The sequence below is a fragment of the Salvelinus alpinus genome, chromosome 17 (genome assembly GCF_045679555.1).
Source record: "Salvelinus alpinus chromosome 17, SLU_Salpinus.1, whole genome shotgun sequence".
In the NCBI taxonomy this organism is placed as follows: Eukaryota; Metazoa; Chordata; class Actinopteri; order Salmoniformes; family Salmonidae; genus Salvelinus; species Salvelinus alpinus.
The window spans coordinates 3502986-3647164 of record NC_092102.1 but is presented as its reverse complement, the minus strand read 5'-3'; the positions used below and the strand labels follow the sequence as shown (position 1 = coordinate 3647164).

General features: G+C 43.6%; 1 protein-coding gene across 3 annotated transcripts; it reads left to right on the top strand.

Annotated features, from left to right (window-relative positions):
* Positions 1 to 28602: 28602 nt before the first annotated feature.
* LOC139541977 (netrin-3-like) lies at positions 28603 to 130993 on the top strand. Of its 3 annotated transcripts, none has more exons than XM_071346924.1 (7): positions 28603 to 29127; positions 61193 to 62374; positions 97296 to 97484; positions 112409 to 112558; positions 114968 to 115024; positions 123646 to 123723; positions 124004 to 130993. In XM_071346924.1, the coding sequence occupies exons 2-7, from the start codon at positions 61303 to 61305 to the stop codon at positions 124393 to 124395; spliced, it is 1938 nt and encodes a 645-aa protein (XP_071203025.1). In that variant the 5' UTR covers positions 28603 to 29127; positions 61193 to 61302; the 3' UTR covers positions 124396 to 130993. The 3 variants fall into 3 exon arrangements, with proteins under 3 accessions (XP_071203025.1, XP_071203026.1, XP_071203024.1); XM_071346925.1 differs by having other exon boundaries at positions 28603 to 29163; positions 123649 to 123723; XM_071346923.1 differs by having other exon boundaries at positions 28603 to 29163.
* The last annotated feature ends 13186 nt before the right edge of the window (positions 130994 to 144179 follow it).

Below are 144179 nucleotides of genomic sequence, written 5' to 3'. Positions count from 1 at the left end.
ATACAGTACATAGTGCTGTAACTAAACATACTCGCCCCACAGTTGTTTCACCCAGTCGTTGTTTCTCTCAAAAGGCACCAGGTAAGTGTTTTATAGAAAATCTGGTGCCTCTTCAAAAGGCAGGCGATTGTTGGTAGACTGATGAATGCCACATGGGCAAAAGTGTCATCGTTCTCCTAAATGGCCTGATTTATTTTGGACAGCCGTATGTCATTCATGTCCCTCACCATTTCCACCACTGCCTGCTCCTGCTGGTCGGTCAACACACGGCCACGGCCACCACGGGGTGTTCTGTCAATTCTGAGGGTAGAACAGAGTATACTGTCAACAGATCATTGAGTTAATAATGCCGCAGACAAACATGGTCTATTTTTTGCTGTCTTGAGTAAGGCAGCTCCAAAATGCAGGTGTTTCAGCCTAGCTCAGTGCTTTCTGTCGTGGTAGGGCAGCCAGCAGAAAATACAGAGCATCGTGATTGGCAATGTTCTCTAGTCGAGTCGTGACTGGCTCAGTGTTCTGCTCCTCGTGGAGACTACGTCATTTCAAAATCTACGGGGAGGGCTTGAAAGGTCAAGCCCCTTGGGTGCTGCCACAGAGTTACATTAGAAGTGCCAATCAAAGAAGGCACCAGGTCATTGGCCACAGATTAAATTACGCCAAATCATGTTATATCTACCGTAGCTTTGATTGGACTGATCATAGCATCAGGATTTCTAAATCGTAGCTAGCAAGCTAGACAAGCAGTCATCACATGAATCATGTCAACAATCTACTGGCAAAAATTCTTTTCAATCCTTGCCATATGAAGATAAATTATAGATAAAACGTATTGGTGCTCAACGGCCATTGGACATAAACACTACACAATAAGTTGGAAATTCAACAGTAAGTGGCTTGGAAGGAATCAGTGGCTAACTGCAAGCATTGCAAAGCAATCACTAGCCTGCTATTCAGAGGAGTGGGTGTGTGGTCCAAGTCTGGGTTTAAGTGTCTCTTTTCCAAGCTTAAAAGGATAAACATTCAACACCATGGGCCAGAAAAGTTTGAATACATTGGCCATGCTGTCCAACAGGACTTCTGCCGCGTTCAAAACAACTGGAAACTCAGAACTGGGAAATCTCAGACTTCAAGACAACTCTGAAAAAAAACTAGCCCCGACTGGGAAAATACGTTTTCAACCGTCATCCAACTCGGAATTCTAAGTCGGGAACTCAGGCCTTTTTCTAGAGCTCCGATCTGAAGATCACTGACGTCATGATTCGACAATCATGACGTCATGATTCATGAGGAAAATAACCTCACACTCAACGTCAACAAAACAAAGGAGATGATCGTGGACTTCAGGAAACAGCAGAGGGAGCACCCCCCTATCCACATCGACGGGACAGTAGTGGAGAGGGTAGTAAGCTGTAAGTTCCTCGGCGTACACATCACGGACAAACTGAATTGGTCCACCCATACAGACAGCGTGGTGAAGAAGGTGCAGCAGCGCCTCTTCAACCTCAGGATGCTGAAGAAATTCGGCTTGTCACCAAAAGCACTCACAAACTTTTACAGATGCACAATCGAGAGCATCCTGTCGGGCTGTATCACCGCCTGGTACGGCAACTGCCCCGCCCACAACCGTAAGGCTCTCCAGAGGGTAGTGAGGTCTGCACAACGCATCAACGGGGGCAAACTACCTGCCCTCCAGGACATCTACACCACCCGATGTCACAGGAAGGCCATAAAGATCATCAAGAACAGCAACCACCCGAGCCACTGCCTGTTCACCCCGCTATCATCCAGGAGGCGAGGTAAGTACAGGTGCACCAAAGCAGGGACCGAGAGACTGAAAAACAGCTTCTACCCCAAGGCCATCCGACTGTTAAACAGTCACCACTAACATTGAGAGGCTGCTGCCAACATACTGACTCAACTCCAGCCACTTTAATTAATGGAAAAATGTATCACTAGCCACTTTAAACAATGCCACTTAATATAATGTTTACATACCCTACATTACTCATCTCATATGTATATACTGTACTCTATACCATCTACTGCATCTTGCCATCTTTATGTAATACATGTATCACTAGCCACTTTAAACAATGCCACTTTTATATGTTTACATACCCTACATTTGTCACGACTTCTGCCGAAGTCGTTGCCTCTACTTGTCCGGGCGGTGTTCGGCGGTCGACTTCACCGGTCTTCTAGCCATCATCGATCCATTTTTCATTTTCCATTGGTTTTGTCTTGTCTTCCCACACACCTGTTGTCAATCCCATTCATTACCTGTTGTGTATTTAACCCTCTGTTTCCCTTCATGTGTTTGTCAGAGATTGTTCGTTGTCAAGTGTTGTGTTGATTGTGTATAGGTGTGCGACGGGTCTTCGTACCCAGATTTGTTTTATATTTTTCCGTGAGTGTTATGGAGCAGATTACTGGGACTTTAATTAAAGTACTCCATTCTAAACTCTATTTGACTCTCCTGCGCCTGACTTCCTCTGCCACTTATACACGCCATTGTGACAGAATCTCTGACCATAAAAAATGAAGTCAGCAGGAGGAGGCACTTCGCTAATGGAGGTTGAGGAACGCGTCCTGGAACACGCGGCGGAGATTGACAGTCTGTGCGCTGCCATGGATCGCATTGTCCAGAGTATGGACCGCTGGGAGAGACAGGGAGCTTGTCCAGTACCTCCACCACCACCTGGAATTCCTTTGAACGTTTTTTATCCTCCGGAACAGAACAGGATCCAGTTATCCCTACCCACGGGATACAATGGAGATACTGCCAGCTGCCAGGGTTTTCTCCTAAAACTGAACTTGTATCTGGCCACGGTCTCTCCAGTACCATCAGACCGTGAGAAAAGCTTCGCCCTCGTCTCATGCCTTACCGGGAAAGCCCTGGAGTGGGCCAACGCTGTGTGTGGAGAGGATAAGGTGTTGGACCATTTTGAGGAGCTCATCTGCCATTTCCGGAAGGTATTCGACCACCCATCCGAAGGCAGAGCAGCAGGTGAGCTCCTCTATCATCTGAGGCAGGGGAAGAGGAGTGCTCAGGAGTTCGCGTTGGAGTTTAGGACTTTGGCTGCCGGCGCTGGATGGAGCGACAGGGCCCTGATCGACCACTACCGTTGTAGTCTACGCGAGGACGTCCGTCGGGAGCTGGCCTGTAGAGACACCACCCTCAACTTCGACCAACTGGTGGATATGTCCATCAGGCTGGACAACATGCTGGCTACTCGGGGACGTCTAGATCGGGGTCTGGTTGTTCCATCCTCCCGCACTCTCTCTCCCGAACCTATGGAATTGGGAGGGATGGTGCGCAGGGAGACCGGAGGGGGTACCCGCTCGAGCACCATCTATGATCGTAGAGATCACACTGCTGATCGGTGCCGGGTTGGTTCCTCTGGGAATAGAGAAGGCAGGCAGGGCACTCTGGCATCACCCCAGGTGAGTAGGCACCATACTCATCCAGAGCCCTCTGCTGCACTTATGTTTGTCTCTGTCACCTTTCCGGATTTTTCCCTGCATTCCCAGTATAAGGCGCTAGTAGATTCAGGCGCGGCTGGGAATTTCATTAATAAAAATTTTGCTCATAGTTTAGGGATTCCTGTTGTTTCTGTGGATATGCCTTTCCCTATTCATGCCTTAGATAGTCGACCAATAGGGTCAGGGTTTATCAGGGAGGTCACCGCACCTTTGTCTATGATAACGCAGGAGGGTCACAAGGAGAAGATTAGTCTTTTCCTTATTGATTCCCCTGCGTATTCTGTGGTGTTAGGCCTACCCTGGTTAACTACTCATAACCCCACTGTTTCTTGGCCACAGAGGGCTCTCACGGGGTGGTCGCGAGAGTGCTCAGGTAGGTGTGTAGGGGTTTCCGTTGGTGCTACTACGGTGGAAAGTCCAGACCAGGTTTCCACCGTGCGCATTCCCTCAGAATATGCCGATTTGGCACTCGCCTTCTGTAAAAAGAAGGCGACTCAATTACCACCCCATCGACAGGGGGATTGTGCGATAGATCTCCTGGTAGACGCTGCATATCCCAGGAGTCATGTGTATCCTCTGTCGCAAGCGGAGACAGTGGCTATGGATAATTATATCTCTGAATCCCTGCGTCAGGGGTTCATTAAGCCATCCATTTCACCCGCCTCTTCGAGTTTCTTTTTTGTGAAGAAGAAGGATGGCGGTTTACGCCCGTGCATTGATTATCGAGACCTTAATAAAATCACGGTAAAATATAGTTACCCGCTACCTTTGATCAATACAGTAATGGAGTCAATGCGCGGGGCCCGCTTCTTCACAAAATTGGATCTCAGGAGTGCGTACAATCTGGTGCGTATTAGGAGGGGTGATGAGTGGAAGACGGCATTTAGCACCACCTCAGGTCATTATGAGTACCTGGTCATGCCATATGGGTTGATGAATGCTCCATCAGTCTTCCAATCGTTTGTAGATGAGATCTTCAGGGACCTGAACGGGCAGGGTGTAGTGGTGTATATCGATGATATTTTGATATACTCTGCTACACGCGCTGAGCATGTGTCCTTGGTGCGCAGGGTGCTTGGTCGCCTGTTGGAGCATGATTTATATGTCAAGGCTGAGAAATGCTTGTTCTTCCAACAATCCATCTCCTTCCTAGGGCATCAGATTTCCACTTCAGGAGTGGAAATGGAGAGCGACCGCATTACAGCCGTGCGTAATTGGCCGACTCCAACCACGGTAAAGGAGGTGCAGCGTTTTTTAGGGTTTGCCAATTACTACCGGAGATTTATCCGGGGTTTTGGTCAGGTTGCAGCTCCCATTACCTCACTGCTAAAGGGGGGACCGGTGCGCTTGCAGTGGTCGGCCGAGGCGAATAGGGCTTTTGGTAAACTGAAGGCTCTGTTTACCTCGGCGCCTGTGTTGGCTCATCCGGATCCCTCTTTGCCATTCATAGTAGAGGTGGACGCATCCGAAGCTGGGATAGGAGCAGTGCTCTCTCAGCGTTCGGGTGTGCCACCGAAGCTTCGCCCCTGTGCTTTCTTTTCGAAGAGGCTCAGCCCGGCGGAGCGTAACTATGATGTGGGGGACCGAGAGCTGTTAGCTGTCGTAAAAGCCTTGAAGGTGTGGAGGCATTGGCTTGAGGGGGCTAATCACCCTTTTCTCATCTGGACTGACCACCGCAATCTGGAGTACATCCGGCAGGCGAAGAGACTAAATCCTCGCCAGGCAAGGTGGGCCATGTTTTTCACTCGTTTTGTGTTTACGCTTACTTACAGACCAGGCTCCCAGAACGTCAAGGCAGACGCATTGTCTCGGCTGTATGACACAGAGGAGCGACCCATGGATCCCACTCCCATACTCCCAGAGTCGTGTTTGGTGGCGCCAGTAGTGTGGGAGCTGGACGCGGACATTGAGCGGGCGTCACGTGCAGAGCCCTCTCCTCCTGAGTGTCCAGCTGGTCGTCTGTACGTTCCGTCTGCTGTCCGCGACCGATTGATCTATTGGGCTCACACATCACCCTCCTCTGGTCATCCTGGGATAGGTTGGACGATGCGCTGTCTTGATGGGAGGTACTGGTGGCCCACTTTAGCTAAGGACGTGAGGATTTATGTTTCCTCCTGTTCGGTGTGCGCCCAGTGCAAGGCTCCTAGACACCTGCCTAGAGGTAAGCTTTTACCTTTACCCGTTCCTCAACGGCCGTGGTCGCACCTGTCAGTGGATTTTGTGACTGATCTTCCACCTTCACAGGGTTACACCACGATCCTGGTCGTTGTGGATCGGTTCTCTAAGTCCTGTCGTCTTCTCCCTTTGCCCGGTCTCCCTACGGCCTTACAAACTGCGGAGGCTCTGTTTACACATGTTTTCCGGCATTATGGGGTGCCTGAGGATATAGTGTCTGATCGGGGTCCCCAGTTCACGTCAAGGGTCTGGAAGGCGTTCATGGAACGTCTGGGGATCTCGGTTAGTCTTACCTCAGGTTTTCACCCCGAGAGTAATGGGCAGGTGGAGAGAGTTAACCAGGATGTGGGCAGGTTTCTGCGGTCCTATTGCCAGGACCGGCCAGGGGAGTGGGCGAAGTTCGTGCCCTGGGCAGAGATAGCCCAGAACTCGCTACGTCACTCCTCCACTAACCTTACCCCTTTTCAATGTGTATTAGGGTATCAGCCGGTTCTGGCTCCTTGGCATCAGAGTCAGACCGAAGCTCCTGCGGTGGACAATTGGTTTCGGCACGCTGAGGAAACTTGGGAGGCAGCCCACGTCCACCTTCAGCGTGCCATAAGGCGCCAGAAAATTGGCGCAGACCGTCGCCGCAGTGAGGCCCCGGTGTTCGTACCAGGGGACAGGGTCTGGCTCTCGACCCGAAACCTGCCCTTCCGCCTGCTCTGCCGGAAGCTGTGTCCGCGGTTTGTGGGGCCGTTTAAAGTCCTGAGGAGAGTGAACGAGGTATGTTATAGATTACAACTGCCCACTAATTACCGTATTAACCCCTCGTTCCATGTGTCTCTCCTCAGGCCGGTGGTGGCTGGCCCGCTCCAGGAGGCTGAAGTGCGTGAAGTTCCTCCGCCTCCTCTAGACATCGAGGGGGTCCCGGCGTACGCTATTCGATCCATTTTGGATTCGAGACGTCGGGCGAGGGGCCTTCAGTACCTCGTGGACTGGGAGGGGTACGGGCCGGAGGAGAGATGCTGGGTTCCGGTGGAGGACGTTTTAGATCCTTCCATGTTAAAAGAATTCCACCGCCTCCATCCGGATCGCCCTGCACCTCGCCCTCCGGGTCGTCCCCGAGGCCGGTGTCGACGCGCTGCTGGAGCCGCGCGTCAGGGGGGGGGTAATGTCACGACTTCTGCCGAAGTCGTTGCCTCTACTTGTCCGGGCGGTGTTCGGCGGTCGACTTCACCGGTCTTCTAGCCATCATCGATCCATTTTTCATTTTCCATTGGTTTTGTCTTGTCTTCCCACACACCTGTTGTCAATCCCATTCATTACCTGTTGTGTATTTAACCCTCTGTTTCCCTTCATGTGTTTGTCAGAGATTGTTCGTTGTCAAGTGTTGTGTTGATTGTGTATAGGTGTGCGACGGGTCTTCGTACCCAGATTTGTTTTATATTTTTCCGTGAGTGTTATGGAGCAGATTACTGGGACTTTAATTAAAGTACTCCATTCTAAACTCTATTTGACTCTCCTGCGCCTGACTTCCTCTGCCACTTATACACGCCATTGTGACAACATTACTCATCTCATATGTATATACTGTACTCTATACCATCTACTGCATCTTGCCTATGCCGTGCTGTACCATCACTCATTCATATATTTTTTATGTACATATTCTTCATCCCTTTACACTTGTGTGTATAATTTAGTTGTTGTGAAATTGTTAGGTTAGATCACTCGTTGGTTATTACTGCATTGTCGCAACTAGAAGCACAAGCATTTTAGAATCTAGAATTCTAAGGCAGTTGCTTGCAGTTCCTATCACTTCCACTAGATGTCAACAGTCTTTAGAAATTAGTTGATGTTTTTCCTTTGAGAAATGAAGAAGTAGCCCTGTTCAGAACGAGGGTCGAGTGAAGTGTACTGTTTGATAGAGGCGCATGACCTGAAAAGCTCGCTCCACTTTGTTTTCCTCCGGTATTGAACACAGTTTATCCTGTCTTAAATTTGATTGATTATTTACGTTAAAAAATACCTAAAGTTGTATGAGGAAAGTTGTTTGAAATGTTTGGACAAAGATTACAGGTAACTTATAAGATATTTTGTAGTCATGTTGCGCGAGTTGGAACCGGTGTTTTTCCGGATCAAATGCGCCAAATAAATGGACATTTTGGAGATGTAACGACGGAATTAATCCAACAAAAGGACCATTTGTGATGTTTATGGGACATATTGGAGTGCCAACAGAAGAAGCTCGTCAAAGGTAAGGCATGAATCTGAGTTTCGTGTCGCGCCTGGCGGGTTGAATTATGATTGTCTGTCTTTGTTTGATGGGTGCTGTCCTCAGATAATAGCATGGTTTGCTTTCGCCGTAAAGCCTTTTTGAAATCTGACACATTGGCTGGATTAACAACAAGTGTAGCTTTAATTTGGTGTATTGCATGTGTGATTTCATGAAAGTTTAATACTTATAGTAATTTAATTTGAATTTGGCGCTCTGCCATTTCAACGGATGTTGTAAAATCGATCCCGCTAAAGGGATTTGATCCATAAGAAGTTTTTAATGTCTTAATCGAAATGACGGATTTTCTCTTATCCGATTGTCGAACCCTTATGTCATAGTTTGTACATCTCAATTTTCAGTAGAAACCACATTTGTTTAAGCAAGTCAGCCATAACAGCTATGTTTTTTTAAAGGCAGTAAATGAGGCTAAATGAACTGTTTCACTGCCAGACAATGCTCCGCTGACAGCCAGTGGTAAGGATTCACTCCATGGTGCTGAAAAGAAAGCTCTGCTGTTGGGACAGTTTTATGTAGGCCCTAATAGATTGAGGGCACCGTTTGTCACCATTATAGTGCAATTCATGTATTGTTTAGTGTTGTGTAGTGGCTTTGCTGACATGCATTAAAAAAAAAACTTGGGGAGTTTGCCCCACCAAGATATACAGTATATGCTAACATCTTTTTTTTGTATAATTTTTTTTTTTTGTTAAGTTTACCAAACATTAAAGTGATTAACCATTAAGAGCAGTGATGGTAAAATTGTCACGCCCTGATCTGTTTCACCTGTCTTTGTGATTGTCTCCACCCACCTCCAGGTGTCACCCGTTTTCCCCATTAGTCCCTGGGTATTCATCCCTGTGTTCCCTGTTTGTCTGTTGCCAGTTTGTCTTATCATGTCAAGTCGCGTGGTTTTCCATGTGCCTGCTTTTTCTTATCTCACTTTTGCTCGTCCTCCTGATTTTGACCCTTGCCTGCCGTGACTCTGAACCCGCCTGCCTGACCATACTGCCTGCCCTGACCTCGAGCCTGCCTGCCTGCCACTCTGTACCTCCTGGACTCTGACCTTGTTATATTTTGCCTGTCCACGACCTTTCTCTTGCCTGCCCCTTGGATTATAATAATTATCTGAGACTTGAGCCATCTGCCTCCTGTGTCTGCATCTGGGTCACCCCCTGTGCCCTTATAAAAATGTAATTAAACAAATGAGAAGAGAATCATATTAAAGTATTGTGAGCATTTCATTGTGAAAGGCAAGTGCTTTATATGAAATGTATTTCTAGATGAAACACTGATTAGGTTTGGTAAAACATTTACTGTGTGATTGTGTGTTGTACTTAGTCAATTGGAAATGTGCTTACATTTTTTGAAAAACAGCCTTTTTAATTATCTGTTTTGAGTTTTTTACTAAGACTTTTGTGAAATTTTATCTTGAGAAAACAGTACCAAAGCGATAAAACCCCCCAGAATATGCTCAAGTTTGATGAGTGAAGGCAACATGATGAAAGACCTTGGCCCTCACCGACGAGATAATTATACTGAACAAAAATATGAACGCAGCATGTAAAGTGTTTAATGAGCTGAAATAACAGATCCCAGAAATGTTCCATACCCACAAAAAGCTTATTTCTCCCAAATTTTGTTCAGAAATTTGTTTACTAACCCTTTTAGTGAGCATTTCTCCTTTGTCAAGATAATCCATCCACCTGACAAGTGTGGCATATCAAGAAGCTTATTAAACAGCATGATCATTACACAGGTGCACCTTGTGCTGGAGATAATAAAAGGCCACTCTAAAATGTGCAGTTTTGTCACAATGTCACAGAGCCAGTTTGCGCTGTTCTGTGAAGGGAGTAGTACACAGCATTGTACGAAATCTTCAGTTTCTTGGCAATTTCTCACATGGAATAGCCTTCATTTATCAGAACAAGAATAGACTGACGAGTTTCAGAAGAAAGTTCTTTGTTTCTGGCCATTTTGAGCCTGTAATCAAACCCACAAATGCTGATGCTCCAGATACTCAGCTAGTCTAAAGAAGGCCAGTTTTATTGCTTCTTTAATCAGAACAACTGTTTTCAGCTGTGCTAACATAATTGCAAAAGGGTTTTCTGATGATCAATTAGCTTTTAAAATTGATAAACCTGAATTAGCTAACACAACGTGCCATTGGAACACAGAAGTGATGGTTGCTGATAATGGTCCTCTGTACGCCTATGTAGATATTCCATAAAACATCTGCCGTTTCCAGCTACAAAAGTCATTTACAACATTAACAATGTCTACACTGTATTTCTGATCATTTTGATGTTATTTAATGGACCAAAAACGTGCTTTTCTTTCAAAAAACAAGGACATTTCTAAGTGACCCCAAACTTTTGAACGGTAGTGCACATGAACTGTAACTCAGTAAAATCTTTGAAATTGTTGCATGTTGCATTTATATTTCTGTTCAGTATATATTTTAGATCAGTGATCTCCAGGAAAAAGAAGGAAAGGAATACAGACTCTTATCTCTACAAATGGTCCCCATATTTTAGCTTAAACTTCACTCTACCCTACACGCTTGCCCTTCCCAGCTAGCACATTTAGTTCCTTGTAAGTTGTGGGAAAGTACGTTTTTGGTTTCCCATTGGTTCTAGGAATGAAGCCATAAGTTTCCAGACTGTTAAAATGGAACGTTTTTTAAACGTTCTGAGAACGGAAGTAGAAATTTCACCTGTTCTGGGAACATTTATTTTTAGGTTGCAGGGAGGTTCTGAAAAAGTTTTACTATAGTTTCCTGAAAGGGTTCCTGGAAGGTTTTATGAACCTTCCGAGAATGGAAGGTAGTTATTTGAAGGTAATTAAAAAATGTTCTGAGATCGTATCAATAAGACTGCTAAAAACACTGCTCGTTTAGTAGAACTCCAAGCACAGAAAAGACACATGGACATTTATTTGCTTTGGAATTAATCATGCAAACACATTTATTTTGTATTTATTGTGGGATGGTGTCAGTGTGATCCGAACCAATAATCTTCTGTTCCCTATCCATGGAATTAGTCCAATGGTCCACCAGGACAGAGCTAGCATGCCATTTTTGTTAATTTTGTTCTATTCAAACAGACCCCATTTCAAAGGAAACAAGCCATCATTAAGATCAGGTGTAGCCAATTAGTGGGCGTGGCCTACACACCTGAACATACTTAACAAGGAAGAGGATAGAGAGAGTTTTGTTGAGGCTGAAAATTGAAAAAATATTTATGTATTTTTAAACAACATTCTTAGAACATTCTCTGAACGTTACTGAAGTTATTTGGTGGTTTCCATTGAAAGTTTTCTTAGTTCTCGGAACAATCTGAGGACATAACTTTAAGTAGAACCATGAGGAAACCTGTAGGAAACGTTACGCTGAAGTACTGAAATTCCCACAGAAGAACACTGTTTCTTAATGTTCTCGGAACAATGTGAGAACATGACTTTAAATAGAACCATGAGGAAACTTGCAGGAAACGTTATGCTGAAGTACTGAAATTCCCACAGAAGAACACTGTTTCTTAATGTTCTCGGAACAATGTGGGAACATGACTTTAAATAGAACCATGAGAACACCTGTAGGCTTATTAACAGCTTCTACCCCCAAGACATAAGACTGCGTCTGACTATTTGCATTGACCTCCTTTTTTACGCTGCTGCTACTTGCTATTTATTTCCCCTACCTACATGTACATATTACCTCAATTACCTTGACTAACCTGTACCCCTGCACAATGACTCGGTACCGGTACCCACTGTATATAGCCTCGTTATTGTTATTTTATTGTGTTACTTTTTTAAACTTTAGTATATTTAACAAATATATTCTTACTTAATTAAAAAAAAAAACTCTGCATTGTTGGTTAAGGGCATTTCACAGTAAGGTCTACACCTGTTGTATTTGTATTTGTATTTATTATGGATCCCCAATAGGGGATGCCAAAGCAGCAGCTACTCTTCGTGGGGTCCAGCAAAATTAAGGCAGTTTATACAATTTGAAAAACATTACAATACATTCACAGATTTCACAACACAACATTTCACATACTGCACCACTACCACATATCTACAGTACTAAATCCATGTGTTTGTATAGTGCATATTTTATAGTGTGTATGTGTGTATGCATGTGTCTGTGCCAATGTTTGTGTTTTTTTATCTGTTTTTTTAAATCTGATTCTACTGCTTCCGTCAGTTACTTGATGTGGAATAGACATGAACATGTAGTCATGTCTCTATGTAGTACTGTGTGCCTCCCATATTCTGTTCTGGACATGGGGACTGTGAAGAGACCTCTTGTGGCATGTCTTGTGGGGTATGAATGGGTGTCTGAGCTGTGTGCCAGTAGTTTAGACAGACAGCTCGGGGGATTCAACATGTCAATACCTCTCATAAATAAAAGTAGTGTAGAAGTCAATCTCTCCTCCACTTTCAGCCAGGAGAGATTGACATGCATATTATTAATATTAGCTCTCTGTGTTCATTCAAGGGCCAGCCGTGCTGCCCTGTTCTGAGCCAATTGCAATTTTCCTAAGTCCCTTTTTGTGGTGCCTGACCACACTACTGAACAGTAGTCAATGTGTGACAAAACTAGGGCCTGTAGGACCTGCCTTGTTGATAGTGTTGTTAAGCATCGCTGTATTATAGACAGACTTCTCCCCATCTTGCATCAATATGTTTTGACATTGACAGTTTACAATCTAGGGTCACTCCAAGCAGTTTAGTCATCTCAACTTGCTCAATTTACACATTATTTATTACAAGATTTAGTTGAGGTTCAGGGTTTAGAAAGTGTTTTGTTCCAAATACAATGCTTTAAGTATGAGAAATATTTAGGGATTACTTATTCCTTGCCACCCACTCTGAAACTAACTGCAGCTCTTTATTGAGTGTTGTAATCATTTCAGTCGCTGTAGTATCTGACGTGTATAGTGTTGAGTCATCCACATACATAGACACTCTGGCTTTACTCAAAGTCAGTGGCATGTCGTTAGTCAAATTTTTAAAAAGCAAGGGGCCGAAACAACTACCCTGGGGAATTCCTGATTCTAATTGGAGTAAATTTGAGAGGCTTCCATTAAAGAACACCCTCTGTGTTATGTTAAACAAGTAACTCTTTATCCACATTATAGCAGAGGGTGTAAAGCCATAACACATACGTTTTTCCAGCAGCAGACTATGATCGATAATGTCAAAAGCTGCACTGAGGTCTAACAAGACAGCCCCCACAATTATTTTATCATCAATTTCTCTCAGCCAATCAACAGTAATTTGTGTAAGTGCTGTGCTTGTTGAGTGTCCTTCCGTATAAGCATGCTGAAATTCTTTTGTCAATTTGTTTACTGTGAAATAGCATTGTATCTGGTCAAACACCATTTTTTCCAGAAGTTTACTAAGGGTTGTTAACAGGCTGATTGGTCGGCTATTTGAGCCAGTACCGGGGGCTTTACTATTCTTGGGTAGCGGAATGACTTTAGCTTCCCTCCAGGCCTAAGGACACACACTCGCTTGTAGGCTTAAATTGAAGATGTGGCAAATAGGAGTGGCAATATCGTCTGCTATTATCCTCAGTCATTTTCCATCCAGATAGTATCCAGATTGTGTTCGGCGCATGTGACAAATACAATTTTATTTGATGCTGTAGTACTGTAATTCCCACAGAAGAAAGTTGTTTCTTAACGTTCTCTTAACTATTCGAACATTCCCAATGTCAAACCAATTGGAGAACATTCCTAGAAAATTACCAAATTTGAAATTAAAAAGGCACCAAGTTTGAACTTTTAGGAAACGTTCTGTTAAAGTAATGATATACCAAGAAAATAAAGTATTTTTGTTGAGTTCCTTAAATGTGCTGAGAATGTTCAAATGACAAGCAACTATCCTGCACCATTCCCAGAAAGTTGTGGGAAGGTTGTATGCAAAATAACCATATGGACAACTACGCTCTCACCAAGCTGTAAGAAACACATGGTTCTCAGAACGGTATGTGCTAGCTGGGTTAGCTTAAGTCGAAACCTCCTTTTGGTCTACACCCTACACAAAAGAGCACTAGCAGGTATCCTAACTCTAACCCCGTCTCACTCATCTGACTGGCTTGTGAAGGCATACGGATGACCACTTAAGCTTAAACATCACTAGAGAGACAATAACACATGTAAGAGCATACTTAAGTGATACTGATTGTGGCACTGATTGTGTGTGGAAAATCTCCTATTTCTCTCTCCATGGTGTGTGTGTGTGTGTGTGTGTGTGTGTGTGTGTGTGTGTGTGTGTGTGTGTGTGTGTGTGTGTGTGTGTGTGTGTGTGTGTGTGTGTGTGTGTGTGTGTGTGTGTGTGTGTGTGTGTGTGTGTGTGTGTGTGTGTGTGTGTGTGTGTGTGTGTGTGTGTGTGTGCACATATGTGCCTTATCATCATTATTAATAACTTTCTTGCTCTCACCACGTCAGCAATCCTTTGAACTGGGCCTCTTTTCCCCATGAGTGAGTGAGTGTGTGAGAGGATGTATATAGAAAATGTCAGCGTGCCACCTTGACTTAAGATGAGTCAAGCGGGGAAAGTAAACAGGCTCGGCTCCCAGAGAGGCTTGGATATAAACAGTAGATGTGTTGAGAAGGGCCCGACGGTGTTTATTTTATAATGGACCTCTGTGCTGTTTGAAGTGCCTTGCGGTCTTTCGGCATTATACGCTCAATACTGGTTGATCTTTGCCAACAGCCCACAATATCACTGTGTTGGAGTTTATTAGACTTCTTTGTTTCTTAATTTCACCCTCCTTTCTCTGTAGAATGCATACGTGGACGCATATGGAAATTGCATATCTTAGCCTAAACCTGTTAGCTTTACATTCAATATTGCCTTCACCTGCAAGCTACATTTGACTTTTAAACGTGAAATGAAATCGCTCTAGTCCAGAAATATTAGCATGGCTTTGTAAATCATGACTTGTCACTGTGTTACTTTTTTTTATTAACGGGACGAAGTAGGTCTACTTTGCAAAGGGGCGTGGGCTTGTTCCGACCTTATGCTCCAACAGGAGGCAAAGAGGAGTACGTGGTAATTGTGCTTTCAAGAAAACTCGGAAACTCTGATCCTCTGAGTTAAAAAAAATTGCTTAGGTTGTGTAGAGCTTCCTATTGGTTGATTCTGATACTTTCCAAGTGGGAAACTCAGAACTCATCTTTCTACAACAAGGTTCCAAGTCTGACATTTGTAGGTTGGTGGTATTGAAATGCAATTAAACCCGCCTCTGCTGTACTCACCCAGTGATGGGTAGGAAGAGATATGGGGCGAGGTTTTCATGATTTCTCCACCCAGGGACGGAAAATCGCTGGCAGCCGTCAAGGATGTGAGGAACCTTGCGGGCTGGGAATTGTCTGTGAGTGGATAAACTCCGGATCTGATGATGCTCTAGCACTCTGGGCCAAACAAACATGAGCAACACAATTAAAATGGGATCACTCTCTGGGGCTGGCTCTTCCTGCATACGCCTGATGGATGACATTTCTAATGCTGCATAATGATTTCCAGAGGATGGAAACGGGCCCCTAGTTCCTTTAGAAATGGATCTTAGTCACACAGATTACTCACACTACTTAAATGTTTTAGAAGCAGTTTGGCATTTCTCTCTCACCTCCATGTGTAGGCCTACAGTAAATATATGCTGGTTATAGCCTAGCTATTTGCATGTTGAAATTTAGTAGGGTAAAAGTATTTTAATTATGAAGTTTGTTTGTTTTAGTTTTAGCAATAGCCTAATATCGACTTGAATAGTAGCCTATTAATCTTTTTTTAGATGTACAAGTGACACATGATTATAGAAATGGCATAGGCCAAGGCCTCCTACATTCCCTAACCTTGAAACCTGGGCTGTGTTCAGTACATACATTTTTTTGAATTAAACAGAAACATTGCTGTTCTGAATGACCAGTTGAAAAACAGGGAGGGGTTGGATTGTGGGTTGGGGAACGCTCCTCTGCCCTTTAATTACGTCACTAATTTCTTCAAGCCACACCCCGCTACACCTACCAAACTGAGCAAACGTACCTAAAAGGGTCCATGCTATCCGGAATCCTTGGGACATCCTTACCCCATTGAAGTTGATGGTTATGGTAAAGGTTAGGGTTATGGTTACAGTAGTTAAGGGTAAGGGTACAAACCGTCACGAAACGTAGCAAACCTTTAGTCAAACTGAACGAACCCACAGTGAAAAGTAACCTCATCCTTAGGCTGGTTGCGCGTGAGCGGAAGTATTTTGAAAAGTTTTCTATGGCCTTGAGCAAATTAGATTTGCTCACCTCCGTTGTCCTCTCTCCTCAATCCTCTCTCGCTTACTTTTGAAAAAGGTCAAAGTTAATCGAGGATAGTTGGCGAGGAGAGTGAACGTGGATGGAAATGCGTTTGCTTCAAGTTAAACGGTCCTTCTCCACTCGTGCGCCATTAGGCAGAGGACGTTTACAGGGGTGGATCCCAAAATAAATGTGTGGGTTCAGTTTGACTAAAAGTTTGTTAGGCCAGAAAATCTAAAATGTTATTACATACAGCCGGGAAGAACTATTGGATATAAAAGCATTAACTTACCAACATTACGACCAGGAATACGTCTTTCCCGAAGCGGATCCTTTGTTCGGACCTCCACCCTGGACATGCGATCTTATCCCAGAAGCTGACCCAGAACAACGCGGTCACTGCAGGAGAGGCAGACGGAGCGGCCTACTGGTCAGACTCAGAAGGCGAGCACACCATCCACAGCTTTCGAGCATATTACTCACCAATGTCCAATCTCTAGACAACAAGGTGGACGAAATTAGGGCACGAGTTGCCTTCCAGAGAGACATCAGAGATTGTAACATTCTCTGTTTCACGGAAACATGGCTCACTCGGGGTATGTTGTCAGAGTCGGTACAGCCACCTGGTTTCTTCATGCATCGCGCCGACAGAACATCTCTCTGGTAAGAAGAAGGGCGGGGGTGTATGACTTATGATTAACAACTTATGGTGTAAACATAACAACATACAGGATCTAAGGGTACAAACCGTCACGAAACGTAGCAAACTTTTAAGGAATTCTAGGTCAGGTGAATAAAATGATTTTTTTATTCACCTGACCTAGAATTCCTTACAATCACATGCCGATGGCATTATCTCCCAAGATAATTATTTTCGATTATAGTCACAGACGTGTATATCCCCCCCCCAAGCAGATACCTCGACGGCCCTGAAAGAACTTCACTGGACTCTAAGTAAACTGGAAACCATATATCCTGAGGCTGCATTTATTGTAAATGGGGATTTTAACAAAGCTAATCTGAGAACATGGCTTCCTAAATTCTATCAGCATATCGAATGCGTGACACGGGCTGGTAGCATTCTGGACCATTGCTACTCTAACTGCCGCAATGCATACAAAGCCCTATCCCACCCTCCCTTTGGCAAATCTGACCATGACTCCATTTTGTTGCTCCCATCCTAAAGTCAGAAACTAAAACAGGAAATGCCCATGCTCATGTCTATTCAAGGCTGGTCTGACCAATTGGATTCCACACTTCAAGATTGCTTCGATCACGTGGACTAGGACATGTTTCGGGTAGCCTCAGACAATAACATTGACGTATACGCATCAGAGATGTTGTACACACAGTGACTATTAAAACCTTCCCTAAGCAGAAACCGTGGATTGATGGCAGAATTTGCCCAAAACTGAAAGCGCGAACCATCGCTTTTAAGACAAAGTAAAGTCGCAATTCAATGGCTCAAATACGAGACGTATATGGCAGGGTCTACAGTCAATAACAGATTACAAAAAGAAAACCAGCCCCGTCGCAAACATTGACGTCTTGCTCCCAGACAAATTAAACAACTTCTTTGCTCACTTTGAGGACAATACAGTGCCACTGACATGGCCAGCTACCAAAGCCTGTGGGCTCTCCTTCTCCGTGGCCAAAGTGAGTGAAACATTTAAACGTGTTAACCCTTACCAGGCTGTCGGTCCAGACTGCATTCCTAGCCGCGTCCTCAGAGAATGTGCAAACAAGCTGGCTGGTGTGTTTATGGACAGATTCAATCAATCCCTACCCCAGTCTGCTGTCCCCAATACTTCAAGATGGCCACCATTGTTCCTGTTCCCAAGAAAGCTAAGGTAATTGAACTAAATGACCATCGCCCCATAGCACTCACTTCTGTCATCATGAAGTGCTTTGAGAGACTAGTCAAGGACCATATCACCTCCACCCTACCTGAAACCCTAGACCCACTCCAATTTTCTTACCGCCCAGATAGGTCCACCGACAATGCAATCGCCATCACACTGCACTATCTCATCTGGACAAGAGGAATACCGCTGTAAGAATGCTGTTCATTGACTACAGCTCAGCATTTAACACCATAGTACCCTCCAAACTTGTCATTAAGCTCGAGACCCTCGGTCCTGACCCCGCCCTGTGCAACTGGGTCCTGGACTTTCCAACGGGCCGCCCCCAGGTGGTGAAGGTAGGAAACAACATCTCCACCCCGCTGATCCTCGACACTGGGGCCCCACAAGGGAGCGTTCTCAGCCCTCTCCTGTTCACCCACGACTGCATGGCCATGCACGCCTCCAACTCAATCATCAAGTTTGCAGACGACACTACAGTGGAATGCTTGATTACTAACAATGACGAGACGGCCTACAGGGAGGAGGTGAGGGCCCTTGGAATGTAGTGTCAGGAAAATAACCTCTCACTCAACGTCAACAAAACAAAGGAGATGATCGTGGACTTCAGGAAACAGCAGAGGGAGCACCCCCCCATCCACATCGACGGGACAGTAGAGGGGAAGGTGGAAAGTTTTAAGTTCCTTGATGTACACATCACGGACAAACTGAAATGGTCCACCCACACAGACAGTGCCTCTTCAACCTCAGGAGGCTGTTGATATTTGGCTTGTCACCTAAAACACTCACAAACTTTTACAGATGCACAATCGAGAGCATCCTGTCTGGCTGTATCACCGCCTGGTACGGCAACTGCACCGCCCTCAATCGCAAAGCTCTCCTAGGGGTAGTGCGGTCTGCACAACGCATCACCGGGGGCAAACAACCTGCCCTCCAGGACACCTAAAGCACCCGATGTCACAGGTAGGCCAAAAAGATCATCAAGGGCAACAACCACCCAAGCCACTGCCTGTTCACCCCGCTATCATCCAGAAGGCGAGGTCAGTACAGGTGCATCAAAGCTGGGACCAAGAGACTGAAATACAGCTTCTATCTCAAGGCCATCAGACTGTTAAACAGCTATCACTAAAATAGAGAGGCTGCTGCCAACATACAGACTCAAATCTCTGGCCACTTTAATTAATGGATTTAATAAAGGTATCACTAGTCACTTTAAATAACGCCACTTTAATAATGTTTACATATCCTACATTATTCATCTCATATGTATATACTGCATTCTATACCATCTACTGCATCTTGCCTATGCCGCACGGCCATCGCTCAACAACATGTTTATATGTACATATTCTTACTCATCCCTTTACATTTGTGTGTGTAAGGTAGTGGTTGTGAATTTGTTAGATTACTTGTTAGATATTACCGCACTGTCAGAACTAGAAGCACAAGCATTTCGCTACACTCCCATTAACATCTGCTGACCATGTGTATGTGACCAATACAATCTGATTTGATTTGATTAAAGTGCTCAAAACAAATGAAGTTAGTTGTGCAAGACATTTTATGGATAGAACAATAAGTAGACTATTGTTTTTAAACTTTTGCATGTTTTTTTCCCTCTGACAAAATAAAAGCTGATTCAAATGGGTTTGGCAGATTTCAGAATGATTCTGCAGTAGGATATACATGTGTATCCTCGATGAAAGGACACTACCGTTTGCCTACTAAGGAACTGACCAGTGGTGGAAAAAGTAGCCATTTGTCATACTTGAGTAAAAGTAAAGATACCTTAATAGAAAATGACTCAAGTAAAAGTGAAAGTCACCCAGTAAAATACTACTCGAGTAAAAGTCTAAAAGTAATTTGTTTTAAATATACTTAATTATCAAAAGTAAATGTAATTGTTAAAATATACTTATGTATCAAAATTAAAAGTACAAATAATTTCAAATTCCTTATATTAAGCAAACCAGATGGTGCCATTTAATTTTTTGTAATGTTTTACGAAAAGCCAGGGGCACACCAATGCTCAGACATCATTTACAAATTAAGCATGTGTGTTTAGTGAGTCCACCAGATCAGAGGCAGTAAGGATTACCAGGGATGTTCTCTTGAGAAGCGTGTGAATTGGAAAATGTTCCTGTGCTGCTCAGCATTTCAGGGAAAATATATGAAGTAAAAACTACATTATTTTCTTTAGGAATGTAGTGAATTAAAAGTTGTCCAAAATATAAATAGTAAAGTAAACTACAGATACCCCCCAAAACTACCTAAGTAGTACTTTAAAGTATTTTTACTTAAGTACTTTACACCACTGGAATTAACAAAAAATATATATTGTACATAAACACTGGATTGCTGATGCTGGCCATTGAGAGGCTTTGAAGCATATTGGCACCCCAGTAGGAGCGGTCCTGCATAAGAATAAATGAAATTCTATAGTATTTGAATGAAATGTTTTAAGGACAAAATAACATGTATTTAAGTTTTTTTTATAGTGGTGACAGTAACATTAGTACATATTCTTTAAGGAAAATATTTAAATATATATATATATGTACAGTACCAGTCAAAAGTTTGGACAAATCTACTCATTCAAGGGATTTTCTTTATTTTACTATTTTCTACATTGTAGAATAATAGTGAAGCCATCAAAACTATGAAATAACGCATATGTAATCATGTAGTAACCAAAAAATTGTTAAACAAATCTAAATATATTTTATGTTTTGGATTCTTCAAAGTAGCCACCCTTTGCCTTGATGACAGCTTTGCACACTGTTGGCTTTCTCTCAACCAGTTTAATAAGGTCGTCACCTGGAATGCATTTCAATTAACAGGTGTGCCTTGTTAAATGCTAATTTGCGGAATTTATTTCCTTCTCAATGAGTTTGAGCCAAACAGTTTTGTTGTGACATGGTATACAGAAGATAGCCCTATTTGGTAAAAGACTAAGTCCATGTTAAGCCACGTACAGCTCAAATAAGCAAAGAGAAACAACAGTCCATCATTACTTTAACTTTAAGACCTGAAGATCAGTCAATCCGGAAAATGTCTCAAAAGTGAGTTTACAAGTTTATCATCTTTCAAAGCAGATTTACTTTCCCATTGATCTTCAAACATGCAGTGTATGATATGCCATTTGTAGCTCTGAGTCTTTTATCCAATGTAAAAAAACACCATTTCAAATTTTGCTACACAAGACCAAATCCAGGTGATGAGTCACATTTTATTTTATTTTTAGCTCACATAATATAATTTAAAAGTAGAGGTGTCTGTAATTTAATAAATGTGTCAAAAACGAAAGTAGACATTAATACATGCATTTCTGTATAATTAATTTAAAAAAAAAAATTATTTCAACACTTGTGTAGGAGTGTCAAGATGGAGGCTCTGTGGCTTCAACAGAGCCCCTTATCAGTCATCTAGTGTATATTCCTCCTAAGACCCGGGAGAATATACACATAAGTGTTTGTTACCACTATTTTATTGTAACTGAAAAATTGTCCTCTGTAGTGGTCATTAGGACGTAAATATACAAAAATAATCATTACAGCCAATGGGTACAGTAGGTGAAAAACATAGTTGCGGCATCTGGGTGTCCACTACAGAGGACATTTCTTGATAAGCTCTTATTTAAAGCTTATTTAATGTGAAACAATTATTACACAGTCCTGCCAACTCACTTAAAGGAAAAGTCGGCCCAAAAACGATCTTTTGATATATGTTTGAGTACTCAAGTGTTGATATAGTCCCAAGATGTTTTGCATGTCAGCAATCAAGTTTTCAAGATATGTAACATTAAAAATACAGTAATCTGGCCCATGTGATGCACATTTCTGTATTTTGAAAGTTACATATCTTGAATACTTGATTGCTGACATGCAAAACATTGTGGGACTATATCAACAAAGAACTAATGAAACAAATAGCAAAATATTGTTTTTGGATGTTTTCCTTTAACTATTCTTTAACTATAAATTCTTTAACTATTCCTTAACTATTCCTGGCCATGTGGTGCCAAGACAACAACCTCTCCCTCAACGTGATCAAGACAAAGGAGATGATTGTGGACTACAGGAAAAAGGGAACCGAGCACGCCCCCATTTTCATCGCTCGGGCTGCAGTGGAGGAGGTTGAGAGCTTCAAGTTCCTTGGTGTCCACATTACCAACAAATTAACATAACCCCCCCCCCAAAAAAAATATATATATATAAATAAAACTAATTAACATGAAAGGATTTGGCATGGGTCCTCAGATCCTCAAAAGGTTCTACAGCTGCACCATCGAGAGATGGGGTAGTTAGAGTGTTGGGCCAGTAACCAAAAGGTTGCTAGATCAAATCCCAGAGCTGACGTGGTAAGATCTGTTGTTCTGCCCCTGAACAAGACAGTTAACCCACTCCTCCTAGGCTGTCATTGTAAATAATAATTTGTTCTTAACTGACTTGCCTAGTTAAATAAAGGTAAAAAAAATAAAAAATCCTGACTGGTCTCATCACTGGCATTTGCTCTGCCTCCAACTGAAAGGCACTACGGAGGGTAGTGCAAATGGCCCAGTACATCACTGGGGCCAAGCTTCCTGCCATCCAGGACCTCTATTCCAGGCGTTGTCAGAGGAGGGCTCTAAAAATTGTCAAAGACTCCAGCCACCCTAGTCATAGACTGTTCTCTCTGCTATCGCACGGCAAGCGGTACCAGAGCGCCAAGTCCATGTCCAAGAGGCTTCTAAACTGCTTCTACCCCCAAGCCATAAGACTCCTGAACATCTAATCAAATGGCTACCCAGACTATTTGCATTGCCCTAAACCTCTTTACACCGCTGCTACTATCTGTTGCTGTCATCTATGCATACTCACTTCAATAACTCTACCTACATGTACATACAACCTCAACTAACCGGTGCCCCCGCACATTGACTCTGTTGTTGTTTTACTGCTGCTCTTTAATTACTTGTTACTTTTATCTCTTATTCTTGTCCGTATTTTTTGAAACTGCATTGTTGGTTGGGGGCTCGTAAGTAAGCATTTCACTGTAAGGTGAAATGCTGTTGTATTCGGTGCATGTGACTAATACACTTTGATTTGATTTGAGATATTCACTTACTAGAAACAAAAAAACTCCATCCCCCCCAAAAAATGTGGATATCAAACTCACGAAAAAGGATAATTGACCTCAGAGATATGGACCAAGAACTGATGTCCACTAGAGAGGACAAAAATGTATTTCTCTGTTTCCGGAGGATACGCAGCATAAATAAATATATAAATCATTGATTGACACAATCCTCGACCACTTGACCACTGGGTTATGAAGGATAGAGGGCGGTCTTTTGCCCAAACGAGAATCTCACTAGGATTAGGCCTACTAGTTTATGTTTGAAGATTTCATAGGCCTAATGTTATTAGCTGTCCAGTAGATTAATTGCAATCCTATTTTGTGTTACTACCTACAGACTGACGAGACTACAAATTATTTTCCAGCACTATTATGAGCACACCACATATCATCAGTGGTTTCCACAAATCAAATCACCTATTACATTAGACGCAGGACATTTGTAAGAGGTTTTGCTATTCTTTCACTGTTTCTTGACAAAGTCAGTTAGGTGGGTCTTAGGTCTCCAATTTCTCTGTGTATTTTGCATTGTTTGTAGCCTATTTTGCTTACTTTTGAGTTTGTTTAATTAGTTACATTATTAAGGAAGGTTTCTTATTGAATGGCCTACTGTTGCAAGTGCGAAGCGTGGTCAGAAGAGGGCGCACTCTACCCACGTGCATGCAGTTGTGGAACTTCACTCAGAGGAAGGTGCCAAAAATGAAGCGAGGCAAAAGCCGGAGGCTGACATTTTCTTAAAGGTGTCCGCTGCAGGGAACCCAACGCTGGAGAACGAAGCTTTGGAAAAGTCCCTGGAGATTGTTTTTGAGACACATCGAGTAATCCAAGTGCAGCAACACAAAGGACTGCAGAGCGCCCCCCGCTTGGATTCCCTTTGACAGAAAGTGAGTGTGTGTTGCCTGTTCTTACTCTTTCATTCCTTCTTTACTGCAGCCTAATCTGTCCCCACTTGTAATTAGAGTGAAAATCTACCTAGATTAGTGCCTGCCTAGTTTAAGTTACATTGTCCTGGACAAACGGGACAGTTACAGTGGGATGGAGATGTTTGAGTGGTGCATGTTTCATGCTGTGAGCATGCATCGGTTCATAGGCCTACTTATCTACAGTTTTAAAATGTTACTGCTTGTTAAATGTTTACTGCATGAAGAGCAGGCTAAACTACATCATGGCACACTGTTTAGTAGCCGAATTCCTATTCAGTGTATGACTGCTTGGTTTAAATCATTGGCATGATCACCTATGTAATCAAATTGATGTTCCATCATAAGGTAATGATTGGGGTGGACAGATTGATGGGCCAGGGGTTTAGTGTTAAGTGCTCTCAAATGATTACAGCCCTATACAGATGAAATGAACTAAGCAGATTTAAAACAACATTCTTTTTCACAATGACAACCTCAACAAGGTTGTAAATCCTTTGTAAGCCATCTATTCCTTCACAAATACACTGCAAGATATCATATTATTATGACAGAGATAAGGTCAAATTAGTAAGTGCAAAAAGTAGATGGGCCTTTTTCTTGATCGTGGTTTTGTAGATGTGTGTATTTAAAACAAAAATATTGATCAAACTTAGAGATTAAGGGCCTATATAACAAATATACACCTTTAAATGTAGTATAATTTATTAATAACTGTATCAAGTTTTCCGTTATGATGAGAGGGAAAGTATTTAGATTAACTGACAAAAAGGAGAAGAGGGGAGTGATAAAAGAGAGGCAAATGTGAAGGAATTGTAGAGTGAAGCAAAGAAAGCAAAAGCAGAAGGGAGAGGTACGACTGAAAAGAGGAGATGAATAGCAAACGGGCCTTCGTGGAGAGGAAGAGGAATGAGAAGAAATTAAAGGGTGAAGACATGGAAGGAAAGGAAACGATCATCCGAATTGGTGTCACATTATAGAGCAGTTGTTTATAACACATTATAAACCGGGTAGTTTGGGTCATAGGGTTGGGTGATATGGCCTAAAAATACTGTTTTCATTTTTTCAAATTTATGGTCGATTCATGATATATATCTTGATTTTTTTATGTTTTCTGTAAATAAGCTTTGATGTACAATAAAAGGTCAAATACGCTGCATTTCAAACAGTCAGCAATAATCAAGGCTTGTGAAATCATAACAAGGCTAAATCTAAGCTTTTCATTTGACCCCCTTTATCTCCCCGATTTCGTGATTTCCAATTACGATCTTGTCTCATCGCTGCAACTCCCCAACGGGCTCGGGAAAGGCGAAGGTTGAGCCGTGCGTCCTCCGATACATGACCAAAGCCGCACTTCTTAACACCCGCTCGATTAACCTGGAAGCCAGCTGCACCAATGTGTCCGAGGAAAAAACGTTCAACTGACGACTGAAGTCAGCTTGCAGGCGTCCGACCTGCCACAAGGAGTCGCTAGAGCTAAATGCGCCAAGTTAAGCTCACCACCCGGCCAATCCCTGCCCTAACCCGGCGATGCTGGGCCAATTGTGTGCCGCCATTTGGGACCCCCAGTCACGTCCGGTTGTGACACAGCCCTGGGATAAACCCCAGGCTGTAGTGACAATGCAACATTGCGATGCAGTGCCTTAGACCGCTGCACCACTCAGGAGGCCTGATCAAAATAGTTTAACCTGCCTTTTGTCAATAATCACTGATCTGGCTTTCAAGTCTATCATTGAAAAATGCAATTTGTGTTACAAATTTAACAAGAAGCATGCATAATTCACATGGACTAATAATGACTAACATCTTGTAACAGGCATTGTAGAAAATTAACTCAGGTCTCATAAACAATCTCTCAATGTCACGTTCGTCATAAGGAGTAGACCAAGATGCAGCGTGGTATGTTTCCATCCTTTATTTTGGAATAGAAAACTTCAAAGAACGAAAACAACAAAACGAACAAACGAAACGTGAAGCTATAATAATGCTCACAGGCAACTATACATAGACAAGATCCCACAAAGCACAAAAGGGAAATGGCTGCCTAAATATGATCCCCAATCAGAGACAACGATAAACAGCTGCCTCTGATTGGCAAACATACCAGGCCAACATAGATGATTAAACACCTAGATAACCCACCCTAGTCATTGTCACGCCCCAACCCCCATAGAGAATAAACAGCTCTCTATGGTCAGGGTGTGGCACTCAAGCACAAGCCCAGGTGCTACTGAGTAACCAGTTAATATTTATATTTCAAGTTTAGCCAACTTGGATCTATTTGCTAGCTAAGAGATTCATTGTTTTGAACACACCCTTCTGTCCATCTCCCACTGTTTGAACAGCATGCTAGCCTGTCCACTTTGTTCAGATATAGAAATCAAGTAGCCTACCTTATTTCTCAGAATGAGAATGAGTTGCCAATTCCTTTAATAATTGTGTTTTATGCTTATTGCACATTTATAAAACATTTATAAAACACAGACTAGACGCCTAGTATAATCCGTCTTTGGCTAAAATGCTGCTAGCGGTATGTGGTACATTGACACGCGCGACAAACTGAGTAGAGCATACATTTTCCAGAATCAATGTTCACTGATAGGACTACTCCCATTTAGTAGTGTCTGCTCTGCACACAATTTGAGGAGTTGAGACATGAAAAGGGTATCGTCAGAAAAGTTAATTTATCTTCTATTACAGTAAAATAAAGTAGAATTGTGTTTCGGTGTCCATATGACTGATTCTGTTCGACCAAACCTCAAATAGCGAGTTGAAACCACTTGTCAGATCTCTCATCTTTGTTGTTTTGAGTGGCAGGGGAGGGGCTTGGCCGTGTGTAAATGGGAAGGTGCACACAGCAAAGAAGGAGTGAAGGAGACGAAACCAAAAAGACGACATGAGAACAAGCGGACATACTGTAAACGCTAATAAATAAAAATAACATACATTTTAATGAATCAAGTCAATTTGATATACCGCCCAGCCCTACAATAGTCCTGGATGTTGATTGACTGAAACAGTATTTCAGCCGTGTGAAATTCAAGCAATGCACGACGGGTATGACGTAAATATACTTGTTCACTGTTCTATTTATGTTGGTAGCCTGTTTATAATAGCAATAAGGCACCCCAGGGGTTTGTGGTATATGGCCAATATTGCTTAAGTAGAATGGAGGTTATTCATGCATTCACCTATAGTTGTTAGCTATGAGCCTCTCACCCTGAGAAGAAAAGATAGGGCTCGGGGGGGGAGATGAGACTGTGGTTTAAACTTCTCTGTAGGGCAAGGAAAATAGGAAAGAAGATACACTTTTTCCTGCCCTCTGTATTTTTTTTATTTACTTCGCCTCCACCCCTCTAAACCTGTCCACTGTACTCTATTCCACTGTTTTTGTGTCATTCAGGACAATAGTGTGAAAATAATTCTCTCTCTGCGTTCTTTACTTTAAAGGTGAATCTTTTCTGTTGGCCATTGAGCTTCTCCTCTCTGTGTGAGAAGCTGTCTAGAGGTAGACCTAAGGCTCATACATCAGAAGTGGGTGGCAGGTGTATTATGGATCTAGGATTCATGGATTCCACTCTCTGATTTAACCCTTTACACCAGCACTGTTTGACGCTTCCTAAGACAGACAGACAGACTGATGCATACACACCACACACAGATACACAGAGCTATCTCTTTAACTCATGGACAAACTTTAACAATGTACGATTTTTTCAGGGCTAAGAACCATATTAGAGAATATTAAAAGAGCCATTGTTTTAGTTCAATAAATTAAAAAGGAACAAATGAGTCAGTGGTATACCTAGTGCTGTTACCCCCAGTGGAAGGTACATTAAATACAGTAGGAATGTTGATCATTTTACAATGGAGTTAGGAGACGCTAAGGATTTGAACGAACCACATAGGGTGCAGGCTCACAACATAACGGTGTGTGTAATTATGAATTGCTACAGTACACCTGCAATAACACACCTGACGGAATATTATGTGTGCGGTGTAAATGAACGGTTTAGAATGAAACCAAACACGCAATTGTGCGCAGTTAACCAACCCGGTTTTTAATGAAATAATGAACGCTTACTCTCGCTGACAAAGCATATGCCACATAATATATGGCCTATTAACAAATTAACCACGAGGAATAATGGATGACCTAGAGGGGATCTTTATTGATGGAATGCAGTTATTCTTACCCCTAGCCATAGCGAGACATTGTGGGCCTGAAGGGACCTGATCTGGAATAGGTCTATAGAAAATGCCTCTAATATCTGAACGTTTTCACAATAGGCCTGTTCTTGGATCTTCAACCAAAGACCGTCGCAGAAAACAAAATATAATACCCGTTTATTTAATAAGGTTCCCTGTTCCCTTGACTGTCATAATACGCACGTCCTATTATGTGGCTGTGCTGGCGTTCCTTTTAGCACCCTCACAGTAGCACAATTAGTAAAGCATCTGAGGTAGACCTACAGTATATGCTGGTTGTAAAATGATACGCGTTGTTTCGTTTAGATATTGCTCTTCGTTATGTTATTTAGCCTACTACACATTATGTTGAGGCAAAGAACAAGTTGCCTTATTATGTAAAAAATATTTACTCTCTCACTCGCTCGTTGTGGTCGCCAGACGCTCTTGCGCGCAAGGCTGAGAAAATCTGCAATTGATTTTATTGGGGAGTAGCCTACTTTTCAACACCATGGGTGCATTGGTCTGTTTTCACTTGGTCTGAACGGCGCGGGCGAGTGCAGTGTCTCACCCCTGTACTGTGTACTTGCTCATTATATCTGTCGCTATTTGGACAATACTGAACGTGCCTCTGTTTCTTAACGTCTTTCTATAATGTAGTCTACCTCCGCAAAACGCTCAAGACTGAGCAGACGGGACTCGTCAGTTGTGTTTGGGAAGTTTATATTTTCTTCCAACAGATGCGCATTTATTTTTTATTGTTTTGGACCTCAATCATTGGACCGTGTTGTCGTTTTAAGATTCGCCAATACACCGGGTCTTCGGTAAGGTTGATAGTGTCAATTTCACGCATTTAACAGGTGAGTTTATGAAGTCAATTTCAGTCATTTCCAGTAGCCTTAATGTTTGTCTGTCTTCACATGCTCTATTATTTAACTCACATTCATGGCGTTTATTAAAACGGATTTCACTATGTTTTTTTTTCTTTCTTCTGATATATTATAAGGCTGAGTCACTATGCGTAAAGCACTGTTAATTACGCAGTTGTCGACTTAATATTTATAAGAACTCAAGTATTGAGTGAATTCAAGTAACATTATTTCATTCTTGCAGTACGATTTCTAGTTATTATTAAGTGATCGTTATTAGCTTGAAATGATGGCGCAACAGCCAGTCTATAATTTGTTCAGATGAAAACGGATTACTATTATTATTATTGTTTATAGTCATAATAGTATAATGTAGTAATATAACATTTTTTGAGAGAACCTCTGGACGCACTGAAATGGAAAGGCACGGAGGACAGGTGGGCGATGAAAGACCCTGGGGCGCGAGATCTAGCGCGCGGTGTGAACTCTCCTCGGTTCACAGCTGCCGGGTGGGTCCGAGGAAAGAGCAAGAACAGCAGCCTAAGCAATATAGGTTACAATAAGTAGGCTATGGAGTCCATGTGTTTTAATAGCTCTCCAATGTAGGCCAAGTAGCGATGCCAAACCAAGCAGCACTTCTCGGATCCCGCATTCGACTGTACACCATATGCCAAGTCTCCCAATGCGTTTGTCAATTCTAATGTTTTCCCTTTACACCACTGCATTCGTATAGACAAACGCATTTAGGCCTATGAAAGATTGGGAAGTTATATTTTTAAGTCTAAAAGCTGAAACCAACAAGTATAAACCCAATCAGAATGCTAGTGAAAGGAATTGAAGGATAATATTGATTTGCTCCCGCTTATTGTTGAGATACAAGTCAGAATTGAAGATTGTTTATGAGATTATTTTATATATATGAACCCAAGTATCTTAGAAAATAGTAATGCATTTTTTTTTAAAAGACTCAGGAAATTACTTGGCAAGTTGTCTTGTCTTGACGAGGTTGATTTGGCTGATATGGCACTGAGCACGAGTCCTGTGAAACAAAATCACCTTGCAATTATAATTCGGAGGCCCCACCTTTTTATCAATGCACAAATCATATAGCCTACATATGACAGATTAGTAGTAAAAAGCAGACACGCTGCTGGGAGAAAGGTACACCACAACTGCAACAGATTCCTTATCTTAAATGCTTCAATTGAGTTAAAGTGTGCCTCCATTAGAGATTCGTGTCAACCACTTCACCCACTTATCCTCATTCTCCTGGAATATTGCTGGACGCTGTTCTGAAAGATGACGTTGTTGATGCAACTTGTATTTGTTCACTCAGATACAGAAAACATTGATATGGTTTTAAATGTGGTACAATTATGACCAGGATTTTCTGGTCGAATGCAACAACAACACTTATTCACAGAGAATATCGGCAATATCATTGTTTTTTTAAATTAATCACGGTCTTTTAATTGCATCATGTTATGATCCATCAATAACACACAGCCACAGATTGCGCCAGGAGCAACCAGGGCTCAGGCACACGGTTGTGTAAGCGAATCCACAGGAACTTACTCCAGCACGTTTATAAACTCCTTCTGGTGGTGGTGTGTGTGTGGCCGAATCTTCTGGGAGTGTGTGTGTGTTGCCGTAACGTAAGCAGATCATTTTCTCTTTGCTTTGAAAGGCAGGATTCCTCGGGACTCTTGGCTCCGTCCACCTGAACGAGTAAAGTCAACACGTCCGATATATTTTTCTTCTCTGGTTTGAACAGCTTGATGGGGGAACGGAATGCTGCTGGTTCTTTTTCCCCCTCTTGTTTTTTTCTTATTTCGGTGGGCCTGAGACAGCTGTTGCTTTGCAGAAATAAATATGTGTAATCCTTAACAAATTAAACAAGCTGATTGGAGTGTTAAACTAAGTCCCACACATTGGACTGAACTTTGACCCTTTATGGAAGAACAGCCATCGAGCCCAAGTGTCGCAGATTCATTTGATTCATATCTGAACATTTTCATTTATGAATCAATTATTTCCTTACCAATAACAACAGCTTCTATGTTAAGGCTATCATACTGTTAAATAGCCAACCCTAGCCGGCTTCCACGCTTTCTACGCAACCCTGTATCTATACATAGACTTGGAATCACTTGCCACTTTAATAATGGAACACGAGTCACTTTAATCATGTTTAAATAATGCTTACATACTGTTTTACTCACCTCATATGTATATACTGTATTCTATTCCACTGTGTTTTAGTCAATGCCACTCCGACATTGCTCGATCAAATATTTATATATTTCTTAATTCCATTATTTTACTTTTAGATGTCTGTGTATTGTTGTGAATCGTTTTAAGATACTCCTGCACTGTTCGATACTACTGCACTGATGGCGCTAGGAACACAAGCATTTCGCTGCACCTGCAGTAACATCTGCTGAATATGTGTATGTGACCAAAAATGATTTGATTTGAATGCCAATGTCGTTCTCAAATATACTGCAGTGTTTTTCTGCTATGTCTACCTAATGGTTTGACGTAGGCCTTCAAAAGTAGATTTTCACTAGGCCTCAGAAGGGGGGGATCAAAAAGTGGAGGTCCCAATTCTATTTGTACTCTTTTTTTAAATGGATATGCTTATTAATCCGAAAGTCCGAGCCCCCTCGGAAATCGAATTAGCATAATAAAAACATCCCCATAAAAATCTGTCAGTTTAAGCTAGAGGTATAATTTTTATTTTTATTGGATGAGTCTCATCCACAGCATCCGCGCCTATGTTGAACTTCCGCATCTGCGGTGAAAGGTGACAGAGCTAGAGTGGTGTTTGTCAGACCATGAGATATCCCAGAAATGGGTCTTCTCACAAAATAATCTGTAGCGTGCGAACGGTTTGGCCTATAAACAGTTATGACCCTCTCTATGGAAAGATGAGACTCTCACGTTCATATGGTTGTTTTGCTCTAGGAAGCCAGCATGATTCGTCTGAAGGCCCCCTGGTAACAGTTGAAAAATGAATGGAAGTATACAGTACCAGTCAAAAGTTTGGACACACCTACTCATTCAAGGGTTTCTTTATTTTTACTATTTTCTATATTGTAGAATAACTGTGAAGACATCAAAACTATGAAATAACACATATGGAATCATATAGCAACCAAAAAACTATTAAACAAATCAAAATATATTTATATTTGAGATTCTTCAAAGTAGCCATCCTTTGCCATGATGAAAGCTTTGCACACTCTTGGCATTCTCTCAACCAGCTTCATGAGGTAGTCAACTGGAATGCACAAATTCCATTTGTGGAATTTCTTTCATTCTTAATGCGTTTAAGCCAATCAGTTGTGTTGTGACAAGGTAGAGGTGGTATACAGAAGATAGCCCACTTTGGTAAAAGACCAAGTCCATATTATGGCAAGAACAGCTCAAATAAGCAAAGAGAAACAACAGTCCATCATTAAGACATGAAGGTCAGTCAATGCAGAACATTTGAAAACTTTGAAAGATTCTTCAAGTGCAGTCGCAAAAACCATCAAGCACTATGATGAAACTGGCTCTCATGAGGACGGCCACAGGAAAGAAAGACCCAGAGTTACCTCTGCTGCAGAGGATAAGTTAATTAGAGTTACCGGCCTCAGAAATTGCAGCCCAAATAAATGCTTCAAAGAGTTCAAGTAACAGACACATCTTAACATCAACTGTTCAGAGGAGACTGCATGAATCAGGCCTTCATGGTTGAATTCATGCAAAGAACCCATTACTAAAGGACATCAATAAGAAGAAGAGGCTTGCGACCAAGAAACATGAGCAATGAACATTAGACCGGTAGAAATCTGTCCTTTGGTCTGATGTTGTCCAAATTTCAGATTCTTGGTTCCAATCGCCGTGTCATTGTGAGACGCAGAGTATGTGAACGGATGATCTCCGCATGTGTGGTTCCCAACGTGAAGCATGGAGGAGGAGGTGTGACGGTGTGGGGGTGCTTTGCTGGTGACACTGTCAGTAATTTATTTAGAATTCAAGGCACACTTACCAACATGTCTACCACAGCATTCTGCAGCGATACACCATCTCATCTGATTTGCTCTTAGTGGGACATTTGTTTTTCAACAGGACAATGACCCAACACACCTCCAGGCTGTGTAAGGGCTATTTGACCAAGAAGGAGATCAATGGAATGCTGCATCAGACGACCTGGCCTCCACAATCACCCTACCTCAACCCAATTGAGATCATTTGGGATGAGTTGGACCGCAAAGTGAAGGAAAAGCAGCAAACAAGTGCTCAGCATATGTGAGAACTCCTTCAAGACTGTTGGAAAAGCATTCCAGGTGAAGCTGGTTGAGAGAATGCCAAGAGTGTGCAAAGCTGTCATCAAGGCAAATGGTGGCTACTTTGAAGAATCTCAAATATAAAATATAATTTCAGTTGTTTAACACTTTTGTTGGTTACGACATGAGTCCATACCGTATGTGTTATTTCATAGTTTGGATGTGTTCATTATTATTCTACATTCTAGAAAATAGTAAAAATGAAGAAAAACCCTTGAATGAGTAGGTGTGTTCAACCTTTTGACTCGTACTGTATATGGAGACTGTTTAGTAAAAAAAATAAGGGGTAAAATACATGTAAAAAAATATATATTTACTATATCTCTCAGATACAGTGCATTCGAAAAGTATTCAGACCCTTTCACTTTTTCCACCTTTTGTTATGTTACAGCCTTATTCTAAAATTGATTAAATACTTTTTTTACCTCATCAATCTCCACACAATACCCCATAATGACAGAGAAAAAAAAAGGTTTTTAGAAAATGTTGCTTAATTTATAATAAAAAAAAATTAAAAAAAATGAAATATCACATTTACTTGAGTATTCAGACCCTTTACTCAGTACTTTGTTGAAGCACATTTGGCAGCGATTACAGCCTCGAGTCATCACGGGTATAACGCTGCAAGCTGGCACACCTGTATTTGGGGAGTTTCTGCCATTCTTCTCTGCAGATCCTCTCAAGCTCTATCAGGTTGGATGGGGAGCGTTGCTACACAGCTATTTTCAGGTCTCTCCAGAGATGTTTGATCGGGTTCAAGTCTGGACTCTGGCTGGGCCACTCAAGGACATTCAGAGACTTGTCCCGAAGCCACTCCTGCATTGACTTGGCTGTGTGCTTAGGGTAGTTGTCCTGTTGGAAGGTGAACCTTCTCCCCAGTCTGAGGTCCTGAGCGCTCTGGAGCAGGTTTTCATCAAGGATCTCTCTGTACTTTGCTCCGTTCATCTTTCCCTCGATTCGGACTAGTCTCCCAGTCCCTGCCACTGAAAAACAGTCCCACAGCATGATGCTGCCACCAACATGCTTCACCATATGGATGGTGCCAGGTTTCGTCCCAACGTGATGCCTGGCATTCAGGCCAAAGTGTTCAATCTCAGTTTCATCAGACAGGGAATATTGTTTCTATTGGTCTGAGAGTCTTTAGGTGCCCTTTGGCAAACTCCAAGCGGACTGCCATGTGCCTTTTACTGAGGAGTGGCTTCCGTCTGGCCTTTGTATCATAAAGGCTTAATTGGTGGTGCTGCAGAGATGGTTGTCCTTCTGTAAGGTTCTCCTATCTCCACAGACAAACTCTGGTGCTCTATCAGAGTGACCATCGGGTTCTTGGTCACCTCCCTGACCCTTCTCCCCTGATTGCTCAGTTTGGCCGGGCGGCCAGCTGTAGGTGGAGTCTTGGTGGTTCCAAACTTCTTCCATTTAAGAATGATGGAGGCCACCGTGTTTTTGGGGACCTTCAATGCTGCAGACATGTTTTGGTACCTTTTCTCAGACCTGTGTCTCGACACAATCCTGTCTCGGAGCTCTACGGACAATTATTTCGACCTCATGGCTTGGTTTGTGCTCTGACATGCACTGTCAGCTGTGGGACCTTATACAGGTTTGTGCCTTTCCAAATCATGTCCAATCAATTGAACCACAGGTGGACTCCAATCAAGTTGTAGAACGATCTCAAGGATGATCAATAGAAACAGGACGCACGTGAGCTCAATTTAGAGTCTCATAGCAAAGGGCTGGAATACTTATGTAAATAAGATATTTCGTTTTTTCATTTGTAATACATTTGCAAAAATTTCTAAAATCCTGTTTTCGCTTTGTCATTATGGGGTATTGTGTCTAGATTGATGAAGAAAAAAATGGATGTAATCCGTTTTAGAATAAGGCTGTAACATAACAAAATGTGGAAAAAAGTCAAGGGGTCTGAAAACTTTCCGAATGCAACATATATACTGTATATCCCAACAACAAAAAAAATCGGTATTCATCCATAACCGTCAGTTACACGGTTATCCCATTACGTCACAGCCCTACTTTTCAGTCTGGAGGGGTGTGTGTCGGTGCAAGCCGGATTTCCCTGTTTAACTTCTGCTCGTCATTCGTCAGTGTGAAGCCTCGCTCCCCATCCCATAGGATGATCCCGGGCCAAGATTCCAAAGCTCCATTATTCGTCAGTGTGACGACTCGCGCGCCCTTTCCCTTGGGATGATGCCGAGATTGCAAAGCTCCATCCCATCACTCCCCATGCCCTGCCAAGTCCGCATTTGTCAACCGCACACATTTCCTCCAGATGCAGAAGGATGTGTGTGTGTGAAGTCTGTGCATGTGTGTGTGTTTGTTCTCAGGGTGCTATGTAAACCATTTTAAGGTTTAACTGTTGTTTTATCTCAACTATCGATAAAGGAAATGCCACTAGTGTACACATGCAGGTGTTTTAGTTCTATACAAATTAATCCGATACTTCCCTCACATCTCCTCTTCTCCTCTGGCCCTGGGGGCTGCCATGGCAACATGGAGCAGACCAGCTTGATGGAGTGGGAGGTCCTAGGGCCACTCTCTCGCCTCCCGGCCACGCTGTGCAGTGTACCATTACCCTGCTCCAGCCTGAAAAAAATGGACTTCACCGTCGGGCCTTGTGAGGAAAGGGAGGGAGAAAATGGGATGACGAGGAGAAGGAGGTGGAGAGGGAGGAAAAGAGACAAGGGGAAGGGTGGGTTGTCCGATGATTCAGTCCCTGCCTTCAAAAGCCCTGGCAGCCCTGATAATGTATGGGTCTCCATGTGTGTGAGTGAGAGTGCGTGTGTTTGTGTGATTGAGTGTGGTGCGCCTATGTGTTTGTGCGTGTACATGTGTGCGAACGCTAATAGTATTTTGAACTCTTAATAAAAGTATTGGTGGTTTCCCCCGCCAGTTCAAAGTGGCCCAGCTAGCTCTGGCTGTGAGAAGTCTCTTGTGCAATGGAAAAAGCAGTTTTCCTGTCGGAGGGCTCGGGGAGAAACCGCAAGCCTGCCTACCACAGAGCCAGGCATCAAAAGGCTTTGAAGCACACACCTCGACACCCCTCTCTGGAATAGGCGTATATGCCTTACATGGAGTTGTCACTGATGTCTCGATATTGTGAGATCTTCATTTAGAAGATCCTGACGGGAAGTATTCCGTCTTCTCTCTGAAGTCTCACACAGCAGTCCCATTTGAGTACACATATAGGGGGAAATACACAGTAATGAAAAAAGTACACAATTGTCATACTAAAGTAATGATAACTTAATAGAAAACGTCTGAAGTAAAAGTGTCACCCAGTAAAATACTACTTGAGTAAAAGTAAAGATACCTTATATAAAATGTCTCAAGTTAAAGTGAGTCACCCAGTAAAATACTACTTCAGTGAAGTTTATAAGTATTTGATTTTATACTTAAGTATCAAAAGTAAATGTAATTGTTCAAATATACTTAAGTATCAAAAGGAAAAGTACAAATCATTTCAAATTCCTTATATTAAGGAAACCAGATGGCGCCATTTTCTTTTTTTAAACGAAAAGCCAGGGGCACACTCCAACGCTCAGACATCATTTACAAACGAACCATGTGTGTTTAGTGAGTCCGCCAGATCAGAGGCAGTAAGTATTACCAGGGATGTTCTCTTGATAAGTGCGTGAATTGGAACATTTTCTCGTCCTGCTAAGCATTTAAAATGTAACGAGTACTTTTGGGTGTCAAGGAAAATGTATGGAATAAAACGTACATTATTTTATTTAGGAATGTAGTGAAGTAAAAGTAGCCCAAAATAGAAATAGTAAAGTACAGATGACTTAAGTAGTACTTTAAAGTATTTTTTACTTAAGTACTTGACATCACTGGAAATACAGTATGTTAACTTTATATAAAAGTGGATCACACTTTGACACTGGCTATAATTTCTTTTGGCAAAGTCTAAACCGCCACTATGTTATGAAATGAACCAGCCTCTATCTCCTCATCTTCTCCCTGATTCCCGTATAAAGCATATTTCATATGAAAAGTATGTGTTCTATGAAACTGAGGGATGAGCCCTTGTTCTTGCCCAGACTCCACGTTAAAATCTGCATGTCCTCAAACCCAGATGGGGGGGATTTGTAGGCCTATTGGCAACAATTTTAAGTTTGGACTGGCAATATTCAATTGGCTCTTTCTCGCTCTCTCACTCACCCACTCACTCATCCAATCTCAATAAGCTCAAAGGAGGAAGCCACTTTAGACTAGTGTGTGCTGGTGGGAGTCTGTTGAGAGTAGGATGATATTTCCCTGACACTGATCTAAGGTCAGTTGTGTTGTCTAACCCAACCTCCCCCTCTTTGCCCCCTAATGTTTGACACACGAGTTGACATTGTGCCATGCTCGCGGTCTCATATCCTTCCCCTTCCCCTTCAAACCCTCCTCCTCTACTCCACAGACTGCTACTCACAGACCAAAAACACTGAATTCACAGAAATATCTAATGAACAGAAAATACCCCAAACATGTGATATCAGCAGTTTTGCCTCCCTTTGTAGTGGAGTGTAACACAGAGAACCCTACGTTTAGTACAGCTTCCTGTCTGGATCTATGAGAAGTGGCCTGGCCTGAGGTTCTGCCTCCTCTCCTTTCCTCTCTTCTTAGTAGTTCTGGATCAGGTTCTGTTGTTTTACAACTGCTGGCCAGGAGAGCAGGCTGGCTGCGTTCCTCTCCTGGGCGTTCTCACTCTCTCAGAATGATGAGAAGGAGGGCGAGAAAGAAAGAAACTGATCTCTGCCCCTGGAACCCACCTTCAGTGGCATACTGTGTGTCTGTGTGTCAGAGCTATAGTCCAGGGCTGGGGGACAGTGGAGGGAGGTTCCCGCTCAGCTTCAGAGCAGACTCAAAGCTTTTCTGAATTTGTCAGTGATGCCTCTGCTAATGACACCCTCAGCTGTGAGAGTTGACCCCCTTTTGCCTCCCTCTCTCTCTCACTGCTAATGAATACCAGAGAGCCACACTGAGACCCCCCCCATTTATTTTCTTATTTTTAACCTTTATTTACCCTTTATTTAACTAGGCAAGTCAGTTCAGAACACATTCTTATTTACAATGAGGGCCTACCAGGGAACAGTGGGTTAACTGCCTTGTTCAGGGGCAGAACGACAGATTTCACCTTGTCAGCTCAGGGATTCGATCCGGCAACCTTTCGGTTACTGGCCCAATGCTCTAACCACTAGGTTACACCCCCCTCCATTATTGGATTTGGTTTCTGTCATTAGTACCCTTTTACTTGTGGACTGTCAGTCACGTTTATTTACCCAGTGTGTGTGTGTGTGTTTGTGGGGTGGTGATGACTCTGGACCATGATAGATGGTGCACAGTGCCCTCTTGTTCACCAATTTAAAAGTCCTCCACAGTTGCCACAACTTCTAACAGACCAATCAGGGATTACTGTACACTGGGCACTGAGTGGAGGATCCCCAAGGAGCTCCATTCAGCGTCATGGTGAGGGGGCCACCTTCCCAGCACACTGCCCCAGCATGGGAGCCTCTGACTGGCTACGAGGTGGCTCAGCTGTCCCTCTGGTTCTCCTTCCCCGATCCCTCACGCCCAAGCCAAATTAAGCCTCTCAGCACCTCTCGTTTTCCTAATCCGTGAAGTCTGCCAGAGTAGCCACGCTTGAAAGAGATACAACTCAACATGGGATGATCTCATGGTAAAATGGCAAAGCTGAAAAAAACTTTCCCTGTGATCTCTCATCCGGGACCAACCTATTCCTTGCTCACTTAAATCAAATCAAATGTTATTAGTCACATGCTTCGTAAACAACAGGTGTGGACTAACAGTGAAATGCTTACTTACGGGCCCTTCCCAACAATGCAGAGAGAAAGAACATTTTGAAATAATAGAAAAATAAAACATGTAATAATAAATACACAGTAATGAAAATGTGTCTATATACAGGGGTACCAGTACCGAGTCGATGTGCACGGGTACGAGGTAAATGAGGCAGATATCTACAGTGCCGTGAAAATGTGTGAACTCTAAAATGTATTAAATCGTTTTTTTCTCATCAATCTACACACAATACCCTATAATGGGGTATACCAGATACATTTTTGCTTATGTATTAATAATAAAAAACTTAAATATACATTTGCATAAGTATTCAGACCTTTACTCAGTACTTTGTTGAAGCACCTTTGGCAGCGATAACATCATTGAGTCATCTTGGGTATGACGCTACAAGCTGGCACATCTGATTTGGGGAGTTTCTCCCATTCTTCTCTGCAGATGCTCTCAAGCTATATAAGGTTGGATGGGGAGCGTTGCTGCACAGCTATTTTCAGGTCTCTCCAGAGATGTTTTGATTGGGTTCATGTCTGGGCTCTGGCTGGGCCACTCAAGGACATCAAATCAAATCAAATTGTATAGGTCACATACACATGGTTAGCAGATGTTAATGCGAGTGTAGCGAAATGCTTGTGCTTCTAGTTCCGACCGTGCAGTAAATTCTAACAAGTAATCTAACAATTTCACAACAACTACCTTATACACACAAGTGTATAGGAATAAATAATGATATGTACATATAAATATATGGATGAGCGATGGCCGAACGTCATAGGCAAGATGCAGTAGATGGTATAGAGTACAGTATATACATATGAGTTGAGTAATGTAGGGTATGTAAACATTATATAAAGTGGCTTTGTTTAAAGTGACTAGTGATACATTTATTACATCCAATTTTTAATTATTAAAGAGGCTAGAGATTTGAGTCAGTATGTTGGCAGCAGCCACTCAATGTTACTGATGACTGTTTAACAGTCTGATGGCCATGAGATAGAAGCTGTTTTTCAGTCTCTCGGTCCCAGCTTTGATGCACCTGTACTGACCTCGCCTTGTGGATGATAGCGGGGTGAACAGGCAGTGGCTCGGGTGGTTGTTGTCCTTGATGATCTTTATGGCCTTCCTGTGACATCGGTTGGTGTAGGTGTCCTGGAGGGCAGGTAGTTTGCCCCCGGTGATGCGTTGTGCAGACCTCACTACATTCTGGAGAGCCTTATGTTTGTGGGCGGAGCAGTTGCCGTACCAGGCGGTGATACAGCCCGACAGGATGTTCTCGATTGTGCATCTGTAAAAGTTTGTGAGTGTTTTTGGTGACAAGCCAAATTTCTTCAGCCTCCTGAGGTTGAAGAGGCGCTGTTGCGCCTTCTTCACCACTCTGTCTGTGTGGGTGGACCATTTCAGTATGTCCGTGATGTGTACGCCGAGGAACTTAAAACTTTCCACCTTCTCCACTACTGTCCCGTTGATGTGGATAGGGGGGTGCTCTCTCTGCTGTTTCTTGAAGTCCACGATCATCTCCTTTGTTTAGTTGACGTTGAGTGTGAGGTTATTTTCCTGACCCCACACTCCGAGGGCCCTCACCTCCTCCCTGTAGGCTGTCTCGTTGTTGTTGGTAATCAAGCCTACCACTGTAGTGTCGTCTGCAAACGTGATGATTGAGTTGGAGGCGTGCATTGCCACGCAGTCATGGGTGAACAGGGAGTACAGGAGAGAGCTGAGAATGCACCCTTGTGGGGCCCCAGTGTTGAGGATCAGCGGAGTGGAGATGTTGTTTCCTACCCTCACCACCTGGGGGCGGCCCCTCAGAACGTCCAGTACCCAGTTGCACAGGGCGGGGTCGAGACCCAGGGTCTCGAGCTTAATGACGAGTTTGGAGGCTACTATGCTGTTAAATGCTGAGCTGTAATCGATGAACAGCATTCTTACATAGGTATTCCTCTTGTCAAGATGGGTTAGGGCAGTGTGCAGTGTGATTGCGTTGTCTGTGGACCTATTGGGGCGGTAAGCAAATTGGAGTGGGTCTAGGGTGTCAGGTAGGGTGGAGGTGATATGATCCTTGCCTAGTCTCTCAAAGCACTTCATGATGACGGAAGTGAGTGCTACAGGGCGGTAGTCGTTTAGCTCAGTTACCTTAGCTTTCTTCGGAACAGGAACAATGGTGGCCCTCTTGAAGCATGTGGGAACAGCAGACTGGGATAGAGATTGATTGAATATGTCCGTAAACACACCAGCCAGCTGGTCTGCGCATGCTCCGAGGATGCGGCTAGGGATGCCATCTGGGCTGGTAGCCTTGCGAGGGTTAACACGTTTAAATGTTTTACTCACGTTGGCTGCGGTGAAGGAGAGCCCACAGGTTTTTGCAGCGGGCCGTGTCAGTGGCACTGTATTGTCCTCAAAGCGAGCAAAGAAGTTGTTTAGTTTGTCTGGGAGCAAGACATCGGTGTCCGCTATGGGGCTGGTTTTCTTTTTGTAATCCGTGATTGACTGTAGACCCTGCCACATACGTCTCGTGTCTGAGCCGTTGAATTGCTACTCTACTTTGTCTCTATACTGACGCTTAGCTTGTTTGATTGCTTTGCGGAGGGAATAGCTACACTGTTTGTATTCGGTCATGTTTCTGGTCGCCTTGCCATGATTAAAAGCAGCGCGAATGCTGCCATCAATCCGCGGTTTCTGGTTTGGGAAGGTTTTAATTGTCACCGTGGGTACAACATCACCGGTGCGCTTGCTAATAAACTAGCTCACAGAATCAGCGTATACATCAATGTTGTTATCTGAGGCTATCCAGAACATATCCCAGTCCACGTGTTCAAAGCAATCTTGAAGCGCGGAATCAGATTGGTCGGACCAGCGTTGAACAGACCTGAGCATGGGCGTTTAATGTTTTAGTTTCTGTCTATAGGCTGGGATCAACAAACTGGATTCAGAGACTTGGATTCAGAGACTTCAGAGACTTGTCCCGAAGCCACTCCTGCTTTGACTTGGCTGTGTGCTTAGGGTCGTTGTCATGTTTGAGGGTGAACCTTCGGCCCAGTCTGAGGTCCTGAGCGCTCTGGAGCAGGTTTTCATCAAGGATCTCTCTGTACTTTGCTCTGTTCATCTTTCCCTCGATTCTGACTAGTCTCACAGTCCCTGACGCTGAAAAACATCCCCACAGCATGATGCTGCCACCACAAAGCTTCACTGTAGGGATGGTGCTAGGTCTCCACCCAACGTGATGCTTCTCATTCAGTGCAAAATCTTGGTTTCATCAGACCAGAGAATCTTGTTTCTCATGGTCTGTCTTTAGGTGCCTTTTGGCAACCCTAAGCAGGCTGTCATGTGCATTTTACTGAGGAGTGGCTTCTGTCTGGCCACTCTACCATAAAGGCCTGATTGGTGGTGCTGCAGAGACAGTTGTCCGTCTTTAAGGTTATCCCATCTCCACTGTTGAATTCTGGAGCTCAGTCAGAGTGATCATCGGGTTCTTGATCACCTCCCTGACCATGACCCTTCTCCCCAGAATGCTCAGTTTGGCCGGGCGGCCAGCTCTAGGAAGAGTCTTGGTTGTTCCAAACTTCTTCAATTTAAGAATGATGGAGGCCACTGTGTTCGTTTGGACCTTTAATGCAGCAGACATTTTTTGGTACCCTTCCCCAGATCTGTGCCTCGACACAATCCTATCTCAGAGCTTTACGAACTTTACGGAAATTCGTTCGACATCATGGCTTGGTTTTTGCTCTGACATGCACTGTCAACTTTAAGACCTTATATACACAGGTGTGTACCTTTTCAAGCCATGTCCAATTAATTGAATTTATCACAGGTGGACTCCAATCAAGTTGTAGAAACATCTCAAGGATGATCAATGGAAACAGAAGCTACATTTTGAGTCTCATAGCATAGAGCCTGAATACTTATGTAAATAAGTATCGCTTTGTCAATATGGGATATTGTGTGTAGATTGCTGAGGAAAATGTTTAATTTAATCAATTTTAGAACAAGGCTGTAACGTAACAAAATGTGGAAAAAGTCAAAGGGTTTGAATACTTTCCGAAGGCCAGTTCATATACTTATTACATTTATTTAATTAACAAGTTATGCAACACCCAAATCCAATTGAAAAAGTAATTGCCCCCTTACACTAATTGTTGTGTTATTTGTTTTCTCAGGTTCCCTTTATCTAATATTAGGTTTTGGTTGAAGATTGAAAACATTCAGTATCAAAAATGTGCAATAGTAGAGAAAATTAGAAAAGTGGCAAATACTTTTTCATGGCACTTTACATGTAACTGGTCACAAGTGACAGATAATAAACAGTAGCAGCAACGTATCTCGCTCTCTCGCTGTCACTCTGTCTCCTTTCTCTCTTTTATCTCTCTCTCCTCTCTTTCTCTCTCTCTCTCATATTTTTGTTCTATCAATTGTTGATTGAAACTCTTAGGCTAAACCTATTGGATCCATTCCAATCACATAAATAGGCTGATACTGTAGTCCTTGTGACATTGCAAAACCTTGTTTCCAAGTTGCTTAATGTCATCGGCTGATCATTTGGCACGTATTCCATACACATGAAGGCATATATCAACCAGGGGAAATACATTGGTTAACCTTGCAGTACTCTGTAAAGCATCTTGCTCCTTTCCGGAACCAGTAAAGCATCTTGTCATGAGCAGCATAATATTGAAACTGGCCATTTCAGTCCTTACTGAATGACTAGGCACTTTAGCCAATTGGGTAGAACTGCTGTCTTTTGAGTTGGTTTGTGTTTTTAGGTGATAGATTTGAATTATAACCTGTAGGACATGACATGTGGAGTGCTCCACTTTGTAACAAGTAGCCTCTCCTCAGTAGTTAGCTGTAGCTATAGCTACAGTGTGGTATTCCCTACTCACAGACATTCTGTGTGGTATTCCCTACTCACAGACATTCACACAGCTGTTGCTACTTCACATTTAATGAGACAATGTCTGCCCCTGTCGAGGATAACGTGTGGCTTGTGAAAAACGCAGTCGAGGCTGAGCGGAGCAGAGACTTTCGTGCTGGAGCTCAAACTTACCAAGTGTTTCGTAGAGGTCCACATGCTATGTCTTTTAGCTGACGTCTGAGCTGAGAAGTTTGCGGAATTGGCACGTACACTTGTCTTCGAAAGTTCAACAGAGAACAGTCAAGTGCAACCATGTCAGTCAGTGACGTTTCCTTACTGAGCACAGGTTCTTGTTCAGAGCTAGACCCGAGTGGCTATGTGGTGGTTATCTTGAGTTGTTAGCATTAGCGTATGTTTTTACTATCGGATTATGTTTTGAAAAGCTAACACATAGTTGCTTGTTAAGTGTGCTTTTCAGGGAGCTGGAGATGTGGAATTAGACCGGCGACATGCCTGTTCCGTCTCTGTTTAACCTATGCGTCTCATCTGCCAGACGTGTTGAGAGCACCAAACCCCTGTAAGAGTCTCCCGGCAGGCTGAGCAGAGCTGTGTTTTGACTGCACCATATTTAGTCATTCACAGGCCACCACAGACCGCAGTCCTCCTCCATCTTAATCTGTCTCCCTCCTTTTTTTTTCTCCCTCCCTCTACTTCCTCATTTCATCTATTTTACTTCCCCCTCATCCCATTCTCCTCTCTGCCTCTTTCAGTTATCTGTTTTGCTCTATCATTCTGACACTTTGTACCCCACTTTGTACCCCTCTGCCTTTCCACCCAAACCACCCAAACTCTCTCTCTCTCTCTCTCTCTCTCTCTCTCTCTCTCTCTCTCTCTCTCTCTCTCTCTCTCTCTCTCTCTCTCTCTCTCTCTCTCTCTCTCTCTCTCTCTCTCTCTCTCTCTGCAGCCCTCTCCCTCTCTCAATTCTCCCCCTATCTCTTACCTCTCCCTCTCTCTGATGGACGCAGTGCTGAGGGAAGCTGGACCGCGACGCTAATGAGTTGCTAATTCCATCAGAGTTCTCCTCCTCTGGGCCTGACCTGGTCTGCCAGCCAGACTTTGATGATGCCTCCAATACTTCCACCTGCACGCCCACTTTAGACTTCCCCCTCAGACATGTCCCATTGATCAATGTTTCCATCTGGCCCTCCCTGCCAAATAACTTATGAACCACCTTGGTTCCATTCCTACTCTCTATTTTTCATAACATGGAATTGTATTTTTTTTTGTGAGGTCTACAGGTTTTTTTTAGGACTTTTGGAAGATGCTTGGATGGCTATTTGAGAGGATTCCATTCCGTACTTCAATTTGGCCTTCAGTACTGTTTAATGTTTGGGAAGCGAAAGAGTTGGTTTTGTAAAAGGTCTGCGTGTAACTGGTGCAGAGGAGTCAGGCGCAGGACAGCAGAGATGAGTAAAAAAGTAACTTTACACAAAAGGACCGAAATACATAAAACAAACACGCACAAAAACCATGGGGAAAACAGAGGGTTAAATAATGAACATGTAATTGGGGAATTGAAACCAGGTGTGTAAAACAAAGACAAAACAAATGGAAAATTAAAAGTGGATCGGCGATGGCTAGAAGGCCGGTGACGTCGACCGCCGAACGCCGCCCGAACAAGAAGAGGGACCGACTTCGGCGGAAGTCGTGACAGGTTTATTTATTTATGTGTTGCCTTTCTAGATCCAAATACTGTTCACGAGAAAGGCAAATCATATTTTACTATATTTCCCTACTGAAAAATACTAAGAACTGATCCGGGAGCAGCATAAATAACGGACAATAGGTGCCAGTGGATATGGTTCAGCCATCACAGGTCTGTCCGGCAAGAACAAATCCAGATGTCTTTAGGACAGGTTTATTCCAGATATAATGGTTCCTTAATGAATAACTAGAGATAGAGTGTGTGTGTGTGTGTGGTTTGGTATTTGAAATACACACGCAACAAGTCAAGCTGTAGTAAAACTTAGGGACACTCTTGTCAGCTGTACACATTCTCATGAGGCGATTTGACTCCCTCTGACTAGAAAGGGCGAGGGGCAGTGAGATGCGGGAATAGCTAAGCCATGATTCTAATTAAAGGGGCAAGCTGAGGGTGCATAGAGACATTCTATATTGGAATGATTGGCCTTTTTAACAGCCACCCCCACTTATACTGGGTAAATATGAACTCTAAACAAAACGCTTGACTTCAAGGGGATGACGTAAGACTACTAGTGTGTGTTCATCCACCAGGGCAGAGAGGTATAGGTGTAAAGGAGCCAGACAAGGGAAACCCCAGTCCTTGAGTGTGTCTGGCCACCCTGTCAAGAAGGCTCTGGGCCTAATGGGGAAGACAACTGGGGTCCTAGCATAGCAGGAGACTGTAAAGACTCTAGGAGATCAGGGAACTCATAGCTAAGATACTCTGGGCATACTGTGGCTATAGACTGAAGACATAGTAGGGCAGAGTGAGGTGCCTCTTACAACAGGACACTGGCTACCTAGGTCAGGAGGGTCCCCCACGGGGACGTTAGGAGGGTCTCCCGAGGCGAGAGTTGGAGAGTATGGAGGTAGGTCGGCTGGTGTAGTGTGCTCTTTCAGGTTGAGATCTGGTAGCTCCGACGTCCCTGGAGAAGGCTATGGAACCACAGTGGAGACCTGTTGGGACGCCATTGGTAACAATAGCTTAATTAACACTATGGGCTACTGTATGTTTAAGCTTAAACTCTATTGGACCAGTTAGGTTCGCTACTGGAGCAGTAGGGAGAAATGAAAACCACACAAGTGAATAATTTAGGAAAAGAATGCCGGCTTGTATTTTGTAAATAACCCAACTTTATCTTCATCTGAGGGTCTCTCAGATTTCAATGTTCAAAGTTCAACAGCAATACAATAAACATGAATCCACAGAAAAACACAACCCAATCCACAAATACTGACTTATAAACTACTATGACATGGAATCAAATGTGAGTAATTGAGCCTATCAATAAACACTGTAAGGTGTTTAAGTGTAGCATGTGCTTATAACAATCCCACTGCAATGTATGATGCAATCCTACCACAGCGTAGTATGGCAGTGCCAATTCAGTGTTCTCCAAGGAAAATCAATCAAATGTATTTACAAAGCCCTTCCTACATCAGCTGATGTCACAAAGTGCTGTACAGACACCAAGCCTAAAACCCCAAACAGCAAGCAATGCAGGTGTAGAAGCACAGTGGCTAGGAAAAACTCCCTAGAAAGGCCAGAACCTAGGAAGAAACCTAGAGAGGAACCAGGCTATGAGGGGTGGCCAGTCCTCTTCTGGCTGTGCCGGGTGGAGATTATAACAGAACATGGCCGAGATGTTCAAATGTTCATAGATGACCAGCAGGGTCAAATAATAATAATCACAGTGGTTGTCGAGGGTGCAACAGATCAGCACCTCAGGAGTAAATGTCAGTTGGCTTTTCATAGCCGATCATTCAGAGTATCTCTACCGCTCCTGCTATCTCTAAAGAGTTGAAAACAGGTAGCACATATGGGACAGGTAGCACGTCCGGTGAACAGGTCAGGGTTCCATAGCCGCAGGCAGAACAGTTGAAACTGGAGCAGCAGCTGGGGACAGCAAGGAGTCATCAGGCCAGGTAGTCCTGACGCATGGTCCTAGGGCTCAGAGAGAAAGCAAGAAAGCAAGAAAGAAAGCAAGAAAGAAAGCAAGAAAGCAAGAAAGCAAGAAAGCAAGAAAGCAAGAAAGAAAGAAAGAAAGAAAGAAAGAAAGAAAGAGAATTAGAGAGAGCATACTTAAATTCACACAGGACACCGGATAAAACAGGAGAAATACTCCAGATATAACAGACTGACCCTAGCCCCCCGACACATAAACTACTGCAGCATAAATACTGTAGATAAAAATAAGAAATCTTTGCATGCAAATGTTCTTATTGATGTCCTGGGTTTGGGCGGCTTGCCATCCTTGGTGGAAACTGAATCCTTACTAAAAAAAAAGACAAAATCCTGGCTTCAATCTTACCCTCAATCCCTTCACAGCACGTTTGTATAGATAAGTGAGTGTTAATATTCAATTCTCTCTTTTTCTCAACGATTTGAAACATAGTTTTTCTTCCATGGAATGGCGGTAGCTCTTCACGTTCCGTCCTTGCTCTTTCTTTTTTGCATGTTGGCGCCAACTGGTGTATAACGTGAGGTTAGGAGAGGGACTAAGAGAATATTGAGTTTGATTGGCTCAAAATAAACTGCTCGTCATGCAGCTTCTGACAGCTGATTTGTAATAGCTGTCAACTTAAGGCTAGGCATCCCGCCAACGGGACACCCGTCGACAAGTTCCGGTGAAATTGGAGGGCGCGCAATTCAAATAAATAATCATAAAAAACGATGGATATTAAACATTTAGGTACATACAAGTGTCTTATATCGTTGAAAGCTTCAATTCTTGTTAATCTAACTGCATTGTCCGATTTACAATAGGCTTTACAGCGAAAGCATGCCATGCGATTGTTTGAGGATGGCGCCCCACATCAACATATTTTTCAACCAGCACAGACTTCATAAAATCACAAATAGCCATTAAATAATCACTTACTTTTTGAAAATCTTCCTCTGATTTGCAATCCAAGGGTCCAAGCTACAAGATGCATGGTTGTTTTGTTAGATAAAATCCTTCTTTATATCCCAAAAAGTCTGTTTAGTTGGCGCCATCGATTTGAGTTCAACATGCAGACAAAGGAATCCAAAAAGCTACCGCTAAACTTTCGGAAAACAAGTCAAACTACGTTTCTATAAAATCCTCAGGTACCCTAAAATGTAATTAAACTATAATATTTGATACGGAAAGTAGTATGTTCAATAGAAAAGTAAAATTAGCAAGTGCGCGTCCTCTTCGTCGCGCACCTACAGACTGATTTCCAACTCTGTGACTCCCAGTACCAAAACTCAAAATTCTTCCTCGTTTTGGAAGAAACAAGCCTGAAACCTTGAACAAAAACTGTTGACATCTAGTGGAAGCCATAGAATTTGCAATCTGGGAGGTGGAATTGCATAGGACCCATAGCTTTCCATTGTAAGAGCATGGGATCTCAAAAAACATTTTTGGGGGTTGGTTCTTCTTTGGATTTTCTCCTACCATATCAATTGTGTTATAGTCTCATACATTATTTTAACATTTTCTACAAACTTCAGAGGGTTTTCTGGTCCAATGGTACCAATTATATGCACATCCTGGCTTCTGGGCTTGAGTAACAGGCAGTTTACTTTGGGCACGTCAGTCAGGCGGAAATTCAAAAAAAAGGCCCTTTTAACATATCAATAGCAATATAGTATAATATGATTAGTTACTGGAATCTCACTAGTAACGATTAGTATTCAACATTAGTTGACCTGTGTTACACATGGCTGAAGTAGGTTTGAGCACAGGGGTGAGCTCTGGTAGCTCCTCTGTCCCTGGAGAAGGCGGAGGCTCCATGCCAGGAGCAGGTGTATTAGGATCCACTACTAACTTGAGCTCCATGCTCGGAGCAGACTGGATCTGAATGACTGGGGTCGGCTGGAGCACTGTTATGGGGTGCTCCCCCCAGGGTAAGCTTTGCTAGTAGAGACCAGGGCGGCTGGCGACTCTGATGCTGATGGTGAGGGCGTTGTCAGGGGCTCATGCTGATGAAGGTGCTTTAGGCTGGCGAGAGTGGAGTGACGCTGGGTGTAAATCTGCAGCATCCCTCTGATGGTGAGCCACAACAGCTGGCAATGAACAAGAAGGTGCTTGAGAAAGGGGATGTTAGGACTGGTCAGACTCCACTTGTTCGGGATGGGCATCCCGTTTGGTGACCAATGGTGGTTATCTTCTCCTCGTGGTAGATCCACTTCGTGTACCTTTTCATAGGCTCTCCGGGATGTGCTGGGACGAGCCTGTGGCACTAGAGGTTCAGCTGGCTGTGGGGTGGTTTGGCAAGTGTAGCCTTGAACTGCTCCATCTGTTTGAGCTTCTGCTTGGCCTCAAGTAGCATCAGGTTATAGATGAGAGCTGTGCTGCGGCGGAGGTCTTCGGACCTCTCGCTGATAGGATGCAACCAGTCTTCTGCCAACTGGTCACCATGACCAGGAAAGTGGCATTTCGTGTCTTGAGACTTGTCTGCTCGTCTTCGTCAAGGGAGAGAAGACTGGGATGAGTTGGGTGGTGACCAATAGCTGGACACTAACATCTTGAGCTGTGGTAGCTGATGATATCTAGCTCGAAGGACCATGAAAAATACTAAGATTTGATCCGGGAGGATCATGAATAACAGGCAGTACTGTAAGTGCCAATGGATATGGTTCAGCCGCCACAAGTCTGTCCGGTCCAGATGTCTCTAGAACAGGTTTATTCCACATATAATGGTTCCTTAATGAATAACTGGAGATATAGTAGTGTGTGGTTTGGTATTTTTTTATTATTATTATTTTTTTTTTTTCACCTTTATTTAACCAGGTAGGCTAGTTGAGAATAAGTTCTCATTTGCAACTGCGACCTGGCCAAGATGAAGCATAGCAGTGTGAACAGACAACACAGAGTTACACATGGAGTAAACAATAAACAAGTCAATAACATGGTAGAAAAAAAAGAGAATCTATATACAATGTGTGCAAAAGGCATGAGGTAGGCAATAAATCGAATAATTAGCAGATTAACACTGGAGTGATAAATCATCAGATGATCATGTGCAAGAAGAGATACTGGTGTGCAAAAGAGCAGAAAAGTAAATAAATAAAAGCAGTATGGGGGGTGAGGTAGGTAAATTGGGTGGGTAGTTTACAGATGGACTATGTACAGCTGCAGCGATCGGTTAGCTGCTCGGATAGCAGATTTTTAAAGTTGTTGAGGGAGATAAAGGTCTCCAACTTCAGAGATTATTGCAATTCGTTCCAGTCGCAGGCAGCAGAGAACTGGAAGGAAAGGCGTCCAAATGAGGTTTTGGCTTTAGGGATGATCAGTGAGATACACCTGCTGGAGCGCGTGCTGCGGGTGGGTGTAGCCATCGTGACCAGTGAACTGAGATAAGGCGGCACTTTACCTAGCATAGCCTTGTAGATGACCTGGAGCCAGTGGGTCTGACGACGAACATGTAGCGAGGGCCAGCCGACTAGGGCATACAGGTCGCAGTGGTGGGTCGTATAAGGTGCTTTAGTAACAAAACGAATGGCACTGTGATAAACTGCATCCAGTTTGCTGAGTAGAGTATTGGAAGCTATTTTGTAGATGACATCGCCGAAGTCGAGGATCGGTAGGATAGTCAGTTTTACTAGGGTAAGTTTGGCGGCGTGAGTGAAGGAGGCTTTGTTGCGGAATAGAAAGCCGATTCTTGATTTGATTTTGGATTGGAGATGTTTGATATGAGTCTGGAAGGAGAGTTTGCAGTCTAGCCAGACACCTAGGTACTTATAGATGTCCACATATTCTAGGTCGGAACCGTCCAGGGTGGTGATGCTAGTCGGGCGTGCGGGTGCAGGCAGCGACCGGTTGAAAAGCATGCATTTGGTTTTACTAGCGTTTAAGAGCAGTTGGAGGCCACGGAAGGAGTGTTGTATGGCATTGAAGCTCGTTTGGAGGTTAGATAGCACAGTGTCCAAGGAAGGGCCGGAAGTATATAGAATGGTGTCGTCTGCGTAGAGGTGGATCAGGGAATCGCCCGCAGCAAGAGCAACATCATTGATGTATACAGAGAAAAGAGTCGGCCCGAGAATTGAACCCTGTGGTACCCCCATAGAGACTGCCAGAGGACCGGACAACATGCCCTCCGATTTGACACACTGAACTCTGTCTGCAAAGTAGTTGGTGAACCAGGCAAGGCAGTCATTAGAAAAACCGAGGCTACTGAGTCTGCCGATAAGAATATGGTGATTGACAGAGTCGAAAGCCTTGGCCAGGTCGATGAAGACGGCTGCACAGTAATGTCTTTTATCGATGGCGGTTATGATATCGTTTAGTACCTTGAGCGTGGCTGAGGTGCACCCGTGACCGGCTCGGAAACCGGATTGCACAGCGGAGAAGGTACGGTGGGATTCGAGATGGTCAGTGATCTGTTTGTTGACTTGGCTTTCGAAGACCTTAGATAGGCAGGGCAGGATGGATATAGGTCTGTAACAGTTTGGGTCCAGGGTGTCTCCCCCTTTGAAGAGGGGGATGACCGCAGCAGCTTTCCAATCCTTGGGGATCTCAGATGATACGAAGGAGAGGTTGAACAGGCTGGTAATAGGGGGTGCGACAATGGCGGCGGACAGTTTCAGAAATAGGGGGTCCAGATTGTCAAGCCCAGCTGATTTGTATGGGTCCAGGTTTTCCAGCTCTTTCAGAACATCTGCTATCTGGATATGGGTAAAGGAGAAGCTGGGGAGGCTTGGGCGAGTAGCAGCGGGGGGGGCGGGGCTGTTGGCCAAGGTTGGAGTCGCCAGGAGGAAGGCATGGCCAGCCATTGAGAAATGTTTGTTGAAGTTTTCGATTATCACGGACTTATCAGTGGTGACCGTGTTACCTAGCCTCAGTGCAGTGGGCAGCTGGGAGGAGGTGCTCTTGTTTTCCATGGACTTTACAGTATCCCAGAACTTTTTGGAGTTAGAGCTACAGGATGCAAATTTCTGCTTGAAAAAGCTGGCCTTTGCTTTCCTGACTGACTGCGTGTATTGGTTCCTGACTTCCCTGAACAGTTGCATATCGCGGGGGCTCTTCGATGCTATTGCAGTTCGCCACAGGATGTTTTTGTGCTGGTCGAGGGCAGTCAGGTCTGGAGTGAACCAAGGGCTATATCTGTTCTTGGTTCTGCATTTTTTGAACGGAGCATGCTTGTCTAATATGGTGAGGAAGTAACTTTTAAAGAATGACCAGGCATCCTCAACTGACGGGATGAGGTCAATATCCTTCCAGGGTACCCGGGCCAGGTCGATTAGAAAGGCCTGCTCGCAGAAGTGTTTTAGGGAGCGTTTGACAGTGATGAGGGGTGGTCGTTTGACCGCGGACCCGTGGCGGATACAGGCAATGAGGCAGTGATCGCTGAGATCTTGATTGAAGACAGCAGAGGTGTATTTGGAGGGCAGGTTGGTCAGGATAATGTCTATTAGGGTGCCCATGTTTACGGATTTAGGGTTGTACCTGGTGGGTTCCTTGATGATTTGTGTGAGATTGAGGGCATCAAGCTTGGATTGTAGGACTGCCGGGGTGTTAAGCATATCCCAGTTTAGGTCACCTAACAGAACAAACTCTGAAGCTAGATGGGGAGCGATCAATTCACAGATGGTGTCCAGGGCACAGCTGGGAGCTGAGGGGGGTCGGTAGCAGGCGGCAACAGTGAGAGACTTATTTCTGGAGAGATTAATTTTTAAAATTAGAAGTTCGAACTGTTTGGGCATAGACCTGGAAAGTATGACAGAACTTTGCAGGCTATCTCTGCAGTAGATTGCAACTCCTCCCCCTTTGGCAGTTCTATCTTGACGGAAAGTGTTATAGTTGGGTATGGAAATCCCAGAATTTTTGGTGGCCTTCCTAAGCCAGGATTCGGACACGGCAAGGACATCAGGGTTGGCAGAGTGTGCTAAAGCGGTGAGTAAGGCAAACTTAGGGAGGAGGCTTCTGATGTTGACATGCATGAGGCCAAGGCTTTTTCGATCACAGAAGTCAACAAATGAGGGTGACTGGGGACATGCAGGGCCTGGGTTTACCTCCACATCACCCGAGGAACAGAGGAGTAGTAGGATGAGGGTGCGGCTAAAGGCTATCAAAACTGGTCGCCTAGAGCGTTGGGGACAAAGAATAAAAGGAGCAGATTTATGGGCGTGGTAGAATAGATTCTGGGCATAATGTGCAGACAGGGGTATGGTGGGGCACGGGTACAGCGGAGGCAAGCCCAGGCACTGGGTGATGATAAGAGAGGTTGTATCTCTGGACATGCTGGTCTCAATGGGTGAGGTCACCGCATGTGTGGGGGGTGGGACAAAGGAGGTATCAGAGGTACGGAGAGTGGAACTACGGGGTCCATTGCAAACCAAAACAATGATAATGATAACTAGCCTGAACAACAGTATGCAAGGCATATTGATATTTGAGAGAGACATACAATAAGGCATAAAGTGATTGCAGGTCTTGATTGGGAGAGCTAGCTAAAACAACAGGTAAGATAACAGCAGCTAGTCCACTAACACAGCAACAACAGGTAAAAATGGCGACGACTAGGCAGAGAGGGTCGGATTAACTACACACAGATCCTGAGTTAAAGCACAGAGCCGACAGATAAAACACAAATAAACAGAATGGAGTACCGTCAATTAATGGACAGTCAAGCAGGCATCAGCTATGTAGCCAAGTGATCATAGTGTCCAGGGGGCAGCCGTAGATGGAGCAGGGAGGCCTCCACTAAGCTAGCACGCGGCGTTTAAAGTTAGTAGCCCGGGGGGTGGTCTGCTCAGACGGAGGGGGTCTGCTCAGACGGAGGCCGGTTGAGGGCACAGCGGATGGGGTATTCGTCTGCAGACCAGACGTGGTCGTGTCGACAGAGAATCCAAGCCGGATGGCGATGGCGAAAGAGAGGTTGTGAATTGTAGAATTGTGTTTGCTAACTGGTGCTAGCTTCGTGGCAGTGGCGCTAGCTGCGCTAGCTGCAAGCTAGCTGTGAGGATCAGAAGTAGTGGCTCAGGGATTACGGCAGGAATCCGGCGTTGTTGTCGAGAGACAGTCCGATGCTGGTAAATTGGTGAGTAATATCCAGGCTAATAACAGGGCTGGTGTCTGTGCAGAAGGTAAAAGCTGCTAGCAGCGGCAAAAAATGGCTAAATTAGCTTGTAGCTGATTAGCTGGTTAGCTACTGGGGGTTCTTGAAAGTGTTCCAAAGTTAAAAAATAATAGCGATTCCGTATCACATTGGGTGAGGTAGGTTACCGGAAGGTATAATCGAATTAAAAATCGAAAAGAGATAGAATTTTTTTTAAAAATATATACAAGAAATACGGAAAAATACGAACGTACACGAGAGGACTAAAGAAACACGTCTACACTGCTACGCCATCTTGGATTCAAGATTTGAAATGCAAACGCAACAAGTCAAGCTGTAGAAAAACTTAGGGACACTCTCCTAAACTGTACACATTCTCACTCTGACTAGAAAGGGGGAGGGGCAATGAGGTGCAGGATTAGCTAAAATGTGATTGGCTAAGAAAGTGGGTGATTCTAACTAAGGTGACAAACTAGTGGTGCCTATAGAAATTCTATATCTGAATGCTTGGCCTTTTTTAGAACTACAACATTGTTAGGGACCTATGTTGATCTATCTACAGCAATCCTTTGGTCTCCCATCCAGGGTTTTAACCAAGCCCAGCTTTGATATTTGTCACTGACTACTACCATTGAGAGATCTCTTAATACCTAAATATAGTCACAGTTGCTATTGAAATCATTCAAAAGGGTAAGTTTAACAGAGCAAATGAAACATAACAGTACTTTATAAGTCATATCATAATTATACTATTTAGACCTATACAGCATTTGCAAAGTCATCAACAGTTATTGTTTCAATTCAACCCAAGGTTCAATTAAAAATAGACAATACATGTAGGCCTATAGCATTGGTTGTTTTCAAATGTAATCTTCAAGTTAATCATTAATATGTTGGATTAACATTTCCATCTCAACCAAACATCAAATTTCGAGAATAGGACTAAAGCAAATCAAAGTGTGATTGGATTTAGTCCTAGTCTTTAACTTGAATTCTTGTTTGAGATGGAGACGTGAATCTAACATATCAATTATTCATTTGTAGACAAACTGAACTAAGTCAGTGGAACAAATGATTAATCTCCTTCAAATGTTGATATTTGGTTGTCTTGACAACCAAACACAATTCAATATCACTTTCAAATTCAATAATGTAAATAAATAGCCTATTAACTTGTTGACAAGTTGCTAAATTATACGTTTGATTCACATCTCCAACCAAACCAAAAACAAAAGTTTTTAGCCTAAATTTTTAGCTAAGCCTAAGTTTTTTTTAGCTAAGCCTAAGTTTTTAGACTAATTTTCGCCTAAAATGACATACCCAGGACCTGAAGCAAGGATATGGATGTTCTTGATAAGATTTGAAAGGAAACACTTTGAAGTTTGTGGAAATGGTGCCAGAGAAGAAGGCAGAAGTTTTTCTGCCTTTTTCTGCCCCATCCGATTATGTTTTTTTGTTTGTTTATTTGCATTGTTTGTAACTTTTTTTTAATACTTATTTTGTGCATAATGTTGCCGCTACCGTCTCTTATGACCGAAAATAACTTCAAGACATCAGGACTGTGATTACTCACCACAGACTGGCAGAATCCTTTTTTTCATTTACCGAGTCTGATGAGCCCGACGCGAACGATATAATGCTTTCTCGGGAACAGGCCCAGATCCCCGTGATTTGCGTGAAGTTTAGGCGGAGAAAAAGGGGTCAGAGGGCAGGCTGCCTTCTGAAAATTCGTGGGCGATCGGAAAAATAAACACTTCCTTCCATTCTGCCAGCAAATGTGCAATCTTTGGAGAATAAAATCGATGACCTACTCGCAAGATTAAACTACTAACAGGACATTCAAAACTGTAATATCTTATGATTCACGGAGTCGTGGCTGAACGACGACAAAATCAACATATAGCTGGCTGGTTATACACTGTGCCGGCAGGATAGAACAGAGGCGTCTGGTAAGACAAGGGGCGGCGGACGATGTATTTTTGTAAATAACAGCTGGTGCACGATATCTAAGGAAGTCTCGAGCTATTGCTCGCCTGAGGGAGAGTATCTCATGATAAGCTGTAGACCACAGTATCTAACTAGAGAGTTTTCATCTGTATTTTTTGTAGCTGTTTTACGTACCACCACAGTCAGAGGCTGGCACTAAGTGAGCATTGAATGAGCTGTATTCTGCCATATGCAAACAAGAAAAGTAGCCAGGGACTTTCATGTAAGGAAACTTAAATCCGTTTTACCACATTTTTATCAGCATGTTAAATGTGCAACCAAAGGAAACAAATCTCTTTACTCCACAAACAGAGATGCATACAAATCTGACCATAATTTTATCCTCCTGATTCCTGCCTAAAAGCAAAAATTAAAGCAGGAAGCACCAGTGACTAGATCTATAAAAAAGTGGTCAGGTGAAGCAGAAGCTAAGCTACAGCACTATTTTGCTAGCACAGATTGGAATACGTTCCGGGATTCCTCCGATGACATTGAGGAGTACACCACATCAGTCATTGGCTTCATCAATAAGTGCATAGATGACGTCATCCCCACAGTGACCATATGTACATACCCCAACCAGAAGCCATGGATTACAGGCAACATCCGCACTGAGCTAAAGGCTAGAGCTGCCGCTTTCAAGGAGCGGGACTCTAACCCAAAGTTTATAAGAAATACCGTTATGCCCTCCGACGAACAATCAAACAGGCAAAGCGTCAATACAGGAATAAGATCGAATCGTACTACACGGCTCTGACACTTGTCGGATGTGGCAGGGCTTGCAAACCATTACAGACTACAAAGGGAAGCACAGCCGAGAGCTGCCCAGTGACACGAGCCAACCAGACGAGCTAAATTACTTATGCTATGCTCGCTTCGAGAAAAATAACACTGAAACATGCATGAGAGCACCAGCTGTCCCGGAAGACTGTGTGATCATGCTCGCCGCAGCCGATGTGAGTAAGACCTTTAATCACATTAGCCTACGTTAGCTCAACTGTCCCGTGGACGGGACACCGATCCTGAAGAATTTTAAACTTCTTGTCAATATGGAGGCGCTGTTTCCACTTTGTAAAAAATCGTGCCCAAATTAAACTGCCTCGTATTCTATTCTAGATCGTACAATATGCATATTATTATTACTATTGGATAGAAAACACTCTCAAGTTTCTAAAACCGTTTGAATTATATCTGTGAGTAAAACAGAACTCATTTTGCAGCAAACTTCCTGACAGGAAGTGAAAAATCTGAAATCGAGGCTCTGTTCCAGGGCCTTCCTATTCAATTGCTTGAAATCTATGGATATACATGCACTTCATACGCCTTCCACTAGATGTCAACAGGCATTGGGAGGTGGAATGGGGTGTCTAGCTTGATCTGAGGTCGAACAAGAGCTCTTGGAATGACGTGACCACAATTTCCTATGTCTACCAAGGAGCGTGAAGGACATCAGCATTGGCTTCTGAAAAGCGTTCGGTATAGACGGCTAATATCTCCGGCTTTGATTTTATTTGATACATGTGATAATATCATCGTAAAGTATGTTTTTTCAATATAGTTTTATCAGATTATTCAACGTTTATCGGGAGTTTTGGAGTTTTCCGTTCTCTGCGTTAGGTGAAGATGGACATTTTCGCGCCACTTGGCTAGCTAAGGTTGCTAATTCGACAGGAGAACAGGACATTCTAAAACCAAACAACGATTTATTCTGGACAAAGGACTCCTTGTACAAGATTCTGATGGAAGCTCAGCAAAAGTAAGAACCATTTATGATGTTATTTTGTATTTCTGTGGAAAATGTTTCCTTTTTGCGGGCGCTGTCTCGCTATAACGTAAGCTGTTTGTTATGGTAAAGTTATTTTTAAAAATCTAACACGGCGATTGCATTAAGAACTAGTGTATCTTTCATTTGCTGTCCAACATGTATTTTTTAGTAAAGTTTATGATGAGTTCTTTGGTCAGATTAGGTGACTGTCCAAAATATCTCCGGATAATTTGGTGAATCGATGCTACATATTCAAAACGTATAACCACGGTTTGCAGCTCAAAATATGCAAATTTTCGAACAAAACATAAGTGTATTGTGTAACATGATGTTATAAGACTGTCATCTGATGATGTTGGTCAAGGTTAGTGATTCATTTTATATCTTTTGCTGGTTTTTAACAGTTTAGTGCAGGAAATGAAGAAATGTATATACATGCTGGAAGTGAATGCTTGAGTTAAACAATTAACTATGCAAATGAGCAAAATTTGTGTGCATTAAGGAAATGGATACCTGGCCCCAATAGAAGCCTGTCTCTAATAAGCGCATGTTGAATTAAGTGAATTAAGTGATTTAAGTAAATAATAGCCCAGGCTATTAATTTAAGTTTTACGGTAATCATAGGAAGTGTGCCTTTTCAAGAAAGCATGCAAAGGGCACAGGTCTGTGGAGATCTTCACAATTGCTATAATAATCAGTGCAGAATCTCAAACAGCGTTGATCACTTGCACTATGTACTTCTAATGTAATATCACCTGCAATCCAGGTCATTTGGTGTTGCTATTGGATAAAGCACAGTGATAACACATTACGTTGTTCTATAAATACAAAATATCTGACACAGTATTCCCATCAGAACTTTGTTGTGCTTTTAAGTGGTTGAAAGTGCAGTGATAACACATTTAGGCGACAACTAAACCAAAAATCAGACATTGTTTTCCATTGGAGATTGGTTGCGCTTTTAGATCGTTGAAAACATTGGGAATTCAATTAACTTCCGGCTGACTTTTAGCGTGGGTGAATAAAGGTTGAAATCTCATTGGGAACATTTCAATTTGGAAATTGGATCAGTTGATTTTCTCCCTCTATTTCTCTCTCTGCCCCACGTCTCTCGCTCTCTCTCACACATCCGAAATCAGTCTGATGGGACTTTTGATAAATGCAGAAAATTGCCACCACAGTGACTTTCTATAACAGTGACCATGTTGGAAATAAAGTTTGTATGTGAAAACTATTTTGAAGATGCATACTTTCAGTTTTTTCCGAATTCACTTCACTCGTGTATAAGAGGGAGGCTTGCGCAGATCAAACACCCCACTGGAACTACTTTTGAAGCTGTTTACGTGTCCTATTAATTCGAAAGATTGCTCAGAAAATCAGCTGTTTTAAATCGGCATATGCTTATTTCGATTTTGACCTCACGCCGATTTAAGACGAGCAGAGTAAGGTGTTTACATTACTATTTCCGTACTCTGACTACTGCCATAATCAGTTTCATATTGAATTATTAGTGTGAATGTAAACGCTGAGATTTATGGAGAACTTTCAGTCCAAACCAATGTTACAGCCAGCTCTGCCAATGGAGTCTGTAAAGAACCCATTGGCGCCATCGTAGCCTACATATAGCAGCTACCATGGTATATGTTCAATGTTTCATGTTCAATAGGCATATAACGTTGCAATTGCCAAATGGGGAAATAAATACTATGTTGTGTTTAACACCGTGTGCAGCTAGTTATTCCACTACAGTCCTACTCTGTAAAGCTGGATTGACAACGATAAGTGGTTAATACCTCCAAAGCAAGGCACATTACTTGTTCCTCTTTAGATCCTTTTTAGGTCAGCGTTTTTTTAAACTGTTGAATTGGGTATTGGCTAAGGTCACGTGCGGCTGATGGCTCTGCCTGCATATTTTGAACGGGGGGGATTATTGGGTGACTTCTGCCGCGTGCGCTGCTGAAGTATGACCAAAATGCCTCGCCACGAACTGAATGGAGGTGCTGAAAGAGTAGCGCCATTGAAATTCAGGACACAGTCGCTCCAATCCGGCCCCCAACGTCTCTCTTTATATGGTTATTCTCTTTCTCCTTCTCTTACTCTCTCTTCCCCCATCTCTCTCTTCTCTTTCCTTCTCTCACTCTCTCGCTCCTCCTTCTCCTCTCTCTCTTTCTCTCTTTTGCAGGGTTTTAGTTAATGAAAACACTCCATTACTCATCATAAGGTTCTGAGGTGTTTTGAAATGTCACAAACGTGATATTTAGCTCATATGAGTAAGATTGCACATATAGTAGGATTGAATTGACGACAATAAGATGACTGGGTGTGTTTGGGACAAATGGACGTGTCAACAATGACATGAGAATAACTACATTACTGAACTGTGAATATTTTCATCAATAAGCAGGTGTCAAAAATGTTGCTTGTTGCTTTGAATCCTTTTATGGCAACGATGGCACTGATCTCTTTCGTGCTTTTCTCTCTCTTGTCTCTGTTTCACAGGACAGACTGCGGTGGTCACGGTCACCCTAAAGGAAGGGTCTGTGAGCTGGGATTCTCTCCTTCCACTCCCCCTCACACACACACACTCCCTCGCATAGACACTCTGCAGGATGAGGGAAGGCTGGAGGTGCTTGCTGGGACTGTGCCTCCTGGCACGCTCTGCCTCCCCCGCCTCCCCCCACGGTGCCGCCAACCCCTTTGCTGGGCAACAGATGCCCCCAGACCCCTGCTACGATGACGCAGGCGCCGCCCGCCGCTGCATCCCCGAGTTCATCAACGCCGCCTTTGGCAAGGAGGTGGCCGTGTCCAGCGTGTGCGGCTGGCCGACGTCGTCGCGCTCTTGTAGCATGGTGGAGCGCATTGAGGAGCGGCCTTCAGTGGGCACCTGCCAGATCTGCGACGCAGCGGACCCATGGCGTGCCCACCCGCCCTCCTACCTCACCGACCTCAACTCGGCCCACAACCTCACCTGCTGGCAGTCGGAGAATCTGCACACCTCGCCAAACAACGTCAACCTCACCCTGTCGCTGGGAAAGAAGTTTGAAATCACCTACGTCAGCTTGCAGTTCTGCTCGCCCCGCCCAGAGTCACTGGCAATCTACAAGAGCATGGACTACGGCAAGAGCTGGACGCCTTACCAGTACTATTCGTCCCAGTGCCGGCGCATGTACAACCGGCCTAACAAGGCGGCCATCACAAAGCAGAATGAGCAGGAGGCCCTTTGTACCGACGGCCACACTGACCTCTACCCCCTTTCCGGAGGGCTCATTGCCTTCAGCACTCTGGACGGGCGGCCCTCCGGGAAAGACTTTGACAACAGCCCTGTGCTCCAGGACTGGGTATCAGTCACCGACATCCGTGTGGTCTTCAGCCGGCCCCAGCTGCCTCGCGAAATAGGGGCAGGAGAAGTGGGGGGGATGGACAGGGGAGGCCAGCCGGATGAGGACCCAATGGTACCGTCCACGTCTCTGCCGGCGTACTTCTACGCGGTGGGGGACTTCCAGGTGGGTGGGAGGTGTAAGTGCAATGGGCACGCCTCACGCTGCCTCAAGGACAAGGAGGGCAAGCTGGTGTGCGACTGCAAGCACAACACGGAGGGGCCCGAGTGCGACCACTGCAAGCCCTTCCACTACGACCGGCCGTGGCAGAGGGCCAGCGCCCGTGAGGCCAACGAGTGTTTACGTGAGTCCCAGGTCTATTCAGCATTTTCTATCGGTGTTGATTGTTATTTTAGATTCTGCGCTTTTCCACTCTTTTCACTCTCTTATTTTCCATTATTTATTTTTGGGATCAATTCTTTATTGTTGACCCTTGTTGGTTAGCAGGTATGTGCACTGTAAATAGACATAGTAATTCCTAATATAGTAGCATTCATAATGTTAGTATGGTTTTACAAAGAGATGCCATCAGCTTTGCCCACTTAAATCAGTGACATGGGCACACAAAGGCAGATCTGACTCGGTCTCTCAATGCCAATGACATCAGCATGCTTATACAGTGCCTTCGGGAAAGTGTTCAGACCCCTCTACTTTTTCCACGTTGTGTTACGTCACAGCCTTCTTTTAATATTGATTAAATAAAACATTTTCCTCAGCGATCTACACACAATGACAAAGTGAAACAGGTTTTTCGACATTTTTTGCAAATTACAAACTTTTTCAGACCCTTTGCTATTAGACTCGAAAGTTTTCAGACCCTTTGCTATTAGACTCGAAACTGAACTCAGGTGCATCCTGTTTCCGTTGATCATCCTAGAGATGTTTCTACAACTTAATTGGAGTCCACCTGTGGTAAATTCAATTGATTGGACATGATTTGGAAAGGCACACACCTGTCTATATAAGGTCCCACAGTTGACAGTGCATGTCAGAGAAAAAACCAAGCCATGAGGTCGAAAGAATTATCCGTAGAACTCCGAGACAGGATTGTGTCGAGCCACAGATCTGGGGAAGTGTACCAAAACATTTCTGCATCATTGAAGGTCCCCAAGAACAAAGTGGCCTCCATCATTCTTAAATGGAAGACGTTTGGAACCACCAAGACTCTTCCTAGAGCTGGCCGACCGGCCAAACTGAGCAATCGGGGGAGAAGGGGCTTGGTCAGAGAAGTGAGCAAAAACCCAATGGTCACTCTGACAGAGCTCTAGAGTTCCTCTGTGGAGATGGGATAACCTTCCAGAAGAACAACCATCTCTGCAGCACTCCACCAATCAGGCCTTTATGGTAGTGGCCAGATGAAAGCCACTCCTCAGTAAAAGGCACATGACAGCCCGCTTGGAGTTTGCCAAAATGCACCTAAAGACTCTTAGACCATGAGAAACAAGATTGAACCCTTTGGCCTGAATTCCAAGCGTCACGGCTGGAGGAAACCTGGTACAATCCCTACGGTGAAGCATGGTGGTGGCAGCATCATGCCTTGGGGATGTTTTTCCGCGGCAGGGACTGGGAGACTAGTCAAGATGGAGGGAAAGATGAATGGAGCAAAGTACAGAGAGGTCCTGATGAAAACTTGTTCCAGAGCACTTAGGATCTCAGACTGGGGTGAAGGTCCACCTTCCAACAGGATAACGGTCCTAAACACACAGCCAAAACAACGCAGGAGTGGCTTCGGGACAAGTCTCTGAATGTCCTTGAGTGGCCCAGCCAGATCCCACACTTGAACCCGATCGGATATCTCTGGAGAAACCTGAAAATAGCTGTGAAGCAATGCTCCCCATCCAACCTGACAGAGCTTGAGAGGATCTGCAGAGAGGAATGAGAGAAACTCACCAAATACAGGTTTGCCAAGCTTGTAGCATCATACCCAAGAAGACTCGAGGCTGTAATCGATGCCAAAGATGCTTCAACAAAGTACTCAGTAAAAGGTCTAAATACTTATGTAAATGTTATATTTCAGTTCATTTTTTATTTTTTATACGTTTGCAAAAATGTCTATCAATCTGTTTTTGCTTTGTCGTTATGGGTTATTGTCACGTTCCTGACCTATTTCTGTTAGTTTGTTGTATGTGTTAGTTGGTCAGGACGTGAGTTTGGGTGGGCATTCTATGTTGTCTGTTTCTATGTTGGTTTAAGGGTTGCCTGGTATGGCTCTCAATTAGAGGCAGGTGTTTGGCGTTCCTCTAATTGAGAGTCATATTTAGGTAGGTTGTTTCACAGTGTTCGTTGTGGGTGGTTGTCTCCTGTTTCAGTGTTTGCACCATACGGGACTGTTCGGTATGTTTGTACATCGTCATTTTTGTGTAGTCTATTTTTCCCTGTTCGTGCGTTCTTCGTGTTTTATTGTAAGTTCGTATGTCTAGGTTTGTCTACACATTCGTTTTGTTATTTTGTTAGTTAATTCAAGTCTAGTTCGTTTTCTGTCTTAGTTGTTTGGTCGTGTCTTTATTAAATCATGTCATTTCACAAAGCTGCGCCTTGGTTCAATCACTACTCCTCCTCTTCGGTTGAAGAGGAGGAGGACTACCGTAACAGTTATTGTGTGTAGATTGATAAGGAAAATATACATTTTAATCAATTTTAGAATAAGGTTGTAATGTAGCAAAATGTGGAAAAAGGATCTGAATACTTTTCAAATGCACTGTGTGTGCTAGTGTCAACATCAATTTCTATATTATCCATTGACAGTAAGGTACATGAATACGCACAAAAGGGGAAGAAAGACAAAAAATTATTAAAGAATTAGGTTTTGTTAATGGAGAACTCACCCCCGTAACTAGAAATGTATTATATATTATATTTATTATACAATTTATACACACCCATACATATTCTTACAATGACTGTGTAAGCATGGGTGGGAATTCTTCAGTACTCAGTTTTAATAGAAGTCGTTTTGTGATGGTCTGTTGATTGGATTTACCATACATTGGTATCTTGCAACTTTGTACAAATCGTTATAGAAACATCATTCAATTGTCTGGTCTGTGCGAATACTCATTTCAATTTTCATCATGTTGAAAGGACCATGCACATTTAATGCGACAGAGTGGGGTCTACTCTCTTCATTATACTGCACTTTCCATGACATAGACTGACCAGGTGAAAGTTATGATCCCGTATTGATGTCACCTGTTAAATCCACTTCAATCAGTGTAGGTCAATGGGGAAGAGACAGGTTAAAGAAGTATTTTTAGGCTTGAGACAATTGAGACATGCATTGTGTATGTGTGCCATTCAGAGTTTAAATGGGCAAGACACGCGATTTAAGTGCCTTTGAATGGGGTATGGTAGTAGGAGCCAGGCGCACCGGTTAGAGTGTGTGAAGTTTTTCATGTTCAACAGTTTCCCGTGCTTATCAAGAATGGTCCACCACCCAAAGGACATCCAGCCAACTTGACACAACTGTGGGAAGCATTGGCGTTAACATGGGCCAGCATCCCTGTAGAACGCTTTCGACACCTTGTAGACGAATGGAGGCTGTTCTGAGGGCAAAAGGGGTGCAACTCATTAGGAAGGTGTTCCTAATGTTTTGTACACTGTGTATATCCGTACTTATTTCTCTCTCCTTCTCATCCTGTCTCGCTCTCTCTCTCGCTACACCATTCTGGGTCTTTTTCTCTCTCTCTCCACCTCTTCACCTCTCTCTCATCCTGTCTTGCTTTCTCCCTCTCTTCACCATTCCCAACCTCCCTTTGTGTGAAGGAGTTATTCTCTGCCAGTGACAAGCACCTGAATGTGTCTCAGAATTCCTAATGACGGAATGAGAGTGGGATGGGGATTGGGCCCTGTTGCACACCTACCCATCAGTGGAATTGTGAGGCGAGACGGGCCCAACACAAACACACGTCTGTCTGGGATTCTGGGTCTCTCTCCCTCTCTCCATCTCCCTCTCCCTCTCTCTCTCTCGCTCCCTCTCTCGCTTTCTCCCTTCTCTGCATTGTCTTCCCAAAAGCCTGTGAATAATTAGCTAATTGTTGAATTACATTTGGCAGTTCCTTTATATGACAAGTAGCATAACAATATTTTGTATTTATTTATGGACAAAACATTTGAAAGCAACACATGAATTAGTCATTTTCCCTATGACTATTTATAATCTCCCAAGTGAGAACATTTTCTCTCATTTTCAACAAATCTTTCCCTAATGCTATCGAAAAGTTCCTTTGATTCATTCTCAATCTGTGTTCTCTCCGAAGTTGCTGTAATGTTCTCAGCATTGCAGATAGAGAAAGAGATAGTTAAAATGAGATTTGACTACATTAAGGCTAGATGTGTGTGCTGCCTGAATACACCAGATGACTTGCTGCTGACACAAGTCAAGATGAGGGTGAAATGTTCTTGTGGAGTTACTTAATGCCAAATGCCAAATGCAACCCATCCCCAACCCTACATTGCTCAATAGACTTTACAGTGTAGACCTTACAGTGAAATGCTTACTTACAAGCCCTTATCCAACAATAAAGTTAAGAAAAATAGCTAAAAAAATAAGAAATTAAGTAATTAAAGAGCAGCAGTAAAATAACAATAGCGAGGGTACCGGTACAGAGTCAATGTGCGGGGGCACCGGTTAGTCGAAGTAAATGAGGTAATATACACTACCGTTCAAAAGTTTGGGGTCACTTAGAATGTCCTTGTTTTCCATGAAAACATACATGAAATTAGTTGCAAAAATAATAGTAAATATAGTCAAGACATATAAAATAATGATTTTTAATTGAAATAATAATTGTGTCCTTCAAACTTTGCTTTCATCAAAGAATCCTCCATTTGCAGCAAAAATCCTTGCAGACCTTTGGCATTCTAGTTGTCAATTTGTTGAGGTAATCTAAAGAGATTTCACCCCATGCTTCCTGAAGCACCTCCCACAAATTGGATTGGCTTGATGGGAACTTCTTACGTACCATACGGTCAAGCTGCTCCCACAACAGCTCAATAGGGTTGAGATCTGGTGACTGTGCTGGCCACTCCATTGTAGACAGAATACCAGCTGATTGCTTCTTCCCTAAGTAGTTCATGCATAGTTTGGAGCTGTGCTTCGGGTCATTTTTATGTTGTAGGAGGAAATTGACTCCAATTAAGCGCTGTTCACACGATGGCATGGCGTTGCAAAATGGAGTGATAGCCTTCCTTCTTCAAGATCCCTTTTACCCTGTACAAATATCCCACTTTACCACCACCAAAGCAACCCCAGACCACCACATTGCCTCCACCATGCTTGACAGATGGCGTCAACCACTCCTCCAGCATCTTTTCAGTTTTTCTTCCTCTGTCCAGTGTCTGTGGTCTTTTGCCCATCTTAATCTTTTATTTTTATTGGCCAGTCTGAGAAATGGTTTTTTCTTTGTAACTCTGCCTAGAAGGCCAGTATCCTGGAGTCACCTCTTCACTGTTGATGTTGAGACTGGTGTTTTGCGGGTACTATTTAATGAAGCTTCCAGTTGAGGACGTGTGAGGCATCTGTTTCTCAAACTACACACTCTAATGTACTTGTCCTCTTGCTCAATTGTACACCGGGGCCTCCCACTCCTCTTTCTATTCTGGTTAGAGCCAGTTTGCGCTGTTCTGTGAAGGGAGTACTACACAGAGTAGTATGAGATCTTCAGTTTCTTGGTAATTTCTCGCATGGAATAGCCTTCATTTATCAGAACAAGAAGAGACTGACGAGTTTCAGAATTTGTTGTTGTTTCTGGCCATTTTGAGCCTGTAGTCGAACCCACAAACGCTGATTCTCCAGATACTCAACTAGTCTGAAGAAGGCCAGTTTAATTGATTATTTAATCAACACAACAGTTTTCAGCTGTGCTAACATAATTGCAAAATGTATTTCTAATGATCAATTAGCCTTTTAAAATGATAAACTTGGATTAACTAACACAACGTGCCATTGGAACCCAGGAGTGATGGTTGATGATAATGGGCTTCTGTATGCCTATGTACAGTAGATATTACATAAAAAATCTGCCGTTACCAGCTATCAATAGTGATTTACAACATTAACAATGTCTACACTGTATTTCTGATCAATTTGATGTTATTTTAAATGGACAAAAAAATTGCTTTTCTTTCAAAAACAATAACATTTCGAAATGACCCCAAACTTTTGAACAGTATTGTGTACATTTCGGTAGAGTTATTAAAGGGACTTAAGCATAGATAATAACAGAGAGTAGCAGTAGCGTAAAAGCATGAGGGGGGGGGGGCAATGCAAGTAGTCTGGGTAGCCATTTGATTAGATGTTCAGTAGTCTAATGGCTTGGGGGTGGAAGCTGTTTAGAAGCCTCTTGGACCTAGACTTGGCGCTCCGGTACTGCTTGCTATGCGGTAGCAGAGAGAACAGTCTTTGACTAGGGTTGCTCGAGTCTTTGACCATTTTTAGGGCCTTCCTCTGACACCGCCTGGTATAGAGATTCTTGATGGCAGGAAGCTTGGCCCCAGTGATGTACTGGACCGTACGCACTACCCTCTGTAGTGCCTTGCGGTCGGAGGCCGAGCAGTTGCCATACGAGGTGGTGATGCAACCAGTCAGGATGCTCTCAATGGTGCAGCTGTAGAAACTTTTGAAGATCTGAGGACCCATGCCAAATCTTTTCAGTCTCCTGAGGGGGAATAGGTTTTGTCGTAACCTCTTTACGACTGTCTTGGTGTGCTTGGACCATGTTAGTTTGTTGGTGAAGTGGACACCGAGGAACTTGAAGCTGAGGTCATGATCCTCTGTGGATCCTCTGTGGGGTGATGACAAGGTTAAGCTGATGGGGAGATGCCCCGGGGGATGCTGGGTTTAAAGGGGAGTTCAAGGAGGGGAATGGGGTGTCAGGAGCAGGTGGGCAGAAAGAGAGACTGACCAACAGAAGAATCCAACCCCCCCCCCCCCCCCCTTACTGACTACCATGAAGTAAATGTGTTTTATTATATTCAAACAAAAACAATTTTTTTGCCATTGATACCATCGCCTTTCGTTTTTGTGAAGCATGCATCGTGCCCCATAGCGTTTAAAACTTCTTCAAGGTTATTAAAATATACTTTTAATCCACCTCCTGGTTCTGAACTGAATCAAGAATTTGTTCTGTGGTGTGAGTCAAGCCGAGCTGTCTCTCTAGTCCTGTTTGAGTTTTCATGGATCTCGCTAATGTTTGACATGCGCCTTGCCGAGATTACTGTCTGGGCTTTCGTCAGGCCCAGGAACCGTCTGCAGACAAAAACCAGCTCACAAATGCTCCCTGCCCGGCCACAAGCATGAGCCTGAGCAGTTTGCAGTAAGAAGCCCATGTAGGAGATGTTGAGAGGGACTGTTTTTCTAAAACAGACATAATGGGAAAAATAGTCTGGTCTCTCTAGTGTCTGAGCCAAAAGATAAAATGTGGTTGGGAACAGGTGAATAACAAGAGTTAGTTTACTTACAGCGATAGGGATGGTGAGTTGGCATTGATGTGACAGTGATGATATGGCTATGGCATGCTGGTAGCACAGAGTTACAAAGATGTATTACCGAGATGATATGGTGGTATGAGAGCCTGACTGGCAGGTCATGGTATGACAGTGTGATGCAACGACATGTAATGAAGGTGACTGTTTAATTTGACTTTTGACAACAATAAAAAAGACTTTGACTGTTGACTCTGACCATAACTATTTATTCTATGACTTTGTAGCCCTCCAATCCTGGCTCTCTACTTGTGATAGCCCTGCTCACCCCTACCCTGCCCTGCCCAGGTTAGCTCTTTAGCCAGCCAGTCCTTTTGCTCTTCCCTCTTGCTATTCCTTCTCATTAGTGTTGACCAGTGGTCACCAACCGGTCGATCAGTTTTTCACAATTCCTGACATTTACTCAGAGTATAAATTCCCTGTCTTAGGTCAGTTAGGATCAGCACTTTATTTTAAGAATGTGAAATGTCAGAATAATAGTAGAGAGAATTATTTATTTCAGCTTTTATTTCGTTCATCACAATCCCAGTGGGTCAGAAGTTTACATACACTCAATTTGTATTTGGTAGCATTGCCTTTAAATTGTAAAACTTGGGTCAAACGTTACGGGTAGCCTTCCACAAGCTTCCCAAAACAAGTTGGGGGAATTTTGTCCCATTCCTCCTGATAGAGCTGGTGTCAGGTTTGTAGGCCTCCTTGCTCGCACACATTTTCATTTCTGCCCACACATTTTCTATAGGATTGAGATCAGGGCTTTGGATCAGGGCATTTTGCCACAACTTTGGAAGTATGCTTGGGTCATTGTCCATTTGGAAAACCCATTTGCGACCAAGCTTTAACTTCCTGACTGATGTCTTGAGATGTTGCTTATATATATTCACATACTTTCCCGCCCTCATGATGTCATCTATTTTGTGAAGTGCACCTGTCCCTCCTGCAGCAAAGCACCCCCACAACATGATGCTGTCACCCCTGTGCTTCACGGTTGGGATGGTGTTCTCCGGCTTGCAAGCCTCCCCCTTTTGAATCCAAACATAACAATGATCAATATGGTCAAACAGTTCTATTTTAAACCGCAGTCTGACTTTTTTATGGCAGTTTTGGAGCAGTGGATTCTTCCTTGCTGAGTGGCCTTTAAGGTTATGTCGATATAGGACTCGTTTTACTGTGGATATAGACACTTTTGTATCGGTTTCCTCCAGCATCTTCACAAGGTCCTTTGCTGTTGTTCTGGGATTGATTTGCACTTTTTGCACCAAAGACGTTAATTTCTAGGAGACCGAGCGGTAAATAAAAGCTGAAATAAATAATTTCTTCCTTCCTGAGCGGTATGACGGCTGCGTGGTACCGTGGTGTTTATACTTGCATACTATTGTTTGTACAGATGAACGTGGACCTTCAGGCGTTTGGAAATTTCATGCAAGGTTGAACCAGACTTGTTGAGGTCAACAATTTGTTTTCTGAGGTCTTGGCTGATTTCTTTTGATTTTTTTAATGATGTCAAACAAAGAGGCACTGAGTTTGAAGGTAGGCCTTGAAATGCATCCACAGGTACACCTCTAATTGACTCAAATTATGTCAATTAGCCTATCAGAAGCTTCTAAAGCCATGACCAAATTTTGGGGGATTTTCCAAGCTGTTTAAAGGCACAGTCATCTTAGTGAAATGTAAACTTCTGACCCACTGGAATTGTGATACAGTGAATTATAAGTGAAATAATCTGTCTGTAAACAATTGTTGGAAATATTCCTTTTGTCATGCACAAAGTAGATGTCCTAACCGACTTGCCAAAACTATAGTTTGTTAACAATAAATTTGTGGGGTGGTTGAAAAACAGTTTTAATGACTCCAACCTAAGTGTATGTAAACGTCTGACTTCAACTGTATATCGTAGTATTTCTTGTTATCCAACAAAATGGTTACATTTATCACAATATGATATTTTGTCCATTTTGCCCAATTTTTGCACCTCCCCACAATTTGTTTTATCGTAATTTATCGCAGATGTATTATTATCGCAATTTTTAAAAATATTTATCACAATTTGGATTTTGTCCAAATCGCCCAGCTCTAATTCCTTCCTAATATTGAATTGACCCCCCCTACCTTTTGCCCTCAGAACAGCCTCAATTCGTCGGGGCATGGACTCTACAAGGTGTCGAAAGCATTCCACAGGGATGCTGGTCCATGTTGACTCCATTCCTTCCCACAGTTGTCAAGTTGGCTGGATGTCCTTTGGGTGGTGACTAGTCTTGATACATACGGGAAATTGTTGAGCGTGAAAAACCCAGCAGTGTTGCAGTTCTTGACACAAACCTGTGCACCTGGCACGTACTACCATACCCCGTTCAAAGGCACTTACATATTTTGTCTTGCCCATTCACCCTCTGAATGACACACATACACAATCCATGTCTCGATTGTCACCAGGCTTAAAAATCCTTCTTTAACCTGTCTCCAAGTGACATCAATAAGGGATCATAACTTTCACCTGAATTCACGTGGTCAGTCTATGTCATGGAGAGCAGGTGATCCTAATGTTTTGTTTACTCAGTGTACACTAGAGCAACATTGAGGCAAGCGTGACTTGGAAATAGGTGTTCTATAGAGAGAGAGAGGGGAATTGTGGAGGAGAAAGACTTGTGAGTTTTATTGACAAAATCTTTCTGTCTTCAAAGGGGGCTCAGTATTTTTGGTGGGCCTCTGTTTTTTTGGAAACTATTAGCTGAAATTAGGGGGATTTGACAGATGGGTTGCAGGAGAGAGCAGGGCCGTCCAGGAGGGTGTGTGTGTCTGGTTGGGCTCTACTTATGTCGTACCCAAACCCAGCACAGACACATCCCCTGGGACAGAGCTATAAGTGCTAAGCAAACATATCTGTGTTGAACTCTGGAAACTCTGAAGGAGCCCCAAACGCCAAAACAGGCAACTCGTTTCTCCTTCTTTCTCTCTCTCTCCTGGTCACCTCTCCTCTTCTGCCCCACGACATATTCATCACACGACATTTAGACACCAGATCGTGAAATTACTTCATTTTCACACACAAACACATCGGTTCAGGTTGCAAGGTCACACAGAATTTTTAAAACATAGCGCATTAGAATGTAATAACTTATAGTCACTTCTAGACATGATGTATGTATGTGTGTGTAGGTCTACATATTTCCACCTTTGGAGGGAGACCCATAGGGGTCAGTTCTGATGTTGGGCCCTAGAGGGCACTGGTGTGTCCGTGAGTGTCCATGTGTCAGACAGACACCTTTGGCTTTCTCTGAGTGCCTCAACCTGTGTTGTTGTTACATGCATGTTGCAATGTTCCCGCTTTCACCTCTGCTGTCGCCCGGGGCTCGCTGGGACCCGACACTTCAACTACTTACAGCGTGTCGGCCAAATTAATTGTGCTGGGTCGAGGGAGGGTTGTGGGGTGGGGATACCTCCAGTGGTTTCAAATAATCACGAGGAATGTTGTTCTGAAATCATCAGCCCTATGAAATGGTGCCTTTTGGGTGGTTAGTGTGAGACACTGTCGGGGGCATGTATGGTGAAGCTGACAGTGCCTTTGTGTGTGTGTCTGAGTGGGGCATCAGGTAAGGGCTTGATGCAGTAGAGGTTTCCCTTATTTTTGGTGGGAGGCTTGGTAGTTTAGTGGTTTTCCTCTGTTTTTACAGAAGCTTTTGGGATTGTTTGACATTGTTGATTGGATGTGTCTGATTCATTTGAGTGGTTTGCCGAGGTTTAATTGGTGTTTATTTTTTCTATTAAGCCACGCATTTGGTTTTATGGCAGCAAGAAAAGACACTAAAACACTAAAAACAATATTTTAAGACAGTCATATCCACAGCATCAGCAGAGTAATGTTGGAACCCTGGGAACCTTCTGTGAATGCTGGCAGCGGGGTGTGTGTTTGCGTGTGCGTACATGCGTTTTGTGTATGTATGGGTCTGTGTGAGCCACACACTATATAATCTGGGAGTGTGATCTGAGATGTGCCGTTTCATCCCTGTGCCAAGGCAAGCTGCCGGGCTGGGGCTCCAGCTAGCTAGCGTGCCCACCCGCCCAAACTCCCATGCCCCCATCCCACTCTGTTCCACAGATGTTTGCAATCACGACCATAGGTGACCACCATTGGGGTGATCTGAGCCGTAATTGAATCTTGTCAAAGTCTGTGACCTCCCCAAGCGTAGATTTTACTCTATGGGAGTTAAGTTTTTTAAGGATGGAGTATACTATTTTATGCTGAATATGTATATATATATATATTTTTTTATCATCTTAATATCATAAAATGTACTATATCTCTAATATGTTTCAGTTTAGGACTTTTTTCTGTTTGAGGTCTCTGTGGAGTATTCCTTTTAAAGTGTTCCTGTTAAAATATGTGGGTTTGGGCTCCTAGCCATTGTTCATCGTGGCAGGAGAATCTGTGGGTCTATGGAGAGCAGAACATATCTGTCTGAGGAACGTAGATCTGTCCATCTGTGCTGTCAAGGCTGTTTCATCCGTGTTTTGGATGGCTGTGTGTCCATAGTCTAATCTATAGCTGAGCGCTGTACTACAAAGCAGGATCAATGAGTTAGCCAGCTAACTTGACTTAATGTTCTGAAATGAATTTAAATGATTTAGAAGGACTAGCTTGAAATGGGCAAGGAATGGTCTAATTGACTCAACAACCAAAAATACAACGTTTATCTTTCTTAATGAACCAGGAAATCAATAGTTATTTCTGGTTGTTTATCAACGATCGCTGGCTAACGTGTTGATCCTGCTTTGTAGTGTACCCCTCTGGTCTCTGTGTATGTTTGTACATACTCTCTGTCTATAGTTAAAACTCTAGAATACTTGATCTACAGTACCTATGAAGGTGTACACAGTATCTTTGAGATGTGTGTCGAGTGTGTCGGTGTCTGTCGTGTTTGACTGGACAGATACAGATATTTGCGGACTGGTTTTTAAATGTGGAGCACTGGAGGTTTCAGGCTAAAGACTCATCCCTTCCCTTCCCTTTTCCCCTCCTTATGGAACAGCTCCACTGGGATGCTCAAAACCTAGTTCTGCTTTTTCCGTTTCTCTCTCTAACTGCTGTGCAAAACTGTCAGCCTCTTCTCTCTGCTAGAGGGCTTTCTATGTCTCTATGAAAAGCGGTTGGTGGGGGAAAGGGGATGGACAGACACTGGTATATTCAAGGCTCAGAATGTCACACAGGTAGTAGGGGTACATCTATCTTTAGCTGTTGAAGTGAGATGATGGATTGATGAAGACTGGCTGTGAAAAGATCAAACCAGGGTCAAGTTCAGTAGGCACAATACAGAATGGGTTTTGAAACAGAGGAGATATTACCTGATCCCATTGAGAATGTTCGTTTCAGTTTTCTGTTCTCCAGGTGTTGTGAACATATGTCGCTCCAATGCTAGCCAGGTGGTGGGGAGAGGAGGGAGGGTGTTGGTCTGCCCATATGGGGGTTCAATTGGGAAAGGGGGGATACCTAGTCAGTTGTACAACTGAATGCCTTCAACTGAAATGTGTCTTTCGCATTTAACCCAACACGTCTTCTGAGTGGTGGGCTGCGGGCCGAACAAATAGACATGATCTATTTAGAAATATAAAAGGTAAACAATAGCTTTAGGGTCTTTAAACAATAGCTTTTTAGTAAGCAATCATAAAATAACACTTTAAACATGAATGACATTTACATTTTAGCAGATGTTCTTATCCAGAGCGATTTACAGGAGCAATTAGGGTTAAGTGCCTTGCTCAAGGGCACATCAACAGATTCTTCACATAGTCGGCTCGGGGACACAAACCAGCAACCTTTCAGTTACTGGCTCAGTGCTGCAACCACTAAGCAGCCCTGCCGCCAATCAAATTGTTAATAAAATTGTAGCCATATAACAACACATTCTGATTTTTTAAAATTTTTATATCTGTAATTTCCTTCTGTCTCTCTGTTTTTCATCCCCTTACCACCTTTCTTCCTCGTGCCATCTGGCTGGGCGATCTGCTTGTTTGAGGTCGTGGTGGTCTGGCCACCACATCGCCACATGTGGCTGTCTGTGTCTCTCTTTCTTCTAATTTCTCTCTCTCTCTCAATTTCAACACACCAGTCTTCTCTCTGTCTTTTTTGCAATCTTTTTCTCTCCCCGTCTCTTTCTCTCGTTCTCTCTCTCTCTCTCTCTCTCTTTCTCTCGCTCTCTCTCTCTCTGTTTCCACACACCGTTATTCTGTTTCTCCCACTCTTTTTTTTAGTCCCCATCTTTCTCTCTCTCTTCTCTTTCACTCTCTTTTTCTCTCTCTTCATTAGAATATCTCGGTCCTTAATAGTCCCACTTTCCGTTCACTGCAACGCATAACCCCCCATGTCACTATTACTTGACAACTTACCTTTACCATTTGCCTCAGCGCTTTAACCCTTCACTTCTTCACCTGACCCACAGCTTACAGTTCATGTCTCTGAATATGATCCATCTTTCCTAAACAATTTCCAGCACCACCTAAAGCCTGCGCATTCCATTTGTCCTCTAATGCCAAATGCAGTGGGTATCATAAGTATTCACCCCGCTTGGATTTGTATGTTATGTTGTTGCATTACACAAAATACTCTAATGTCAAAGTGGAAGAAAAATGAAGGAAAATTATTGAAAAATAAAACACTAATACTTTGATTTAGATACGTATTTACCCCCCTGAGTCAATGCATGTTGGAAACACCTTTGGCAGCATATTACGGCTGTGAGTCTTCTTTGGTGTGGTGAGTCTCCAAGAGTTTCCGCACCTGGATTGTGCAATATTTGCCCATTATTCTTTTCAGAATTCTTCAAGCTCTGTCAAGGTGTTGGTGATGATGGCTAGACAGCAATTTTCGAGTCTTGCCATAGATTTTCAAGCAAATTTAAGTCTAAACTTTAACTTGGCCACTCAGGAACATTCACTGTCTTCTTGGTATAAAACTCCAGTGGAGATTTAGCCTTTTATCAGGTTATTGTCCTGCTGAAAGGCAAATTATTCTCCCAGTGTCTGGTGGAAAGCAGACTGAAGCAGGTCTTCCTCTAAGATTTTGCCTGTGCTTAGCTCCATCCTATAACTTTTTATCCTGAAAAACTTCCCAGTCTTTGTCAATGTCAGGCATACCCATACCATGATGCAGCCACCGCCATGCTTGAAAAAAGGAGGCAGTTACTCATTGATGTGTTGTGCTGGATTTTCCCAAAGATGCGGCTTTGCATTTAAGCTAAAAAGTGTATTCCTGTGCTGTGTTTTTTTTGCAGTATTACTTTAGTGCCTTCTTGCATACAGGATGTCTGTTTGGAATATTTTGATTCTTTATATTTGTATTGTTCTTTTCACACTGTCATTTAGGTCATTATTGTAGCTCAGCTCAGAAGGATGAGTGGATGACTCTATCTTTGTTGTGTCTGCGTGGTTTAATACATAATCTACATCATAATTATTAACTTCACCACACTTAAAAGAGATATTCAATGTCTGATTTGTTATTGGTACCCATCTACCAATCTAAGCCCTCCTTTATAAGGCTTTCGAAAAGCTCGCTGGTCTATGTGGTTGAAGCTGTACTTGAAATGCAATACTTGAGTGAGGGACTAAAGATGTTGTATGTATGGGGGACAAAGGAAAGGGTAGTCATTCAAAAACCATGTCAACCCCATGTAACTTATTATGTGTTTTGTTAAGCCAAATTTGACTCCTGATCTCATTTAGGCTTGTCTTAACAAAAGGCATTAATACTTTTGAAACGACTATATTTCAGTATTTTTACTTTGACATTATGAATTTTTTTTAATTTTTATTATTTTTTATTTTTTTTATCCCATTTCTCCCCAATTTTCGTGGTATCCAATCGCTAGTAATTACTATCTTGTCTCATCGCTACAACTCCCGTACGGGCTCGGGAGAGACGAAGGTCGAAAGCCATGCGTCCTCCGAAGCACAACCCAACCAAGCCGCACTGCTTCTTAACACAGCGCGCCTCCAACCCGGAAGCCAGCCGCACCAATGTGTCGGAGGAAACACCGTGTACCTGGCCCCCTTGGTTAGCGCGCACTGCGCCCTGCCCGCCACAGGAGTCGCTGGAGCGCGATGAGACAAGGATATACCTACCGGCCAAACCCTCCCTAACCCGGACGACGCTATGCCAATTGTGCGTCGCCCCACGGACCTCCCGGTCGCGGCCGGCTGCGACAGAGCCTGGGCGCGAACCCAGAGACTCTGGTGGCGCAGCTAGCACTGCGATGCAGTGCCCTAGACCACTGCGCCACCCGGGAGGCCCTACATTATGGAATATTTTGTGTAGATCAATGACATAAAAACGAAATCCATTTCAATCCCACTTTGTCACACAACAAAATGTGAAAAAATCCAAGGAGGGTGAATACTAATGACACCCGGAATTGCTTACATGTTGTCTTGATTCTCATTGGAGATGCTGTTCCAAAACAGTTATCTTTCTCATCTCATCGTATCAGTCCTACATGGAGCAAACATGATTGTGTAATAGTAATATTAATATGTAAATAAACAAATGTAATAATCTACTGACGGAAATGCACGAGGTGGCTAAAAACAGTCCTCCATCCTCTGCCAGCTTGCTAGCCATGGCCCGGCTAGCTGTCTGAATCGCCGTGACCCCAACCAACCTCACTACTCACTGGACCCTTATGAACACTCGACTAAGCATGCCTCTCCTTAATGTCAATATGCCTTGTCCATTGCTGTTCTGGTTAGTGTTTATTGGCTTATTTCACTGTAGAGCCTCTAGCCCTGCTCATTATACCTTATCCGACCCTTCAGTTCCACCACCCACACATGCGATGACATCACCTGGTTTCAATGATGTTTCTAGAGACAATATCTCTCTCATCATCACTCAATGCCTAGGTTTACCTCCACTGTATTCACATCCTACCATACCTTTGTCTGTACATTATACCTTGAAGCTATTTTATCGCCCCCAGAAACCTGCTCCTTTTACTCTCTGTTCCAGACGTCCTAGACGACCAATTCTCATAGCTTTTAGCCGTACCCTTATCCTACTCCTCCTCTGGTGATGTAGAGGTGAATCCAGGCCCTGCAGTGCCTGGCTCCACTCCTATTCCCCAGGCGCTCTCTTTTGATGACTTCTGTAACCGTAATAGCCTTGGTTTCATGCATGTTAACAGTAGAAGCCTCCTCCCTAAGTTTGTTTTATTCACTGCTTTAGCACACTCTGCCAACCCGGATGTCCTAGCCGTGTCTGAATCATGGCTTAGAAAGACCACCAAAAATTCAGAAATCTCCATCCCTAACTACAACAATTTCAGACAAGATAGAACGGCCAAAGGGTGCGGTGTTGCAATCTACTGCAGAGATAGCCTGCAGAGTTCTGTCCTACTATTCAGGTCTGTAGCCAAACAATTTGAACTTCTACTTTTAAAAATCCACCTCTCTAAAAACAAGTCTCTCACCGTTGCCGCCTGTTATAGACCACCCTCTGCCCCCAGCTGTGCTCTGGACACCATATGTGAAATGATTGCCCCCCATCTATCTTCAGAGCTCGTGCTGCTAGGTGACCTAAACTGGGACATGCTTAACACCCCAGCCATCCTACAATCTAAGCTTGATGCCCGAAAATGTCACACAAATTATCAATGAACCTACCAGGTACCAACCCAAAGCCGTAAACACGGGCACCCTCATAGATATCATCCTAACCAACTTGCCCTCTAAATACACCTCTGCTGTTTTCAACCAAGATCTCAGCGATCACTGCCTCATTGCCTGCATCCGTAATGGGTCAGCGGTCAAACGACCTCCACTCATCACTGTCAAACGCTTCCTCACCATCTTAATAAATTGGATGCAGTCTATCACAGTGCCATCCGTTTTGTCACCAAAGCCCAATATACTACCGACCTGTACGCTCTCGTTGGCTGGCCCTCGCTTCATACTCGTCGCCAAACCCACTGGCTCCAAGTCATCTACAAGACCCTGCTAGGTAAAGTCCCCCCTTATCTCAGCTCGCTGGTCACCATAGCAGCACCCACCTGTAGCATGCGCTCCAGCAGGTATATCTCTCTGGTCACCCCCAAAACCAATTCCTCCTTTGGCCGCCTCTCCTTCCAGTTCTCTGCTGCCAATGACTGGAACGAACTACAAAAATCTCTGAAACTGGAAACACTTATCTCCCTCACTAGCTTTATTAAGCACCAGCTGTCAGAGCAGCTCACAGATTACTGCACCTGTACATAGCCCATCTATAATTTAGCCCAAACAACTACCTCTTCCCCTACTGTATTTATTTATTTATTTATTTTTGCTCCTTTGCACCCCATTATTTCTATTTCTACTTTGCACATTCTTCCACTGCAAATCTACCATTCCAGTGTTTTTACTGTATTTACTTCGCCACCATGGCCTTTTTTTTGCCTTTACATCACTTATCTCACCTCATTTGCTCACATTGTATATAGACTTATTTTTCTACTGTATTATTGACTGTATGTATGTTTTACTCCATGTGTAACTCTGTGTTCTTGTATGTTGTAAATGTTGAACTTGTTCTCAACTTGCCTACCTGGTTAAATAAAGGTGAAATAAATACAATAAAAAAATAGGTTCCCTGCCTGTCTAAGGATCACTGGTTCTTTCCAGTGGAAAGAAATCGAGAGAGAGGGGATAGAGATAACAATGTTTATACGTGGCGAGGTGAAGTGGAGTAGAAAGACCAGAGCTTAGCAGACTCCCACTGGCAACATGCCCCAATCCGGCAACCTTCCAGCCTTATCTTGTCAAACTCTTCGCCCTGTTGGTGCCATCCAGAGGGAGGGAGGAAAAGGGAAAGTGAGGCATAAAGTGGGATGTAAAGAGAGAAAGAGAAAGCGAGTGATAGAGAGAGTAGGATGTATAAAAGAAAGTGATACTATTAGAAGGAGGGAGGGAGGGAGAGGGGGAGGAGGAAGGAATTAAGGGACTCCCAATTCTAAAGGACTCCTGAGAACTTGCTCTTAAGCCGACGCTGTGTGGCTAACCGCAAAATGAGGGGAGGGGGAGTCAAGAGGGAGGAAGGGAGACACTGAGGTGTGTGTGTGTGTGTGTGTGTGTGTGTGTGTGTGTGTGTGTGTGTGTGTGTGTGTGTGTGTGTGTGTGTGTGTGTGTGTGTGTGTGTGTGTGTGTGTGTGTGTGTGTGTGTGTGTGTGTGTGTGTGTGTCTCCCACCCCTCCTTGTGCTACTGGGCCAGAAGTGTCTCTCTTAGATAAATGATAGATATGGGGCTGTTGAGAATCCTTTAAGGGGTCTGTTGTTTTCCTTTAGGCCCTAGTAGTGTCAGGTGTCTAGCCTTAGTCTACACTCACATAATCTAGTCTTCCATCTTTAGTTTCTGGTCAATATGGTTGTCTGATATGGTCTCATGTCTCTCTGCTGTCTGGTGTTCAGCTGCTGTCTTCAGTGTGTGGTCATTCGTTTTGGTCCTATGTGTGTGTGCATTCGTGATTCCGTGTGTGTGTGTGTACACTGGACCTGGCCCTAATGAGAAGATAAGTAACCTGGCTCCTCCAGAGCTCTGGAGCAGGTGGCTGGACCAGGCCAAGCAGAACAGAGCCCATACACAGGCAGAGGCGTGCCTGTGGCCATACCCCGGTCAGGGAATTATGGACCTGCCTGCAGCCTGGCACACACGGACATGCAGGTGTAGGGCAGCCCCCAATGTGACTCTTTACACTATATGCAAGCATTCTCTGTGTTATCTTGCCATCCCCCAATGTCACACTTCTAACAAGTAGAGGTTCTGTTGTCTTTACAGGTCTGGAGGTCAGATATCTGATTGGAGGTTAACTTTACAGTAATACCATCGGTCAACACATCCAATTTTCAATCCAAACAACTGTTATAAAAGGGTCTTAGATTCATTGTTCTCTCTTTTTTGTTCCCGATCTGCGCTGGTGAGATACTCACTCTTTCTTTCATTTTCCCTCTCCCATGAGCTATGGGCCATGGCACAAGTCATGGTTTCTTTGTCTCTCTATATCCCTCTGTGATCATGCTTATGATAATGCCTTGTAATGCTTGTTAATGCTACGTAACTTAAGCTCTATGCCTTGTATGTGAATCCATTCATTTTACGAAGTAATTAAGTACACTTGTATTTAGAATTCCATTCTCAGACATTTCTTGATTGCCTGTTACTGTAACTCAATTATATATTCTGTTGCGTATTGCTTTATGGAGTAAGATAAACATTTTAATAGGCTAATTGGGGCTCCCGAGTGGCGCAGTGGTCTAAGCCACTGCATATCAGTGCTAAAGGTGTCATTAAAGACTCTGGCTCGATTCCAGGCTGTATCCCAACTGGCTGTGATTGTGAGTCCCATAGGGGGGCGCACAATTGGCCCAGTGTCGTCTGGGTTAGGGTTTGGCCAGGGTAGGCCGTCAATGTCAATAAACATTTGTTCTTAACTGACTTGCCTCGTTAAATAAAGGTTAAGTAAAATAAATGCAATGTCTTATCACTGGTTGCATGTGGGGTAAATATAATATACACATATTCAATATTACCCCACCAGTAAATGGTGGCACACACACACACACAGAAGCACACTCACAGAGGATGGCAGGGTCCCACATAGCAAGGATGGGGGAGGGCCCTCAAGGACCAATTTTAGCAATGGGATTTGGGTTTGTACAAGCATCCATGGCTGGGCACACCGGCTTGGCTTGGGCCGGGCGAAGGAGAAATTAGGATAGATTTATCCCCAACATATGGGGCTGGAGTTGAGACGTTGCACACTCAATGCAATTGAGTTTTATTTGGATAGCACTATTTGATGAGGCAATTTGTCATAGGACGCTTGACAAACTCGTTCATAGGCTGAAAGAGTTTGTGTTTAGACACCTGCTAATTCAGCTCCAGCGAGCGAGCGCAACATTTGTCAATGAACGTCTGCCATTAGGAAAACATGCCACAATTCATCCTTACCTATTTTTTTGCGAACAGCTAAGGTTGTTCTCTAAAACACGCTAATCTGTAGTTTGTGTACTTTGCACATTAACAAGACACATTAACAAGGCTATAAAGGTGTGTTACAGGACTGCTAAGTGTGGTTGGAGAGAAAAAAGAGTGATATGTGGGGTTTGATATGGTAATCAGATTGAAATAATGACAGACGGATATAGAGAGTGGAGCCAATTAGGACCCACTGTGAGAAAATGACAGAGGCAGCTGTTCTCCCTAGAGAGAGGGTATGAAGAGCTCAAAAGAAAATAAATGTTCCCTTTAGCTCTCTCTCCTCTGCACCTTTCTTTTCTGGGTTGTACTTTATCAATTCAATCACTTTTTGACTTCCTTTATATTTTTCTCTCTCTCCTCTGTTCTATATCTTCATTCTTCAGCAAACGTGTCATCTAATTTATTGGACACCAGAGTACTACTAGCAGACCGGGGGAGTACAATGCACGCTACTTTGCAATATTTCAGAATAAGCACTGTGTCTGCGTGGGTTTAATATTTTACAGAGAATCTACCCGTTTTTCCTACTAAGAAAATTGCAAGAAATGGCTGGGCATCCCGGTGTTCCCGTTCAAACCAGAAGTGCTATTTAAAAGCATATGCAGTTGAAGTTGGAAGTTTACATACACTTAGGTTGGAGTCATTAAAACTCGTTTTTCAACCACTCCACAAATTTCTTGTTAACAAACTACAGTTTTGGCAAGTCAGTTAGGACATCTACTTTGTGCATGACACAAGTCATTTTTCCAACAATTGTTTACAGACAGATTATTTCACTTATAATTCACTGTATCACAATTCTAGTGGGTCCGAAGTTAACATACACTAAGTTGACTGTGCCATTAAACAGCTTGGGAAATTCCAGAAAATTATGTCATGGCTTTAGAAGCTTCTGAGAGGCTAATTGACATCATTTGACCTTCAAACTCAGTGCCTTTTTGCTTGACATCATGGGAAAATCAAAATAAATCAGCCAAGACCTCAGAAAACAAATTGTAGACCTCCACAAGTCTGGTTCATCCTTGGGAGCAATTTCCAAACGCCTGAAGGTACCACGTTCATCTGTACAAATAATAGTACGCAAGTATAAACACCATGGGACCACACAGCCGTCATACCGCTCAGGAAGGAGACACGTTCTGTCTCCTAGAGATGAACGTACTTTGGTGCGAAAAGTGCAAATCAATCCCAGAACAACAGCAAAGGATCTTGTGAAGATGCTGGAGGAAACAGGTACAAAAGTATCTATATCCACAGTAAAACGAGTCCTATATCGACATAACCCGAAAGGCCGCTCAGCAAGGAAGAAGCCACTGCTCAAAAACTACCATAAAAAAGCCAGACTGCGGTTTGCAACTGCACATGAGGACAAAGATCGTACTTTTTGGAGAAATGTCCTCTGGTCTGATGAAACAAAAATAGAACTGTTTGGCCATAATGACCATCGTTATGTTTGGAGGAAAAAGGGGGAGGCTTGCAAGCCGAAGAACACCATCCCAACCATGAAGCACGGGGGTGGCAGCATCATGTTGTGGGGGTGCTTTGCTGCAGGAGGGACTGGTGCACTTCACAAAATAGATGGCATCATGAGGGAAGAAAATGATGTGGATATATTGAAGCAACATCTCAAGACATCAGTCAGGAAGTTAAAGCTTGGTCGCAAATGGGTCTTCCAAATGGACAATGACCCCAAGCATACTTCCAAAGTTGTGGCAAAATGGCTTAAGGACAACAAAGTCAAGGTATTGGAGTCGCCATCACAAAGCCCTGAACTCAATCCTATAGAAAATTTGTGGGCAGAACTGAAAAAGCGTGTGTGAGCAAGGAGGCCTAGAATCCTGACTCAGTTACATCAGCTCTGTCAGGAGGAATGGGCCAAAATTCACCCAACTTATTGTGGGAAGCTTGTGGAAGGCTACCCGAGACATTTGATGCAAGTTAAACAATTTAAAGGCAATGCTACCAAGTATTAATTGAGTGTATGTAAACTTCTGACCCACTGGGAATGTGATGAAAGAAATAAAAGCTGAACTAAATCATTCTCTCTACTATTATTCTGACATTTCACATTCTTAAAATAAAGTGCTGATCCTAACTGACCTAAGACAGGGAAGGTGTATGTAAACTTCCAACTTCAACTGTAATACCAGCGGGAAACAATGACAATTATTTAACCACTGTAAATGGAGAAATTCAGCGCCTTCAGAAATTATTCATCCCTTTCTGTGTTACAAATTGTGTTACAAATAACGATTTACTCAAAATACTCTGTAATGTCAAAGTGGAAGAAGCAGTCTAACATTTTTTTTATTTCAAGGTTATTTAAGTCAAAACTGTAACTAGGCCACTCAGGAATATTAAATGTTGTCATAGTAAGCAACTCAGTGTATATTTGGCTTTTTAGCTTATTGTCCTGTTGAAAGGTTCATTTGTCTCCCAGTGTCTGTTGGAAAGCAGACTGAACCAAGTTTTCCTCTATTCCGTTTATTTTTATCAACAACAAAAAAACTCCCTTGTCGATGACGAACATAATGCAGCCAAAACCATGCTTGAAAATATTGTACTCAGTGATGTGTTGTTACGCACACCTCTTGGAGGGAACGCAACACCCTGCTACACTCAACTCCCCGTGGAGTGAAAGCGGTATGGGATTGTAGGTGCGGGTAAGGATGACAGAGGCCGAGAATTTTGACCCTTAACAGGGAATTTATTTCCTTCACACAGTAATTTGGGGAAAGGGGGCTGGACGGAACCAAAGCAAAGAAAGTAAAAGAGCCCCTTCTCCTACCTTACCTACCCATCTTAGCACCACCTGGTGCGTTAACCAAAATACAGGGGATGGTCTGCCCAGGTCTTACCTAGTGTGCATAGACATAGTAAATACTACAGATATATGTATGCCCGCAGGCCTTTTTCCTAAGCACTCCCAAGATGCTTTCCCCTTCCCCCCTGGGCACAAAAACAGAATAATTCAAACTTGTAGTGAACAATTTCACTAATCAAAAACATTGCGTCCTATTGGCACACGCATACCTCAGAAATAGCAGCTACAAAATACTTAACAAAACCTGTCTCTGAGCAACAACCAACACAGGACATCCAAGAAGCTCTCTTCCTACAAAGGAACATTGGATTTTAAAGCTATGAAGGAGTCGGTAATTGCCGACAGCTGTATCCCCTAACGCGAGGGCGGGATCAGAGCTCCAATCTGCACTGGGGCCGACCAATCAGCTGCTTTGGACTTCAGGAAACCATTTCCTGAAATACACACATACACACATACAAACCCACAACAACACATAAACTGGGGAACGTAACTGTTGTGTTGGATTTGCCCCAAACATAATTCATAACATAATATTCAGGACAAAACTGTAATTATTTTGCCACATTTTTTGCAGTTTTACTTTAGTGCCTTATTGCAATCAGGAATATTTGTATACTGTACAGACTTCCTCCTTTTCACTCTGTCATTAAGGATAGTAGTGTGGAGTAACTACAATGGTGTTGATCCAGCCTCAGTTTCTCCTATCACAGACATAAAACTCTGTAACTGTTTTAAAATCACCATTGGCCTCATGGTGAAATCCCTGAGCAGTTTCCTTCCTATCTTATTATTACTGTATGTTATGGCAAGCCTAAATACATTCAGGAGTAAACATTTCCTTAACTAGGGAAGTCAGTTAAAAACATATTCTTATTTACAATGAAGGCCTAGGATGTGGTTTAACTGCCTTGTTCAGGGGCAGAATGACAGATGTGTGTAATTAATAACTTCACCATGCTCAAAGGGATATTCAGTGTCAGTTTATTTTTTACATATCTACCAATCGGTGCCCTTCTTTATGAGGCATTGAAAAACTGGTCTTTGTTGTTGAATCTGTGCTTGAAATTCTCTACTTGATTGAGGGACCATACAGATAATTGTATGTGTGGGGTACAGAGATGGGGTAGTCATAAGAAAATTATGTTAACCACTATTATTGCGTACAGAGTCCATGCAACTTATTATGTGACTTGTTAAATAAAGGTTAAATAAGGAAACACTTGCCATCGGCAAGGACTAGGCAGTTTTTTATGATGAAAATAAACAGAATACAGCTATAAGCACAATTCTAGAGGAAAACCTGGTTCAGTCGTCTTTCCAACAGACACCGGGAGACAAATTCACATTTCAGCAGGATAACAACCTAAAACACCAAATCTACACTGGAGTTGCTTACCAAGAAGATTTTGAACATACAGTTTTGACTTAAATCATCTTGAAAATATATGGTAAGACTTGAAGATGTCTGTCTAGCAATGATCAACAATCAACTTGACAGCTTGAAGAATTTAAAAAGGAATAATGGGCAAATATTGTATAATCCAGGCGTACAAAGCTCTTGGAGACTTACCCAGAAAGACTCACAACTGTTATCGCCACCAAAGGTGCTTCTACAAAGTATTGACGCAAGGGTGTGAATATGTATGTAACTGAGATATTTCTGTATCAAATAAGCAAAGAGAAATGGCAGTTTAAGACATGAAGGTCAGTCAATCTGGAAAATGTGACTGGCTCTCATGAGGTCCGCCACAGGAAAGGAAGACCCAGAGTTACCTCTGCTGCAGAGGATAAGATCATTAGAGTTACCAGCCTCAGAAATTGCAGCCCAAATAAATAAGTACCAAACACATCTCAACATCAACTATTCAGAGGAGACTGCGTGAATCAGGCTTTCATGGTCGAATTGCTGCAACAGCAAAAAAAACTTCTATGGAACACCAATAATAAGAAGAGACTTGCTTGGGCCAAGAAACAACGAGCAATTGACATTAGACCAGAGGAAATCTGTAATTTGGTCTGATGAGTCCAAATTTGCGATTTCTGGTTCCAATCGCTGCGTGAGACTGATCTCACGTCTGATGAGTCCAATTTTTAGATTTTTGGTTGTCTTTGTGAGACGCAGTGTAAGTGAACGGATGATCTCACCGTTGTTCCCATCGTGAAACATGGAGGAGGAGGTGTGATGGTGTTGGAGTGCTTTTCTGGTGACACTGTCAGTGATTTATTTAGAATTCAAGGCACACTTAACCAGCATGGCTACCACAGCATTCTGCAGCGATACGCCATCCCATCTGGTTTGGGCTTAGTGAACCTATCATTTGTTTTTCAACAGGACAATGAGCCAACACACCTCCAGGCTGTGTAAGGGCTATTTGACCAAGAAGGAGAGTGATCCAGTGCTGCATCAGATGACCTGGCCTCCACAATCACATGACCTCAACCCCAATTGAGATGGTTTGGGATGAGTTGGACCGCAGAGTGAAGGAAAACAGCAAACGAGTGCTCAGAATGTGGGAACTGTTGGAAAACTGTCCATCAAAACTGTTGGAAAAGCCTTTCAGGTGAAGCTGGTTGAGAGAATGCCAAGCGTGTGCAATGCTGTCATCAAGGAAAAGGGTGGCTACTTTGAAGAATCTAAAATCTAAAATACATTTGTAACACTTTTTGGGATACTACATGATACATTCTATATGTGTTATTTCATAGTTTTGATGTCTTCCCTATTATTCTACAATGTAGAAAATAGTAAAAATAAAGAAAAACCCTTGAAGGAGTAGGTGTGCCCAAACTTTTGGTACTGTACATTTTAAGATCAAATAACTATAAAATAAAGTTTCCGTGAGCTATTTCCTGCTATTCTACACATTTTGCCATTTGGCTGAGAGAAAATGTCACAGTTTTACAGCAAATTTCCTGTATATTAATAAACTTCTTATGGCTGCAATCCCATTAACGGGATCGATATGACAACAGCCAGTGAAAGTGCAGTGCTCCAAATTCAAACAACAGAAATCTCATAATTAAAATTCCTCAAACATACATGTATCTTATACCATTTTAAAGGTAATCTTGTTGTTAACTTCTAATTGGTCCCAATCCCGGATCCGGGAGCACCCCCCACAGTAAAAAAGCTGACTAGCATAGCCTAGCATAGCGTCACAAGTAAATACTAGCATCTAAATATCATTAAATCACAAGTCCAAGACACCAGATGAAAGATACACATCTTGTGAATCCAGCCATCATTTCTGATTTTTTTCATGTTTTACAGGGAAGACACAATATGTAAATCTATTAGCTAACCACGATAGCAAAAGACACCACTTTTTTTTCCCACCATTTTTTTCCTGCATAGGTAGCTATCACAATTTCGATCAAATAAAGATATATATAGCCACTAACCAAGAAACAACTTCATCAGATGACAGTCTGATAACATATTTATTGTATAGCATATGTTTTTTTAGAAAAATGTGCATATTTCAGGTATAAATCACAGTTCTACATTGCAGCTGCAATCTGAAATAGTGCCGAAGCAGCCAGAATAATTACAGAGACCAACGTTAAATACCGAAATACTCATCATAAAACATTTCTGAAAAATACACAGCGTACAGCAAATGAAAGACCAACATCTTGTGAATCCAGCCAATATTTCAGATTTTTTAAGTGTTTTACAGCGAAAACACAATTTAGCATTATATTAGCTTACCACAATAGCCCGGAAACACAAGCCGTTTACCAGTAGCAAAGGTTAGCGATCGTAACAATCCAGCAAAATATATATAATTTTTGACTAACCTTGATATACTTCATCAGATGACAGTCCTGTAACATCATATTACACAATGCATATAGGTTTTGTTCGAAAATGTGCATATTTAGCAGCACAAATCGTGGTTATACAATGTGATTAGTAGCAACATTTCAGGCAATCTGGCCGGCGCCATCTTGGAGAGGCACCTAATCTAATCGATAACTAATCGTAAACTTGACAAAAAAATACAGGTTGGACAGCAAATGAAAGACACATTAGTTCTTAATGCAACCGCTGTGTTAGATTTTTAAAATTAACGTTACTCGACATTCAGCGTGCGTTACAGCGAGACCATGCCTAAATCAATGGCGGACTAATAATTTTACATCTTTCCACAGATATACGAATTAACATCATAAATAGCTCTTACTTTTGGATGATCTTCCATCAGAATCTTGGGCAAGTGGTCCTTTGTCCAGAACAATCGTCTTTTGGTTGAAAGATGTCCTCTACTCCTGTAGAAATTAGCTGCTAACGCCGATGTACCGGAGAGGTGCCCAACTCGTGATAACGCCTGACAAAGAAACTCCAGAAAATCGCAATAAACTGCTATAAACTGCTATAAGTCGGTTTAAATTAACTACCTTATGAAGTTTTTAAGACAAAAAACAAATTAAATCAGAGCCGGAGATATAGAACTGCTAAACCGAAAGCTTTTGAAGACGCCATGCCGGTCTCCCTCATGCTTCAGGCGCCTCGTCGAAAAAGTCAGTACTTCCGTTCCAAGAGGTTTTATACTCCCCCAGATGGTGCTATCCGCTCCATTCAAAGTCTCACCGCTTACTGACATCTAGGGGAAGGCGTATGCAGTGCATGTAGCCCCATAGCTTATAAGGGAATTTATAAACCGACCCTGGAACAGAGACTGTAGAATGAGTTCTGTTTCACTCAGAGAAATAATTCAAACGGTTTTAGAAACTAGAGAGTGTTTTCTATCCAATAGTAATAATAATATGCATATTGTACGAGCAAGAATTGAGTACGAGGCAGTTTAATCTGGGAACGAAAAATCTTCAAAGTGTAAACAGCATCCCCTATTGAGAAAAGGTTAATCCCACCAAAGTGTCCGATTTCAAATAGGCTTTTCAGCGAAAGCACCACAAACAATTATGTTAGGTCACCACCAACTCACAGAAAAATTCAGCCATTTTTCCAGCCAAAGAGAGGAGTCACAAAAAGCACAAATAGAGATAAAATGTATCACTAACCTTTGATGATCTTCATCAGATGACACTCTTAGGACTTCATGTTACACAATACATATACAGTATGTCTTGTTCGATTAAGTTCATATTTATATCAACAAATCTCAATTATATTGGCGCCATGTTCAGAAATGCCTCCAAAATATCCGGAGAAATTGCATAGAGCCACGTCAAATAACAGAAATACTATTCATAAACTTTGAAAGATACATGTTTTACTTAGAATTAAAGATACACTTGTTCTTAATGCAACCGCTGTGTCAGATTTCAAAAAGCTTTACGGCAAAACACAATATTCAATAATCTGAAAACAGCGTTCAGCCACAAAAGCAAGCCATACAGTTACCCGCCAAATTGTGCAGTCAACAAAACTCATAAAAAGCGTTATACATCTTCACTTACCTTTGCTGATCTTCGTCGGAATGCACTCACAGGACTCCCACTTCCACAAGAAATGTTAGTTTTGTACGGTAATGTCCATCATTTATGTCCAAATAGCTATTTTTGTAGCGTGTTTGGTAAACAAATCCAACGTCAGGAAGCGCGTTCACTAAAAGCTGACGAAATGTCCAAAAGTTCCGTAACAGTCAGTAGAAACATGTCAAACGATGTATTGAATCAATCTTTAGAATGTTTTTAACATAAATCTTCAGTAACGTTCCAACCGGAGAATTACATTGACTTCAGATGAGCGATGGAACAGAGCTACCTCTCATGTGAACGTGCATGGTCAAAGAATGGTCAGGTCATGGCAGACCTGACTAATTCCCCTCTCATTCGGCCCCCCTTCACATTAGAGGCATCAGACAAGGTTCTACAGACTGTTGACATCTAGTGGAAGCCTTAGGAAGTGCAAACTCATCCATATCTCGCTGTGATTTCAATGGGAGCTTGGTTGAAAATCTACCAGCCTCAGAATTTCCACTTCCTGTGGAGCTTTGATGTGTTAATGAATTGAAAAATGGCCCTCTCCGGTGTTCAATCATCCCTGCTGAGCCTAATTAGAGTGAGTTTGTCTGGTGTGCATGTGCATGTGCGTGTGTTGTGTGTGTGCTTGTAGTTGTGCACAAAGCACTTCAAAACAAACCCATAAACATTCCAAGTGCCGCAGCAAATCCTCAAGCAGGCACTGAGGTGAAGTTAACACACCCCCCCCCCACCTCTCTCTAGATTTCTCTTCTTTCTCATTTCTCTTCCTTCCCCTCTTCCCAGGTTTTTTTTTAAAAGAGAGAGAGGAATAATGGGAACGTCTTGTTTAAAGTATCAGGTCCAGCCGGTAGTGCAAGCAACTGGTTCACAACACATAAACACACTCTCCCGTTCTCAACAGGTCTAATCCAGCATCGGAGCGTTCCTCTTATATTGGGTGCCAGCTCTAGAACTGGGCTTTTATTGTCCAGTTTATTCCTCTTCACAATGGCAGTTTAGACAATCCGTTGATCCAAAATTATTTGTCCGTTTTGTGTAGAAAAGTCCTAATATTGAATTGAACATTGAATACCTCCGTTTGAAGGAGGGACGTAATGGCAGTATAGAATTTAGGCTGGAGAAAAATGAGAGTGCCAGTGATCCTGCTACAAGGTGATAATGGACACAAGTGCTCACAGCACTGTGTGTGTGCTTGAGACGTTTGATCACAATCTCCATCCCTCCTCCAGTTCGCCCACCCTCCAGTGCTACTCACTATTTTTTTGTAAGGGGGCCACTTTGAGACAATCATTCAGAGGGCCGCATAGATCTTTGTACTTTTTCTTCCAATTTTATCAATGATCAATTGAGAGAAAATTCAGAGCAATAGAGCACATCACAAATATATATATATATATTTGATGTGTGTGTATATACAGTATATATACACACAAATCAAATAGGCTACCTCACATATATAAGACCCATATTAAGGGTTACTTCAAATGTCCCTTCTGCTCCTTGACTGAATTCATTCTAAATTTATAGTCTGTTGTTGCTTGTGAGGCAATCCAGGTGTTCCTTGGTAAGTCTGTTTATCTGTTTTTGTTTCACTATGTTCATTGTTGAAAATGTGGCTTCACGTGAATAAGTGCTGACAAAAAAATGTCACCTTTTGCATACACTGCTTCAGAAGTGGATACTCTGTGTCTGACACAAGACTACAGAAATGGGTAACACATGATCTTAGTTCACCTTGCAATGTGTAATTTGCCTGCAGCTCCACTATCTCACTCTCTATTCCAGCACGGTCAGGACAGAGGGCTGTGACGACTGTGGTCAGAGATGACACTGGCACATGAAAGGGGTTCTCAATGAAAAACTCCTTGTACTCCATGATATCCTTGAATCTTGACTCATACCCCAACTTCAACTCTTCCAACACACGCACAAATGCATCATAGCTAAAATGTTGCAGTGTGTCTGGGTTGGATCTGGCGACTGCTGAGTTTTGGGAAATGAACAAACTGTATGTCAGGTATGAACAGTGTGGAGATTTAATTTTGTAATGCTGTGACCACACGCAGCATTTGAACGGAGTTTCAGCCTTCCTTTGGAGCTGGAGATTCACCGTGTTCAGGTGGCAGGTGATGTCAGATATAAAAGCTTTAATATCCACTGTGGATCATCCAGCTCTGGCTCCTCTCCCCTTGTTTGCAACAAATTCACGGATTTGAGGGAGGAGAGAGAGACATCTTTTCAAAACTCGCCGTATTCTGTCTGGTATTCCTCCAGCAACTTGCGGAATTGCCGGTGATTCAGTGCCCTCACAATAATAATGTTCACCACGCACACAACTTGCTGAATCACATTCTGTAAGTCACAGTCTTTGAGTTTAGCCACAAGTGCTTCCTGATGAATGATATAATGAAACGTAACAAATTCGAGAATATGCTCTCTTTCTCATCAGGCCCATGAGTCCCTTCTCCTTCCCTCGAATTTTTGGGTGCCGTTAGTGCACACAGATGCCAGATTTGACCAGTCAATATTATTATCAGAAACAAATGTAACAAGGACTATCAAGATATCCTCTCCTCGTGTTTGTCCCTGAAGCGGCAGAAAACAGAAATGTTCCTCTCTGAACAACTCATTTTGAGGGAAGCGGACCCAAACACATAATTGGGCAATGTCACTTACATCAGTGCTTTCGTCAAGCGCAATACTAAAACACGGCGCCAGGGATATGTCAGTAATCAATTGCTTACTGATGGCCTCGCTGATGTCGTCTATTCATCTTGTTATGGTCAAGTCTGAGAGTTGCAGTCCCTTATTTTGCTTTAAAATAGCTTCCTTGTTTGTGAAATCAGTATACAATATTTCGGCTGAGGCCTTAAAACAGTCTTTGACAATCTCCGCGTCTGTGAATGTTTGTTTCTCGCGACTCTCCAAGCAATCTCATATGTTGCCTCTGTCGTTTTCTCTGCAACAGTGCTAGATCTGTCCATCACTTGGTGTTGTCCTTTGAGCTGTCCTTTTGAGTTGTGTTATTTTGTTGTTTCTGAGGTTGCTTTGTGGTGGATATGTTTTGTCGAAGTGTGCATGGTGTGCCTGGAAATGTCACTCTAAATTGTCTTGTTTAAAACAATTGACTGCCTTCTGGCAAATAAGACACAGTGAGCTAGTCCCATCATGCAGTACAAAAAAATACTTCAACAGCTGCGCTATACTGCCATCTTTCTGCTGTCCAGGGAACAATAGATATATTCAATGGACATTTTTAGACTACCTGTATTTTTCAATTTTAAAAAAAATTATGGTAAGTGTTTTTATTAAACCTACTGTGGGTTTCATCCGTCCCAGTTCTTCATACAGTACCTCAATAACATCCATCCATGTGACCAGTCCAATGATGTCATGTCTATGGTCCAAACCCTTCCGTTAAAATGGCTTGAGGTCAAGGGTCAAACCCAGACCCCATGCCGCCATCCTCCCAGAACACACCACTAAAGAGCCAGCAGCAGCGTAGCTTCAGAAACAGGACATGTCCAAGGGGGATTCAAATCCAACTAGTATTTCATTAAATGTAGAAGACCATGGAAATTGGCTGCATAATAACTGGCAGATGGAATTGAGGGAAGGAGTCTGAGAATGTGCTCTTTTCCTGGGGCCTGCGACCCTGGAAAACTGTGTGGAGAAAAGTCTTCGTTCCCATCTCCCTGTGCCAGGCATTCCTCTTCCGAGGGAAGTAGCATTTGAGAAACAGAATTCCACTGTCGGCTCGTTTCAAATTCCCATTATTATTGATATGGCCTTGAGATTTCTCGTTCAAGTATCTCATGGTCCCATCAAAGGTAATTTTGTTGTCAAATTAAAAGTCACGCTTGAAAACCCATTCTTGACGTGGTGGCAATCTCTGTACTGGATGTGGTTATAACACTGTTCTTGGCTATAACAAAGAAGTCCGTCACAGTCAGTCTATCTCTCTCACACACACTGTGATTGGCAACACTTCATGGCACCATGCTTTCATTCAGTGCAGACTAGAGTGACCAAATGTCCCACAGTATGGCCCTTTGTTCCCCATTTGATCAACAAATTCAAACAACAGTAATTTAGAAAAAATTGTTGATTTGTCCCATATTTGAGTCAGACATTCCAGCCTGTCTCTTGGAGTCACTTTGCGGTTAAGACAAGATATATATCATAAGGATGTGGTACTGGTGACGTTAATCACTTCTCCAATCATTGTTGACATATGATATTCTGCTCCGCCCAAGACGAGAGGTAGGCCTATCATCAACCAATGGCATTTCTCAAATCCTTTCAGGTTAAATTCCAGCCAAACTTGGAGAGGACAGTTACGACTAACTAGACCTTCTTACAAAAAGTGTGCTTCTGACGAAGAGCTACAGAAGTAGGCATAAGTAAATAGCCATATTAGACTGAAAGAAATAAAGTAATTTTGTCAAACTTGTGAGGCTCTCTAGGCTCATTCGTTGCTCATTCTACATATTTGCTACTACTTCACTCAATCGCGTTTTAAAAGTATCCCTTCCTAACTGTTTTACGTTCTCTGAGACCAAACAGAAATGTTTCCTTGGCCAAAGATACCCAGATTTTCATAAAACAGTCACGTGGTCTCTCGTTTCTGCATCAACACATTTTGCGCCCGGCAAAAGAGTAGGATAGGTGCAATTCAATTAGCTTCTTTGGTGCAGAGGTGTAGTGCTGCTGGAGCGCACCGGTGTAGTGCTGGAGCGCACCGGTGTAGTGCTGGAGCGCACCGGTGTAGTGCTGGAGCGCACCGGTGTAGTGCTGGAGTGTCACTTGGCCACTTCTCACAATGGTGCTATTAAAGTTAGATCAAAGCTGAATCAATGCCTTGGAAGATCACATAATGATTCATTAGTATTCTACATAACAGAACCAAATTTAATAGCATAGTATAACATTACTATTACAGCAAAAACACCACATCATTTCTTATGGGGTTTTAGGATGGTTATCTGAATAGTCACACATTTTTCTCATGTGGCCAAAACTCAAACGCGCTCGCCATTAGGCCGAATGTGATTGGATTTAAACACAATACAGGAAGGCCGTTGACGAGGCTATAGTTTGTTAACACCATCTGCCCTAGTTTGTTCACAACACAGTAATTCAAGAAGATCGAAATGTAAATTCCCATTAAACTGATTAAGATCAAATGACTGCTATGCAGATGCAATTTCACCGGTAAAACGTGAATAATTAGCATTCACGATTGACAGTGACGGTGGCCTATTTTGAAATTAGATATGCTTAAATTGGTGTTTGAGGATAATAAAAATAGAACATTTTCTTAAGACAATATAAACTCAGCAAAAAAAGAAACGTCCTCTCACTGTCAACTGCGTTTATTTTCAGCAAACTTAACACGTGTAAATATTTGCATGAACATAACAAGATTAACAACTGAGACATAAACTGAACAAGTTCCACAGACATGTGACTAACAGAAATGGAATAATGTGTCCCTGAACGAAAGGGGGGTCAAAATCAAAGTAACAGTCAGTGTCTGGTGTGGCCACCAGCTGCATTAAGTACTGCAGTGCATCTCTTCCTCATGGACTGCACCAGATTTGCCAGTTCTTGCTGTGAGATGTCACCCCACTCTTCCACCAAGGCACCTGCAAGTTCCCGGGCATTTCTGGAGGGAATGGCCCTAGCCCTCACCCTCTGATCCAACAGGTCCCAGACGTGCTCAATAGGATTGAGATCCGGGCTCTTCGCTGGCCATGGCAGAACACTGACATTCCTGTCTTGCAGGAAATCACACATAGAACAAACAGTATGGCTGGTGGCATTGTCATAATGGAGTGTCATGTCAGGATGAGCCTGCTGGAAGGGTACCACATGAGGGAGGAGGATGTCTTCCCTGTAACGCATAGCGTTGAGATTTCCTGCAATGACAACAAGCTCAGTCCGATGATGCTGTGACACACCGCCCCAGACCATGACGGACCCTCCACCTCCAAATCGATCCCACTCCAGAGTACAGGCCTCGGTGTAACGCTCATTCCTTCGACGATAAACGCAAATCCGACCATCACCCCTGGTGAGACAAAACCGCGACTCGTCAGTGAAGAGCACTTTTTGCCAGTCCTGTCTGGTCCAGTGACGGTGTGTTTGTGCCCATAGGCGACGCTGCCTTACAAGAGGCCTACATCTATTGAGCAAGCTACAATCATATATCCGAATGAGTGTTTTGAAAATGTGCTTTGAAATAGTGTGATTTATGGCGTATACCCAGACTATACCCATAATGCTGATTTCAACCTGTGGCGATGCCAATTTACCAAATGCTTTTCAACTATTACTGTTTTTTAAGTACCCTGGACATGTTTTGATATATGAAGAAGTAAAGCTATTCTCACTGAACATACCAGACATCTAAACGTTCTTTCTTTTTGCCTCTCTCTTTTCCCCTTCCCTCATTCCTCCCTCTCGTAGCGTGTAACTGCAACCTGCACGCCCGGCGCTGCCGCTTCAACATGGAGCTGTACAAGCTGTCAGGGAGAAAGAGCGGCGGCGTGTGCATGAACTGTCGGCACAACACGGCTGGACGCCACTGCCACTACTGCAAGGAAGGCTTCTACCGGGACATGGCCAAGCCCATCGCACACCGCCGCGCCTGCAAAGGTATGGAGTATACTCTATCTCTCAGAACAGTGTTCATAGTGTAAATGGTCCTTTTCGATTCAGTCGATTCAGGAGATTATGTTTTATTCGAAATTGGTATTTATTTACGTCAACTGATGTATCACAGTTATAACAGGATTTGTAAACCTATTTTAAGAAGTAGGCTGGCAACCTCACTTCCAACTCATTGGCTCTTTCCACCCTCCTAGGGTAAAAACAAATGAATGCCAAGCCTCCTTAAGTAAATAATTTGAATCTGTCACAGAAGCTGTTCTCCTGAAAACCCACATAAAAAAATATTCCACTGGACCACAAGCCACATTAAATTAGCAGCCGATTGAGTTATTTCTCGTGGAAAAAGGGGTGTTTGAATTGTGGAATGTTTCGAATTTGCAGTGAATATTTTTCGGGCAAATTTTTAGGCTGAGAGCTTTTTATCATTTCAAGAACAACACCAGGTTCCTGCCCTTGAGGCTTGGGGAAATGTGAAAATCAATAGAAGAGAGGGCTGGCATTTTTTCTTGATTCTGTAGATTAGAGTGAGAAGTTAAGGGATTACTTTACAGAGAACTCAAAACGACGTGGATGGTGAGAACTAGCAACACTCCTAGCTGTGAAGGGCTTTTGTTAGAGATTCCATGGTGGGAATCTCCCCTCATTGGCTCCTGGTCAGTTTTCCACTCCGGGGCCGACCCAAACCTGATGGAATGACCCAAGTAACTATAAATGAAAAGGAGTTCCCAATGGTGTGATGGCACATTACTACTGTCCATATTATATCAATATTAAATACATTTTCATTATACTGTACTGTACAATAGTGCCACAACAGTGATTTTTTTTTTTGGGGGGGGGCATACCCATGCCATTTGTCCACTCACAGAGCAATTGACCATAGCACAACGTGACACAGTAATTGACTTTAGCAATTGTTTTTTGGCCTTTACAAATGACAAGTAACATACAGTATAATTATAGGTAGCTATGACTCAGCTGTAACGAAACGTATGTCCTTGTTGCCAATGCAAGACACATCACACACACACGCAACCCGTGCCTGGGAGGCTGTGCGATCTGTTTTTATCAAAGCGGAGCAGTGCGCGCAGCAGGTCAGACCCGCTCAGCGGTAAAAACTTGATCTCCCTCCACTCGGAAGGCCAGATGTGACGGAAATTAAAGTTCCTGTGGAAACGACCCTCAACCTGGGCGGCTGGTACCATGATTGATCAGACCAATCCCAGATCCTTTTAGGACCTGTCTCTTTCCCTTTCTCCCCTCCTCTCTCACTTTCTCTCCCTCTCGCGAGGACCAATCTCTCTTCTCTTCTATTCTCTACTTCTCTCTGATCCTCTGATTCGTTCTAGCTTTTTTTCTGCCGCAGTGTTTTATATATTTGTCCACATGTGACAGGGCCAGGATAATGGTCAGGGGTTAAAATATGATCGGTGTCATGTCTGAAGTGGAGTAATGGCAATAAAACACAGGTGTTAAAAAATATATATATATATATTTTACTTTATTTAACTAGGCAAGTCAGTTAAGAACAAATTCTTATTTACAATAACAGCCCAGGAACAGTGGGTTAACTGCTTTGTTCAGGAGCAGAAAAACAGATTTTTACCTTGAAAGCTGGGGGATTCAATCTAGCAACCTTTCGGTTACTGGCCCAATGCTCTAACCACTAGGCTACCTGCCACCCCTATGTTTAAAGGAAGTGAGGAATGGGCGGGTGGGTCTTGAGGGTTGGGGGGTGGAATGTCTGCCTGCTTCCAATCAGACCTCCTTTGTGGACGAGTGTCCATGTCGGACCAGCAGTGTGTGTGTGTGTGTGTGTGTGTGTGTGTGTGTGTGTGTGTGTGTGTGTGTGTGTGTGTGTGTGTGTGTGTGTGTGTGTGTGTGTGTGTGTGTGTGTGTGTGTGTGTGTGTGTGTGTGTGTGTGTGTGTGTGTGTGTGTGTGTGTGTGTGTGTGTGTGTGTTAATGTGTGTGTTAATGTGTGCGCGTGTGTGCTAATGTGTGCGCGTGTGTGCGCGTGTGTGCGCGTGTGTCCGCGTGCTTGAGTGAGGGTCCAACACACACTCTTTAAGGATTGCCAGTTTAATGGACAGGCCAGACTCTGATGGAGGGTCAAGTGGCAGCGTCTCTCCCATCTGCTCTCAGTTACACCATGGTGCTTAGGTAACACACACACAGGTCCCATCCCCCCTCCACCCCCCATCCGCAGTGCCTCTCTGTGGGGTTCTCAACTCCTGCACGCCGGGGCAGCGGCCGCTGCCACTCTCAATCCACGGCTTTATGCTGCTACGTGCATAAAAACAGCCAGCAAATGAAAGAAACTTGCAGGCCATCACCGGTGCGACTGTAACCAGTCTTTACCTACGAGGTCTTCAATGTCAGCGCTTTATGTCTCCTAACATGTTGTAATTTTGGCATCTATGTTGACTAGAATGAATGGAATTCAAATCATTTTATAGAATACATTTATAGAAACAGAATTAGGAAATCCAAGATGAGTCATTCCAATACCAAAATGCCCAGATGCAGACAGTGTCAAAAGAAACACAAGTGTATTTCTAATACAGGGGCAGGCAAACGACAGCTCAAAGGCAGGGGTCAGTAATCCAGAGAAGGAGCAAAGGGTCCAGAACCGCAGGCAGTCTCAGGGTCAGGGCAGGCAGGGGTCAATAATCCAGTGAGGTGGGCCAAGGTATAGAACGGCAGGCAGGGTCAGGGCAGACAGAACGTTCAAAACCAGGAAGGACTAGGAAACAGGAGCAAGAAACAGACAGGAGCAGGGGGAAAAACACGGGTAGGTTTCACGAACAAAACGAACAGCAACAGAGAACACAGGTGTAAATACACAGGGGATAATGGGGAAGATCGGTGACACCTGGAGGGGGTGGAGACAAGCACAAAGACAGGTGAAACAGATCAGGCTGTGACACATGCCAGTATCGAGCAAATGCCTACAGAGCAAACAGCCCAATTAGAAAAGTGAAATACTTGAACCCCTTTAAAAGGACGGTGTACTTACTTACCCACACTCGCACTGTTTGCTCAAACACACTCACGCTCACAAACTTGCATACGCACACACACACACACACACACACACACTGAGCGCTACTGATCCATTCAGAGTTCAAGAGTGGGCAAACGTCCCAAAGCGGTGCTTGTCTGTTACGCCTTCAGTCACACAGGCTTGAAAAGTCATCAACATCTAAGGACATTTTTACTTCCTAACTGGCCCAAGCCCCTGCATACAACTTTAGAAAGACAGTGTGGGGACGGAGAAGAGTGGCTGGGGGAGGCCCCTCCAAAAACACCATCCTGGCACTCGTCTGTTGTTTTCTGAGCGAAGACTGTTCACCCACAACATGTAACAGTAGATTTACAGACTACTCTAATCCTGTTTTAAAGAGGTTACATGGATAGAACACTCATAAATGTACATTATAACAACATATTTGACTTTAAATGAGGTATTCCGTATGACTCATAAACGTGTAGCTAAATATGTTTTGATTGTACCCATATAAGACCATCCTATTCTGACATCTCCTTCATTTCGTTCTGATTTAGTAACACTAAGTTTGGTACCGGTTGCCTTTGTCATTAGACAATCAGTGAGACAATGGATTGGTCTAGACATGCAGGTATCATCCAGACTGGAACAGACTTTACCAGACAGATCAAATGACGAAACGTTTACACTTCTGCCCAGCCCCCCCCCATTTAGTATCGCAAATCAGTTCGTACATGATTTGCTATATTTCTTTTATAAACTACTAGATTATTATAGTCCCTCCAGTTGGATTGTAGAGCATTGCTATCGTGCATAGAGGAGTGTTGCGATATGAAACCAGAGAGTTCGATGTGATGTTCTACGACCTATGGCCACGGGCTCCGAAACAGTGACTTTTTACTGGACTCATCAGCTGTGTTTCAATAACACGTCTAAAGGGGCACCAATCCCAGGGATGCCCAAAATTCCCAAATAGAGATGGAGGCCCCGTCCGCGCTGCACCTAGGCACAGGAACAAGTTCGGAGCGTTTGGCAGTAGAGAAGTCACATGGTAGACATGAAACGGAACTCATTCGTACCAGAAGTACCTTGAGTCCAGACCCACATTTGACTTTCAACCTCCCCGTGCGTCACCCCACTCAATACAGACTAGCACTGCGCTACAAACCCTGCCAACCCACGGCCAATCAAAGCCTTCCGTGAGTTTGGAGCCAGGTCAGGTGGTGGGGATCTTGCACGGAACGTGAGCTTGTTAGATTTACGGAGCAAACGAACCGACGCACTTTGACACCCCAGCCGGACACCCGGACGGAACAGCCACATGTGTGTCTGAAGAACAGAGCACTAACCCCCCCCCCCCCACCCGACCACACCCGCCCTCATTACCAGCTCACATGGTACAGACTCCCTCCACCTCCCCACCCCCTCCCAATTCAACAGGTTGTAGAGTCCTTACTCCTCATTGATGGCAAAATGAGCAGCATAAATAAACAGATTCATACCAAGGGGAACAACAAAGCAAGGCCCTGAAGAAAACTTCTGTTAGCAGCTGCCGTTCCTCAGAGACTGTTTGGTTACTGGGTTTTCCCCAAATGCTTGTTTCGCCATTTCTTTTTGTTTTTATGAAAGCGAGAGGACAAATACCAGCTATCACATTACAGTCAAAAGGAAAACTTTGGGATTTTTGCAATGATGCCCGTGAACTACTTCCCCAGAGTGTGATGAACTTGTGGATACCATTTGTATGTCTCTGTTTCCAGTATGATAGAAGTTAGTTGGTAGCATGCTAGCTAACGCTAGTTAGCAACTTCCTTCAAACTGCACGCCCAGACATAAAAATAGTATCGAACTAGTTCTGACTCTGGGGAAGTAGATAAAGGACCTCATTGCCAAAATCCCAAAGTATCCCTTTAAAGTAAGGCAGTTTGCTTTGGCCATTTTGCAACTCAGCGAATGTGTTTTCTACCTAATTAAGTAGGGGGAAAAGAGGCGTCCTCCCCTATCCTTTCAAAGTTTTTGGGCCAAAAGCTATTCTCAATACCAGAACTGATCGACAAGATAAAATGTACCATTTCATTATCAAATCATGGGGACAGAGTAAAAAAAAAAAAAAGGTTTTCAAATTTTTAAAGCATTGTTTTTTATTGACTCTGGACAGAGGAACTGCAGTTCCAAGTCAAATCATTCAATCGCACCCTTTAAAGCAGAATGTTACTGAGATATTCAAGTTTGTGTTTTTTGTGTCAGGATGGGTCACGTCTGTCAAATTGGATCAGTGTAAAGTGTAACGGTGATACGTGATAGTGTGTGGACAGAGAGGTTTATCTTCCGATAATATGTGGTTACTTAAAGAACACATTCACATTTCTGTTTTAACTGTTGAGCTGGCTTGAGCCAGGGTGAGGTGAGGGAGATTTAGTATTGTTGACGATGATGAGCACACCAGAGGCAAAGTTTGGACCATGTTATCTCTCACCCTCTCCCTTTCACTGTTCTTCCCCCTCTGTGTGTCTCTCTCTTTATTCTACTTTTTCTCTCCTCTCTTTCTTTCTATCTCTTCTCTCGCTCTCAATTTTAACACACCATTTTTCTCTTTCTCTCTCTCTCTCACACTCTTTCCACTTTCTCTGTATGTCTCTCTCTTTCTCTCTCTCTCACACTCTTTCCACTTTCTCTGTATGTCTCTCTCGCTCTCGCTCTGTCTCTCTCTGTCTCTCTCTGTCTCTCTCTGTCTCTCTCTCTCTGTCTCTCTCTCTCTCTGTCTCTGTCTCTCTCTGTCTCTCTCTATGTCTCTCTCTCTCTGTCTCTCTCTCTCTGTCTCTCTCTCTCTCTGTCTCTCTCTCTCTCTGTCTCTCTCTCTCTCTGTCTCTCTCTCTCTCTCTCTCTCTCTCTCTCTCTCTCTCTCTGTCTCTCTCTCTCTCTCTGTCTCTCTCTCTCTCTCTCTCTCTCTCTCTCTCTCTGTCTCTCTCTCTCTGTCTCTCTCTCTCTCTGTCTCTCTCTCTCTCTCTGTCTCTCTCTCTCTCTCTGTCTCTCTCTCTCTCTCTCTCTCTCTCTCTCAATTCAATTCAATTCAATTCAATTGACTTTATTGACATGGCAAGTTATTATTACTTACATTGTCAAAGTATACATATCGAAAAATTTAAATAAAATATATATGTATATATATACACAAAATATATATATATTTATATATAAATAAATGGTGGTACTAACAGCAATAATAATAGTAGTAGTGGACATGGGATTACCATTAATAACAGCTACAACAACAATATTAATCAGAACAACAATACATTAAAGCAACAGTAGTAGACCAGTGTCAACATGACTGAGAAGACACATGACCTGGTACGAAAGACAAAACAAAACTAAGCTAAATGGGAAATATTATCAACATTACTTTGCATTTTTTCACTGGCTGTCCCTCAGGCTGTGGCAGGAGGACACATATTTGGCTGCCAAAACTGCACATTTTGGCTTTTCACCCAATAAATATTTGAATTTTTCTTCATCTTTTATAGTTTCAAATTCTTTGTATTGAATTATAATTTTGGGAAAGAAATATGCTCTTAGGTCTGAGTATTTGTCACAGTGTAGTAGGAAATGCACTTCTGTCTCTACCTCTCCCCTGGAGCAGAGTGAGCACAGCCTGTCCTCTCTGGGCAGCCAGGTTTGTCTGTGACGACCGGTCTCTATAGCCAGACTGTGCTCACTGAGTCTGTACCTAGTCAATGTTTTCCTCAGTTTTCTATCAGTCACAGTGGTCAGATAGTCTGCCACCATGTACTGTCTGTTTAGAGCCAAATAGCATTGAAGTTTACTTTGATTTTTTGTGGTGTCTTTCCAATAGGTTATATATTTTTCTTTTTGTTTTGTGATGATTTGGTTGGGCCAGATTTTCTGAGGGCTGTCCCGCGGCTCTGTGGGGTTGGTTTGGGTTGGTGAACTGAGCCTCAGAACCAGCTGGCTGAGGGGACTCTTCTCTGGTTTCATCTCTTGACATTGTAGAGCTGTGTGATGGAATGTTTTAGGGTCACTTGTTTTTAGATGGTTGTAAAATTTGATGGCTCTTTTTTCTATTCGAATGAGGAGGGGATATTGGCCCAATTCTGCCCTACATGCGTTATTTGGAGTTTTTCTTTGTACTTGCAATACAGTCTTGCAAAACTCTGCATGCAATACTTCAATTGGATGTTTGTCCCATTTAGTAAATTCATTATTAGAGAGTGGACCCCATACCTCACTGCCATATAGAGCAATTGGTTCTATAACTGATTGAAAAATTTTGAGCCAGATTCTAATTGGAATTTCAATTTTGATGTTCCTTTTAATGGCATAGAATGCTCTTCTTGCTTTGTCTCTCAGCTCCTTCACAGCCATGTGAAAGCTACCTGTGTTGCTGATATTTAGTCCTAGATATGTGTAGTTTTTGGTGTGTTCTAATAGAACTGTGTCCAAATAGAATTTATATTTGTCATCCTTATTTCCGGACCTTTTTTGGAATATCATTATATTTGTTTTTTTTAGGTTAACGGTCAGAGCCCAAGTCTGACAGAACCTGTGAAGATGATCTAGGTGTTGCTGTAACCCCTCTTTAGTGGGAGACAGCAGCACCAGGTCATCTGCGTACAGCAGACACTTGATTTCAGTGTTGTGTAGGGTGATACCAGGTGCTGCCGATTCTTCTAATGTTTTTGCCAATTCATTAATGTAGATGTTAAATAATGTTGGACTTATTGGGCAGCCCTGTTTCACTCCCCGCCCCTGAGAGAAGAAGTCTGTTTGCTTGTTACCAATTTTAACCGCACATTTGTTTTTAGTGTACATTGATTTAATAAAATCATATGTTTTCCCTCCAATACCACTTTCTATTAGTTTATAAAAAAGACCTTCGTGCCAAATTGAATCAAATGCTTTCTTGAAATCTACAAAACACGAGTAGATTTTGCCTTTGTTTTGGTTAACTTGTTTATCAATTAGAGTGTGGAGGGTGTAAATGTGGTCAGTTGTACGATAATTTTTTAGAAATCCAATCTGGCTTCTGCTCAGGACGTTGTGTTCGTCAAGGAAATGATGTAGTCTGCTATTTATAATACTGCAGAGAATTTTCCCCAAGTTGCTGTTAACGCATATTCCTCTGTAATTATTTGGGTCAAATTTGTCTCCATTTTTATAGATTGGTGTGATCAGTCCCTGGTTCCAAATATCGGGGAAAATACCTGCAGTGAGGATAATGTTGAAGAGTTTGAGTATAGCCAATTTGAATTTGTGGTCTGTATATTTGATCATTTCATTTAAGATCCCATCAGCACCACAGGCCTTTTTGGGTTGGAGATTGCATATTTTTTCCAATAATTCTTCTTCTGTAATTGGGGTATCCACAGGATTCTGATAATCTTTGACTGCTAATTCAAGGATTTGTAATTTTTCTTGTATATCTTTTTGTTCTGGGCTCTTTGTTATATTGCTGTAGAGGTTTGCAAAGTGATTTCTCCACATATCCCCATTTTGGATAGCCAACTCCTCATGATGAGGTTTGTTTAATTTATTCCAATTCTCCCAGAAGTGGTTTGATTCTATGGATTCCTCAATTCCATCCAGCTGATTTCTAATGTGCTGTTCCTTTTTTGTTCTTAGGGTGCGTTTGTATTGCTTCAGTGTTTCCCCATATTGAAGGCGTATATTTTTGTTGTCTGGTTCTCTGTGTTTTTGATTAGATATATTTCTCAATGACTTTCTTAGATTTTTGCAATCATTATCAAACCATTTTTCATTATCTGTTATTTTTGGTTTGCTCTTATGCTTCTTTAGATTAGCCAAGGAGGCTAATTTGTCAAATATAAAGTTTATGTTCCTAACGGCCAAATTTACACCTTCATTGCTGAAGGAGAATGTTAAGGCTAAAAAGTTGTCCAGGAGAGATTGTATTTTTTGGCTACTAATTGCTTTTTGGTAGATGTCTGTACTGTTTGCACTCCATCTATAGGCTTGTTTAGTACCATGTAATTTATTGGGCCGTGATGCTTCATGGTTGGGTTCTGCTCTTCTCAGATACACTGTGATTTTACTGTGGTCTGAGAGAGGTGTTAGTGGGCTGACTGTGAAGGCTCTGAGAGACTCTGGGTTGAGGTCGGTGAGGAAGTAGTCCACAGTGCTGCTGCCAAGGGATGAGCTGTAGGTGTACCTACCAAAAGAGTCTCCTCTCAGCCTGCCATTGACTATGTACAGACCCAGTGTTCGACAGAGCCTCAGGAGCTGTCATCCATTTTTGTTTTTCACTTTGTCATAGTTGTTTCTGTGGGGGTATGTGGGGAGGGAAAGGTTATTGCTTCCTGGTAGGTGTTTATCCCCATGACTGTTAATAGTGTCTTGTTCTTCTGCTATTCTAGCATTCAGGTCTCCACAGACCAGTACGTTGCCTTGGGCCTGAAAGTGACTAATCTCTCCCTCTAGAATGGAGAAGCTCTCTTCGTTGAAGTAGGGTGACTCTGAGGGGGGAATGTATGTGGCACAGAGGAAGACGTTTTTATCTGTCAAGATAGCCTCCTTGTTGATTTTTAACCAGATAAAGAATTCTCCTGTTTTGATCAATTCGATTGAATTAATTAGTTCAGATTTATACCATATTAGCATTCCCCCTGAGTCTCTGCCCTGTTTGATTCCTTTTAATTTAGTGGATGGTATGATTATCTCCCTATAACCTAGTGGACAGCCAGTGGAAACATCACCTCTGCACCATGTTTCCTGTAGTACTACAATATCAACATCATCAATTTCTTTCAGGAAGTCTGGGTTTCTGCTCTTTAGCCCAAAAGCAGAGGACTTCAATCCTTGTATATTCCAACATGCAACGTAAAAAGACTTCATAACTTTTTTTTTTTCTCTTTTCCTTACCTTTCAAAATGAGACAAACACTCACAATCCAAGAAGAACCATTAAAATAGGATTTTTCAATTAAAGTAAACTCTTATTTTGCAAATGTGATTTGTTTATCATTTAAGATAGAATTTGTGTCATGCCACTTGGGTGGATGTAGTGTGAGAATGGTGGAGTTCTTGTGCTCATCTTACCATGACCCTCGGCCCATCACATGTGAGCATAGTAGACTCAGCATTTGTTTAATGTCACTCATTTGGTTGGTGGGGGCTGGGCCAGTTGCTCCTCTCACAGCCTGTGCGTAGCTCTGCCTGCTGGGCTGTGGCTCCTCCAGGTGTGGGTCTGCGGTGGGGAGGAGGGGGGTGGTAGGCCTCATCTGGGTGGCTCTGAAGCTGGGCTGGGGTGGTCTGTGCTGCGCTGGCTGTGGTGGGCATTGAGGTTGGTGGTGCTGTGGTCGTGGCTGGGGGGTCCAGGGTGCTGGTCCGGGATGTTGTCTCGGTGATCTCGGCGGGGTGGAGATTGCTCCGCTGTTCCTGGGTGGAGAGGTCGGGCTGCGGTTTAGAGCGACGTCCTTGAGAGTCTTGGCAAGGATGGGGACTGTCTCCCTGTACAGGTGAACATGGTCATAGAGACAGTCCAGATCGAGGGTGGGATGGTGGGCCAGGTGTACATTGGGTCGCAGGGCACAGTCCCGGGAGAGGCTGGCGTTTATTCTTTGGATTGTGGCAGGGTGGAAGTCCCTCCTCTGTAGAAGGGTTGACACTATGATTCTTGAGTTGGGGAAGATTGCGGAGGCCTTCTCAATCACTCTCCGTAGTGAAGTCGCCACCCTCTCCTGCTGAGCATGCAGGTCGTTGCTTCCGGTATGTATGATTATGTGGCTTGGCGACCCGAGATGGTTCTTATCAAGCAGCTCCATGGCACTTTGCGTTGTTGGGCACCACACCTTTCTCGTTTTGTGTCTAGGGAAAAGTTTCTTCTCCTGAACATACTTCCCATTTGAGTCCATTAACAGGACGATGTCAGCCAGTGTTTCTTCTGGACTGGGGGGGGCAGAGGGGGGGCTGGTGGGTGTTGGAGCTGGGGTGTGGCTGGTCTGTGTGGGTGCCACTGTCAGTGGGAGGCTGTTCTGTGGGTTGGGGAGGAGGGGTGCAGCAGCCAGGGCTGGGGAAGCCTGGCTGGTTGAGCTGGGCTCCTCTGCTGTGTGAGGGCAGGTCATAGGGTGGTGATCTATCTGCTCCTGCAGCCTGTCCTCTGCTCTCTTTCTCTCCTGCAGCTCCTCTCTTAGTGCGGTCAGCTCCTTATTGCTGCTCTGCCTGTCTTTTTGGAGCTCTCTCACCTCCTTTGTTAGATCAGCCAGCTCTCTCTTGAGTCCGTCTCTCTCTTGCTGAACCTCTTTCAGCTGTGTTGCAAGGCTGCTGTCCTGCTCTGTCCTCACCTTGGTTAGGAGCTCCTCTAAGGTGTGGTTGTCTGGTTGCTGTTTGCTCACGCTCTCCCTGAGCAGGACCACCTCCCCCTCCAGTTTGGTGAACTCATCCCTCATGGCAGCCATGGTGGTGAGGAGGGCCTGAGCCTGCTCTGCACTGAGGGGGTCGCTCTCCTCCTGGGGCGTGTCCTCCATTATGGTGGGAAGAGAGGTGCTGGATGTGCCTTTTTGGGTGGGGAGGGTAGGGGTGAGGGTGGTGCTGGTGGAGTTTGTCTTGTGGGAGGGCATGTCACTGGTGGTGTCCTTCTCTCTCTCTGCTCTCTCCTTAATGGTCTGAAAGTCTGTTTCAAACAGCCTAATGTTACCTTGCACCATGACAGTCCCAGTCTTGTAGAGGTTGATTGTTATCATGGTGCTGTCAGGGTCGTCTGTCTCTTTGATTTTCAGCTTCCACCCATTACAGATTCCCTCTTTCTTTATGCATAGGTAGTGAGAGCAGACTGCTGAGCGCCATGCATTTGGCTGGCCAGTGAGGAAGATGAGATTACTCACGTCACCGTTTTTGTAGAGGTCTGCAAAAAGGGTTTCTGGCCTCTCCTCTAGTAGTTTCTGTTTGAAAGCTTTCCTCATTGTGTCATTTTTTACATTTTTTGGGTAGAGAATGGATTCTGCGCTGAGGGGGAGTGGGGACATGGTGTCTGTGCGCTCTGCTACTACCGCTACTGCTGCGCTGTTCTGCTGCCCCGTTGCCATGGCAACCGATTTGTTCGTCTGCTGTTCGCGCTACTTTCAAAAAGCAGCAAAAATAGTGAAAAATCCTCACACAAAAAACTGAAGATATGTTTACAGTTAGTCCGTGCTCCTTTTTGGTTTTCTCACTCAGTTTGGTCGTTTGATGTAGTTGTATTACCTGCCCTTGCTAGGTTTGTTCTACCTCGTTTCTTCTGGCTAGCTTGTTAGTCTGCTGGCTGGGTCTTTGTTGTGTAGCTAGCTAGCTAGACTCAAAACCTCTTAACTTGAGGCGCAAAGTTACTTTTTTTTCTATTCTGAATGTATAAAGTTGTTGTTCATCACTTCTTGTCTGGAATTCTTCTTCGATTAGAGTGTTTATCTCATTCTAAAAACCAAAAAAATCTAATATATCAGGAGCTCATGTTGAGCATGACTCTCAAATTCAAATTCCAACTGTACACTCTCTCTCTCTCTCTCTTCTCCTCTGTCTCCTCTCTGTCACCTTGTAAAGAGCTCTTGGAAGAGAGGAGTTGACCGACAAGCCGAGTCTTGTGTTCTGCAGCTTTTTAGACATAAAAAGCCCTCTATTGCTCAATGTGCGTTTGGACAGCCATAGCGTACCATAAAGGACAGGGGGACTGGGACTCTTTCTGGCTGGCGTATTGCTGTTGGCACTCAGCGGGCGGCGGGCAGATTTTCGGGAAGCGATGAAACAGCAGAGTGGGTGGGTGTGTGTGTCAGAGTGTGTCACACACACACAAACAGGCACCAGCGTAGCTCTTGAGAGACGAGACAAATGGAGGCTTTTCTTCCCCGTCCACACAAACATATGAAAACACACACAAACACATACAGTGGGGCAAAGAAGTATTTAGTCAGCCACCAATTGTGCAAGTTCTCCCACTTAAAAAGATGAGAGAGGCCTGTAATTTTCATCATAGGTACACTTCAACTATGACAGACAAAATGAGAAAAAATAATCCAGAAAATCACATTGTAGGATTGTTTATGAATTTATTTGCAAATTATGGTGGAAAATAAGTATTTGGTCACCTACAAACAAGCAAGATTTCTGGCTCTCACAGACCTGTAACTTCTTCTTTAAGAGGCTCCTCTGTCCTCCACTCGTTACCTGTATTAATGGCACCTGTTTGAACTTGTTATCAGTATAGAAGACACCTGTCCACAACCTCAAACAGTCACACTCCAAACTCCACTATGGCCAAGACCAAAGAGCTGTCAAAGGACACCAGAAACAAAATTGTAGACCTGCACCAGGCTGGGAAGACTGAATCTGCAATAGGTAAGCAGCTTGGTTTGAAGAAATCAACTGTGGGAGCAATTATTAGGAAATGGAAGACATACAAGACCACTGATAATCTCCCTCGATCTGGGGCTCCACGCAAGATCTCACCCCGTGGGGTCAAAATGATCACAAGAACGGTGAGCAAAAATCCCAGAACCACACGGGGGGACCTAGTGAATGACCTGCAGAGAGCTGGGACCAAAGTAACAAAGCCTACCATCAGTAACACACTACGCCGCCAGGGACTCAAATCCTGCAGTGCCAGTGCTAGAGAGCATTTGGATGATCCAGAAGAAGATTGGGAGAATGTCATATGGTCAGATGAAACCAAAATAGAACTTTTTGGTAAAAACTAAACTCGTCGTGTTTGGAGGACAAAGAATGCTGAGTTGCATCCAAAGAACACCATACCTACTGTGAAGCATGGGGGTGGAAACATCATGCTTTGGGGCTGTTTTTCTGCAAAGGGACCAGGACGACTGATCCGTGTAAAGGAAAGAATGAATGGGGCCATGTATCGTGAGATTTTGAGTGAAAACCTTCTTCCATCAGCAAGGGCATTGAAGATGAAACGTGGCTGGGTCTTTCAGCATGACAATGATCCCAAACACACCGCCCGGGCAACGAAGGAGTGGCTTCATAAGAAGCATTTCAAGGTCCTGGAGTGGCCTAGCCAGTCTCCAGATCTCAACCCCATAGAAAATCTTTGGAGGGAGTTGAAAGTCCGTGTTGCCCAGCAACAGCCCCAAAACATCACTGCTCTAGAGGAGATCTGCATGGAGGAATGGGCCAAAATACCAGCAACAGTGTGTGAAAACCTTGTGAAGACTTACAGAAAACATTTGACCTCTGTCATTGCCAACAAAGGGTATATAACAAAGTATTGAGATAAAACTTTTGTTATTGACCAAATACTTATTTTCCACCATAATTTGCAAATAAATTCATTAAAAATCCTACAAATGTGATTTTCTGGAGAAAAAATGTCTCATTTTGTCTGTCATAGTTGAAGTGTACCTATGATGAAAATTACAGGCCTCTCAATTTGGTGGCTGACTAAATACTTTTTTGCCCCACTGTATATGCACTTGCACGCACAAACACACACATACGTTTGCAGGGTACTGCCAGGTCCCAAAACCTGGAGGCGACAGTGGCAGGGTAGCCCAAGTGAGCAGAGGTAATCTCAGACCTAAGTATCTGGAGGATAGAGGAAATAGAGGAACACTCAGTCCCGTTGCATCTGGAATACTGTGGAATACTGTGGAATACTGTGGAATACTGTGGAATACTGTGGAATACTGTGGAATACTGTGGAATACTGTGGAATACTGTGGCAGATGATGATGAACTAGGATGTGTTGTACCTCGGAGCCTATTCATGAAAGGGTTCAAAGTGCCATCGTGTTTGAGTCGAGTCACAAATAAACCTTGAAAGTGACACTGAACAACTGTGTGACAAACCATTGATTGTTTCTCAAAATGCCACAGCTAACCACCCCCCCCCTTGCCTTCTCTCTCCCTCTCACCTCTTCCCCCTCTCCCTCCCTCTCTCCAGCCTGTGACTGCCACCCGGTGGGTGCGGCAGGGAAGACATGTAACCAGACGACGGGCCAGTGCCCCTGTAAGGACGGCGTGACGGGCATCACCTGTAACCGCTGTGCCAAGGGCTACCAGCAGAGCCGCTCGCCCGTGGCCCCCTGCATCAGTGAGTAGATCACATACACACACACTCATAGCTTGCAGGTCACCCTCGCAGGTCACATATTCACTCATAGCTCTCGTTGCTCACACACACAAGCACACGCATAGGTTTCACAATTATGGGTCACACTCACAAGTCACACACTTACAAGTCACACTCACACCAACTGCTTGCATATATACTCACAGCCACATACACGCAGGGCCACTGATTGCAAAAACAGTACTTCCACTGATGACTGAAGTAAATATGTGCTTCTGTTAAGTGCATGTCAATGACTTTATGACACAGGGGAGGCCCCAAAGCAGGAACACATTCTCATGAAGTGAAGCGTCATGTATTGATGAACCTTCTTTCAAAAACATCCATTATGGTGTGTATGATTGTTGTGAGTGGCTCTGTGTGTGTAACATAATGGGGAAACCATGAACCATGTACCAATGAGGGGTTTAGAGCCACCCATGTAATATGGCAGCTACACCTGTTTCATTCCCGGTCTCATTTCTATAGTTAGATAACACCATTGCCTGTGTTTGAAAGAGAAAGTCAGAGTTTTTGATGCCTTTTGCAGCAATTGTTTAAAAAAAGAAGAAGTAATAATTAGACAATAACCCCAGAAACATTTGCTCACTCTTTGGCCGGGTTGTAAAAGAGAATGTGTTCTCAGTTAACCTGCCCTGGTGAAACAAAGGTAGGGATAGAGAGGTTCCAAGCTGGCATCAGTCACACATATGAAGGCAGATCATGGTGGTCTGCTCTGGTGTAGATCAGTGCTACTCTGAGACCTCGGTACTTGTTTACCGTTCAGGCTTTAGTACAGTCACGTGTGTGTGATTGTGTGTGCACTTGCGTGCGCGTGCTCTGTGAGTGAGTGTGTGTTTGTATGTATGAATCGGATCACTAGTCCACCACCTGCGGGCTGGAGGAAAAGAGGGTAGCTTGCCATCGTGCTCTGCCATGTGGTTTGGCACAATGACCCCCCCCCACACACACACACACACACACACACACACACACACACACACACACACACACACACACACACACACACACACACACACACACACACACACACACACCAGGCTTGTGTAACCCTGAACCAGCCACAACAGACCATGCTGTACCACGCTGTGCCATGCCAAGCTACGCTATACCACGTCGTGCCACATGGTGCTGTGTTGTTGGTTTCACATTGGTGTTACAGAGCAGATGGTGGAGGGCAAAAAAGGAGAAAACAATGGTGGTCACGGCCAAACTAACCAACCATACACTTTCCAGGGCCACTGAAGACACCCAATGAGGAGAGAGTGTTTATTGGCCTCAGTGTGTGTGTCTGTCAGCGCGTGCATGTACGAAGGCATCTCTTCCCAAAACGCCCTCCATTTTGTTGGTACTATCCATCCGTCCCCGGTCAAGCCCTTCTGCCCCCTAACACGGTAAGACACAGAGACCGGGACTGCTAACGCCCAATTAGTATGATACCACCGCCCCTCATCTCAGTATCCCTTTTTCATCTGAATATCTGCCCCTCAACCCTTCACCTTCAGAGGACACGCCCACAGCTTGCCGTGCCTTTGACCAGCTGTTCTCCTCTCCTCTCTGCCTTTAGCAAGCTCTCCAAAGCTCAATGCCCTATTTGTTTTTCTTCGAGGGGGTGTCCATCATTTCAACGCGAGAGAACTGCCGCTTGCCTCTCAAAACACACTTTCCAAGGAAGCCCCGTCTGTTTGTTTGACTCCAACCCAGTTCATTGTCCCTCTAACTCCCCAGTCGAAAGGCAAGTCCCTCTGGGTGCACGCTAACGATGCCAAGTCAGCGTCCAATTAGCCTGTTGTTATCAGTGGATTTGTTGTGAGCATTTTTTTGCGTAGTATTAGCATTTGTATTGAATAATGACCCTTGTTTTGGAGGGACTTCCTTAACGATTGCATTGTTTTGACTGTGGTCGAGACCGGCGAAGGGTTTTGGTTGAGCTAATCAGGCGTATTGAGGGAGTTTGCATCTGTCTAAAGATGTTGGGTGGCTCCCTCCTTTGCCATCTGTCTGATATTTCCATTTTTTAATACATTGATATTTTGCACAATGTGTTTGTTTGGTGCTACTGTTCTCAGAGGAAGAGAGTTCGACTCAAAGTATATTTCCACAAAGCGCGTGTGTGTGTCTGTGTGTGTGTGCCAATATCACAATCTTTATCACTGTGTATTTAGGTTGATATTTTCAACCTACACCCTCCTCTCTTTCTTCCTATGTCAAATAACTGATTCAATTCAGGCATACTGAATTTGCTTGACCACATATGCAAACAGTAGGCATATGGCCAAAGCAATGTCTATGTCTACATAAACTATATGGGCATACATTTTTTCCATAAAGCTCTTGTTAAAACTCTGTTGTTCTGTGTATGTGTTTCAGAGATCCCAGTGGTTAACCCTACAGCCATGGTCAGCGGCAGCACAGAGGAACCGGCAGGTCAGTTACTCCCCCAGCCTCATTTCACACCTGACACCTGTGTAGGAGAAAAAAACACCCTTTTTAAGATTTCTGGCATCCCTGTGTTTCTATTTTGACTGCTCTTTATCCAAGTGAGATGTTCCATTATCTTAAAATCTGGGGGGGGGGGGGGTTGAGTGTTGGCGACCAACAGTTTGGGTCAATTATCCCCCCTCCCGTTTTTTAACGCTTTGCCTCGTGGAATCGCAGCACGGTGATTCATCACAGGCTTTAACGACATAACACCACGCTGCAGCGACCACAGATATACCTCCCACAACTACATCAACCCCTCCTCAGCTTTCACAGTTGGTTTGAGATACGGTCCACTTCGCAAGACCCAGTGCAGAAGATATGGGCTGCAAGGCCTGGAAGTTCTCACAACCCACATGAAAAAATACTTTAGTATACTATGGTATAAATACTATAGTATTCCCTGTAGTGGCTTTGCGGACTTTACTGTAGTATTCACTGTAGTGTTTTAGTCCCAAAAAAAACACTACAGTGAGCCAAAGACAGACTTGGTCTCAACTTGAAGGAATTGCAATAGGAGGGAACTTAAAATAACTTAAATGTCTACCTCGGCCGTGTGAGTTGTGGAGTCATCTCATCGTTCCAACTGCCAGACCACAGCTAGCCCACCGATAGGCTTAGCAGGTCCACCTTGCCCTCTGATAGGCTAGGTGGAATTTTCACCACATTGCTTACACCAACCCAATCTCTGCTTGGGCTTGTAACCCTCACACACACACACAATACACTTCTCTGTGTTTCTGCTTCCCTGGGAAAGTGTTTTCCCACTGTGACAAACAAACAAGAATGGTTGTTTATCGTCAACTCATCTCTGCACAAGTGGGCAACATATAGGAAAATGTCCCATCCCTCTCTCTCCTCCCGTCCAACCCACCATAGACGAACACACCTCTCCTCCTGCATAAGGCCCTCAGAAACCCAAAACCTGAAAATGTCTCGCTGTGTGTGTGTGTGTGTGTGTGTGTGTGTGTGTGTGTGTGTGTGTGTGTGTGTGTGTGTGTGTGTGTGTGTGTGTGTGTGTGTGTGTGTGTGTGTGTGTGTGTGTGTGTGTGTGTGTGCGCAAGGGGGTGGTAGATGTAATTTGTAACTGTCACCGCGCTGTGAACAGGGACAGGGGAGCAAGAGTAACCGGAGCCGCCAATGCATGTGATTGTGTGTTTTCAGCCGCGGCTCTTCTGGGTCAATGGCTGATTCATGGGGGGGTTTCCAGGTGAATGCCCATCAGTAAGTGACTCTTCATGGGAAAACACACACTGGCCCTGAGCCAGAGTTTCACCACTGATATCATGGGCTACACAGCTGGCCACTGTACCAGAGTGCCATGCACACACATGCCGGCACGCACACACAGATGTGCATATACATTTACATTTACATTTAAGTCATTTAGCAGACGCTCTTATCCAGAGCGACTTACAAATTGGTGCATTCACCTTATGATATCCAGTGGAACAACCACTTTACAATAGTGCATCTAACTCTTTTAAGGGGGGGGGGGGGGTTAGAAGGATTACTTTATCCTATCCTAGGTATTCCTTAAAGAGGTGGGGTTTCAGGTGTCTCCGGAAGGTGGTGATTGACTCCGCTGACCTGGCGTCGTGAGGGAGTTTGTTCCACCATTGGGGTGCCAGAGCAGCGAACAGTTTTGACTGGGCTGAGCGGGAACTGTACTTCCTCAGAGGTAGGGAGGCGAGCAGGCCAGAGGTGGATGAACGCAGTGCCCTTGTTTGGGTGTAGGGCCTGATCAGAGCCTGAAGGTACGGAGGTGCCGTTCCCCTCACAGCTCCGTAGGCAAGCACCATGGTCTTGTAGCGGATGCGAGCTTCAACTGGAAGCCAGTGGAGAGAGCGGAGGAGCGGGGTGACGTGAGAGAACTTGGGAAAGTTGAACACCAGACGGGCTGCGGCGTTCTGGATGAGTTGTAGGGGTTTAATGGCACAGGCAGGGAGCCCAGCCAACAGCGAGTTGCAGTAATCCAGACAGGAGATGACAAGTGCCTGGATTAGGACCTGCGCCGCTTCCTGCGTGAGGCAGGGTCGTACTCTGCGAATGTTGTAGAGCATGAACCTACAGGAACGGGTCACCGCCTTGATGTTAGTTGAGAACGACAGGGTGTTGTCCAGGATCACGCCAAGGTTCTTAGCACTCTGGGAGGAGGACACAATGGAGTTGTCAACCGTGATGGCGAGATCATGGAACGGGCAGTCCTTCCCCGGGAGGAAGAGCAGCTCCGTCTTGCCGAGGTTCAGCTTGAGGTGGTGATCCGTCATCCACACTGATATGTCTGCCAGACATGCAGAGATGCGATTCACCACCTGGTTATCAGAGGGGGGAAAGGAGAAGATTAATTGTGTGTCGTCTGCATAGCAATGATAGGAGAGACCATGTGAGGATATGACAGAGCCAAGTGACTTGGTGTATAGCGAGAATAGGAGAGGGCCTAGAACAGAGCCCTGGGGGACACCAGTGGTGAGAGCACGTGGTGCGGAGACAGATTCTCGCCACGCCACCTGGTAGGAGCGACCTGTCAGGTAGGACGCAATCCAAGCGTGGGCCGCGCCGGAGATGCCCAGCTCGGAGAGGGTGGAGAGGAGGATCTGATGGTTCACAGTATCAAAGGCAGCCGATAGGTCTAGAAGGATGAGAGCAGAGGAGAGAGAGTTAGCTTTAGCAGTGCGGAGCGCCTCCGTGACACAGAGAAGAGCAGTCTCAGTTGAATGACTAGTCTTGAAACCTGACTGATTTGGATCAAGAAGGTCATTCTGAGAGAGATAGCAGGAGAGCTGGCCAAGGACGGCACGTTCAAGAGTTTTGGAGAGAAAAGAAAGAAGGGATACTGGTCTGTAGTTGTTGACATCGGAGGGATCGAGTGTAGGTTTTTTCAGAAGGGGTGCAACTCTCGCTCTCTTGAAGACGGAAGGGACGTAGCCAGCGGTCAAGGATGAGTTGATGAGCGAGGTGAGGTAAGGGAGAAGGTCTCCGGAAATGGTCTGGAGAAGAGAGGAGGGGATAGGGTCAAGCGGGCAGGTTGTTGGGCGGCCGGCCGTCACAAGACGCGAGATTTCATCTGGAGAGAGAGGGGAGAAAGAGGTCAAAGCACAGGGTAGGGCAGTGTGAGCAGAACCAGCGGTGTCGTTTGACTTAGCAAACGAGGATCGGATGTCGTCGACCTTCTTTTCAAAATGGTTGACAAAGTCATCAGCAGAGAGGGAGGAGGGGGGAGGAGGGGGAGGAGGATTCAGGAGGGAGGAGAAGGTGGCAAAGAGCTTCCTAGGGTTAGAGGCAGATGCTTGGAATTTAGAGTGGTAGAAATTGGCTTTAGCAGCAGAGACAGAGGAGGAGAATGTAGAGAGGAGGGAGTGAAAGGATGCCAGGTCCGCAGGGAGGCGAGTTTTCCTCCATTTCCGCTCGGCTGCCCGGAGCCCTGTTCTGTGAGCTCGCAATGAGTCGTCGAGCCACGGAGCAGGAGGGGAGGACCGAGCCGGCCTGGAGGATAGGGGACATAGAGAGTCAAAGGATGCAGAAAGGGAGGAGAGGAGGGTTGAGGAGGCAGAATCAGGAGATAGGTTGGAGAAGGTTTGAGCAGAGGGAAGAGATGATAGGATGGAAGAGGAGAGAGTAGCGGGGGAGAGAGAGCGAAGGTTGGGACGGCGCGATACCATCCGAGTAGGGGCAGTGTGGGAAGTGTTGGATGAGAGCGAGAGGGAAAAGGATACAAGGTAGTGGTCGGAGACTTGGAGGGGAGTTGCAATGAGATTAGTGGAAGAACAGCATCTAGTAAAGATGAGGTCAAGCGTATTGCCTGCCTTGTGAGTAGGGGGGGAAGGTGAGAGGGTGAGGTCAAAAGAGGAGAGGAGTGGAAAGAAGGAGGCAGAGAGGAATGAGTCAAAGGTAGACGTGGGGAGGTTAAAGTCACCCAGAACTGTGAGAGGTGAGCCATCCTCAGGAAAGGAACTTATCAGGGCGTCAAGCTCATTGATGAACTCTCCAAGGGAACCTGGAGGGCGATAAATGATAAGGATGTTAAGCTTGAAAGGGCTGGTAACTGTGACAGCATGGAATTCAAAGGAGGCGATAGACAGATGGGTCAGGGGAGAAAGAGAGAATGTCCACTTGGGAGAGATGAGGATCCCAGTGCCACCACCCCGCTGACCAGAAGCTCTCGGGGTGTGCGAGAACACGTGGGCAGACGAGGAGAGAGCAGTAGGAGTAGCAGTGTTATCAGTGGTAATCCATGTTTCCGTCAGTGCCAAGAAGTCGAGGGACTGGAGGGAAGCATAGGCTGAGATGAACTCTGCCTTGTTGGCCGCAGATCGGCAGTTCCAGAGGCTGCCTGAGACCTGGAACTCCACGTGGGTCGTGCGCGCTGGGACCACCAGGTTAGAGTAGCAGCGGCCACGCGGTGTGAAGCGTTTGTATGGTCTGTGCAGAGAGGAGAGAACAGGGATAGACAGACACATAGTTGACAGGCTACAGAAGAGGCTACGCTAATGCAAAGGAGATTGGAATGACAAGTGGACTACACGTCTCGAATGTTCAGAAAGTTAAGCTTACGTTGCAAAAAATCTTATTGACTAAAATGATATAGTACTGCTGGCTGGTGAAATAGGCTAGCTAGCAGTGGCTGCGTTGTTGACTTTGTTTGAAAGTGTAGCTGGCTAGGTAACCTCTAACTGGCTAGGTAACCTCGACAATTACTCTAGACTACACAATTATCTTGGATACAAAGACGGCTATGTAGCCAGCTAAGATCAAACAAATCAAACTGTTGTACTGTAATGAAATGAAATGTAATACTACCTGTAATACTACCTGTGGAGCAAAGCGGAATGCAACTACTCGCTCCAAACCAAACCGGAAGTGCGTATCGTAGAGGGAGAGGCAATAGAAGTGTTGTTTCTTGTATTATTGTCTTTTGTGTCTTTAGAGGACTGCTTCACCTTAATGTCCCCTTTCCCTTTTCTTCTGTCCTTATTTTGTCCCACTTTGTCCCTTCTTCTCTTCTGCCAACTAGACACTCCTTGTTAGCTAGCTAGCTTCTTTCAGGAATGTGTATATTCAATATACAGTTGAAGTCGGAAGTTTACATACACCTTGCGCAGCGTGGTAGGTGTTCGTGATTTTTATTAGATCACAAAACACTCGAACAAAATAAACAAGAGGGAAAACCGAAACAGTTCTGTAAGGAGTATAAACTATACAGAAAACAACTACCCACAAAACACAGGTGGGAAAAAGGCTGCATAAGTATGACTCCCAATCAGAGACAACGATAGACAGCTGTCCCTGATTGAGAACCATACCCGGCCAAAACCAAAGAAATACAAAACATAGAATGCCCACCCCACATCACACCCATCACACCCCACATCACACCCACATAACACCCTGACCTAACCAAATAGAGAAATAAAACGGCTCTCTATGGTCAGGGTGTGACAAGTTTTCAGTTTTCAAAAGGGTTTTCTAATTATCAGTTAGCCTTTTAAAATTATGAACTTTGATTAGCTAACACAACGTGCCATTGGACAACATGCCATAGGGTTTCTGGCATGATGGTGTTGATGTGAGCCATGACCAGCCATTGAAAGCACTTCATGGCTACCGACGTGAGTGCTACGGGGCGTTAATCATTTAGGCAGGTTACCTTCGCTATCTTGGGAACAGGGACTATTTTGGTCTGTTTTAAATATGTAGGTATTACAGACTTACAGGAAGAGGTTTAAAATGTAATTGAAGACACTTGCCAGTTGGTCCACGCATGCTTTGAGTACACGTCCTGGTCATCTCTTTGGCCTCGCAGCTTTGTGAATGTTGACCTGTTTAAAAGTCTTGCTCACATTGGCTACGTGATCACACAGTCGTCCCGAACAGCTAGTGCTCTCATGCATGCGTTAGTGTTGCTTGCCTCAAAGCAAGCATAAAAGGTACTTCGCTTGTCTGGTCGGCTCGCGGCTGTGTTTCCCTTTGTAGTTCATAATAGTTTTCAAGCCCTGACACATCCGACAAGCTTCAGAGCCGGTGTAGTAGGATTCAATCTGAGTCCTGTATGGGGGCATAGCGGGATTTCTGATAATAGTCCGGATTAGTGTCCCGCTCATTGAAAGTGGAAGCTCTAGCCTTTAGCTCGTGCGGATGCTGCCTGTAATCCACGGCTTCTGGTTGGGAAATGTACGTACGGTCACTGTGGGGACAGTGACTGAGGTGGTATAATACTCTACAATGCTATTGGATGAATCCCGGAACATATTCCAGTCTGTGCTGGCAAAACAGTCCTGTAGCATAGCATCCATTTCATCTGACCACTTCCATATTGAGCGTATCACTGGTACTTCCTGCTTTAGTTTTTGCTGGTAAGCAGGAATCAGGAGGATAGAATTATGGTAAGATTTACCAAATGGAGGGCGAGGGAGAGCTTTGTATGCGTCTTTGTGTGTGGAGTAAAGGAGGTCTAGAGTTTTTTCCCCTCTGGTTGCACATGTAACATGCTGGTAGAAATGAGGTAAAACCGGGCTCCTGAGTGGGGCAGTGGTCTAAGGCACTGCATCGCAGTGCTAGCTGTGCCACTTGAGATTCTGGGTTCGAGTCCAGGCTCTGTCACAGCCGGCCACGACCGGGAGACCCATGGGGCGGTGCACAATTGGCCGGGTTAGGGGAGGGTTTGGCCGGCAGGGATGTCCTTATCCCATCACACACTAGCAACTCCTGTGGCGGGCCAGGCGCAGTGCACACTGACATGGTCGCCAGGTGCACGGTGTTTCCTCTGACGCATTGGTGCGGCTGGCTTCCGGGTTAAGTGGGCATTGTGTCAAGAAGCAGTGCTGCTTGGTTGGGTTGTGTTTTGGAGTTTGCGTGGCTCTCGACCTTCGCCTCTCCCGAGTCCGTACGGGAGTTGCAGCGATGAGACAAAACTGTAACTACCAATTGGATACCACAAAATTGGAGAGAAAAATGGGTCAAAATAAAAAATTATTATAATAATAAAAGAAATAAGATAAAATGGATTTAAGTTTGCCTGCATTAAAGTCCCTGGCCACTAGGAGCGTCGTTTCTGGATGAGGATTTTCTTGTTCGTTTATGCCCTTATACAGCTTGTTGAGTAAGGTCTTAGTGCCAGCATCGGTTTGTGGTGGTAAATAGACAGCTATGAATTATATAGATGTGAACTCTCTTGGTAGATAGTGTGGTCTACAGCTTATCATGAGGTATTTTTATCTCAGACGAACAATACCTCGAGACTTTTTTAAAATTAGACATAGTGCACCAGAAGTTATTGACATTGAGCTCTTCATTAAGGCCATTCTACTGACAATGTTTGTCTATGGAGATTGCATGGCTGTGTGCTCAATTTTATACACCTGTCAGCAACGGGTATGGCTGAAATAACCGAATCCACTAATTTGAAGGTGTGTCCATATACTTTGTTTTACATATAGTGTGAATCAAATCAAATCAAATGTTATTTGTCACATGCACTGAATACAAAAGGTGTAGACTTTACAGTGAAATGCTTACATACAAGCCCTTAACCAACAATGCAGTTTTAAGAAAAATAAGACTTTATATACATACCGTACATACACACGTGCAAGCATATATGTATACAAATAACACTTTAGAGCCCAAGCCCCTATGGTTAAAAGCCAAGGAGCAGGTTGAACCTTCCTTTTCTACTTGACTGGCCGGTTGAACTGCTCTCCCACATCACTAAGTGGGTTTTCTCTCCACTCCTATAGTTCGACATTCAACAGATTTATTCAGCTCTCCACATGACAGATTCAGTGTGGCCTACTTCATCAATTAATTCAGTGCGCCCCTTCCACAACCCACGCACTCATACCAAATCCTCTCTCTCTCTCTCTCTCACTTACTCACACACACATCAACCCAGGTTTGTTTAACTGTGGTTTATTGAAAGCTGCTGTGAGTGAGAGGTATAGGCACTAGGACACTTTCCCCCCTCTGTAATATTTCACCGGCCGCGACTCCCCCACCGGTTATTGCAGGGGCTTACATGTGATTTGTCTAAGGTCGTATTTTACTCCAACTAACCCGACCAAACCTAACATTTCCTCTATCCAGGCGCCTGTCTCAGAACCCCGGCACATTTGGTGTGTGTGTGTGTGAGTGCATGCGGCCGTGTGTGTGTGTGTGTGTGTGCGTGCTTGTGTGTGGGTGCGCGTGTGCTTGTGTGCAGGTTTGTGTCTCTTGGTGTGTATGTGTGTGTGCTACGTGCGTGTGATATGTGCATTTAATTGAAAACACTCTTGGTGTGTGTTTTCAGTGTGCAAAAGCCTTCTGCGTGTAATGATTCCTAATGTGTATTACAACTTCTAATGTGAAACAGCCTTAAGTGTGTAATAGTTCTGAGAATGTAACCATGTCACCATCTTCACTTTTTTATCGTCTCCAGTGTGTAACTACTGTCTGGTTATGTGCGTAATAGTCCCTATATGTGTCACTGTCCTGTTTTGTGTGTAAGTGTGTAACTATCCCCAGCAAGTTAGACTTCCAGATGTGAGACTGCCTTTTAGTGGGTGTGTAAAAGGTACTCTTTCTTGTATCAGCAGATTGTGAGTCATATTGCAAACCAGTGAAAGGGAATCTGAAGATCAACATGAAGAAATACTGCAAGAAAGACTATGGTGAGTGATTGAACAGACGAATACAGCCTATTTATTTATCCAACATGATTGGTGAATATGGTGACAAAAGAAAGTACCCATACTGGATCAGTGAATTATAACAGTGAATTACCAACCCAGCACTCCAAAACATGATTGTTAGTAGCTATATTTTATTATGATATTATATTATGTTATTACTGGCTTTTTTGCTGAATAGTATTTTCAATTAGTTTGTCATTTTTGTTAGTACTGTACCTGCATCAGTTGTAATGGTTGGTTTGTCTGTGTGTCTCGTCAGCGATGCAAGTCAACGTGCTGGACATGGAGACGGTGGGCGACTGGGCCAAGTTCTCTGTCAACGTGGTGTCTGTCTACAAGAGCCGTGGAGAGCCACTCAAACGGGGCGACAACGTCCTGTGGATCCACATGAAGGACCTGGCTTGCAAGTGTCCAAACATCCAGATGAGCAAGCGCTTCCTGGTTATGGGCACTAGCGAGACCGGGCCCGGGGGTTCTAGGCCTGGGGGGCCCAGAGCTGGACCAGGGGCCGTAGGGGCCACTGCGGGAGCAGAGCGGATAGGGCTCCTGGCCGATAAGAACAGCCTGGTCATCCAGTGGAGAGACATTTGGACACGGCGCCTCCGGAAGTTCCAGCGCAAAGAGAAGAACGGCAAGTGCAGCAAAGCATGATGGGAGAGAGAGCAGCACCCCCCACCCATACTCCTACCCCCCATGACCCCTTCCTAGCTCTCAGCTAGTTCACAAACACGACCCCACCCCCGACCCCCTAAAAACCCTGAACCCCAAAGCGGGGACACTGCACATTACAGAGACTGCATGTATTTTGGCTGTTTTAAGGACCACTTTGTGTATATTGTATAACTATTTCATTTTTATTTCCTGTTTTACTCATGGGACTCTAATCTATTGGTCTGCCTTAAAAAGGGACCATTAAAAAGGGTACGAAATGACAACGACAGCAAAAATGTCCACTCACAACTCCCCCCCCCCCCCTTCAGACTGCTTTAGTCCCCCCTCCTGTCACCATGTGTTTTGAAACTATCAAAGCTCACATTTCAGTTTTTTTTTACCAGGAGTATTTATGAAACTCAGATAATCAGAGAGAGAGAGAGAAAGAGACAGATTTTTTTGCGTTGTCGCAAAATCCCCCATGCAGGCTGCAACCAATGAAAAGAAAAACTGCACAACCTCCAGCTCGTCTGCCTACTCCACCACTGTTTCTCTGTCTCTAAACCCCCACCTTGTTCTACGCAACTGAGATTACTGGCCTAGAGAGGCCATTTTGTCTTGTACTCTTATTCCATATGTAAGATATGTAGACATCAACTCTCTGCAGTAGCATCTCTGGACCAGAACCCCACAATGGCTGCATCCTCATCCACAGAGGATCGTCACCACAACAAGGGCTGTCCCCACAGGGGCCTTCTCCACCTCCAAACCTCACTTTTACCACCACTGCCATTGCAGTACATATATGACTTCAGACAGAGGCACCTGCTCGACTCAAGTCTACACGCCACAGCTGTTGACAATGACCCCACCGCTCACTCACTGGTTCTACAGATCCAGTCATAGACAGACAGTGACGCTGCTTAGAGACCGACTAACTCTATACCCTAATAATGTTTCTCCTTTATTCTATACTCACGTAATTCTGTTCTCAGATTCCCATAACCCCCCCCTCCCCCCCGCCAGCCCTCACACCACGAGCAGGAAATTGAACCATGCATCATTATCTGACTCAAATATATATATATAATTTTTTTAGAGAGAGACTCCAGCAAGGTGGAAAGTCGCCAGCTTCAGACCAGAACAATACCCAAAACCTCAGGAGGATTTTATGCATAATGTCTTCCAGTATTTGTTGATAAAAAGGTCCTGCACATGCCATTGTGTGACCAATATTGTTTATTATTTCTGTCTTTGTCTTTTTCTACCACTTTTGACGACGTGTCCAATGACGGACTAGTGATCGCTTGCCAAAAGAAGAGCTCAAAACAAAAAGTGCCATTTCACGAAGAACAGAAAACGGTTGGATTTAGCTCTACCTTTTCAACTGTAGCTTATTGACAAAATTATTGAGTCCGGAAACTTCTAGGCTACATGTTTTTGTACATTTGCATGTTTGTGGTTTTGCTTATTGTAAAAAGTTACAATAAGCAGAGCAAGGAATTAACAAATGTTAACATCACAATCCAGAGGAAACATTCTTAGTCATCTTGCCGACATACCCCTCTCTTCTTTTGCCAATAATGCATCGGCCTGTTCCTAAATTTAATCAAGAAAATGAGAAAATCAGGCCAGAAACGAAACCACAAAGGAACGTCTGTTTGCTCTTAATGCTGATGTTTGTCTTTGACCTTACTGCATTTATTTAAAAAGAGAGTACAACGTAAAGACATTGCTAAGGGGTCATTCTAGCGAGCAGTAATGTAATGCTAGCGATTGGTTGGCTGCAGTGCTATGTTTGGTTTGTCACATTTTCAAGCCCCTCAGAAGTGTCTCTCCCTCTCTCCTTGTCAGGCCTCTGTTCCTTTCTCTTCTGTAACGTGTGTTTCTGTGTCTTAGATACGTGACAGAAGTCAGCTGCAGTCCTTAAGTGGTGTAGGTCTTGTTTTCATTTGGAGTTTTTCACACTGACTGTACAAACATGCAGGCTCTTTCCATGCAGGTGAAAGCTATGCTCCCTTATTGATGTCATTTGTTAAATACCCTTCAATCAGTGTAGAAAGGGTAAAGAAGGATTTTTAAGCTTTGAGATAATTGACACATGGATTGTGTATGTGTGCCATTGAGGGTGAATGGGCAAGACAACATATTTAAGTGCCTTTGAACGGGTTATGGTAGTGGGTGATAGACGCACCTGTTTACATGTGTCAAGAACTGCAACGCTGCTGGGTTTTTCATGCTCAACAGTTTTCCGTGTGTGTCAAGAACGGTCCACCCCTCAAAGGACATCAAGCCAACTTCATACAACTGTGGGAAGCATTGGAGTCAAAATGGGCGAGCATCCTTGTGGAACTCTTTTGACGAATGGAGTCCATGCCCCGACGAATTGAGGCTGTTCTGAGAGCAAAAGGGGGTGCAACTGAATATAAAAAAAAGTGTTCCTAATGTTTTGTACACTCAGTGTCTATAAATGAGACGATGTCAACTGTAAAAACCACATACAGACACATGGTATGATTGTACTTTCTTCTGAGATCATGTTGTTGCAGCGGAGAATGTTTACTAAATATTGTCCAAAAAAACTGAATGTATTTAGCATTTGTTCACACAAATTGTGTCTCGCTAGACCAGTGCTTCTCAATTATTTTCTGTTACGCCCCCCCTAGGAAGAAGTAAACATTTCGCGCCCCCCCAACTCTCCGCCGCTACTGTAAATAGTATCATTTGTCTATAAAATTGTTACACCTCTGCATAACATTGTATCCTTATTAACATTAAAGAAAACCAAAAAAGAAAGTAATATAGATCAACTTACAACAAAGAATAACTTTATTAACATTGTTTTTTAGTCTGTAACAGAAAAGACTTAAAGTGCATCACTTTGCCTGAAAAAAATATAAAAATTCAAGCCTTATTTAAACTGTAAACATTTTTTGACCATTAGATACTGAAAAATAAAATTAAATATAATCAATAAATGATAATAAATTCAAATTGATCAGCAACATTAACTCAGGAGCACAATATATGAAACACTTTAACTTATAAAACAAAAATGAATAAAACAATTTGTGCTGATTTTTTTTATCAAAATGAGGAAGTCAGGATTAATGGCTACAATGAGAACGTTTTGCAAAGCGGGACGATTGTTGGCAATATTCGCCACATTTTCGCTGAAAAACCCAAGCGGCTTATCAGCGTGATTGGGGTGTAATGTCTTTAAGTGATGCCTTCATTTATTTGGCTTCATGCTGTCCGCTGCCAACATTTTTAGACACAGTAAACATACCGGTCTTTTCTCCTCTCCCACCGTAGTCACAGTCAAGCCAAGCGCTACATACGCGTCGTCATATTTCCTCGTCTTAGCTTTCGTGAGACTTACGTTTGTCTCATTATCTCCGTCTCTCTCCGCCTTTCTTTTCATCCCTGTTAAATATTTTTCCATGGTGTCTTTTAAGGGTTTGTTATCTGCACTTCATATCTCCTGCTCTGTGCTGTGTGCTCTTGTTCGGTGCAAAAAAGAACTACTCCCTGCAGCAAAAAAAAGCATGTTCCCCGGGGTCACACGCGCCCCCCCTGGCATCGCTCCGAGCCCCCCACTATTTGAGAAGGACTGGGCTAGACTAAGTTTTATGGGTAATGGTTGTGGGTCCTCCTTCATACACTATATATACAAAAGTATATGGACACCCCTTCAAATTAGTGGATTTGGCTATTTCAGCCACTTCCAGGGCTGACGAGTGTATAAAATTGAGCACACAGCCATGCAATCTCCATAGACAAAAGGGCCTTAATGAAGAGCTCAGTGACTGTCAACGTGGCACCATGATAGGATACCACCTTTCCAACAAGTCAGTTAATCAAATTTCTGCCCTAATAGAGTCAACTGTAAGTGCTGTTATTGTGAAGTGGAAACGTCTAGGAGCAACAATGGCTCAGCCGAAAGTGGTACGCCACACATGCTCACCGAACGGGACAGCCGAGTGCGGAAGCATGTAACGCGTAAAACTTGTCTGTCCTGGGTTGCAACACTCACTACCGAGTTCCAAAGCAACGTTGGCACAAGAGCTGTTCGTCGGAAGCTTCATGAAATGGGTTTCCATGGCCAGCCGAGCAGCCGCACAGCACACAAGCCTAAGATCACCATGCGGAATGCCGAGTGTCGGCTGGAGTGGTGTAAAGCTAGCCGCCATTGGACTCTGGAGCAGTGGAAAAACGTTCTCTGGAGTGATGAATTACGCTTCACCAAAAGACAGTTTGAAGGATGAATCTGGGTTTGGCGGATGCCAGAAGAACGCTACCTGTCCCAATGCATAGTGCCAACTATAAAGTTTGGTGGAATAGGAATAATGGTCTGTTTTTCATGGTTCGGGCCCCTTAGTTCCAGTGAGGGGAAATCTTAACTCTACAATGACATTCTAGACGATTCTGTGCTTCTAACTTTGTGACAACAATTTGGGGAAGGCCTTTTCCTATTTCAGCATGACAATGCCCCCGTGCACAAAGCGATGTCCATACAGAAATGGTTTGTCAAGATGGGTGTGGAAGAACTTGACTGGCCTGCACAGAGTCCTGACCTCAACCCCATCAAACACCTTTGGGATGAATTGGAACATCGACTGCGAGCCCGGCCTAATCGCCCAACATCAGTGACCTCACTAATGCTCTTTAGCTGAATGGAAGCAAGTCCCCACAGCAATGTTCCAACATCTAGTGGAAAGCCTTCCAAGAAGAGTGGAGGCTGTTATAGCAGCAAAGGGGAACCAACTTCATATTTATGCCCATGATTTTGTAATGAGATGTTTGACAAGCAGGTGTCCACATACTATTGGTCATGTAGTGTATGTATCAATGTTTGCGTCCTACGATGTTAGTTCAACATTTGTGTAGCACAGTGCTCTGAAAACCTATCCAAAACAAATCCATAACCAAAGTGAACTAGGTTGTTTTCCGTAAATGTTGGTGTAATATGTCACTATATTTCTTAGAACAGTAACGAGGTCAGACAGAACCACTGACATTTCCAAGTAGAAGTAAAGGAATTCCCAGAGATGGAGTTTCACAAAAATGCAGACCCAAATCATCTGATTATTCATGTATTGCCGTCCATGACAAGCTGTCAAACAGGTGTTGCTACAGTAGCCACTATTTCCTGGCCTGATATATGGGGATGGCGTTGGCAGGTTTGATGGATGTCCAGAACCCCTCTCAGACTCAACCCGTCACTAACCTGCTTCCTCACAGCACTGTCTACAGTGCCTAGCTGCTCAAGTATGAACTTCAACACTTCATCATATTGCCTGGTCCCTGATCTGTTTGTGCTGTCTTGCCAACTATTTGCCATAGGAGTTGGCAAGACCCCACAAACAGATCTGGGACCAGGCTATAAATCATATCCAGCATGGCAAAAATCACTACACTCAGTTTCCATTTTCTTCCTCTTTGATCTGTGCCACCCTGAATATTGGACGAGAGATACTGTAACAAATTAAACCCTGCCGATGTTTAGAAATTGAAACGCACCCCTCGTGAAAGCGATTTTGCAGTCTTCATAGGGTGAGTCACCCCGTTGTTTTACGATAACAAGCCCAACAGCTTGGTAGTGGAACCGGGGTCATAACTCGCGCTCTTTGTTTTCCTTTGGCACTATTTATAATGTCCACGGGTAGGTGTGTGTGCGTGTGAGAGTGAAAGAGAGCGAGGGGGTGTGTGTGTGAGCGCTTAAAGGGAGAGTGAGAGAAAGTGTGTTTGTGAATGAATGGGTTCGTTAGTACCTTGAAAACAATGAGATTGTACACACAAATGGAAAGTGAGGAAAAGTGAGTTAAAGTTAAAGAGGTTGAAGGAGAGCGTTTGCCCATTGAGTATAATATGTAAATATGTACTGAACTGCCACTACCTTTTTCTGTCATTGTCTTTGCAAAGCCAATTCTTGACCTAACAAGCCGGAGAGACAAACTAAATGATTATACTTACAACATTTAGGTACATATCCAAGTCCAAAATGATTGTGACCACAACAGTAGACCTACTGCCACCAGGTGTTATTTAAGCAATAAGGCATTAAAGGGTGTGGTATATGGCCTATATAACACGGCTAAGGGCTGTTCCAGCACGACACAACGCAGAGTGCCTGGACACAGCCCTTAGCCGTGGTATATTGGCCATATACCACAAACCTCCCAAGGTGCCTTATTGCTATTACAAACTGGTTACCAGCGTAATTACAGCAGTACAAAGAAATGTTATGTCATACCTGTGGTATACGGTCTGGTATACCACGGCTGTCAGCCATTCAGCATTCAGGGCTCGAACCATAAGACTACTTATGAAATATGTGAAATCTTGCTCAAAAAGCAGGGTCATTCAGTGAAATGCTGCCTCCCCCTTCCTCCTCGTGACATTCTGGCCACAGAGTTACAGTATGGTGCACTACTCACACAGACATTGTCCACCTGCCTTGGGGTGTTGCCTTCCGCCCCATGCACCCCCCTTTCATCACTCGTGTTATTATCAAGTCTTCCTTATACATTTTCCTCTGATGCAATGACCACTGACTTTAAATAGTAAATGACAAATAAATGATTAGTTAATTAAATATGTATATTGTCTGTCTTTGTTGGTGCAGCCGAGGTAAATGCAATGCTGTCATCTCAGCCCAGACCCAACAGTCATGTGCTCTTATACTGATGACGGATTCCTTTCTGATTTTGGGTGCTGCACGGGGCTGACCATGAGGGGGAGAGTCTGCGCCTGCATCCTGCTCTGGTGTTTTTACTCAAAATGTAGAAAGAAGGGTCAGACTACAGAAAGTGGGAAGACCAGGAGGGATGTGGTCGGGAGAGGCTGGGTGGCTCCACATCCAATGCACAGCTAGAGCTGAAGCTTTGAAAATAAACAGTGGCAGCACCCCCTCCGCTCCCCTCCCCTCCACACCTCCATCTCAGTCCAGACCGCCCCAGTACACCTCACCTGGGCCATGGCAGGAAACTCCCCAATCCTCGCCCTTCCTCCTCTCTCCTCCTCCCCCAGCCTCCTCTCCTCTCTCCACCCTCTAACCAAACAAGCCATCTCCATAATTTCGGTTAATTACAAGAAAGCAGTAATTTATCATCACTCTCTCTCCCTGGACCAGAAATATGCCCGGATCTGAGACGAAGACCGACAGAGGCTGTGACGGTCTGGCACACTGCAGCACATCTCCATCTGTGACAGAAGTGTCAATCCCACCTTACCCTGTGGCCTAGCATATCAGCCTCCAGCCTCTATTACTCGCAGAATGAACGGTTGGACTGGAACTCTTCTTCTAGGGTATAAGGACCCCACTCCCCTCTCTTGCCGCTTTCCCAGGGGTTGGCAGACTGGCTAGACTTGGACTCGGGCTCAGCCCTTCGCCACCTCCATAGGGGTGACAAATGACGTGCTGAAACCTTGCTCTGCCATACAGGAAGTACTTGCCTGACGTGACATCTCAGACACGCGCCATCGGGCCCTGGTTGGCCTCTCTGTCTACCGGCGGGCCAGACAGACTGATTGAAAACAGAGGCTGGGCTGAAGGCAAGGGCCAGGGGGCTCTGTTGTCACTCTCATGGGGAGACTGGGATGTCTATCAAAAACAGTACCCAAAATGTTTTACAATAAAATACAGTACCCAAAATACATTGATTGATAGAAACTAACTTGGCTGCTAAAAGACAGTCCCCTCCCCCCTTTTTTTAACAGAAACTGTTTTATATTTAGACATTATCCAGAAGCAACCCTTAATAGAAATGGTAATAGTCCACGGTTTATTAATTGTTTAGTACTAGTGAATAAGCGTTGAATAATGGGTTCTCCTAAATACATCACGACTATCATTAAGGACTCCAGCCATGTCAATCTCACCTCATCCCTCAGCTCTGGCATGGCTTCTTGAGGCCGGACCTTTGGGATACTCACAGCCTCTGATTGGTCGAAGGCGAAAACCCCCCAATAGCTCCCGGGGTCCAAACCGCTGCCCTCGACAGCTACAGTCTGTGTTGACATCAGGGCCGTACCATTTCACCTGGCTTACCTTGGCAAACGCTCCCACAAGATGATTGAACATATGGCTGTTACTCTTCCCCTCAATTTTATGTAATGGTAAGAATATGGGAGTCATTATGATTTGCGGGGCCTCAGCCAAGCGTGGGGGTAGGTTACAGGGAGAGTTATGGAGAGTGATAGAAAAACATGAGATTTTTTCAGGATCTTGCTTCTTTTATTTTGCTCTCCGTTCATGATGTCATGTTAATTGGTTGCTTACAATGTTAGGAGCTTTGTGATCTATGTCTGTAAATAAAAAGCACTCCTTTTTTATTATGCTAATTCGATTTCTACAGGGGCACAGACATCGACTCTAGCGTTAAAGTCACAATTGGCCTCATGGTGAAATCCCTGAGCGGTTTCCTTCCTCTCCAGCCACTGAGTTAGGAAGGATGCATGTATCTTTCTAGTGACTGGGTGTATTGATACACCATCCAAAGTGTAATTAATAACTTCGTAATGCTCAAAGGAATATTCTATGTCTGCTTTTTAATTTTTTACACATCTACCAATAGGTGCCCTTCTTTCGAGCAATTGGAAAACTTCTCTGTCTTTGTGGTTGAATCGGTGTTTTAATTCACTGCTCGACTGAGGGACCTTACAGATAATTGTACGTGTGGAGTACATAGATGAGGTAGCCATTCAAAAATCATGTTAAATATTGTTATTGCTATTAGTCCATGCAACTTATTATGTGACTTGTTAAGCACATTTTTTCTCCTGAACTTATATAGGTTTGTCATAACAAAGGGGTTGAATACTTATTGACTCAAGACATTTAAGCTTTTCATTTTTAATTAATTTGTCAAACTTGACATTATGAGCAATTGTGTGTAGGCCAGTGACACACAATCTAAATTTAATGAATTTTAAATTCTGGCTATAACTGTGACGCAGTTAAGCGTAATGGGTGCGGAGTCAGGCGCAGGAGGCAGAAAGTACTGAGTAGTGCTTTATTAGGCACAGTGAGAATCGTGCGGGCCAACACTCACGGGCGCAAACAAACACGATACCCAAAACCAGGACCTAACAAGTCCAGAGGGATAACCCCAAAACGAAACACGCTACCAAAACACTACCACACACAAACACAGTGGAAAAAATAAGCCCGCACAAAGAGCAGGCGGGCCGACCAGCTTAAATAGCCCAACTAAACGTAAACAAGAAACAGGTGTAACTAATAAGACAAAACCAACAGAAAAGGAAAATGGGATCGGTGGCAGCTAGTAGACCGGTGACGACGACCGCCGAGCACCGCCCGAACAGGAAGATGAGCCACCTTCGGTAGGAGTCGTGACAATAACACAACAAAATGGGAAAAAAATCTAGGGGTGTGAATACTTTCTGAATGCACATGTATGTATGTCTGTCTTGTATGTCTTCAATTATTTTTAATGGTCATCTAATATTAGCCCCCTGGAAACCACAGAAATGTGTTGAGAAGTCTGTATGGACCAAAGTCATAAATATTCAGTGTCTTCTCTCTCTCTCTCATCTCTTCCTTCTTTCCTGAGTAAAAACAGCTGTTGTCCATTGAAGACACCCTGGTTCTCTCTGAACTGACAACATGCGTGACGATGACCGCACCTCTGTTCACACATCTGTCCTCCTTCAATATTTCCATCTTTCCATTTTAAAAACCTTGAAAAACATTCTACGCATTTTTATCTCAGAGGCACCCCTTCAACCCTGTCATCCCTCACAGGTGAACCAACCCTGTCCTTGCAGGCTTACGTGCCGTACTAATAATGTCAATACTCTTAAGTCAATTTGTCCTACACAACTCGGTTTCTTTCTTTGCTGAAGCTCATCTCCTGCCTGCCCTTTGGCCTGCTTCATGAGAGAGCCAACACATGTTCATGGAAAACAAGGTGTGTTAATTAAAGCAGTTTAGTCGTCGACTAAAATGATATAGAATGATCCAATCCATAGCCAACAAATCTACTAACGTTATCTTTAGTAGCCTAGCTCGATAGCTAGCTAGCGAACATTCGCTAGCTAGGTTGATGCAATCATGCAGCCAGCACATAACGTTAATAATTTAGTCTCACTGAATAAATGTTTGGCACAGGATAAAGAAGATGAAAATGATATGCTGCTGCAACCCAATGCCAAGGGATATTAAAGTTCCTGAAAAGGTTAGTCAGACAGTTTGTTAGTCCAGTAATGTTGGCATGTTATTTTATTTCCACTGCAGGTGATTATTCACACACACACACACACACACACACACACACACACACACACACACACACACACACACACACACACACACACACACACACACACACACACACACACACACACACACAAACATCTAATGCTACAGGCTTTAAAGAGGAAAACCCATCCCCACTTTCAACAGTACCCAATCAAACACAAAGCTGAGGACCGGACTAGGATGGAGCCAGCCACTCGTACACAATGCTCTTATCAAAGCCCTCGCAGGACCACACCAGTATGAAATTACTCACATTTCTCCTCACATTCAGTCACTCAATAAATTTATAGTCAAACAAGGAGGTGCTGGTGCAACCCAACTATAGTAGATGAGAGGCTTGGTTGATGAGGCTCTGTAGGCTGTAGTTAGGAGACCACCGTGACTGACAAGTGAATCCACCTGTCGCAGCGAGCAGGTACTATGTCAACTTGTCCAATAAGAAACACCTGCTTTTTTTACCCGTTGCAAAAACGTTTATATGCATTTTTCTATGACCTGACTAATTGATATATCTGTTAAACGTGTTCGGTGCTCCTGCTTTGAAAGAGGTCTGGCGGCGCCACACCAGATTGAAAAGTACTGGTGCAAATGCTCTCCCCACACATTTTCCAGCGGCTCTGCCATGCGCTGTGCTCTACCCAAGGCCAAATAATCAACCCTCAGTAACACCATAGGAGGTTATTGCGTAGGTAGGCCTATTGTTACAATAAGATTTAGAATAATCTTTCAGCATGTAGCCTGTAGAATACATTCAGTAAGTCAATGAACAAGTGATTCTATCCAATCACTTATTTTCCCTGTTTAGCCAATAGTGGTTTCAGCTATATTGTTATAGAAACGATGTGGACCTATATGACCTTTTTAACCGTTGTAGAACAGTTTCTATGTTCTTGAGGCTAATAAGAAAATATGTGAAATGTATTGAATAGCTTATGGGAAAAGTGTGTGTATCTGCATCGGTAAGCTAAGTGATTGAAACGCATCAGAAATTTCAGGAAAACATCAGGGAAGCTCATCAGTTAGCCTATAGAGCCTATATAGGCCTAATTGTCTGTGTAGAGAAGGGCTGCATTGCTTTTATACGCTAGACTAACATGAGCACTCCCGTCAATTTAGTTAACATTTCCCAGCCTAATTGTAACCAAATATCCAAACAGAGATTCAATGAAAAAAAATCTGAAGTTGATTTATCAAAACGAGCTCCAATGGTTGTCTCAACGCAGCACAATGGCACTGTCCCAATCAAAACACTGCTGAAATTACCATCTAGTTGACCACACACAGCAATTGCTTTACTTTTATTACGACAGTTGGATGACTTTGGGAGTTTCACATAACCACGACTCTATGGGAAATGGGAAATGGTTGCAAATGCCAGAGCCCATGTGTGTCTGCGAGCAGGAGTTGTGACAGAGAGTTTTAGAGTTTGTGCAGTTATGGGACATACATACCCTAGACGCACAAGTGGCGCATTCAGTTGACAATTATTTTTTTTACACCATCGCAGCAGCACAAAAGATTTGGGGCTGGCCCAAAATCCCCAAAGCCTGTTCCTGGTGACGTCCCTGGGTGAGAGCTTAAGCGGCCATCTTGTTTTGGGTAAAGACTTGAGTCCGGATCAGATAGTAGAACTGGTTTTGTTTTTACCAGCCTTCAATCACTCACACTCTGGATAGAGAGTGGAACAAACAAAGCCAAACACTCCACTCACTCACACTCTCTTAAACATAAGGTGGTTTGGACCAGAAGAGAGAGATCGAGCGAGAATAAGAGAAGTAATTGATCCTTGACTTTTCCGCTGTAAAGCTGAATGTCAGAGCAGGTGTCAAGGGTTAAAAGTGACTTGGCACTTAGAACAATTTTATACGGAGGAATGGATGCATTCTTTAAAGATAAAATAATGTTTAAAAGCCTGGGCAAAAGACTCGCTGCCACGAAAATAGGCATGAATCAACAGTTCCCGAAGGAAATTGCAGAATGGCACAAAGTTCTGTACCCACTCTTCAAAGAGAATAGACTAAAAGGGAAACGTGTAGCTCTCGCAGTAGATAAACTGGACATTGATAACCAGCTGTTCCGAGACACCAAGACCACTCCATGGCTATTCTAAATAATATAAAGTTCCCATAGAGGAGTCGATAATGGAACTCCCAATACTATCCATGGCAGGGATTGTAATAAAAAACAGAAAAACAATAAAATACAACAATTGATAAAGAAATAAACTACAAATACACTATACCATTCAAGATAGGGAATGTTGTAAAATAATTAGCATTCAACGTTTTATTTACAGTATTTATAAATAGATAAAATACAGCATTTAAAAACAGTACAATTATTAAAATAATACATCTTCAAATACAAGGAACTAGAACACAAAAGCCCGAAATGAGGTAGGAATCAACATGGTAGAGATAAAAACACAGCAAACAGAGGACAACGAAGGCACGGTAGGTGGGTATGTGCGGGTGCATATGTGGGGGGTGTGTGGTTGTGATGAAAGATGGTCAGTTAAATGAGTGAAAAAGGGAAATGGTTGCAAATGCCAGAGCCCATGTATGTCTGCGAGCAGGAGTTGTGACAGAGAGTTTTAGAGTTTGTGCAGTTATGGGACATACATACCCTAGACGCACACCTGAGCGACCCACACACTAAGGAAAAGTCCTTATCTGTTTGATAGGCCTACTGCAAGTAGCCTATACGCAGCCAAGATAAACACGATCAGAGACCCACTAAAGTAGCACCGGCCCCTCAAGAGTCTGAGCCTGCCTGGCAGGGTTGATCCAACAAAGCCAAAGCCCCCGGGTGGTTGAGCATAATTTACAAGGAATTTGTCAAAGCTACTAATGAGAACCTTGACAACCTTGTACCTAGCTGGTGGGAATTCCGTTGGAGTACCCCCACTCAGGTAGTGACAGTGCTGGCAACACTAGCTGCAGTAACCCATGGGGAGGGGGTCACACGCAGACAATCAGAGAGGGAGTAAATTATTGTGGCCCTGGCGGTACAAAATAATCAAAAGGTCTGATGGCTCAGAGATGCTTTGTAAATGGTCACAACAGGGGACCAGCGTGTGTGTGTTTCAGGGGAAAGGGCTGTATCTGAGCTCCATAAGCTAGGACTTTGGTTAACCAAATCACCCTGTTCTTGCAACATTTTTCATGCCTTCTCAAACAGCTATAACTGTATATGCATTCACATATCAAGTCTTCTCTTGAATTGGGCTCATCGATGTAGCAACTGTTGAAAATCTGAGCTTGTGGTTGTTTGTGGAGGAATGGTGAGGAGAGTGTGTGTATATATCCCACATCTGTTGCTATGGGGAAATGATGTTAGGGACAGTACAGGATGAATCACAATGTCATTTTTTTATGCCGGTCCTGGTTATAAGTAACAATCCTTTGTGTGAAGTGACGACATTACTACGCATATTATTCGGTAATTCTGGAAATAAACTAAGATATGCCAGATTCATATATACATATATATATATACATATATATATACATATATATAAGTCGGAAGTTAACATACACTTAGGTTGGAGTCATTAAAACTCGTTTTTCAACCACACCACAAATTTCTTGTTAACAAACTATAGTTTTGGCAAGTCGGTTAGGACATCTACGGGTTTGTGTTGCGCAAAAAAAAATGACATTGTGATTCATCCTGTACTGTCCCTTTTACAATACAAAAAGCTATACAAAACACAAAAACAAGTTTTTTTTCTCAGAGTGAAATGGAAGAGTTTCTCTGTAGAAATGCCACAGACTGAATAGAGAAGCACTTGATTGGGAGGGTGGGGGGGTTTACAGACAGATTATTTCACTTATAATTCACTGTATAACAATTCCAGTGGGTCAGAAGTGGTGGTGGTGTACCTGTGGATGTATTTCAAGGCCTACCTTCAAACTCAGTACCTCTTTGCTTGACATCATGGGTAAAATCAAAAGAAATCAGCCAAGTCCTCATAAAAACAATTGTAGACCTCCACAAGTCTGGTTCATCCTTGGGAGCAATTTCCAAACACCTGAAGGTACCACGTTCATCTGTACAAACAATAGTACGTAAGTATAAACTCCATGGGACCACGTAGCCGTCATACAGCTCAGGAAGGAGATGCTTCTGTCTCCTAGAGATGAACGTACTTTGGTGCAAAAAGTGCATCCACAGTAAAACGAGTCCTATATCGACATAACCTGAAAGGCCGCTCAGCAAGGAAGAAGCCACTGCTCCAAAACTGCCATAAAAAAAGCCAGACTACGGTTTGCAAATGCACATGGGGACAAAGATCGTACTTTTTGGAGAATTGTCCTCTGATCTGATGAAACAAAAATAGAACTGTTTGGCCATAATGACAATCATTATGTTTGGAGGAAAAAGGGGGAGGCTTGCAAGCCGAGGAACACCATCCCAACCGTGAAGCACGGGGGTGCCAGCATCATGTTGTGGGGTTTTTTTGCTGTAGGAGGGACTGAAGCATTTCACAAAATAGATGGCATCATGAGGATGGAAATTTATGTGGATATATTGAAGCAACTTCTCAAGACATCAGTCAGGAAGTTAAAGCTTGGTCGCAAATGGGTCTTCCAAATGGACAATGACCCCACGCATAAGTTGTGGTAAAATGTCTTAAGGACAACAAAGTCAAGGTATTGGAGTGGCCATCACAAAGCCCTGACCTCGATCCTATAGAACATTTGTGGGCAGAACTGAAAAAGTGCGTGCGAGCAAGGAGGCCTACAAACCTGACTCAGTTACACCAGCTCTGTCAGGAGAAATGGGCCAGAATTCACCCAACTTATTGTGGGAAGCTTGTGGAAGGCTACCCGAAACATTTGACCCAAGTTAAACAATTTAAAGGCAATGCTACCAAATACTCATTGAGTGTATGTAAACTTCTGACCCACTGGGAATGTGATAAAATAAATAAAAGCTGAAATAAATCATTCTCTCTACTATTATTCTGACATTTCACATTCTTAAAATAAAGTGGTTATCCTAACTGACCTAAGACAGGGAATTTTTACTAGGATTAAATGTCAGGAATTGTGAAAAACTGAGTTTAAATGCATTTGGCTAAGGTGCATGTAAACTTCCGACTTCAACTGTATATAGTACCTGACAAAAGTTTGGACACACCTACTCATTCAAGGGTTTTTCTTTATTTTTACTATTTTCTACATTGTAGAATAATAGTTAAGACATCAAAACTATGAAATAACACATATGGAATCATGTAGTAAGGAAAAAAGTGTTGATGGCAGCGTTGCACACTCTTGGCATTCTCTCAACCAGCTTCACCTGGAATGCTTTTCCAACAGTCTTGAATGAGTTCCCACATATTCTGAGCACTTGTTGGCTACTTTTCCTTCACTCTGCGGTCCAACTCATCCCAAACCACCTCAATTGGATTGAGGTTGGGTGATTGTGGAAGCCAGATTATCTGATGCAGCACTCCATAACTCCATCACTTGTCCTGTTGAAAAATAAATGATAGTCCCACTAAGCGCTTTACAGGAAACTAATTCAACAGTTTTACATTAAGTTGTGTGGAAAAAGGACAGGGGTGCGAAATATACTTCTCCCAAAAAACTCAAAAGTGGTGATGACATTAATTAACAATAATTGTCATCCGAATGTGCAAATTGTCCAAACAGATCCACAAGGTAAATGGATTATTTTAAATATGTTATTAGACCATAAATAGATTTGGTCCAAATAATGATGATCCACGCCTCTTCGAAAATATATCTAATAATTTATCAAGCCTACAAGCAATACATGACTCAATTCTTATGGTGGGAAAACCTGCTTTTCTCTGTCATTATGGGGTATTGTGTGTAGATTGATGATGGATATTTTTTTTTAAATGTCTAAACAAAAGACCACTGTGCAAGTAACTATTTCAATAGAATGTTTATGATGTCACTGCGACAACTGTCGATAGACGTAGCTGGTAAATTCGCCCTGGCTATTTACTCCGATTTCAGAGCACTCTCGTCTGAGTGTGCCAGAGCGCAGAATAACTAATGAATTTACGAACGCTCAACATCCGTTGAATATTGCCAGCGCACAGTTGCAGTTACCAACGCTCTGGATAATATAAAAACAGCCTAACCAGCTCTGCTAGGGTGAGTAAAATGGTCAGAGTGAGGTGTTCTCTCATTTGTGCCTGGAAGTAGCTAGCAAGCTAGCCAACGTTAGCCAATTAGCTTGGGTGCTTGACTGCTGCTGTTAGGTCAGAACGATCGGTTCAACCCTAATCCTCGGCCAGAGCGTCCATTGTATGCGCTGAACGCTCCGAGAGTGAAACGCTCTGAATTTACAATCTGACAGCGCTCTGAGTTTATGAACGCCCAGAGCACACTCTGGCATTAAATTTACAAACACACCCGTAATATAAGCCAGCCTTCAGTCTTGAAATCTTTGGTTGTTTAGTACATAGCCTCACATGTACTAAATAGACACATATAGACAGGTTTGTGCTTTTCTAAATCATGCCCAATCAATTCAATTAACCACAGGTGGACAATTCAATCAAGTTGTAGAAACATCTCAAGGATGATCAACTGAAACAGGATAAACCTGAGCTCAATTTCGAGTCTCATAGCAAAGGGTCTGAATACTTAGGTAAATAAGGTATTTCAGTTTGACAATTTTCATAAATATGCAAACATATCTAAAAACCTGTTTTCATTTTGTCGTTATGGGGTATTGTTTTTGGATTGATGAGGATTTTTTATCCATTTTAGAATAAGGCTGTAACGTAACAAAATGTGGAAAAATGGAGGGGGTCTGAATACTTTCCGAATGCATTGTATCTACAGTACATGTCATTTCAGAATGTGAAACTCATGTACTTTTTCGCTTATAGAATTAATGTTTTCTGATAGGGTCCAATACATTGGCTTATGCCTATTCTAGGAGTGTGCATAGCTTTAGCAGTTGACAGTGGAGGGTATGGCCATCGTTTCCTATGAAAGTAAAGAGCTTCTGGACATCAGAACAGCTATCACTAACCTCGATTTGGACCAGAATTTCTATTTCAATGAGCTGGAGGCGAAAGACATATTGATTACTCCCCTCACCTGGTTGTGTAGGTTTTAACCTCTTTGGGCTAGACCTCGACAACATCCGGTGAAATTGCGGAGCGCGAAATTCAAAATGCAAAGATCGTAATATTGAACATTCATGAAAATGCAAGTGTCTTACATTGTTTAAAAGCTTAACTTCTTGTTAATCCAGCCGCTTTGTCAGATTTCAAAAAGGCTTTATGGCGAAAGCATACCATGCGATTATCTGAGGACAGCGCACTGCGTACAAAAGCATTACAAAAAAGTTTTCCAAACCAGCAGAGGTGTCACAAAAGTCAGAAATAGCGTTAAAATAAATCACTTACCTTTGAAGATCTTCCTCTGTTTGCAATCCCAGCTACATAACAACTGGTCGTTTTGTTCGATAAAGTCCTTCTTTTTATCCCAAAAAAGTCAGTATAGTTGGCATGCTTGATTCAGTAATCCACCGGTTTCCCTCGTTCAAAATGCATACAAAGGATCCCAAACGTTACCAATAAACTTCGTCCAAACAAGTCAAACAATGTTTCTAATCAATCTTCAGGTACCCTAATATTTAAATAAACGATAACATTTAAGACGGAGAATAGTATGTTCATTACCGGAGATAAATAACGAAGTGCGCGTCCTCATCCACGTGCGCCACAAGACTACAGTCAAAATGAGAGCCACCTAGAAAAACTACAAATTCTTGCTCATTTTTCAAAAAACAAGCCTGGACCCCTTTCTAAAGACTGTTGACATCTAGTGGAAGCCATAGGAACTGCAATCTGGGAGGATTTATTTTGTTTTCCCATAGACAGCCATTTCAATGAGTGGTCACCTCAACAACCACAAATACATTCCGGATGGATTCTCCTCGGGTTTGCGCCTGCCATATCAGTTCTGTTATAGTCTCAGACATTATTTTAACGGTTTTAGAAACTGCAGAGTGTTTTCTATCCAATACTACCAATTATATGCACATCCTAGTATCTGGCCCTGAGTAACAGGCAGTTTACTTTGGGCACCTTTGTCATCCAAACTTCCGAATACTGCCCCCTATCCCCTTAATTGAAAGGAAAAAACAAAAACCTGCAGACAGACACTAGGCCCTCCACTAGGAATGAATTTGACACCCCTGGTGTATTATGTATCCTGATTGCCTAGCCACTTTTACCCCTACCCACATGTACATACTGTATTACCTCAATTACTTCAACTACCTCGTACCCCTGCACATTGACTCGGTACTGGTGCTCCTTGTATACCCTTGTTATAGTTTTTATTGTGTTACTATTTAAGTCTAGCTATTTCCTGAATGCCTAGTCACTTTTAGCCTTACCCGAAGAACATTCAGCTCTCCCTCTCCAATGTTCACCCGAGGAATGTCTTTTGTTTTAACAGATCTTTTCCTGCTGAATTTATAACACGTCCTAAAGCCAATACTGGAACACTATTTCTAACATAGATAACCCTCTGACCATTCCCTACGTTCTATGTCATTTTGTTTGTTATTTTGTGATTTCATTAAAAAAATTATAAAGGAAATACTGTAACTTGGAAAGTATACCCACTACATGTATGGGTGTCCATCCTATGCGTTGTGCATGAAATATGAAAAATTATGAAAGTGTTTTTGTAAAGAGAGGGAGATGATTTATTTATTACCTAAAATGTGCACAGTGACAAGTCACGCCCCTAAGTGAGGGGCTGAGCTGGGCTGGTTCTGTCACCTCTAGGCTGAGCTGGGATGATTCTGGCACCACTGGGCTGAGCTGGGTTGGTTCTGGCACTACTGGGCTGAGCTGGTTTGGTACTGGTACTGCTGGGCTGGGCTGAGCTGGGCTGGTTCTGTCACCTCTAGGCTGAGCTGGGATGATTCTGGCACCACTGGGCTGAGCTGGGTTGGTTCTGGCACTACTGGGCTGAGCTGGTTTGGTACTGGTACTGCTGGGCTGAGCTGGGCTGGTTCTGTCTCCTCTAGGCTGAGCTGAGATGATTCTGGCACCACTGGGCTGAGCTGGGTTGGTTCTGGCACTACTGGGCTGAGCTGGTTTGGTACTGGTACTGCTGGGCTGGGCTGAGCTGGGCTGGTTCGGTCACCTCTAGGCTGAGCTGGGATGATTCTGGCACCACTGGGCTGAGCTGGGTTGGTTCTGGCACTACTGGGCTGAGCTGGTTTGGTACTAGTACTGCTGGGCTGGGCTGAGCTGGGCTGGTTCTGTCACCTCTTGGCAGAGCTGGGATGATTCTTGTACCACTGGGCTGAGCTGGGTTGGTTCTGGCACTACTGGGCTGAGCTGGTTTGGTACTGGTACTGCTGAGCTGAGCTGGGCTGGTTCTGGCACCATTGAGCTGGTCTGGGTCTAGCGTCGCTGGGCTCGGACATGTTGGTAGGGGCTGGAGATAGGGGCTGTCTGAATTGTTGGTAGGGGCTG

What these genes read in the sequence shown, in the direction of transcription:
- LOC139541977 (XM_071346924.1), top strand. Translation starts at nt 61,303, where the DNA reads ATGAGGGAAGGCTGGAGGTGCTTGCTGGGACTGTGCCTCCTGGCACGC. An exon ending in TGAGGCCAACGAGTGTTTAC is followed by an intron (nt 62,375 to 97,295) that starts GTGAGTCCCAGG and finishes TCCCTCTCGTAG; the next exon opens with CGTGTAACTGCAACCTGCAC. An exon ending in GCCCGTGGCCCCCTGCATCA is followed by an intron (nt 112,559 to 114,967) that starts GTGAGTAGATCA and finishes TATGTGTTTCAG; the next exon opens with AGATCCCAGTGGTTAACCCT.